General features: G+C 45.2%; 1 protein-coding gene across 1 annotated transcript; it reads left to right on the forward strand.

Annotated features, from left to right (window-relative positions):
- The first annotated feature begins 14,000 nt into the window (after positions 1 to 14,000).
- On the forward strand, positions 14,001 to 99,700 carry SKP2 (S-phase kinase associated protein 2). The gene is made up of 10 exons (XM_085631043.1): positions 14,001 to 14,134; positions 49,852 to 50,114; positions 56,562 to 56,673; positions 61,501 to 61,644; positions 77,413 to 77,547; positions 79,809 to 79,907; positions 82,856 to 82,983; positions 84,126 to 84,177; positions 93,990 to 94,097; positions 96,985 to 99,700. Exons 1-10 carry the CDS (start codon positions 14,127 to 14,129, stop codon positions 97,196 to 97,198), a joined length of 1,263 nt encoding a protein of 420 aa, XP_085487169.1. The 5' UTR covers positions 14,001 to 14,126; the 3' UTR covers positions 97,199 to 99,700.
- Positions 99,701 to 144,179: the final 44,479 nt, after the last annotated feature.

Below are 144,179 nucleotides of genomic sequence, written 5' to 3' on the forward strand. Positions count from 1 at the left end.
GTTTGGAGAAGTTGGGGGTTATCAAGACCGGATGAGTGGTAATAGCCGTTTTTAGGCTTCTAAATGCATTCAGGGCCTCCATACTTGGATGCTGTATCTCCCGGGGTTTTGCTCCTTTACGCAGGAGATCCGTGAGGGGGGCTGCTAGGTCGGCAAATCTGGGGATGAAGCGGCGGTAATATCCTATCAGACCCAGGAATGCCCTTACTTCCCTCTTGGTACTAGGAAAAGGGGTCCCCTCAATTGCTCGAACCTTGTTGTATTGGGGCGTGATGGTGCCTTCTCCTAATACGAAGCCTAAGTAGTCCACGCGGTGAAAAGCCGCTCGGGACTTTTTGGCATTGATATGCAGACCCGCCTGTTGTAGTGCGGTGAGAATGGTCTGCAGATGTTGTAAGTGTTCGGCCCAGGTTTTGCTGTAAATGACAATATCATCCAGATAGGCGGAACAGAAGGTGTGATGAGGTCGTAGTATGGTGTTCATGAGGCGCTGAAACGTGGCAGGTGCCCCATGAAGTCCAAAGGGCAGAACCGTGAATTCGAATAGGCCTTCGTCCGTTATAAAGGCCGTTTTCTTCCTGTCTGATTCTCTGAGGGGCACCTGCCAGTAGCCCTTTGTGAGGTCCAACGTTGTGATATAAGCTGCTTCTCCCAATTTTTCGATCAGCTCGTCCACCCTTGGAATAGGGTAGGCATCAAAGGAGGATATGGCGTTCAGTGCCCTGAAGTCCATGCAGAACCGTCTCGAGCCATCCGGTTTAGGGACCATCACAATGGGTGAGGCCCAGTCACTCTTCGAGGGGCGGATAACCCCCAGTCGTAGCATATCATCCACTTCCGCTTTAATGGCTTTTCTTCGGGCCGCGGGAATGCGATACGGTCTTAGCTTTACCCGTTTGCCCGGTTGAGTATCAATGCTATGTTCCACTAGAGTCGTTTTTCCGGGAAGGTCAGAGAATATATCCCGGTAGGGTAGTAGCGCCTCTTCCAGTTCTTTCTTTTGTTGCTGTGACACCTCTTCATTGACGACCAACTCATTCAGGGTGCTCTTCTTGTCGGTAGTGGGAAGGAGCAGGTTCAAGTTTTTTGGTGGGGGCCCAATCCACTTCTTTAATAAGTTGATGTGGTACGACTGTACCTTGTTTGCTGTCACTTTCAGTCGGTAGGTTGTGTCTCCTATGGTATCTACTACTTCGTACGGGCCCTTCCACTCGTGTTTTCCTTTGCATGCGAGGGGAGGGAGTAGGAGTAAGGCCCAATCCCCTATTTTTAATCGGTGCAGCTTGGTCCCACGATCATAGTGTTTTCTTTGCCTTTCCCTTTTCTGCTCTAGGTTAGAATATGCCAGGTTTCTCAATTTTCCTAGCTTGGACCTGAGCTGCTGCGTATAGTCTAACAGAGACCTCTGTTCTTGTTCCTCTTCCTTCTCCCAGGCGTCTTTTGTAATTTCCAATAAAGACCTCGGTTGTCGCCCGTATAACAGCTCGAAGGCAGATCAACCTAAACTGCTCTGCTTCTGGGCTCGCAGGACATAGAGGGCCAGCGGCAATAGTCGGTCCCAGTCAGATCCTTCGGTAGCGAGCATCTTTTTCAGGGTGGTTTTCAACGTTTGATTGTACCTCTCGACCAAACCGTCCGTTTGGGGGTGGTACACTGAGGTACGCAGGTGGTGTATGTCTAATGTTTTGCAGACTTCCTTCATTAACTTCGATGTGAAGGGAGTGCCCTGGTCGGTGAGGACCTCTTTTGGGAAGCCAACTCGGGAACAGAGTTCAACAAATTTTTCGGCAATAAGTGCCGTTGTTGGTGTTCGCAACGGAAATGCCTCGATGAACCGGGTGGCGTAGTCCACGATTACCAGCACATAAACGTGGCCTCTTGTCGACTTGGGCAAAGGGCCTATCAGATCCATACCGATCCTTTCAAATGGTCGTCCTATGGTGGGTAAAGGTCGAAGTGGCGCGGCTGGTGGTCTGTGTACGTTCTGTCTCTGACATATTTCACATCGAGCGCAGTACTCTTGAACGTCCTTGTAGATTCCGGGCCAATAGAAATGTCTCAGGATGTTATCTGTGGTTTTCTCTTTCCCACTGTGTCCGGCAGTGAGGTGAGTGTGGGCAAAGAACAACACTTGTTCCCTGAAGGACCCTGGTACTAACAACTGGGAATCCTCTCCCTCCCCACCTTCCCTATACAGGAGGTCTTTAGCTATCTTAAACCTGGGATAATTTATTGGCTCCTGGTCCTGTGTGACATGTGCGCTCTCCCACGCATTACACAGAGTGGGATCGCTAGCCTGCGCAAACCGAAAGCTACGGTCTAATACCCAAGGGTCCGGGGACAGTAGAGCTGCCACGGACTCGGAATGGGAGGAAGGGGGAAGAGACAGTGATCGTTGGAACAGAGACAAAAAACCCGGGTTATCCACCCCCAGTATCACATCTTCGGGAAGGGAATCCACCACCCCCACCTTCACGGTATACGGCTCTTTCTCTAGGTGAGTCAGGGTCACTTGGGCGAGGGGGTAGGGCCTGACATCCCCGTGTACACATCTTATGTGGACTTGTGCTCCCGGGACGAACTGCGTGGGGAGAACCAGCCTCTTGCGAACCACGGATTGTCTGCAACCCGAATCTAACAGGGCCTGAACTGTCAAACCGTTCATTCTTAAACTCACGTAATATGATGTTCCCAGTTCGGCTGAGTACAGGACGGTCCGGGGGAGGTATCCGACCTCCATTGGTTCATCGGGGGGTTTTCTTCGTGGACAAAGTCTCGCAATATGGCCCCATTCACCACATTCAAAACATTGGGGGCCCGTGTCGGCGGTCCCTCTATTCTCATAGGCCGGGGTCGGGGAGGTTCAGGTGTTGGTTTCTGTTTTCGCTCTGGTTTTATAGTTGGTTGCCCTTTCAGATTCTTCTCACGTGGCATCTTTCATCTTTTGCCACTCACTTATTACGTTTCTGGTCCTGAAGAAAGCCCCGTTAATCACACAGCGGGGGCTGAAACATGTAGACCGCCACACATAAGCCAACTTAAAGGTAATTACTCCTTAAATAGTTGCACCACACATATTTTAACTATATCCTGAGCCACCAACATTAAAAATAAAGGCAAGGATTCTGAGAGGTATTTTTAACTGTAGAATATCACATCACATCACACTTTCGCCCCAACACCAGCTCCGCTGTAGTCAGGCATCGTAGCACACCCGGGGGGCATTTGGCTGCCCGGTTGGGACCCCAATTATGAAGCATGACACCAACTAGGTTGGTGTGTGAGGGGTCTTTTAACAACACCTAATGGGTCCAAGCTCATGCTACAAACAGTGACTAAAGTAATTACACACACATAGTGGGCCCGTCCATGTTGTTTAAGTATAGGATATCACCACACCATAAAAAGGGCCACAAACAGCCCAAACTGTAACACACCCTGGCCTAACCTATCACACTGGCTCTTCTGGCAACTGCGAGGATGCCTTACAGGCCAGTCCGACCCTGCATACAAGATGACATACACTGCTGACTTGTATGCATTGCTGTGCACAGCACCTCTCAGGATTACATGTGCATACCGTTGGAAAACAAACAGGGTACCTCTCAGTAGTAAACACGTAGGCAGAAAGGCGAATACTGCTCATGAAAACAGACTGCACCTGACATTTCTCAAATACATGTATGTATTGGGTAAAAGGTAGTACAGCTCTCCAAAATGCCTGGCTGTAAGTACACAGAAGGGTTATTCGTGACTTAGGGTGTAATATACAGCAGATCGGAACTGCTGAGAACAAAAAGGGAGACATGTGTAAGAGAGGTAATAAATACATCAATGAGAAGAATGATGACCAGATAATGGGGACAGAGAAGGGGGAAATCAAAAATGTACAAGGACCCATAAGTGTGAGCCTCTAGACTCTAGACATCACTAGCACATACGACTGTTAGAATTGCCATAGGTTGAGCGGGTTTACTTTTCTCCCCAACTGGATGGCCAAGAAAAGATGTAAAAGATATGCAGAGGAGTGCGTTAACACACTAATTTACAGTGTTGAGATGCTAAACCCTCCAGGAACTCCCCTTCACTAATTCCCTGTGTACCGGGGCACCTGCAGCAGCCAAGGTTTGTTTTGGGTCCAGCCCAGACACCACCACCTTGGAAGCTGTCCTGTTCATCGAGAGACATCAGGACAGATGACACACATGACCCGAGTTGCCCTGCTTTCTTGTTTTTGTCCCCGCTGCAGATATTAGGACAACCGTGAGAGCTCAAATTCAAGTGGCCAGCCAGCCATGCACCTCTGCAACCGAGCTTCCCAGCCCAGGTCCAACACTTCTGACTGCGTCCTCTTGACCCAAGGGTCCCCATGACTGGAGCCCCCCTTTGGTTTCACCTAGACTTGCCCACAAGTCCCACCTTGCAGCCTTTGTTTCAAGTCCCATTGACTTTATCGGTGTAGCATTCGAGGCTACCATCCCAACCAGCTCCTCTGCATCCGGACACACCAGGGCAAGTAAAATGAAACTGCAGGTGGTACTGTGGACCTTGGCCCCCGAGCACCTTAAATCCCAGAGGGCACCTCTGAACTCCGCTTACAAGTACCTGTTTGCCATATATGTTTTGCTTACAAAGGATTGTAGTGTTCGAGGCACATGCCTCAAAAACCGTTATTTGAGCTATTTTTTTAAATTCCTTCTACAATCAATATATCTGCTTGCACTAATGTTATTCTAAAGATTTGGTGTCTAAATTCTTATAAAAATCTGCTTTCTTTTTATAAATTGGTCTTGGATTTCTTATTGAGTATGTGAACCATTTATTGACTTGTGTGTGCAACAAATGCTTAACACTCCCCTCTAATAAGCCTAAACTGCTTGACCACACTACCACAAATAAAGCACATGGGATTATTAAAGTAAGTCCTGTAAACCCTATGAGTGTCGCCCGGAATTTTTGCATGGTGTGCCTAAATTTGATTCACTACATAAATATCCAGCTTCCTACATCCTGCATGTCCGAGGTTACTTGGGGTGAAAATCTGCTCCTGTGTTCCTTTTGCCAAGATGCCGCCCACGCCAGCCAAAGACCCCCACTTCCATGACTCACAATTTAGCTGCCTGCACGTGTTGGATGAGGTAGCAGCTACATGTGTGTGTCAGAGAGGACATCGGCGGGGCCGCAGAGGGCGCACAGTTTGCTTTTGTAGGGATTTAACCAATGTATCCTACTGTGCCGGTCCACTTCACCATAACAACGAGTCGGAACACCTTGCAGGGTAAATTGCTTTGCAGGCAGACAGCAGTGCATAAATTAAGAGCTGCGCTTCAGTCTTGTTTTTCTGACCACCACATGATCCCCAAAGCTTGTCAGGGTGCTTTCTATGCATGACTAATGCATTTTAATGTGATGATGCGGACACTGTCATGTTCAGGCCTGGATGACACGCGGTGCGCTGAGCCTAGGCCTCTGGCTTTTCTCGCAGCAAGGAAAGACACACACACACGTCTAACAATGTATGAGCAAAGACCCCGAGTGGTCTTGCGCTCCTTTATTTATGCCTTCGGGTGAGCCTGCCCCAGGGTGAGTGCAGGCAGGTAACAGTGTATAGTGCGGACCGGGTGGCACCCTCACTACATCCCTCCAATCTTTTAGATGCTATGTTATTGTAATGTTCATGATTTAGTCTGTAGACATGCGGCACAAAAAGTCTCTTAGTCTTTTGCTGGGGATGGGATTCGGCCAAAGACCATACCTCTGGCTCCGGGAGTTGATTTCAACCCTTGTCCCTGCAGAGTCATCTCCCAATGACAGTGTGCTCGCACGGGGGTTTATCTGTTCGACACAGCCGGTGTTTCTCTTTCTGGACGCGTTGGCGCCGCTGCACAATTGCTCTGCGCGGCACTCCGTGGTACCATTTCTTCTCCCAATTCTTCCATTTCAATTTCTTCATCTGCCTCTGGGAGTCTAGCCTCCACCTTATTGAACCATGAGACGTTCCTCTTGACCACCCTGGTCCCGTACTTGGCCGACACCATGGTTCCCTGCATGTTGGTGACCTCCCATAACTCTGGTTCATATGGGGTGTGATACTTCCATCCAGGGTACCGGTCTTTCACGATGACCCGGTCTCCTACTTGAATGTCAATCATTTGCGCCCGGCGTGCTTGGCTTGCCTTGTCGTTGGTAGTCTGTCTCCTGGCTTGTGCGGCGGCTTGGTCCAGCTCAGGTGGGCTCCAGAGTGGATCAGCGGGAAAGCTGTCTCAAGGCATTTTCCGGAATAACAGATTGACGAGGCAAACTGTGTCATACAGTGAGGTGTCTGGCGGTGCGCACCCAAGAATTGCTGTAAGCAATGTTCGACTTCATCACCCTTTGCAACGCCAATCCCGAGAGCCCTGTTCAGAGTCCGTATGAAAAGTTCTACCTCCCCATTCGGCCGGTGGCCACTGTGGTGTGATCTTGCGTCTTCGAATGGCAAGGGATGTCAGATACTCCTGGAATTCTCTCCCTTGGAAGGGTGGTCCATTATCTGACTTGATTTCTTCCGGAAGTCCCATCATCGCGAAGACCCGGTCGAGCGTGGCTTTGACCTGTGGAAAAGCCGTTGACGACACCACCTCTACCACAGGGAACTTGGAGTGGGAGTCAATGAGGACCAGGGTGCTTCGTCCATCGGGGAATGACCCGAAATCAATGCTGACTTGAGTCCACGATTCGGGACGTGCCACTTCTGTGAAGACCGGAGGTGGCGCCGGGTCAGTGCCAGTGATGTTACACGAGTGGCACGTGCGGATGGCTTCCTCGACCATAGTGTCCATGCCAGGGAACCATACTTTGTTTCTGAGACGGGCTTTGGTTTTAGCTATCCCCTGATGCCCTTGATGCAGACAGCAGCAGTCTGTGGAGGGAGTTCCGTGGGGCGGAAACGCGGGGCGGGGGAGGGGCAGGGTGGGGGGTACTAAACACCGGAATATGGATAGTTGGAGGTAAGTAAACAATTAAATAAATAAAACAAATTTCTTAGTGCGCGCTGCACCGCATTTTGTGATGCAGGGCGCGCTACGAAATTCGTTTTATTTATTTAATTGTTTACTTACCTCCAATTATCCATGTTTCGGTGTTTAGTACCCCCCACCCTGCCCCTCCCCCGCCCCTCCTTTCCGCCCCACGGAACTCCCTCCACGGACCGCTGCTGCAGGCAGACCACTCTCTCTTGAAGGCTCCTGGGAATTACCAGGGTTGTGCCATGCAGGACAATCCCATGGAGACCTTCGCTAAGTTCACTGCGGGCCCTTCATAGCTGTTGACGGAACATTCTTTCCTCTTCTGTCAGGGCACACGCTCCATCGAGAAAATGTTGCCAGCTCAGGTCCGCCAGAGTTGCTTTGACCTTGGACAGACCTTCGTCGGCCTCAGTGGCCCTTCCGATGTCTTCCAGTGTTAGCGCATTTGGGCAGGTTTCCTGAGATATCATCCTGACTAACTCCTCCATGTTGTCCTCATCACAAACCGTTCTGTTGAGGCAGACTTGGCAGGGTGACGTGACAGAAAGTCAGCCGGGTTGTTGGCCCCGGGCCAAAAGATGACCTCAAAGCAATAGGCTTGCAGCTGTTCAGCCCATCTCTCGATTCTTGGGGGAGCCAATCTGGAAGTGCCTGCAAAGAGGGGAATGAGAAGCTTATGATCCGTGACCACGCAAAATTCCTGCCCATAGAGATAGAGGTGGAAGTGTTTGCACGCCCACTTGATGGCCAGGGCTTCACGCTCTAGCTGGGCATACCGCATCTCCGTTCCGGTCAGGGCTCGGCTAGCATAAGCAACTGGGATCCATTCCTTTGCCGTTGTTTCTTGCATGAGAACGGCTCCTAGCCCTACGGGACTAGCATCCACCACCACCTTGGTGCGTCTGTTGGGTCGGAAGTACGCCATGAATCTGTTGTCTAGCAGTAGCAGGTCTGTGCATGAACAACTCATTCAGATCAGAGTTTTTCTTTGCATTCTGCGAATAGAGTCCCCAGTCTACAATTGGGTAAAGAAAACAACAAGTTAAAAAAAAAGCAGAAAAAACTTGTGTGTGGTGGATAAAATACTCAATATGGCCCTGTGAAACTCTAGCTCTACAAACGAGGGCGCTTGAAGAGATATGCGTTTGGAGTAAAACGGTCTCAAAGAAAACAATCATTGGCATAGCCAATAGGTCTCGCCTTTGGGACCTTATAAAAGTGTGAGGAAATACTGTAAGCAAAGATACAGAAACCCAGTTAACGTTCTTCTTTATTGTCCTGCATGTGTAAATATTTTAGTAATCGACTGATACATGTTTTTATTGTTGTATGTTCATCATTGTAATGATTTTTATTAATCAAACAATAAAGTAATATATTTTACATAAAGTCTCAGCCAGTGGCAATCATTTTTGTCCACTGTGCTACTTCAGACTGGGAGTAATCAAGTGCAAACATCTCTTTGGTCGGGGTTTGTTTGTGTTCCCGTCCAGAAGGGACATTGGCCTGGCAGTTTGTGACAGACTTATGCTACCACAGCAAAATCAACAACTTTGGGATGGAGTGTAAGAGGAGGGCGAAGCCTGATTTGCGTATGGCTTGCTCCCAGTCTGTAGTGGAACAGGTAGCAAAAATACCATGAACTGGAATGCGGCATAGAGTAATCACTGGTGGCTAAGATTAATTCAGGAATTCTATCAATCACTTTTTTGTTCTTGTAGTTACATCTTAGTACTATTACACATAACGTATATTTCCTGAACAGCTAACATCATATAATGGAATTAGATCAAGCATGTTAAATGGGCAGGTGTATGGGAGGTGGGGGCAGGTGTACGGGGGAGGGGTCAGGTGTACGGAAGGAGGGGGCATCTTTGCAGTCTTGTGCTGGGTTTGGAGTTCAGGGATCTCTGCCTTCCGAGAAGGGGGAGACAGATCGATTTACAACTCAAAAGTGAAAGGCGGCAGAACTCTCCAGCTGGAAATCCCCTATCTGAGAGACACTGGGACCGAGGGGAATAGAGACACTCGGACACAGGACGGAAAGAGACGGGGTGTTGTGAATGGCCCACGGGGCGGAAGAGAGACACCTGTTGTTGTGCTAGACGGAGAAACAGACACCCGACGCAACGGAAATGAAGTTCAAGTGGGCATGAGCCCTCAGAACGAGGAAGAGACAGCCGTGCTGAGGATGAGACAGCCACCAAGGGACTGAGAGATTCATTGTCATGTAGAGACACCGGGGTAGGCAGACAGAAACCCCTTGAGGCAAGGAGACACGCAGCCCGGGTAGAGACAGCAAAGCAGCTTTGAAAACGACCATGAGGGAGAGATACTCACGCCCAGAAATTAAGTGCCCCCAGTGCAAAGATTCACCCGCAGCAGCACTCAGCAGCAGAGACAGTTTGTAGGTTGTGGATGGCTGCGCCATCTCGAGAGTGCTGAAGAGAGGACGAGAGACCGCCGCAGGGTGCAGGAGACGTGTGAGCCTCTGCTTCCAAGTCAGGCTGCCTCCGCCGCTCGGCGTGTCAACACTGGCGATGCGTCCTGCGCTGGTGTCTGTCTCTTCCTTGTGCCCCGACTGTGCTGTTGTCGTTCTCTGATAAGTCTGCTGCAAACTAAGACAAGCATTTGCAATGCAATAGGTCTCGCATTTTCAAGAGTTTGAGCAATTGGCATTGTAAATGACAATGCCTTTTATTTATCTGTTATGATAATTAACACATAAATAAAAAGCATTGTCATTTACAATGCCAATAGCTAAAACATGTGTTGATGCGAGACCTATTTTATTTAAAAGAAGCAGCCGCCATTGTCCCAGAGAAGCGCGCATGGCACTGCTATAAATGACCAGAGCCTCTGACACAATGAGCAGCAATGCTGACATCATTGCCATTATTCAGCAACACAAGTGGTGTAACTGAACTGCACCACTAGCACAATTGGCCTGCACTCTGGGACCTGGCAATTATCCTTAACTACTCTCTCTCTTTCTCGCCAGTAATCTCCAGCATTGTGCTGTTGGGTGCCCCTGGCATACCTGAGCAGCAGTTTACAGCTGGAAAGCCCCATTGTGCTACCCAGTTACCACAGGTGACATCCCACTCCAGAAAGATGCACGATTGTGTCAATTTCGTAAGTGGCGCTGTACAGTTACACCATGGATGGTCCACATTCATCTTTGCCCCTTTCCGCATTAACTATGTGCATCATATGAAGCAGTGATAATGTTGTGCTGTAGAAAGAGTGTGATGAGACAGAAGTTTGTATAAGTGCGGAACTGCTCCCATCTCAGCGGGCACTGGTTGGCATGTAGAAGGTAGGGAGGTTATATAAAATGAAGCTGCAAAGTGAACTAATTTGTAAGTGCTTGCTTGTGTGTTTGGAAAACAGGATGGATGAGGTGGAAATCAGAATGAGTGTGGTGGAAATCAGGATGAGTGTGGTGGAAAACAGGATGGATGAGGTGGAAATCAGGATGAATGTGGTAGAAAACAGGATGAGTGTGGTGGAAAACAGGATGAGTGTGGTGGAAAACAGGATGAGTGTGGTGGAAAACAGGATGAGTGTGGTGGAAAACAGGATGGATGAGGTAGAAATCAGGATGAGTGTGGTGGAAAACAGGATGAGTATGGTGGAAAACAGGATGAGTGTGGTGGAAAACAGGATGGATGAGGTGGAAATCAGGATGAGTGTGGTGGAAATCAGGATGAGTGTGGTGGAAAACAGGATGAGTGTGGTGGACAACAGGATGGATGAGGTGGAAATCAGAATGATTGTGGTCGAAAACAGGATGAGTGTGGTAGAAATCCTTAAGAGTGAGGTGTGCTGGAAGGCAGGGGTGTTTGGTTGATTCCAAATGTCTCAGATAGAAAATGGGCAGGTGGGCAGTAATGAGCGTAGGAGGATAAGGCCCCAGAGAGGGAAGATAAGAGGGCAGGATGAATACTTTAATCTCATCTGATGACTGAAGCGACTTCACCTACGCAGCTGATAAATCAGAGACTTGTATTAGAGTGAAGAAGAGTGGATGTGATTGTAGAAGCAGATGAAAGGAAGTAAGAAATGCTGTTGGCAGATTTATGAATGATTTCAAACGAAGGGGAAGATTCTCACAATTAACGTTTATAACTATTTAGCCAGGAGGATAACCCTCCCCCCTGAAAACCGTCAGACTTATCTTCCTAGATAGGATAAACGTCACTTTCCTTTGCTAGTTAACAGACATAAAACACTGAAGAAAAGAAAAACAAGTTTTATATATAGCAGAAGTTTGTGGTTTAGGTAGACCGGCACTTTTTACAAAACCATAGCTTTGAAACAAAGTACAGGTAAGGATCAGGCTGCTGCCGAACAGGAAAGTACATGCCTAGTCACTGGTGTGCTGATATGAAAAATGTCCTTTCTTGATGTTTTGCAGCTAGGCCTCGGTTCATTTTTTGTTCGGAAACGCAAAAGCAATATAGTGGACAATGTCATGAAATATGGAAAACATAATGTCAAAAATGCCAGGAAACTCGAAATTATTAGAAATGGTTTATTATTGCTCCTACTTTGTGAACTTCTAAAAATGATGTGGTGCAAAAGCCCTCAAAATGGCAAAATTATGATATTTCATGAAACAGGCAGTTTTTCAAAACTATCAACGAATAGGCTCAACGCAACATGCATCATTTTTCCACAGGTAGATTTTGCCTGTTTTGATTTTCCTCTGGAAGTTTTGCAAACTACTGGTCCAATCTGACGAGAAATGACCCCAATTGGTAATTCCTGAAAAGGATCCATAATTCCTTGTGCGTGGCTGCCGTATTCTGGAGCGCTGCAGAATTCTGAAGGGAACTGTTCTGCAAATGCTGTTCAAGCATGGCATCTTGTGAGCTGAAAGAATGCCTCTCACTACTGTGGTAGGGCCGATAGGGGGCGGTGGCCATTAACTCTTAGCACAGCAGTACCTCTTCTCACAGCCGTACCACCCTCGTCCAGCTCACTCACATGCTAATCACATCTCAAGTTTTTAGAGGCAAGTTTTGCATCACACAATTTTAGCAACAAATCAGAGGGCCGCGCTCCCACTGAATGGTCAAGTGTAAGCGTTGAGCCATTCACTTGACCCACATGAGTGCCCAGTTTACTATATAGTAAAACCGAAATTAAACAGTTACTTTCCGCAAATCGTATGTAATGATGTACATTTACTCGGTCTTCATGCTGCATGTTTCAACCAATAACATTTTTGAATTTGCAATATATTTTTAAATCCAAGGGGAATGTGTATCTCTTTGTGAAAAAAGAGGTTTTGCAGTGCAGCTGCACTCGTACGAGATATTTCAACCTGCACAATTGCACACTGCATAAATTACATGTGGTAGAATGCTATCAAGTTAACATAACAAGAACTAATAAATGCCCTACAGATCAAAGGACCAATTAAATCCTGCTCCGGCGGTGAATGCTTGCAAGAGCTAATAAAGTAAGCGCTCGGTGGGAGCGTGTGAAAGCTCCTATCACTACAAAGGAGACGCCATGCGCGTGCCCATCGCCTGTCCGGGCGCGCACATGGTTTGTCTCACTTCGCGAATGAAAGCGACAACAATAGAGTCTCGCCAAGCGAAGCCACTGCGCTGCATTCGCTAGGCGAGACCTAAAAAGACACGCCCACGAGTGGTGCGCGCACACCCCTGCGAGCCATATGTTTTCAATTATCACGCCCGTGTCTGGGCACGATAATTGAAAACATATGGGCTTTGGTGCGCATAACAGACACCAATAGGTCATGGGCGGAGCAATGCGCCTGCCTTTGGCCTATTGCGTGCTCTGTTTAAAAAAAACACGCACACAAAGCCCAATAGCGGAACCCAAAAGGAAAAGCACACGCACGAGCGTGTGCGATTCCAGGGTCCGTTTTGGAACTTTCCACAAAAGGGCTCTCGCCTGCACGAGCAGTGCTGCGCTCTGCATCGCTAGGGGCGAGCCCTAAAAAACAAGCGCAGCTGCGCTTGCCAGGTCGGCAGCGAAAGTGAAAGCGCTGCGTTTGGAGCAAAAGTGCACCAGGGCCAGTGCTGCGCTTGCCAGGTCAGCAGTGAAAGTGAAAGCGCTGCGTTTGGAGCAAAAGTGCACCAGGGCCAGTGCGACCGCCATCTGTTTCCAATTAACGCGACTGCGAGACGCGGGCGCGCTAATTGAAAACAGATGGCACCGCTGCTCGCTCCCGAGACACATAGGCTATGGGAGGGAACATTTAAGGATAAGGCGGGACATACCCGAGCCTTCGGCCATTTGCGTGCTTTCTTTTGCGGAAGCCTTACGCAAATGGTCAATCAAATGCGTGGCTGGAAAAAAAAACAACATGAGGAAAAGATGTGTGAGATGGAAGTCCTTACAATAAGCCTCGCAGAGCAGCGCGTGTGCGCTGGCTCAGGCTAGACCTAAAAAGGAATAAGGAATGAACGAGTTACATAAATAGATACGCCATTTTGAACAGTGTCAAATATTAATGATTATATTGATGATGAGGATTATTATTATGATTTTTGAAACATTAAAAACATGCACGTTTTTAACAATGTACACAAGATAATTTTTCTGTTTTATAATTCTTATCTCGTGCCCTGGCGTAGCATGTTGTAACATGTCCACCATTGCAAGATGGCCGCCGAGAAAGCCTATAAAGGTAGGCAACACCAAACACTTTTAATATAATAAGAAAGGCTCTTCTTTGACTCGGGCAGTGATTAAGTTCCCAAACGTCGAGGACTTATAGAAATAGTAAACATTAATACGAAAAATCACACATGCAATGCTGACATTCTGTGAAGGTTATAGTTTAATTTCAACTGATACAATGTGCTCAAGAAGCCTATGTGCACGCAGGCTAGGAATTTTGCAAGCCTGTGTATGATGTGTTTTAACCGGAGTCTTTCATTTCCATTAGAGAGAATACTGTCTGCAGTATTGTAAGATGGCGGCCATGTTCTGCCTTTTGGGAAACGCAGTCTAGACTTGGGGTAGGAGGACGTCACGCGTGCTTCGACGGGCGGGTTGGATCTTTGCTAGTTTGTTTCAATCTGGAGCGGGAAGGGAAAAGCAGGCTGTGAAAACGCGCGACCAGACGGAGGAAAGATGCAGAGGTAAAGGCGGGAGCGGTGTGTGCGCGGTTTCCGATCCCGCCATGGATTTACGGCGGAGATCCTTTATATTCTTAAAGAATTGCGATGGGGATTGCTGGGTTTCTTAATATTTCGTGCGTGACCTCTGTGGGACGGGGCTATTGCATTTTATAAATACAGTGTATTTTGCCACTTAGTGTTACGTGGCATTATCTGCTGGAGTAAAGGTCTTTAATTTACATGGGGTGATAAAATATAATTTATTGGTATTGCCTAGAAACATGTTCTTTACGTTGGGCGATCAGCTGGGATACTTTGTATTAGGCGTGAAGCTGTTCCTTATTACTCAGGGGCTCCCAATTGCAAATTGTGGTTTTAGAATGTTATAGTTTTATACAAAAAGCTCTTCATCTATTGGGGGTTCACAATCTTGATTTTACGCATTTGTCGGGAATTGGACATAATTAATATTTCACACTTTGCACTAATGTGTGCAGGGCAGTTTATTGTTACCACGAGCGGGAGAGGTAACTCTTTTGGTGATTGGGGCTGTAATAAGTACCGATGTACCCTCTCGGGACAGACCGCACTAAAACTAGGGTGACTAGAGCCCAAACAGAAGTAGCACTAAAGGGTGACAATGAAAATGGAATATATGTATAAGAAGTGTGTGTATGTTTATTATAATTGCACAGTAGTAATTGCCTATGTGTAGTTATTTATGCGTAAGTCAGAGTTTCCATAGGGAGAGTGTTATTTGTTTTGCTAATAACTTTGGTGCATTTGATACATTTTCACATAACATTCATCTAAAAAAATTCACACATCTCAGCTTCTTCCTGGAAGGTTTCGGGGTGATCTGTTAATTGGTGGCTGAGAATGTGGGAAAGAGGGGGTCCTTAACACTTTTTGCCCATGCAATTTCCATCTGGAACTTTAAACAACGATCCAGAAATAAAACCTGTACAGAATTGCACTAAACTTGGAAGAAAGCTAGATCTTTGTCTAGAAACCTTGTTTTGTGATTGGTGTAAATCTGGTCAGCTGTTTTTGAGAAATTAAGGTTAAAAATTGGAGCTATTTGGACAGTTGGTCCAAGTGGGAATACAAATTTAAACTAGCATTGGCAAAGCCGATATGTTTCGCCTATGTAAAACCTATTGACATTGGCAGTGTCTTTTTATTGTAGGAAAAAACTGATTAAATGAGAAGCCAGGATTAAGGGTGGAGGGGTGAGGTTCGGTTGCTGAAAGAGTTACTCAAACTGTCCAAATAAACATGTGCATTCAAAAAGAGCAGTATCAGAAGATGGGTATGTGTATCAAACAACAACTCAATGGAATCATTGTTGCTTAACAAATCTTTGTGATAAACACAAAAAGAACAGCGCCTCCGTTTGCAGAATCGCCGTGACCTAGAGTCAGGGAGACCACCAAGAGTTTTAAAACTGCCCTCACACACAGTATACTGTCATGCTTCATCATAGGTCTGCTAACACACCTCTGTGCAAGCCAACGCTGGAGGTGGAGCAAAAGGAAGGGGAAGACAATACAACACAAAAACATATACCCAACAAGATATCGCAAGTGAACAAAGGTGCAGAAATAGTAGTTCAATCTAGGCACGGGATATCCTCAATCCCAATTTAATTATGGATTCCTTGCCCAGGTTAAAAAAAGGTCAAATAGGTGACCGACGGATGGTGGTATGGAAGGCTATTATGAGTCTTCTACCCCTCCATTCTGCTATAATGTTGACATGTTTCAGCCAGTGAAGATAAAAAATACCCTGGCTTTTGTCAAGACTCACAAAAAAGATCCCTTGGGTTCGAGTCCTACTTCCTTGGTCCAGGGGTAGAATGTAGGTACCCTTCTCAGTAAATTCTCCACCGGCACGGTGCCGGGAGGGACAACAGGTCCAGTGATACCTACCCTTGACGAAAGTTTGACAATAGGGAGCTGTCCTCGTTCCCCTGCCATTTCAAGTTTCTCATTATATGTAACTCTGTTCCCCACGGAAATCAGTGACACAATTAGTTCGGAGAATTTACTGAGAAGGGTACCTACCCTCTACCCCTGGACCAAGGAGGGAGGGCTAGAACCCAAGAGATCTTTTTTGTGAGTCCTGACGAAAGCTGGGGTATTTTTTATCTTCACTGGCTGAAACATCTCGACATTATAGCAGAATGGAGGGGTAGAAGACTCATAATTGCCTTCCATACCACCATCCATTAGTCACCTATTTGACCTTTTTTTTTTTTAACTTGGGCAAGGAATCCATAATTAAATTGGGATTGAGGATATCCCGTACCTAGTTTTAACTACTATTTCTGCACCTTTTATTCACTTGTGATCTCTTGTTGGGTATATGTTTTTGTGTAGTCTTCCCCTCCCTATTGCTCCACCTCCAATGTTGGCTTGCACGGAGGTGTGTTAGTAGCCCTGTGATGAAGCATTACAGAGTATACTGTGCGTGAGGGCAGTTTTAAAACTCTTGGTGGTCTCCCTGACTGTATGTCATGGCAATTCTGCAAACGGAGATCCTCTTCTTTTTGTGTTTATCACGTTGTTGTTTGGAAGTTGGAGAGGGCCCACTTAATTCCTCCTACCCCTTATTATTTGTGTGTGTTTAACAAATCTTTGTGTCTGATAAGGCAGCAGAGGTGGATTTGATTACCAAAGCCATAAACGGGGACGACAGTAGATGGCTCTCAATAAAATTAGGTTAGCATTTTAGCACTGTTTGCATCAAGGTTTTAAAAAACGAGCTGGAGGTCGGATAACATGGCATGGTGACTTCTCTCACCCCAAAGCTCCCAGTGAAAGAATGGGAAGTCTGTTCAACCGTTTCTCCGCTCTCTTTCTAAGTTAGACTCTAAGATATTTGTGGTTGGATGCGTCCCCCACTACAGTAAGGGTTCATATTTTTTTTCCTCTCGTACAGCATCACTGTGTGCTTTGTGTTCACTAAGGTTTGAAAAATGAGTGTCTGGTGCGTGGTTGTAATGGCTCGTGTGCCTGGGCTGGGTTTAACTAGTGGTCGGCTTTTCACACACTATCGTTTCTCGTTGAATCTGCTTCATAGATTTGATTACGAACCACATTGTGTAAGTCATGGCTATTTTTTTTTTGTTGCGTGCGTTGTAACGTGAAATGTGCGCTGTCACGGAGAGGGGATATAACGGCTAGAGCATGAGGCTTTAGGCCCGGGGAAGAAGGTTGGAATCTGATTCAGGCCTCAGTTCAACAACCTGTGATTTTGGGCAAATCATTTCATGTAAAACATCTATCTAATTCTCACATAATGTGCCCTCATGCCACTTTGCCACGTTCATGCTATATAAATCTACAAAAAGAGAAGCTGGAATGGGCCTGCAGTGCATCTAGTTGGTTGGCAATTTGAAAGTCTGTAGCAATTCTCTAATTCCCAAGAGATTTGTTTGAACACGTATCCGTGGAGCGTAGAACAGGGAGGCAGTATTGGGTTGCGGGGCAGAGCAATAGTGGACTAAAAAGTGACTTTGTAGGCTGCAGCACAGGGCCCTGGTGTATTGAAACCAAGGAACACAGCTGCTGTTTAGTTACAAAAAAGAAAAAAGCGTTATGACGCGGCCACCATTGACCGTGTCTTGTTTTTTTACATTTACGCCATGTTTCACAGCAGCCTGCGCTTCAATGTAACATGTAAAACAAGTAACACAGGAGTGGAGAGTGATGTGGCGCAGCGCGAGAGTTGCTGACTCCAAAGCTGGGGATCCCAGTTCGAGTCTCGGAGGCGCAACATCCTGTGATTCTGGGCAAATCACTTTCTCTGGGTGATAAGTTGCTATATAAATCTGCTCCAAGACAAAAAAAATAGGCAAAACGGTGTGGAAAAAATGTTCCCCCAAAGTGGATGTTAACAGTATTTAGGCTATGGGAAACTGATAAGAGAACCAGACAAGAAACCAGTATTGGTAAATGCAGGAAAATATGCTACAGCCAATAGAAATGGAGGAAAAGTAAGTGATATGCACAGGAACCAATGAAAAGCCAGGGAAGAGAGGGGGCAGGATGTAAGTCCCTTATAAGTATATATATTAACATCAGTTGCTTTCACAAGCACAGCGCAAGATATGTGCAGGCAAAACCTCACAAATAGAGCATATTGATTGGGTTTTGAGCTTTTTACTCCTCGGCATACTAGGTACTGCAGGGCCCAGCGGTTCCAGGGTACCAAGGGGTCTGATTGGCTGGTTGCACCATGAAGAAAAAAATTGCAGATGCCATTACAGGACACGATGACCCGGTCTCCGTTTCCTGTAATAATGTTTTAAAGCGCATGTAAGGGGCAAGGTAGGGGGGTAACCTGAACCTGCTTGCCTTTATGTATTTGGTGGCGTGGGGGTAAGAGGCCTAGCAGCCAGCTGTGTGTGATGGGGTGAGGGGTTGCCCGCAGATGTACGTATATAAAATCTTAGTTTTACTTTTAAAAAAGCCATAGAAAATCACTGAAAATAAGACGATGAGGAAAAGTAGAGCTGTACATAAATAGGTACGGTTGTAAGATTTTAACTTTTATTTAGAAAAAGAAAAACTCTTGGAATAAAAAAAAAAGAATTGGCGCGCAGGGTTTGCATGCATACCATGTTGTACAACGAGAACTGGAGGGTATAGAGGGTCACGCGACACGGTTGGTATGTGCACGCAGCGGTTCGGTGAAACAGCCATTGGACGAGAGGACCAGAATGGGCATTGAGTGTGAGGGGGAGCCTCCGGGAGCAACTGACCGGTCCTTTCAAGAGTTGCGGGAGGGGGGGGAGGTGGGTGTTGATGTTAAGTTTGGCGAATTTTAAAGAAGAAAACGTGCTCCCACTTAGGGACCGGACTATAAGAATATGCATGGTGGGCGGCATTCATGTATGGAGATATTGTATTCTGGTATGTATAAGACAGCGATACCCGGCCTCCGGGATGTGGGAAACGCTGAGACATGCAATGATTATTGGATACAAAGCAGCCGGCCCTAAGGGTTGTAGGCGAGTAGATGTGTACGCCACCTTGATTATTCACTCCAAAATAAATAAATAAATAATTTTCATCACAAAAAAAAAAAAGAATGAACCTTAAAGATTAACATGAAGTTATACTTAGGGCTTCAAATAAACCACTACCATTTAACTCCCCACCCCCCCAAAATGCAGAAATTCACCAAGTTATAAGTAACTGACCCGAGTATAACTTGCACCGCCATGATGCAGTGCTTATGACCTCCCATATTACATCACTGATATCTAACGTCTATGGCAGTGCAAGTTCTACTTAGGTCAGTTCTATATAACTGGTAAATTTCACTCTTTTAAAAAAATTAGTTATTTTTATTATTAGCAGAGCTGTTTATAACTCCACTTTAACCTTTGTTTTTTCGAGTGAATAGACACACAAGTTGTGGCAGTGGCCATAAAACACTGAAAACTGTTCTGAACGTAGCAGTTAAAAATAATTTTTACAGACTAAAGCTTTGCTGCTTTTACAGAGGCAAGAACATTTCAGCTGCTAAGTCGAGCGTTGTGAACCTGGTGTATCCAGCATAACTGCCCAGTGCAGACTCGTTCTGAAGTTTTAACTTGTGATCCTTTGAAGTCTTACACGAAGATTTCATTTTAAAGTATTTGCTATGACCGCATGCTATTAACTCCGTGCACACCAGTCCCATTCTCTGCTGAGAGCATGAACTGAGGCTCCAGCTGCTCTCCCTTTTGCGTTGCCTGGAACAAAAATTGATTGCCTAAGATTTTCAGACTTTAACGGTGTCTGTGGAAATGAGGGCAAATTCACAGTGGCAATGCTCTTACTCAGAATCACTCAGCCGTCTTCCAAAAACCAGGAATTGTATTTAAAATTGAGAAAAGCATCTGGATGGCAGGGTAGAAATCTGAAAACCAGGACCGACCGTGGAAATCCAGGACGTCTGGTCATCCTACCTAAAATATTACTAGGATGCGTTACCAAGTCTAGGGACCCAATAGGTTGCCTAGACTGTAAGCTTCGAACAGGGGTTCTTAAACAAGGTGATCTGTTGTGTATGATGCCTCACAATAATATACTGAGTGATCTGCTGGCGAAGGAGCAATCTATTACATTGTCTTTTGCACTTGTCCTTTACATGAGATCTTAGCTAGGAGTGGGGCTTTTCAATTTGTTGCCTGGAGCCCCTTAGCATGATATATCTGCTGACCATATCCTGCTATATGTGCACCGGCCACAGGATTCTGTCCGAGATTAATGCATATTCTTGATATTTACGGTGCGACCTCGGGCCTGAGGGTGAATTGGGACAAATCAAGAATTATCACCCTCTCAGATATAGCTCATTTTCCAGTGTAGGCCTCTTCTATTTTACAGTTAATAACCTGGGGCATTTAAAGGTTTAGAATACATATTTCTCTCTATCCAGAATAAATCTGGAATTTGAACATCTCATCTCTTTTGCACAAACCAAAAACACAAATAGAAGGCTGTGACACACTGCCACTTTTCATAATGGGCGGGAGTGTTTTATATAAAATGATCTTCCTCCCTCAAATCATGTATGTAATACCGCATTACCTGTATTGGCTTCCCTTGCAAAAGGCACACACATTCACCCTTGTCTCTTATCTGTGGAATGGGGACCCTCAGAGTGGCTTATAATAAAATGTGTGCAGTCTCTATACGGTGGGAGGTTGTACATTGCAGCCCACCAACTCTACTGTTGGGCTGCACAGATCCTTCCAATTAACGATTGGCTATTTGGAGTCCGAGATGACCCGACTTTCTGGCTCAAGCTGAGGAGCCTAGAGACCCAGGGCATCAACAAGTACACAACAGGAAGTAAGCAGACTTCTCACAAAAATTACTCTTGATTGCTAGTCCCGTGCTCTGCTGTCGAAATTGTGGTACCAAACACTGATTAAGGAGACCCCTCTATGGGCAGGTGCTTGGATCCTGAAGTTGAGCGGACTGACAGAATGGGACGCCATTGGACTGTCAAATTCAACAACTTCTGGGCCACGAACCATATGAAATACCAAACGGGCTTACTTGCAGAATATGACCTACACAAGTCCCCATTCTTCAGATTCCTGCAACTATGGCATGCTCTGGATAGCTACAAACATAGGTTGACTCCTTTCCCAGACTTTAGCCCTCTTCAAGCGAAATGGACTGTGACCAAGATTGACAATAAAGGCATCTCTGGTCTGTATCATGCACTGGTGGATAAGGCTCCATACCCACGATGGCGCTTCGAGCCAAAGGGATAAAGGACATAGAGGAGATAGACAATGATTGACAAGAGGCAAATTTTTACTTCTCCCCTACCAGATTACATCATATGAGGAGATCCTTATCCCCTTTCTATCTATGATGTGGCTGGGAACTTGGCTCTTTTATTCACATGATCTGGGACTTTTTCGCCATCCAGACATGCTGGACACAAATGAATAAACATTTGGGTGAAGTTGTGGGCATTTCTGTAGTGGAATCCCCTAGGAGTGTCCTGAGGATTCAGGCTGAGTGGGACGGTAGCAATGTGGACAAGACACTGATGACTTTGGGCTACTTGGTGGGTAAATGACATATGGCCTGTCATTGGAGGTTCCAGCAGCCCCAGCTTTGTTGGAATGGATTAGAGGTATGGACCACCTTGCTATGACTGAGGAATAAGTCCATAAGACCAGAGGAAGCGTGAAGAAACATACCAAGTGTCATGCACTCACCTTGTTCCAACCGTGGATACAACACGGGAGCTGAAGCTGGACCTTCTATCCCTCTCAGGGATGAGCCCGTTAAAGGACCAGAAACTCCTTAAACCAAGCGCATCCTGGGGCAGGGCATAAAATAAAATGAGTCTACTGGTTCTGCTCAGCGACTGTGTGAATCTGAGTTACAGGATTTACTGCTTCAGAGACCTTCTGTGCCTGCGAAATGGACCTGCACTGGACCACACTCACTGGTTTTGCGATAGAGCAATACACTTGAAATAACAAGAAGAGGCAGTTACCATCCGTACCCTAACAGGCCTCTACATACAATGACCATGCATTTTCCTCAGTGACATACACTTACAGGTTTCGTCAGCATCAAGGCATGAGAGCAGAATAATCAAAATTACAGATTGGAGTGTGGCACTCCCAAAGATTAAACGCTGAACACATTGTTACAAGGTCCATACATATATCAGAACGCTCTGAAGTGCCTTCTCTTGGTACTACTCAGAAAAACATGAAGCTAAGTCTTTAGGTCTTGCACAATCACAGTTCAAGCACCAAGGTACACAAGGCGTCCAGAGCATCAACACAAGAAGCACTTGAGGAAATCGCTGAGAGGGCATGGAGGAAAAGTCTATAGTATTTGAAGACGCTGATACTTGGTCCTGCACTAACCTGATATCAAGTACTTGGCCTTGTTCTTCACTTGTCTGTAGTTTGAAGAAGGTCTCAAGGCTTTGACTCCGGCAGTCGCAGGGTAGCAGGAGTAGCTGTGCAGGAGGAAGAGATGAAGGAGGCGTCCAGGGAGCTAGAGCCACCAGGAACACTGGTTCAACTTGGGCTAGTGGAGACTCCAGCTCTTATCAGTTTTGGCTGGATTCTTCAGGTAAGTCAGAAGGGTGAAGCTTGTTCCGCAGGGAGCGAGGCCACGCCACAGGGTTGGGTAGGGTTTATATACACTCTTGAAGGCTCAACAGATGTAGCTAGATCATGTAGGGCACATGGCTGTCTGGAAGGTTCTTGAACCCATGACGAAAACACGTTAGTGTACTCTCTTTGAGCTTTCAGGAAGGGCGGGTGCCACTTGACGATTGGAACCAACTAAAAAGCAAAAAATTAATTGTTTTCGCTCAACTGTGCACAAACACCAAGACTCCAGCATCAGCGACTGCAAGGTACTCTCTTGGTTAAAGGGATTCTAGGGGAAGCTTGCAGAGACTACATGGGAAACCACACCAAGGCCTTTGTAACATCAGGTGCAAGGTACTTTATCAGTTCACGGGTTCCGGGGGCGCTTACAGGATCTTCAAGCGCAATGGAATCACAGTATCTCGGGAACATCAATCATGGTATCCTAGCATGCGATTAATCTCTGCTGGGTTAATACAACATGAGCCTTGCGAACTAGGCCTTCTACACAGAGTCCGCATGCGGTAGTCGTGACACCAAGATATGGGGGAAAAGGTAGGATTAAATTCAGATGACTTAAACATTCTTAGGTTACTTTGAAAAACATTTCATTTGGCTGGGGACCTGGCCTTGTGACTTTCTTGCCCCTTTGGGGCTGGGACTCATGTACTTCTTTATACTGTGTCTGTTTTTATTAAGAAATAAAACCGAAGATTAAAAAAATCTAGATTTATATAAGCAATTTGTCCTATCCCAGTGTGTTTTTTGGGGGGCAAATAGACCTTAGCTTTAAAGGCTAATATCCATGTATATTTTTACTTTGGCAGCAAGGAGCTCCTCGCTGTTAGGGGGGAAAGCATAGTTTTTATTGTGTATCTGAGAAAATCACTTTGAACCTAACTGCGCCAAAGCTGGGCCTGTAGGTATATTTAATATTCGATTGGGAACCAAGGAGAGTTCAGATGTTTCTGCGAGTCCTTGGAGAAGAAAGTAGACCTTTTAAACGCCAGAACTGAGACCGTAGAATCTACGGTGGGGTCTTAGCAGATCAGCTTGATGTCGTGGTAGCGGACATGGTCACTCTTAAAAGGGAGGAGGGGGCCCTTCGAGACAGGTTAGAAACATTAGAGAATAATTCGCGAAGGTGTAATTTGCGTCTTTTGAATGTCCCTGAAGGGAGCGAAGGGGACGATCTCAAGTCATTCGTGATTGCACTCCTGAAGGAGTCCCTTGCACTGGAACAATCGTAGGATGAGCTAAGGAGTGACATTCAGAGAATTCAGAGATCTCTTCAGAAGGAACCCGAATAGATCTAAGCCAAGGAAGATACTCGTAAACTTCCACACCTATTCATTGAAGGAGAAAATCCTTAACCTATCTCTTAAGTATGTCACTGAAGGCTAAAGACCTTTCATTTCAAATATGATCTGACCTGGCGCAAGTAACTCTAGATAGGCAATGGGAGTTGGGTACGAAGTTGGAGGATTTTAAGAGGCTTGGGGCCGTGGCTCAACTTAAATTTCCTGCCTCCCTGAAAGTCATGCATAAAAACAAAATGCATAACGTGAGATCAATACAGGAGGCAGTTGAACTGCTCACTATTATGGAGAAGGGCGAGGTTTAGACAGGGACAGAGATCCCCATCTTTTAGCTTCTCTAGCTTCTCCTAGCTTTCCCCTTGCAGAACACTGGATCACCAGCATGAAAGATTGATGAGCCGCCTAGTAGCACCATATGGGGGGCCTACAAGAGTGGTTTTGGCCAGGATCATGGTCGGTATTATAGTTTGACAGGTTTGGTTGCATATAACCATATAACATAATTTTAGGAATTTAAGGGAAGAGGGAGTCACACACAAAAAAAAAAGTTTTTCAATAAAAAGAATAATAAAATGAGGAAAAAAAATTAGGAGTTTAGCTTAGCGTAAGTTAGTATCTCTTTCCTGCTTTTTTCTTTTCTTTTTTTTTTCCCCCGGTCCTTGACCATTTCAGGGTTGGATATGTCCTCTTTCCTTTTTCTTTTTCTGTATTTTTGCACTCTGTTCATTTTAAGGAAGGAGGGGGGCGGGTGGGCGGGCATCTCCGGGAGGCAACTATCTGGACTCCATCTGTCCAGATGATTGGGGTCAGGGTACTCCAAGGGTGGGGGGAGGGATGGGAGGGGCACAAGGTTTGGGCTTGGTTGCAGCAGGGGATTTAAAAAAAAAAAATCCTCATTCTCCCTTTATTTTTTTTCCGCTCTTACCAATCTTAACTTCAGTAGTAAGGACATTGGAATGGAGCTGGTACTGGTGTCTCCAACTTCTTAACTTGAGGACAGGCGTAGGCTTGACCCACCATGAGCACCATACAGTTTCTTTCCTGGAATGTCAATGGCCTGTGCACAAGACCGAGAAGAGATAAGGTCATACAATATCTTTGGGATTCCCCTGCGCAGGTCATTGTCCTTCAGGGAACACATCTACTTGAGGAGGAGACGATCGCTCTCTTTAAATTCCAAAGATGGGTTGGTTCGTATGTGTGTACTAGACAGTCTGCAAACATTAGAGGGGTCCTAATTTTATTTAAGAAATCAGTCCGGGCCCAGCTTCTATAACAGCTAGTCGACCCAGGTGGCAGATGGGTCATTGTTAAAGTTGTTATAATAGGGACCATGCTTATCTTGGTTGGTTCCTATGGACCCAACCAAGATGATCCCTCCAGACTTAAGACTATTTTCTCTCATTTGATTGACTTTCCAGAACCAATGGTTCTTGCTGGTTGTAGGAGAGTGGCATCGACTGCATAGTTGCCCCCAACTTTTTGCTGATGTTTTGACTGTTTTATGACTCTAGCCAGGCTGTGGCCCTGCTATCCAGGACCCCAGCCTATCTGCTTCCTCTCTAAACCAATGTGAGTACCCTAGGTACATTCCAATTGGACACTGAGGACACCCTATCAGCCCCTTGTAGATGGTACCCTAGGTGCCCAGGGCATGGGTCCCTCAGAGGCCTACCAGGGGCTGCAGCACTTATTGTGCCACCCCTGGGACAGCCATACAAACTGACACCACCAGACCACTACTGTAGTCTGGGTAAGGTGGTGCTTGCACCCCTTACAGGGATATAGGTATCCTGTATCCCACCTAATACAACACATATATCCTCATAGGTCACCCCTAAGGCAGGCCTTGCTAATCCTACAAGGCAGGGTGCTGAGATATGTGCGGGGGGGAACCCCTACCTGAGTAGGGCCCCTCTGCAACCCCGTAAAACTATTGCTGGGTTGTTTGTAGTGCAGCCATACCATATACTCTTAACCGCATTATAAGTAATTGTGATAACTTGAGAGTGGCTGCACAGAACCATGTCGTGTTTGGTGTCAAACATGTAGGAATCATACCCCCAATCCAGCCATGGGAGTAAGGGCATGATTCCCCCCTGCTAGAGGGGCGATATGGGAAAAGCAGCAGAATTTAGACACCAATTTAAAAGTGCACACGTAGTACAAAATGGATGCTACCCGCCACCCACACGACTCTGGCTGCCTGTTGCTGGGCAGAACTCCAGCCACGGCAGCTGGACAATAGGGATCTTGTTGCAGGGAGGTGCTCCCACCTCCCCAGACAGACTATGTGGATTGGAACTGGGTGGGTGCACCATAGGATGTCTTTCAGACTTGCACGTAGGCTTCTCCAGTGCCTACATTCTGCATACACCGCATGGAACCGGTTCAGGGGCATCCTGTCCCCTGCCCTGGCGGGAAACACACAAAGGGGAGAGGGTGTAGCCACCCTTTCCCGCCTGAACTCTCATTGGTGGGCTCTGATTTAGCCACCCCCGATACCTCTGGATAAAGGTGGGTGTAGGGTCCCCAGAGCCTCAGATTATTCTTGGACTTCACAGACTTGAACTTCAACTTGCTGCCGCACAGCTGAATGAAGAAATCTCCCTTGGGGTAAAGGAGTTACCCCCCTGCTTGGCAGGCACCTGAAACACTGCAAGTGACCCGGTTGGAACTTCGCTGCTCCTACGGACATCGATGACTCCTATCTACCTTGAGGTGGGTTTCCAAGCATCCCAGAGCACCGTGGACCCCGAGGGTGCCGAGATCCCCAATACCCCAGGACACCGGCCACCTCTTGCACAGCACACGAACCCGACGAGTGGGGAAGTTGTGCTTTGGCCCATTATTGACCCAACCTCTCAGCATCATCTGTGCCAATGATCGACGCCCTAGCCCGCTCCGGCGACCCGTGGGCACATCTTTACGCACGCCAAATTGCTGCCTCCCGCGGTCCCTTGTCTCTCGACTGGTGGGCCCTAGCGGAAATCAATCTTTACTTTCAAGAGTTCCCCTGGTTGCTCCAGGCCTGCTCTACAGTCTCCTCGCTGGAGACGTCGCTCAGACCTCATGGGTCTGCACCAGTAGCTGTTTTGTGATTCTTGCGTGGGTTGCGGTTGCCAAGGCTTAGTGGATCCAATCCGGAGACTAACACCGCAGCGACCCATATCCTTCGTGGGACAGTCGCCCTCCAGAAGCTGGCCTTCCTTGAAGCCTCCCGGAGCCTGTGGCTGCTGATCCAAGCTACACCTCTTCCACCTGGAAGCACCCGACATTGAAGGGCTCTTTCTCCTGAGCTCCCTGGTCACTGTGCCGTGACCCAGACTCTGTCCCCTCTGCTTTCAGGTCCTTCTCCTCAAGATCTATATCTTCAATCTTCACGACGTCGACGACGCTTCTTGCAGCAGCAGTTCTTCACGTTTTCCCATTGAAAACCAGCCCGCGACCCGACATCGAAAACGACCTATGCACCCGGCTTCCCTGGGGCAGGTAACAGTGGTACTCTCGTGGGTGTGGGCTCTCCAAAAGCTTAACTCTAAGCTGCTGAACTTGAACTCCTGCTAGAAGTGTTTTAATCTTTGCAAAATTCAACCGCGACATTCTCCATAGGGTTTAATAGAGATCCCGACTGTAGCTTATACCACTGCACGCGTCTCCCGTGGGTCCCCTTCCTCACTACCTTGGGTGGTTTCTTAAGGGGCAAGCGACCCTAAATGCCCTAGGCATTGTCTGTAGAATTGTCGTGGTTCTTGTACCACTTTTTTAATATATGGTTTGGTCCTCCCCTGGGGCCTCTATGATTCCAGTGCTTTTTATTGTAACTATCAATGCTTGTTTGAATTGTATCTTTACCTCCAGCCTCATAAAGAGACTGGTGGGACTATTCTTAGAATAAATACATATATTTTATATATATACACCTGTGTGGACTACTTTCATTTGGTTATTCAAGAGGTTATCTATGGTAAAACAATAAGCTTAACACTCCTTCAAGACTTAGCCTGAAGGCTGCTCTCCACAGCTACCACTAGGATAGCTTTCTTTAAAGGTTGTCTTTTAACCTATCACCTTAAGAGTCGAATTGGACTGGTGCAAGGTGTCCCCTATAACTAGAGGACAGCATATGCCAGGCCAACTTCTCACACTGGTGATTTTAATATTGTCTTGAATCCTTTATTAGATAAGACTCCAAATAACAGAGCTCTGGTTCCTTCAAAATCTCGGGACTTTTTACTCGGAGCAATGAAACAGTTTACTCTCTCGGATATCTGGAGAGATAAATCAGGCCAGCAGCCAGGTGTTTCGTACCGTAACCATAAATATCGGCACCAAACTAGAATTGATTTCGTGCTGATCAGCTATGCGTTAAGAGGCAAGGTAAAAAATATCTCCAATTTGGCACCTCATCTTTCAGACCCGTCTGGAGTTCTTCTGGGTTTGGAATGCCCAGCACCCAGCTCCATCAGGACTTGGTCTTTTGACCGTACCTTACTTTTGGAGGAAGAGATCTCCTTCCTTTCACAAGAAATCGAATGTTTTTTTAAGGTTAATTCTTTTTCAGCCCCAACAACGATAGTATGAGATGCGTTAAAAGCTTTTTTGCGGGGACACGTTACCAGCAGGTCTAGCTACAGAAATAAAAAATACAAAGAAGAGATCTCAGTTATCGAAGCCAGGTTGAAGGATGCGGAATCCGACTTAATCGGTCAAGCTCCCCAGAAATCCAGCAAGTACGTCAGGCTAAGTTTGACAGCTTAAAGGGTCAGTTAGAAAATATCTTGAACACCAGGCTAACTCTAAGATGGGAGGCAAGTAAAATCTCTCACTTCGAATATGGGGAAGGGGCAGGCAAGCTCCTCGCATGGAAGAGTAAATCAGATTGTGCGAGGAGCTATAGCAAGGAAATGATTAATGGGAATGATATTTATTCCTCATGAGGAAATTCGGGAAGCATTTCAGACCTTTATTGTGAAGACATTAGAGTGGACAGTCTTAGCGCACAAAGTTGGCTTGGTGGTATCCCTCTTCCCTCCCTGAACCTAGACCAGTAGCAGTACCTAGATCAGGCCTTCTCTCCCGCTGAGGTTTATGAAGCCATCTCTCGGTGCATGAATGGGAAGGCTGCGGGCCCGGATGGGCTCCCAGCCGAGATATACAGACTGATGCGCGATAAGATCGTCCCTACCCTGACGTCACTTTTCAATCAGATACTACAAGAGGGCTCAAATCTCCCAGCTTCGTGGAAGGACGCCACTATAGTCCTGATCTTGAAACCAGGGAAAGCCCCATCAAGCTGTGGGTCTTACTGGCCCAGATCACTCCTGAATGCCGACTATAAAATCTTTACTTTAATATTGGCAGCAAGATTGCGTCTTGTGGCAGGAGACATTCTCCACCTAGATCAGAAGGGTTTCGTCAGGGGTCGACAGCTCTCAGACCTCACATATGATTTTATTGGCGCGATCGATCTGGCTTCTGCTTATTCTGTCCCACTGGCAGCTATGACTCTGGATGCCACCAAGGCCTTCGACAGGGTGAATTGGAGCTACCTGTCGGAGGTCTTGAAGAAATTTTATCTGGGAGAAAAATTCTGTCGTACAGTACAGTCGATCTACCAGAACCCAATGGCTAGACTTCTCGTCAACATTACTGATCCCTTTAAGATTTCTAGGGGGACCAGACGAGGCTGCCAACTCTCCCCTCTCCTATTTGACTTTTACATTGAGACTTTTGCTCAACGGCTCAGAGATGATCCTAACATTCGGTCTTTTAAGTTTAGGGAGTGGGAGAGGAAGGTAGCCTTGTATGCCGATGATATCTTAGTTCTCGCAGCTGATTTACAAGTGGCATTTCCAGCTATCATTAGACTAGCTCAGGGGTTTGGTCTGGTTTCAGGCTGCGAAATTAATGCCTCAAAGACTGAAATTATGGTTTGGAATCTAGGAGCGACCTAGCATCAGCACCAGATCAGTTCCAAAATGAGGTATTTGGGGATAAATATCCTTCAGGACATCACTAAGATCGCTGAGACTAGCTTACCCATGGTGGCAAGGGAGTGTCAGAGGCTAATTAAATCTTGGGCCCTACTCCCTTTATTAACGGCAGAGTTTTAATTGCATTCCCCTCTACTTTGAAAAATCCTCAATCGATAAATTGCATACAAATCATCCAGAATTGCTTGGAAAAAACTGAGGCACTGGAGAGAGGAGGGAGGCCTCGCTCTACCAGATATCCAGCTTTAAGCTTTGGCCTTCCAACTCTCACACTCGCGTATGCTCCTGAAAATGCCTGTTAATACTGGTGCGGAAGCGAAGTTTTTAGCTATGCTTAGGGGCAATAACTTATCGGTGGAGGGTTTTTTGTTCAAGTTTGGCGATCCAAAGTTTAAAAAATAAATTAAGCTGAAGGTTCTCCAGGACTTAGCCATAACTTGGGTAAAACTAAGGAGCTCAGTGGCACTTGGTTATTTCTCCAGCCTGGCTCCCCTCTTGGACTCCCCCGGGGCTCCAGAGTGTCTGAGGGATAGGCTGGCAATTCCCATGAGGGATGTCGGATTAGTGGTCTGGGGGGGTTTGATCCCGGATGGTACCCTTCCTTCATGGGAGCAACTTAGGGATCGGGTTGGCGCAGGCCTTTCTAGATATAAATATCTTCAGTTGGAAAGCTGGGCCCATTCATACTTACAAACGACTCGTGGAAGCTCTCTTAGATGTGGCAATTCACTGGAACATCAGCTTGTGACCAAGTCTCCTGGAAGGAAAGAAGTTTCCTTCTGGTACCAAGCCATATCTCAAGCAGTTGACGGCGAATTCAAACATGTTGAGGAATTGTGGGGAGGCTCCTTATCAGCACAAGACTGTGATACATTATGGTAGAACTCATTCAAGATCTTATGAGGCAGTAAAACCAGCATGGCTAAAAAGGAACCACCTGTTTACCATCCACAGGGCCTATTTCTCTCCACAGACACTCTCAAAAATCACTAAAGGCTCACCTGTCTGCTGCAAGAAATGTGGGCTGTCTTCAGCTTCTGACATTCACATGTTTAAAGAGTGTCCTGCCCTCGCTCCCTTTTGGGATAGTATCTGGAAATTTCTGGCAAGCACCCTGGGGTGTCCTATCAACATCGATTTACCCTTGATAATTTTTGGCTGGGAAGATAGTGTTAGGGACCCTGCTAGATCGTTGCTTTTTTATGCTATCCTCCTAGCTAGGAGGCAAATATGTATAAGATGGACAGATTCCACTCCCCCCTCCTTTCTAGATTGGCAGACTTCAGCCTTGGCAGTCTCTAAGTTAGATCTTATGAGATCAGGCAGCAAGAAGAAGAAAGCATTTTGGAACCAACTGCAACTCTGATGGGGCTCAGAGTTGATTGATAGAGGTTTTTTTTTTCTTCCTTTCCTTCCCTCTGAGTCCCATGATTATGCTGCCTTAATACTCTTCGGCAAAGTCGAGCACTCCTAGTTTTTTACTTGCTGGCAGTTTTACGACGAGCGCCATCTAGCTCTTAGAGCTCGGTAGAAGAGTTATCTCAGCAGGTTCTTCATTAGCACCCAGGCAAGTTCTGGTACCGGTAGGCGAGGTCTCCACCTCCAGTCGCCTACTCCTCTCAGCTAGCTGAGTGTGGGTATAGACAACAGGAGTGCGAACTGAAGTGAGATTGGTGGCGAATAAGGATAACAAAAAAGTTTTGTTTTTTAAATATTCGATTGGGTATGTTAGTTATGGCGCTACATTCTCTTGCATTGATGGCTATGTAGGGCGTGAAGATTATTACCTAGTGGTGCTCAGCTACTGGATCAGCTAATTATTGATTTAGTGGGTGCACTTCAAGGTACTAAGGGTTTTAAAAAAGAAAAAAAACTTTTTTTCTTTTTAAATCTTATTAATTCTCAATCAGTTATGTTGAGATAACATTAAAACCGGCAGAGGATGTTGGACTCCAAAAACTGGCATTGGACTTGAAATTGAAAGGAATGGTAATATGTGATGCATACATGTCCCCAGTGGGGGGGATGTTCATTCTACTCCGACAGGTTCTAAAGTATGGCTAAAAGAAGATCATATCTAAGTAATCCTAGTCCCACATTTTTGTATCCAGATTAGGACGTTAAACTACGATGTGGCAAATTCTAGACACATTGATATATCTCCATGGTCGGAGAAGTGAAAGGAAAGTGGGAGGGATAGATGGGAACGGTCAAAACGGAAGGAATTAGTAAGGGAAATCAATCACCTGTAAATTTAAAAAAGTGAAAGGATTTTATAGGGAATTAGGCAGTTGTGCTGCATCTGTCGTCACTGTGTAGTTGCCATAACCTGTACCTGTGAGAGCCTTGACAGTGTATGTGATTGCTGTTGTTGGGGTGTGTCACAGTTTGTAGCAGAAATCCAGAAGGTGGGCTAGTATCCAGTCAGACTTGACTGACTCGGAATGTTTCCCTACACCACCAAAAGAGATTTAATCAGTTGTTTTCCTGGTTTTAAATCTGTTCAGTCTTCCAGAAGTTGTATGGTGTTGCCAGTCCTGTATTTTTCTTGAAGTAGTAACCACTTATGCCCCTCATCCTGTCCACACCTCAAAATAGTGGCACAGCCACCGTACATGGACAATGTCACAGGGTGTTTGTTATAATAAAACACAAATGTTCCAAGTGGTATTATTTAGGAAAATTATTTCAGTCGGACAGAATTACCATCACAAAATAGTAAATCAAACGAGGAAGAAAGAAAAGTGCATATTTCGTATAGAATGGTTCCTTCACAAACTTTAAATATGAGCCATTTCAAAATACAAAAAAATGTATCCTAAGGTCTTGGTGCTGAGTGCTCTGGTGATCAGAGGGAATTACCAAAGTGAAAAATTGTGTGTAGAAATCAGGGGAAGGATGGCATATATAAAGAGCAATCCTGTTGAGTGATCAAATACAGGTAGCCTTAGTGTATTTAATTTGCCATATGCCCCTATTGTCAGTGGTGTTTCGATTCCAGAGTGAGTAGGGGAATCATAATGAGGACGGAATCATCCTAGCAGAGGGCAAAAAGTTCAAGAGTTTCATTCGAGTATGCTGAGGCAAGGAACAGAGAGGGATGCTCCAATCATTTGAAACAGCAGCTCTTTACTCAGCTAGAAGAGCCCAGACAATGTGTACCCAACGAGCAGAGAGTTGAAATGTGAATACAACAATAATATGTAGGAAAGTTCCATTGGTAACATCGTGCTGTTTTGAGTGTGGGGCAACAATAGTTTGATAGATTGAGGTGTGAGACCATTGCTGGGTGAAGATTTAGCCAACCTGTCTGTTAATCAGTTGTCGAATCAGTGTGCAGATGAATCCATGAGTGCTACTGAGCGTGTAACCTCCAGAATGCTGTAACAAACTGTAAGTATTTGTGTAGCTACATGGTGAGCAAAGAGCTAAAAGTGTGATCACATTGTTCCTTGAGAAGGTGCTGTGGACAAAACCTACTTGAAAGCCACAAATCTGTCAATCTTAGTGCTTTTGGAATGTTCGTAAACTTGCCACGGTCAGTAACATGTTCTAGGGTGTGGCCTGCTTGGAATTTGTCTGGTTGCAATAAGGTACTATGCACTGCTTTTTACCTAGGAATCTAATCGCTCACATACCACTGGTGATATCTTAACAACTAACAAGATCATCCTCGTACATAGTTGTCAAACTTGAAACTTATGAGGTGAAAATTTCACATTGCGATGTCAAACTTGTAACACAAGAGTTGAATATTTCTCCCCAAAAATTGGTTTACTGCTTCTCGCTTAGGGTGAACTCGACTGTATTGGACCTTTGCCTTCCTCACCCCTTACTCTGCTTGCTAGCCTCACCATGACGTAACCTACTACTTGCTCCTCTAACTTCCTGGCATGGGTAGGCATTAATGCATTCAAGATTTTCTACCCTCCCAACCTCTCAAAGAAAGCAGCAAAGACCTTTAAACACCATTTACTCAAACGCTTTCCTGAAACTCTGATCTGTGGTACCTATTTTTGTGCGTCAAAGGGCGTAGTGGTTACAGACCTTCTCTTCTACACAACCAGAAGAGCCCATTGGAGAAGCTCTGTGCAAAACCCTCCATGGGTTCCGTATGATCATAATGCCTTCTCCTGGCCTTAATGCTGAACTGACCATATCTCTCTGCAATAATGGCAACATCCTCATTCAAGCCTCTGACCTTCATCTGAATCACTTTGACAGTATTTGTATTAGGATTACAAAATACTTAGTAACCCTAATCCTGCTAGTATAGATCATTTTAGTCTCCCTACAACTGCTGTACCTTCTGCGCCCTCCCACCTTGTCTCCACCCCCCTACAACCTTATCATCAACTCTAAACCTGCCAGTCTACATCATTTTAGTCTTCCCACTGTTGCTGAACCTCCCACTTTGTTTCCACCCCCTCCACCTTACTCACTTTGATCTGCTCTGATACACCCCCGACACGGGGACTAAGTGTAATACCTAGCTCTAGGACACCCCCGCGCCGCACGGCCACCAGCTGCTGCGTGTGCTCTCCCTCCCTGCCTGACTGCCTCGCTACCGGCGCGTGACCACGCCCCCGGCCCCCGAGCGGCGTGGTCCCTGCTCTCCTAACCTGCCCCTGCTGTTTTTGCCTTGTCAATCCGCTTTTGTTAAATTGTATTGCCTGTTTCCTTTTTCTCTGTATTGTGTATTTCCTTCCTGTTTGCCGCTGTTTTCGCCGCCGTTCACCCTCCCTCCCCGCATCCCGCCACCGCCGCGAAACCCCGCCCCTTTTGCCTTCTGTACCCTGCTGCTCCGCCCCCCGTGCACTTCGCCATATATGGCGACCGTGCGAACGCGCAGCGGTCACGCGCAGCGGGCGCGCCGATTGAGCGCCGAAGGTGCGCCAAAGGTAAGCCCGTCTGCGCCCGTCCGTGCCTGGCCCGCGCCCAGCGCCCGAACCCCTGGCTCCCGAAGACCCCAGCCCACCCGCCAGACGTACGACGCCGCCACCCTCAACGCACTCCACACCGGCCGAACCCCGGGATGCCACCAAGCCACCCCGAGACACACCCACGGACCCTTCAGCTGTCACGCCTGCAAGTTCACCTGCATCCGGACCTGCCTCACACCAGCACCCGCCAAGTCGAACACCAGCAGCACCCTCCTCAAGTGCATCCTGCTCAACACCCGCTCCGTCCACAGACACGCCATCGAACTCTGGAACCTCCTCGACACCACAGCTCCAGACGTTGCCTTCCTCACGGAGACCTGGATGAACGCCTCTTCTGCTCCCGACATCGCCATCGCATCCCAGAGGGCTACAAGATCACCCGGAGGGATCGCACCGCCAACCAGATGGGAGGAGGCATCGCCATCATCCACAGGAACACCATCCGTCTCACGACCAGCGCCGACAACACCCTGACCACCGCCGAACACCTGCATTTCCAGATCCACACCGACCCGAAGACCACCCTCAGAGGCACCCTGATCTACCGACCTCCGGGACCACGCACCCAATTCAGCGAGGACATCGCCGACATCGTCAGCCCGCATGCCCTCCCCTCCGCTGACTACATCCTCCTGGGGGACCTCAACCTCCACCTGGAGAACAACAACGACCGCAACACCAGCACCCTGCTCGACAACCTCGCCAATCTTGGACTCAAGCAGCTGGTGTCCACCCCCACCCACCTCGCCGGACACACACTCGACGCAGTCTTCTCATCCAGCACAGACATCGACTTCAGCCACGCCACAGAGCTTCAATAGACGGACCACAGCTGCGTCCACTTCACCTTCAAAAGAACGACGACCCACCACCACCAGCAACAGGCTGCCCGCAGAAGCTGGAACAAGATCACAGCCGACCAGCTAGCCACCTCCCTGAGCCAGCACCCTCCTGCCAGCTCAGCGAACCCCAGCCAGGCCGCCGACAACCTCACGAAGTGGATCAGCAGCTGCGCGGACGAGCTCGCCCCGCTGAGGACCCCGCCCAGCAGACCCGGCAGCAAGAAAGCCCCATGGTTCACCGACGAACTCAAGAGCTCCAAGAAGAACTGCCGAGCCCTCGAGAAAGTCTGGAGAAGGGAACCAACACCGGACAACAGGACCACCTTCAAGCTTGCCACCCGGAAGCACCATCAGCTGATCCGCGCCGCCAAGAAAACTGCATTCAAGGACCGGCTGGACAACAACGCACACAACTGCAAGGAACTCTTCAACATCGTGAAAGAGCTTTCCAACCCCAGCGCAGGAAGCAACGACATCACCCCATCGCAAGACCTCTGCAACTCCCTCGCCTCATACTTCCACAACAAGATCGCGGACATACACAACAGCTTCAACAACCAACCAACGCACACCACGACCGAACAACCACCACCCTCCACGCCTGGACTCCGATCAGCACCGAAGACACCATCCGCACGATGAACTCCATCCACTCCGGATCGCCGACCGACCCCTGCCATCACCACGTCTTCAACAAGGCCGACGCTGTCATCGCACCCCACCTGCGAGACATCATCAACACATCCTTCGACACCGCCACCTTCCCTGAGAGCTGGAAGCACGCCGAACTCAGCGCTCTACTCAAGAAACCCACAGCGGACCCCACCGAACTCAAGAATTACCGCCCCATCTCGCTCCTCCCGTTTCCAGCCAAAGTCATCGAGAAGACCGTCAACAAGCAGCTGGCCGCCTTCCTTGAGACGAATGGATCCCTCGACCCCTCACAGTCTGGCTTCCGAGCCAACCACAGCACCGAGACCGCCCTCATCGCCGCCACCGATGACATCCGAGCCCTGATGGACAACGGAGAAACAGCGGCCCTCATCCTCCTAGACCTCTCCGCGGCATTCGACACTGTCTGCCACCGCACCCTAGTACAGCGCCTCAGCAACGTCGGAATCCAGGAGAAGGCTCTGGAATGGATCATCTCCTTCCTCGACGGAAGAACACAGAGAGTCCGCCTACCACTGTACAAGTCAGAGGCCACCGAAGTCATCTGCGGCGTCCCTCAAGGATCCTCGCTGAGCCCCACCCTCTTCAACGTCTACATGAGCCCCCTCGCGTCCATCGCACGCCAACACAACCTCAGCATAATCTCCTACGCCGACGACACCCAGCTGATCCTCTCCCTGACCAACGACCCCGCCGCCGCCAGAGCCAACCTGCACGAAGGGATGAAAGAGGTAGCCGAGTGGATGACGACCAGCCGCCTAAAACTGAACTCAGACAAGACGGAGGTCCTCATCCTGGGCTCTTCACCCTCCGCCTGGGACGACTCCTGGTGGCCTCCCGCCCTGGGCACCGCACCCAAACCGTCAGACCACGCACGCAACCTGGGCTTCATCCTGGACTCCTCCCTCTCCATGACCAGGCAAGTCAACAACGTCTCCTCGGCGTGCTTCAACATCCTACGCATGCTACGGAAGATCTTCTGGTGGATCCCCACCGAGACCAGGAAGACCGTCACCCAGGCCCTCGTCACTAGTCGACTGGACTATGGCAACGCCCTCTACGCCGGTACCACCGCCAAGCTCCAGAAGAGACTCCAGCGGATCCCGAACGCCTCAGCCAGACTCATCCTCGACATCCCACGAACCAGCCACATCTCCGGACATCTGAGAGACCTACATTGGCTCCCCGTCAACAAAAGAATCACCTTCCGCCTCCTCACCCACGCACACAAAGCCCTACACGACCAAGGCCCAAGCTACCTCAACAACCGAACCAACTTCTACGCTCCCAAACGCCACCTCCGATCAGCCAACCACGCCCTCGCCGCCGTCCCCCGCATACGAAGAGCGACTACAGGAGGAAGGTCCTTCTCCTACCTGGCCGCCAAGACCTGGAACTCCCTCCCGACCGACCTGCGCCTGACCCAAGACCACCTCTCCTTCAGGAAGAAGCTGAAGATCTGGCTGTTCGAGCAGTAGCGGCACCCCCCTCCCCCCCAGCGCCTTGAGACCCTACGGGTAAGTAGTGCGCTCCATAAATGTCTTTGATTGATTGATACTCCCAATCCCATCCCTGATACACTGTACTTTCCATCTCCAAGTGCCAGTGATTCTAATTCCGGTGCCACTCCTACTCTACATCCAGTGTTGTACCCCAGTACCTTATCCTTTAACAAGCACAGCCGATCCATTTGGGCGGAGGGGCCATGCCCTCCACCTTTTGCCCCGTAGGAACGGTGTCTGTCAGGCTGAACAAAGGTCAGCCTGACACACTGTTGACTTTCTGTTCAAGGAGTCAGGCATGTGCATTTAGCGCTGGCTCCTGGCAGCCTCAACTGAACTTTGCTGGGCAGAGAAAGTCACAGCTCCTGTGGGTGTGATGTTCTCAGCTGAGCAAAGGTTCCTGAGGCCCTTCCCTCAGTGACGAGGGGTAGCGTCACTGATACCTCGCACCTGGGCGCCTCAGTTTTAAGCCCTGAAGTGCCCAGGGTCGAGTGTCTATCAGTGACACTTCATCAAAGTGTGGGGTGGGGGTCGGTAGTCTCACTGACCCCATCCCACTCTGTCCCAAGCTTTCTAGAACCGCTGAGGTAGCGCAGAGCTGGCTGCAGGTAAGTTTGTTTTTTGTTTTCTTTTTAAATTGTTTGGTGTGTGCGTGCATGTATGAATATTTGGAAAAGAATGTTGTGAATTTGTGTAGAGGGTTAAAAGGCAGGCCGCCCCTGCCTTTTAACCCTCTACTATCTTCCTCCTCTCCTATCTCTCCACCCATTTCACAGGACAAAGTCACCGTGCCCTCCACCGTTCAGCCTCAAAGGTTTTCTCTTCAACCTCCTACACGGAACATGGACGCCTTTTATGCTAATCCTCCCCCCTCAATAGATAATCTAACTGAACTCAAGTGGGTGTCTGTCTCCCCATGCAAACTTTGAGAGTGTAAGGGGCCCCACCCATTATCTTATTCTGGGCCAGTACTTGGTTTTGATAGCCTCCATTTGTTTGAGGAGAAATTGGTGGACCTCAAGCAGGATCTCCTCACTGTAAAGGATAACCTGCAGACCCCCCTACATTGAAGATTGAGAAGTTTTGCAAACTCTATCCCTCCTTTGAGCCTGATCTACCTACTCTTCCAGCAAGTATTAAACGTTGCGGAGAGGAAAGGTCTTCTCTCACTAACCCTCTCAGTCCACGCTGACCCTCTCGGCCTCTTCCTAACCACCAGTCCAGGCCTCTTTGTTTCGTGCCTCAGATGTTGGTTGATGATACACTCGCACTGTTGCTGTTGTACGATGGCTCTTCAGACTTCCAAGCTGCATACCAGCTATCTCCTCTGACCCTGATAGAGAACCTGTTCACATTAGATCCATGAATAAGGATAACTTACTTCAGATCACCACGTCTCACCTAGTAGAGGCACCTACTAACTCTCATATCAAATCGATGCTTCTCAACTGCAGAGCCGCAGTGAAACACGCAGCGGATATCTCTGAACTTATCATTTCGCAAAACTTGGATCTCTTAATCCTTACTGAAACTTGGCTCAATGGCTCCTCCTTCCTAGTGCTCGACATCTTTAATTCCTCCTGATTATTACATAATCAGATGTGATAGACCTGTTAAATTGGGGGGAGGGGGAGGAGGCATTGTCTGCATCCATTCAGGGCCGGCTTTAGTGCTGGTGGCGCCCTGTGCGACAATGTTTGTTGGCGCCCTCCCCAATGACCACCTCCACCACAGATTCTTTCACTATCACCCTTTAACGGTGACCAGTCTCCATAACCATTCTCTCTCTCTCAGATGCATTGAATTAGTTATATAGCGCCATTCCTACCAGTGGAGGGTGTCAGAGCAGTTTGCATCACACACACATTACACAGAGACAATCAATCATACGCGTGTAAATCAGTGTATAGGAAATGTTACATAAGCCAAAGGACTAAAAGTGTAGGAGTCACATGTCATCCATACTGATAGGCAGTATAGTTTAAGAGTGCTTGGTGTGGAGAGGCACAAACTCAGAGTTGGAAAAGAAACCGCATCTTTGGGAGTTTTCTTTAATAATAAGAATTGATTTCGAGCCAAATTAACAGTTTTTGCAAAATTAATTAATCTTCTAATGTATATTTTGCAGTGTGTATGCAGTTCTATGATGAAAGTTAATAGCTCACTGTTCTATATTAGGACTTTAAGTTATAAATTGCAAGTAACAAAAGGATGTCTTTTGAAAGCAGTAACCTGCTGATCTGTTTACATCATACGCGATCTGTAATCAACTTGGTACAGTTTTTGCAGCGGCATATCAACCCTCTGCACGAACTTCACATAACCTCAACTATACAAAACTCTGATCGCTCTCCAGAAAGGACATTGATCACAGGACTTATCTTGATATTTTTGTGAGGCTGCTAATTGCCGAGGAAAGGCAGGTGCTTCAGAAACATAATAAACTGGCAAACACGGCGCCCCCAGGAAGCCAGCACCCGGTGCGGTGGCACCAATCGCACCGCCCTAGAGCCGGCCCTGCATCCATAACTCCAGTCTCATGTTGTAACGGGCTCAAAATGCTCGGATGTCCTCTTGTGAACACCTAGTCACCGAGATCTGGAACAATGGCAAGATTGTATGTGTGCTTCACACGATATATCATCCTTCTAAGGATAACCTGCGCTTCATAGAGCAAATTATGGAGTCTATTTCCGCTTGCTCGGTCCTTCACCCTAACCATATCTTCCTCGGTGACTTCAACCTTCACTGGAATGACACATATGATACCTTAGTTTGCTCCTTTTAAGGCTTTCCTCTCCGACTTCAACTAGGCCTGCAATGGCCCCACCCACAACAAGGGCGCTACACTTATTTATTTATTTGAAGGTTTTATATAGCGCGGACAAGACCCTTGCGGGTATCAGAGTGCTTTACATGTCACATGACGGAAAACCGGTACAGGCATTAAAAAACATCTAAATATAGGTGATTCCAATACAAGGTGCTCAATAATACAGGCTGGTAATTGTATTACAGTAATAAGTAAATAAATCAAGTTAATTTGGCCATGAGAATCGCTTTCACTTATTTTTTAAATGAGGCCGTGGAAGGGTTCAGTCTTGTTTCAGAGGGCAGAGCATTCGAGATCCTGGGAGCCATTCCAGAGAAGGACCGGTTGTATGTTTTCTTTTTGGCAAATCGTTGTGGTCTCAGTAGAAGATTCCTGGAGCTTCTGGGGGCTCTATTACCATAGGAGAGAACCTGTTTTTGAGCTAGGTAGTATGGAGTTTTATGATGTAGGGCCTTGTGCGTCGTACAAGCGATTTTTAGATGAATTCTAGCCTCGAACGGTAGCCAGTTGAGGGCTCTAAGGTCTGGAGAGATGTGAAAGTTTCTTTTTGAACCAGTGATGAGTCTCGCAGCTGAGTTGATAGAGGCTCTAAGTGGGGCTGTCGTCGATCTGGGGATCACTAGGGCTTGAACAGTTTGTTTGAAGTAGTTTGCTGGTAAGAAGGGTTTCAGTCTTCTCAGGGTGTTTATGTGGAAATGTGCTCCTTTTGTGGCGGCACTGATATGTTTCTGCATCTTTAGGTCTCTGACCAGTGTCACACCCAGCGATTTTGCTGATTTGACAACGAGTGGTTGCCCATTGAGTGCTGTTAGGTGTTTGATCCAATCGAGGATGATGTGCGATTTGACCTTAACATAGCTAGAGACCACACCATTCTACCTGATGACATTACCAAACAGCTGGTTCGCAATCTGAGAGACATCAACATCCATAATCTAACTAACATCAGCAAGAATCTTCTTGAACCTCCGGGTAACTTGACCAACTTGGATGAGCTGACGGATCATTACATCAATTCTGTCAAGGATTCTTGACTCTGTTGCTCCGAAGCAACTCAAAAGAATTCCGATCAAACAATCCAAACCCTGGTTCAGTGGCTCCCTTAATGAGGAACATCGCAAACTTAGGCTTTCTAAGAGACAATGGAGAAATTCTCTCTCCACTACTAGTCTCAATCAGTTAAGGAGGTTGATATGCGCTGACAACAGACATTCACAGGTTAAAACAGATCATTTCAGGGCTCAGCTTGACCGCTAAAAAACGACCCAAGAAATTGTTTGAAAACAACAAGCTAACCACTCTACTAACCTTACCACTGCACACAGGACTCCCAGCCCCAGTAAGGGGGACTTCTCAGCGCACTTCTCAGAAAAGTCTAGGATTATTCAACTGGACCTACTACGTGCCGCTCCTAACTTGCGGTCTTTGAGCTCCTTTGCATCTGCGGTACCTATGGCAGTGGGTGCACCTTTCTACCCCAGTTTGTACTCCCAAAAACAACACCTCTTGGAATTCTTTTCTGCTCCAGGATGTTGCGTAGCTGTTACATTCTTTGGCGTCTTAAAAACCCTCCAATCATTTCATTGATCCCCCCCTACCCGCTATGCTTCTCAAAGATCTCAACTCTGCCATTATCCCACTCTAGGCCCAGATCATTCAAGAATCTCTCTTGCAAGGGAGGATTCCTGACTGCCTTAGATGGGACAAGTCACGCCCATCCCCAAAAAGCCTAATGCCGACTTAGCGGAAACCAACAATTTTCATCCGATCACCAGCATCATGACTTTAGCTAAATTGCTCTGGAAATGCGTTCACATACAGCTTTGCAACCACATTGAGAAATTTGAGCTCCTTGACCTCTACCAGTCAGGTTTCAGAGCAGGGCACAGTATTGAAACGGTGGATGATGCCTTGAGATCTCTTGACCAAAATGTTCCTTGTCTTCTGATCTTTCTTGACTTGATCTCTGCATTTGACATCATCAAACATGATAACTTGATTGCTCTTCTTCTACATAGGATGGGGTTATCTGGTCCTGTCTTAAATTGGTTTGCCTTTTTCCTACATAACCATACCCAAAAATAAAAGTTAACCAATCACTTGCTGCTAGTACCCCGGTCACAATTGGAGTATCTCAAGGTTCCACACTCTCGCACACTCTCTTCAACCTCTTCATGGAACCTCTCTGATATTCTGAACTGCTCTAACATTCAATAGCTTATGTACGCTGATGACACTCAACTGTATTTGAAGATCTCATCTCCAGATGACATAAAAACTCTTAATGGTGCGCTTTGTAAAAACGTTTAATCATCTGCTATTCAATGCCCTCAAAACAGAATCCCTCCTGATTGCCCCCCTGTAACCACTCGGGTCCTACGCAAGACTGGATCAAACAACTTTCGGCACTCAACTGCACCCCTCCTATTGTTGACTGCTAGATCTTTAGGCGTTACCCTGGACAAACACCTAAATGTGCAAGCGCACATCAGTTCCACTATTAGGAGTGCCAATCAGCTCAACACTCTTAGGAAAATCAAGGGTTTCTTACCTGCTGAGGACATCCAGTCCATACCCAAATCCTCTCACGGTTGGGATATGGTTTGGTGACCCTAGCTGGGCTTCCAAAACTAGTTTTGCTCTGCTAACAGCCACTCTGAATGCCTCTGCCAGACTCATCATGGGCTCCAGAAAATATGACAATATCACACCTGACTTAATTCAACTTAACTGGCTTTCCATTGAACCACGGATCCATTTCAAGATAGCCTGATTGACATACAAAGCTATTAACTACAACACCCCCCCCCCCCTCCCCCCCCGTTTACCTGGCAAAAAAACTTGAGCTGTCCGGCTCTAGTCGTAACTTAAAAAGCTCCAATACTGTACTACTGAAACCTCCTAAATTCAACAAGAAAAGAACTTACAACCGTGCCTTCTCCGGGCTAGCTTCAAGAATTTGAAATGCCCTTCCTCCTCAGATCAGATCCAACCCATCGACTGTCTCGTTAAAAAAACATGTCAAAGGGCTACTCCTGAATTATCTTCATCAGGAATAGCCCCAATGCCATTTTCAAATTACTTCCTTCTCCTGTTTGACAGTCTTTTGGCCTTGTGTTCAAAATGTGTTTGGTTGTCCTTTTGACGTACTGCTCTGCTAGAACTGTACGTGATGAGGTTTTGGGAGACAAGGGTACCCCGATATTTGAACCTGGGGTGGCAAGGAATATTTAAAGAACAATGGTTCAAGTGTGGCCTAAAAGGTCCAAAAGCAAGAGGGGTGAATCTACAGCCAGCCCTAGCAGCAGCAGGACGTCTCCGACTGCTCGGCTTCAGGCACCCATTCAATGCCCTGTCACCTTTCCAAAGAAATTGATTTTGCCCAGGTGAATCTATGTACTGCCCAGCTGCTCAGCCTAACACCTGATTGATTTTTTTCCAACTAATTCATCAGGCTCCTAATTAATACTGCCTGCGTGGAGCTCCTGACTCCCGCCTTGGAGCACTGTCCCTAGGAACTACCCAGCTTTTTTCTGGTTGTTTACCGTTAATACAAATTACTTCAGACTTACTTTTTCTTCACTTATCTCTGACTTACCGCCAGCGCCCAAGCAATCCAACTTGCTCACCGTTGTCCTGAAGATGAACCCGAATAATTGGGTTCGAAACGCCGTTGACCACCCCACAACATGAACTCTTAACATGTATAAATCATGTATGGAGTTCTACTATATTGTTGTCAATGCGATGCCTTTTTTTAAAAAAAATCCACTATTTCACACCACGCTTTCTTTTACTTATTATGTGAGCACTTTAAAATTTAATTTGTTCAAATAAATATCTGTCATCTTTTGACCTATATGACCCTTTACAGACTCTGTCTCTTGCTCCCTATTGAATTGATTTAATTTGTAAACAAGCATTGGCTTAGCCAATAGGTCTCGCTTTTGGGACCTTATAAGTATTTAGTTATGCAGCACAATATCCCTGGTGGAACAATATCAACTGTTGCATGGGTAAACACTTATAAGGTCCCAAAACGAGACCTATTGGCTATGCCAATGTTTGTTTTTATTTTGTTTATAAGAAATGTAATGTTGACGAGGTAATGTTATGCCCAGGCAGTCCTTGAATTGCATTATGTCTATGATATCTCAAAATGCCAATAAAGTGAAAATTAAAAACAAGGACGCTGGTAAGCCACTGGGATTGGGAGCCCCGTCCTTTCTCATGTGCGAATGATGCTTTCAGCCTTCCTGCAATTTGTATGTTTGGCTACTGAATGACGGGTCTCATGTGGTTGTAAGGATAGATCATGCTCTGAGCTGTCGCTATTCCTAGGCTGGGTGGCTGGCTCCCCAGTAGGAACATCAGCGGAGTAGATTTGCTTAACAACCATGACCCCGAACTGACTGATGAATGACCGGGTGGCCAGGTATAACTCTGTTATGTGTCGGATCCAAGCAGCTTCTGGGATGCCATACTTCCTTGATTCCTTGCAGCTTTTTAATTTGTTCACGTGCTCCCAGAAGCGCATATGGTCTGGGTCTTTCTGCAGCTGGTATATGGTTTTTCATTCCTGTTGGTTCTTGCCACCTTATTCTCCCAGACTGATTCCTTAAGGGATAATCTCCTACGTTTGACCTCCACGACTAAATTTAGTGGGTTTTTGTTTGTGGGTCCACAGAGCTCTGCAGAGGCCCTTGTTGCGACAACAATGGCTTGATCGTGTTGCGACTCGCCGTCCCCCACCGAGTTGTGATGCATTGAACTTGATTTCTTCTCCCTTCAAGAGAGTTCTCAGGCCTGGATCACCCACTAATAATCATGACATAAATGTAACTTTTGAACAAAGAAAAGTGACTGAGAACATATGTGCGAAGTACCGTTGGGGATATACGACAAACATAAGAGTTGGAAGTGCTTCACTCCACCGTAAATTGGGCCAAGGTTCATTTCGAACTCCCTAGGCGTGGAGGGAAGAGCACACCAATGATTGACAGGAAATGACACTGTCCTCAGCAAGCAGAGGAAACTGCCGCATGTCACACTTCCTGCTCCATGTACCCAACTGGGAAACATTAAAGAATGTTCTAGATGAAAACTGGTGATGTAAGAAATTGAAAAAATATATAAAATGCAGGAAGTCCTAGATAGCAAGCTAGCCGGAACTCGCGTTGTAACACATACTGTAACATAAGGTAGAATTGAGTTGTTGAGCCCTTGGTTACTTCCGTTAAGATTGTCTAGCCTGGCTTCCTACGTCATTGAAATTAGCCTGAGGTGTGGGTATCACTGAATGTGCAGTTTTATATCACGCAAACTTGTCTCGAAGCAATAAAAGTGCTTAAGTGATTTGCCCAGAATCACAGGATGCTGTGCTGGCGCCAGGACTCGAGCGTATTCCCCCAGTTCGAACGTCAGCAGCTTTGGCCATTAATTCATGTGGATTCCCTCACCTTGTTAGTTGGTGGACACATTGTAAGCTCTCCATGACCTATCCGATACGTTAAGGGGCTGGGGGTTGTTTGCAAAAGAGCTGATCTCGCGAGCAGCATTCACTTAATCTTCATGTTGCTATTGCTTTAAGTGTCAGGTACGGAAGTTTCCCTAAATTACGCTTTTCTTCCAAGCATTGGCCGCGAGCAAAAAAAAACGTGCGACCGGGAGCACCAGGAGAAGAAGAAACCAGCATTGGCTGCGAGCAAAAAGAAAACGTGTGCCCGCGACTGTGAGTTGTGTGCGCGCGCGCGAGCAAAACATTTTTTTAAAAACACAGGAGTGGTGTGCGCGTGCACAGGGAGAGCGAGAGGAAAGCCCGATGGCGCCTCTGCGCTGCACAAGTCCGTGAAAGTGATCGCGATGCACTTAATGACCCGTGAAAGACAGATGGCGGCTGGGCGCGTGAACGCAAGCGCTAGGCCAGCAAAAAGCGTGGGGTAGCACTTTGAAAACCCACCTACTAAATGTCTTGCAACGCATGCGCTTGCTCAGGCGAAACCTAAAAACAGTGCCCGTCTCTGGGGCACCCCCTCTTGCTTTTGAACCTTTTAGGCCACACTTGAACCATTGTTCTTTTTTAATATTTTATTTATATATATATATATCTGCTAGAACTGTACAGCGCCTACTGGTTGGGCCCATACCTGTCTCACTTTTTAATTTCCTTTTAATGTCGTCTTCATTTTTTTCCCCATGACCTTTTTATGTTTCAGGTACTTATTATGGTCCATATTAGACTATACTAATGCTGTTACCTCATGCCATCGTTCGCCTGTTGTACAGCGCTCTGATACCCGTTTGGGTCTTGTGGGAGCTCTATAAAATGTTTCAATTAAATAAAAAATTCAGCTGCTGTTGCCTCATTGAAGTGTGGCAGAAGTGGTGCAATACCAGTCGCTTCAGATGAGTTGCTTGGAAATGGGCTTGTGCTAGTATCAATTCAGTCAGATGATGGACAAGTGCTAGCCCATAATGTTGCAGCTTCTGCACCTGCAAAGATATATGGAGAGGGTTGGAAGTTCAACAATTGAGAGAAATAGTCCTGAAACTGCAATGCTTATTCAGGCCACCTCTCAGGGTATGAAAAAGTTGCATGGACAATACATTAATGAATGTACTTTTCCATTTCTATTTTGTTGCTTAGGGTGTGCTAGAATATTTAGCTTTTGGAAGCTGTCTTTCAGTCCTGAAAAAAAATATTCCTTCACCAGGCTGTCCTTCGGTTTCTGAAGGTGGCAGGGATGGTTCATTTGTTCATGTAACTCTTGGTTTATGTTCCCAACATAATCGGAACCATTGGGGCAATCCTCACAAGAGATTAAGCCATATTTTTGGATTTACATTTGAAACTAGTCTGTATTTTGTAACCCTCTCCTGCTTGTGATCTGTTTATTGCGTTCGAAGTCTGGACGTGCTGGCAGGTTAAAACATTGTTTCAGCTTGCTATTTTCCCATTCTATTTGAATGGGTTAGGTAATTTGCATTCTACTGTGATTCCTTTTAGAGAGTGCAGCTGCCAGAAGCAGAGAAAGGGGCTTGTTTGGGAAGAGTTCTTTCACTTTATTCGGCTGTAGAATGAGCAGCAATCTTGCGTAGGGCTTCTAACTCTGTATGTGACAATGTATGGGACCTGATCTTGTGCCTTTTTGTCTAGTATTCCAAGTGATTGCATTGTTGTGCTTCTGGTTGTCCATGGTTCTTTGTGTTTACTCATGGTTTGTAAAAGTCAGATCTCAAGGCCTTATGACATCATCTTGATCCGTTGTATCTGAGCATATCCACTTTTAGCTTTGCTGAATGTTCTCACAGCAGTGGAAGCTGTCCCTCTTTAGGTAGCTAGCTTGCAAAAATCCACTTGACCGCTCGCATTTGTGAGGTAAATTTAATGAGGGCGAGCTATTTTTAGGTCCTACTTGCCCTTTCTGGCGAGTAGGAAGACAAACTAACTTTTGTCCTCTGTCTCTGAAAATGGAGCAAATGTGACAAGATAAGATTTAAAAACATTTTTATTGCTCACAAAGTGATTGAGCCATAAAGATGACTTTAAATCTTGTTATCTTGTCACATTTGCTCTGCTTTCAGAGACGGAGGTCAAGTAGGTTGCAGTTAGGTCGAGGAGATTTTTCAAGGTACTAGACCTGCAGGACTAGTACCATTTTTAGGATTTTTTGACCCCTGGCTTGGTTTCTTGGTTTGCAGTAGACCAGTTAGTAGCTTTTTAATTTTTGTTGCATCAGGGAAATGTTCTCTTAAGGTTGATGTTTGGGTGAAATGCATTAAGTCTCTTACGGTCTTAAGCAGTCATTCAGGAGGATCTCCTCAATGTTGTAGAGGTAGCTTAATGGTACGTGGTTACAGGTGGTAAGAAAATCACTTTAAAGCCAGGCCGAGAGTACCTGTGTCACAGTGGTAGTACCAGTCACTTTGAGATTTATCATTTTCAAAAGTGTGATAGATGTGGTTGAATGTGAACTCTCTGCACTTTGCTACGGTGTCAACCAATAGTTTCGTAGCTCATCTGGCTTTACTGGCCAGTCAAATCTGTGTCTGGATATGTATGTACAGAAACTCTGCCTGAGGTTTCCAATATTGTTCCCTTTGGCACATTAGTGGTGTCTTGGATCTTACTGGGAGTACATCTTAAAATGGTTTTTCTACCCAGCTAGAAATGTTTCCAATGTGCCTGAAACATAGATAATTGGATGCTCAAGCTGTCCTCCTTTGAATATTTTGGAAAGCATGGGCAACCTGCCTGGTGCTGTGTTCCGTTATGGGGTTCCTAGTGTGTTCTCGGATGTTGACTTCTCTTTTGTATTTCTTAGTTTGATGTTCCTTCAGTTTCCCATAATTCCTTACTTTAGGGCATTGACTGCTTGCTTCCTACTGGTGTTCATTATGACAACTGCTCCCCTCGCCCCTCCTCCCATCTGCTAGTTTAATTATTTATATGCACTGTTTTAGTGTGGCTGACACTCACGATCCCATTATCTACAGTGCAACGCCCATAGTTGTAAAGTATTTATCATGGGCACATATTGCATATGTTTTGTTGAAGTTCTGCAGGGTCTGAAGCTATAGCACGGTTTTCTTTGAACTCAAGGGAAATAGTGCACCTGCCAATTAAAGACCACAGGCAAGCCGTTGATTTGGGACCACAGCGTTTTCCGGGTTGTAATATAAATATAATTTTGCATTATTCCCATTGCTTGTAGGAGGCTAGAACTTGAAATATGCCACCTTATAAAAACAAGAAATGGTGCATTTGTTCAAAGGTCTGCTTCTTAAAAGATAATGGAAGGGCAGCTATATTTAGTTGCGTGTTTGGGATGTCCTCGTGTTTATAGGAAGCGAGACCAACTTTTCAAATTGTTTATTTATAACTATGACATAGTGTTTTCTCATTTCCTCCCACGCTAGTGCCTCCATTTGGTGTGTGTGACAGCATCTGCATTGAAAATTGACTAATCTCTGATGTGTATTTTTCCTGCTAGGCGACATCTTCAGGATATCTCTGCTTCCAGCAACAACATTACCAACTTTACATGGGCATGGGATTCAAGCAGGACGACAGAGCTGCTCTCTGGGATGGGGGTGTCACTTATAGACAAGGAGCTGCTCGACACCGAGAACACACCCCAGGACCAGATCCTGAGTTTATCACCACCTCATAAAAGGAAGCGCCTTGCTGATAAGGATAGTGATCAGTGCTTTGTGATTGCACGAAGGCCCAGGCAGAGCCGGGAGATAAGTCGTGGTATGTGCCAAAACCATTTTTGGGCTTAACAAGACTAAAAGTGGGGCTGAGAATATTGAAGGGAATCCATGGTGTGACTGGTATGCCTATATCCTGGAGGAGTGCTTAATCTAAGATAAGAATAAGCTAAGAGACGTCCCAATAGAATATTCTGGGATAAATCTACTCCTTTTTTACGTCTTGCCTACAGAGACCGCCTTTAGCTGTCTGTTTTCAAAAAGACCTATTGTGGACCAATACCAAAACTTAGTGAGCATTGTTAAAGCCATTGGTTGGCTTTTTTGTCAGTCTTGTATGCCGTTTTCTTATTTGATAATTTTCTTCCTATTCTTGTTTGTCCCTCTTGCTATAATTTTGTTAACTTTTATGCCTTCGCTGCTCATGTACAGGAAACTACTATTTATCTATTTCCGTGAGCACTCAATGGGAGTGCATATGTTTTCTGGCCGACTTCCCTGTGTTCTACTCCTCACTCACATCCACGCTCCTCTTCCCTCCCCTGCCCCCAGACAAATGGCAATTTCCTCACCCCTACCCCTCTGCCCCCCACCCCAGGACTGCGTGGGAAAACAATTCATAGGGGTGAAAGATTAATCGGTTTTGCAAAGGAAGTCTCAAATGTTGCTTGTCGTAATGTATTGTTATAGATTCATTGATCACATTTCATTTACATTTTTATTATTTTATTGTGTATGCATGGTAATTTTAGTTTCTATATGCTTTGTCTGACCAGCACTTTCTTTCTGCGGTCAGTGTGAAAGCACCTTTCCAGACAACTTCTTGGCTGCCTGTTTTTTACGTTGAAGCCTACCAGACAGCACGGCTGTCTGGTTTGTTAAAGACATCATGCAGACATTCAGAAACTTTCCAAGGGAATATTCTGCCCATTGCTTACCATTGACTTTGTGGTTTGTAACTCACATTTTCTGGCTTTCTATTTGCTGGCTTTGTTTTAGGCTGTCTGTGTTCAGTTCATACCTCTCAAGGAGCACGCCTTTTCACAACACCTGTCCTTATGTTCTTTCATGAGTGCTCTTTTCTGGAGACAGGCCTGTAAATCTTGTTCTTCTCTTGTCACATTTGCAGCTCAAAGATAGAGGTCAAATGATAGGCTCTGTCTTTCGAGGGAGCTTGGTGTTTACTTTTCTTTCTCCGACTTGTGAACGGATTTATGTGACAATCTTGCTGGATACTGGGGGTAGCAGAAAGGGGTTTTTTTGTATCACAAAACAAAGTGAACTGTGGAATTATTTCAGAATTAGCAAAGCACAAATGAAGCACATTTTTTGTTAATTCTGAAGTGTGTTGGAAACAGATACTTTAATATGATCAAAATAAATCAATAAACTAGGTGATGGCATTTCCACACACTGTACAGTTTTTTAAGTAAAACTGAATGTGCAAATGTAACGGTAATTTAATTCGGAAAAGTGTTGTCTGTAATGGCAGTGTGCTACCACACCATGCATACTCCACTGTTCGCCACTACATCACTTCACGCCACTGCACTCTATTCTGTGCCACTGCACTCTATTCTGTGCCACTGCACTCTATTCTGTGCCACTGCACTCTATTCTGTGCCACTGCACTCTATTCTGTGCCACTGCACTCTATTCTGTGCCACTGCACTCTATTCTGTGCCACTGCACTCTATTCTGTGCCACTGCACTCTATTCTGTGCCACTGCACTCTATTCTGTGCCACTGCACTCTATTCTGTGCCACTGCACTCTATTCTGTGCCACTGCACTCTATTCTGTGCCACTGCACTCTATTCTGTGCCACTGCACTCTATTCTGTGCCACTGCACTCTATTCTGTGCCACTGCACTCTATTCTGTGCCACTGCACTCTATTCTGTGCCACTGCACTCTATTCTGTGCCACTGCACTCTATTCTGGGCCACTGCACTCTATTCTGGGCCACTGCACTCTATTCTGTGCCACTGCACTCTATTCTGTGCCACTGCACTCTATTCTGTGCCACTGCACTCTATTCTGTGCCACTGCACTCTATTCTGTGCCACTGCACTCTATTCTGTGCCACTGCACTCTATTCTGTGCCACTGCACTCCACCCCACTCTGTAATCTATTCCACTCTGCATCACTCTAAGCCTCTCTACTCTGCACCATTCAACGCAACGCCAGTCTAGGACATTCCATTTTACTATGCACAACTGCACTCTACGCCATTGTGCAACACTGTACTCTACTCCACTGCACTCTGTGCCAATACATTCTACACCAATGCACTCTACTCTGTACCACTCCGCCACTCTACACCACGACACTCTACTCTGCACCACTGCACTCTACGCCATGTCACTCTACTCCGTACCACTACACTTGACTATGCACCACTCTAATCTACATCACTGCATTCTACTACGCTGCATTGTACGGCGCTGAATTATATGCCGCCACACTTTATGCCACTATACTCTGCAACACTAAACCATTCATCTACAATACACCACTCCACTGTACGCCACTGCACTCTGCACCAATGCACTCTACACCATTCCACTCTACGCCGCTGCACTCTACTCTGTGCAACTGCACTCAACGCAAGTGCACTCTACGAAACTCTACTTTGCATCACTCCACTCTACGCTACTGCACTGTCACTATACTCTACACATGAGAGAGGTGTGGTGCGGATGCCTCTAGAGCACAGGCTCATGGTTTGATCCCCGGCGGCAGCTCAGCACCCTGTGACTTTGATCAATAGCTCACTCAATCTCCCTGACTGCCCCCAGCACCTTGAGACCCCTAGGGTTGTTTTGTTGGCGCTTTATAAATACAAGATACAGATATACATATACACTGCACCACTCTACTCTGCACCACTTCACTCTGTTGCACTATACTCTGCATCACTGCTCTCTACGCCACTCTGCTCTGCACCACTGCAATCCACAACATCCAAATCTACGCCGCTGCACTCTATGCCACTATACTCCGCAACACTATGCCAATGCAATCTATGCCAGTCCACTGTATGCCACTCTATACTGCTCCACGACACTACTCCACCGTTTGCCATTCCACTCTACAACACTCTGCTCCACTCTTCGCCATTCCACTCAACAACACTTGACTCTCCTCTCACTACTAACTTTTAGTCATGCTGTACAGCAGCCACTCTGGTATACAACATGGCTAAAACATAGGTGAGATGTATTGATTTTGTCAATGCTTTTTTCTTTCTTTCTGAGAATACAGTTTCTGCCCTTAAAAGCAAATATTCAGTGACCCATTTACCAAGAGCCAGTATGCATAGCACTCGTTACTTAGCATGCATTTAGTACGCATGCCATTACAACGCGGTCGTTAGAACGACCGCGTTGTTAGTTCGCATACCTTTACTACGCAAATCGGAACGCTGGATGTTGGAATAGTATAATTTACTATTCCAACTCCAGTCTGTGCGGACACTAGGGAAGGTGTTGGATTTAAAATCCAACACCTTCTCCCCCCTAACGCAAGTCGATATTCTGACTTGCGTTGTAAAGGTATGCGAACTAACAACGCGGTCGTTCTAACGACCGCGTTGTAATGGCATGCGAAGTATCGCATGCTAAGTAAATGCTGTTTACTGTCAGTATCTCTCAGCAGCCCGTTCAATTTCGTTCCCAAGCAATGTTCCTTCCCAAGTGCAGACACAAAGGGTGCAGATTATATTTGCATAAGCGAATCTTATTAGCTGTGTCTGGAAGTTAAAAGCTTTTGGAAACAAAGCCAGTAGTGGTGTTTGCTCCAGAATGCCTTTATCTTTCAGTAATGCTTGTTGTTCTACCTATGGAACTGTTCATTCTTGCCATCCAACTTGAATCTTGAGGTGATCTGGTCTTCTGCTGCCTCAAGCAGTATGTTCATAGTCAAAATAACACTGTGCTGCAGAGAGCCTTAATACCAAATGCCTCTGCTCCAATGTGAAGTTAAATTGAAAAAAAAGGTATACTGTCGTCAACAACTGAGTGTTATAGCAAGAGTCTGAACCAAACTGCACAAATAAACAGTATGGGTGCTGTGTTAGCAGAAGTGGGTTAGTGTCACCTGGTGTGTTAATTACTGCATCCTTGTTGGTGGGCAGATTAATTCTTTGAACAGGCCTTGTGAAGCAGATTCATGCTCGTGCAAGAACTGTTTCTAGGTTCTTTTCAGCTGTTTAAAATATGTATTAAGTTCTGGCAACCCGTCTCTTGATAAAATACGCCCTGTATGTGCCATTCATTTACGTGAATGTACTCTGCCAACTGGCCTTTTTGGCCCCTAGAGCCTCTCGCCACACCCTACGTGCACACAGCCCCCTTTTTCACATGCACAAGTCTAGTGCTGTGTGCTTGTAACTGCCAACTGTCTCCCCCAGATCCATAAACAAAACTCTGTTTTCTAATTCCGCGCCTGCTTGCACTTGATCTGCATCACCCATTCAATGCATGCATGGTGTTCTGGAGACGCATGGTAGAACAGTTGATTGAGCACCTCCTGCTGCAGGGATCTGTTGGCTACTTGCAGGTCTCTAGTTTGATTCCTGATGAAGCACACACAGCCTTCCATCCTTCTTCAGTTGATAACATTTTGCAACTCTAGTCTGTGCCTGGTTTGGGTGATAACACCACCTGGTACTCAATCACTTGGGTATAGTTTTGTTTGTGTTGTGTGAAATACACTTTCTTATTATCTGAGTGAGTTGAATGATTGCTTCTAACCTCTGTGCAAACTGCATGTGTAATCCTTAAAATTGATAGTGACATTGGATAATAGTAATTAGCATTCTTTCTGGTAGTGCTGCAAAGGGTTGCTATGTGTCTCGCAGGTGTCTCCAAGCCTTGAACTCTTCATTTTTTCTTAACAATTCTTTATTCAAAAATGTAAAAGGTTAACAGCCATCGTCTGCCAACACCCCATGACTTGTACATACAGTAAAAAGAATACTACAGCATCTTGTCTGGAAAAAGCAGCAATACAAACAGGCAAGATATAAAACCAGAGACACAAGTAAAAGTGCATATACAGCTGCAGAAAGAGAGGGACAATCCCTCATCCAAACAGGGCGCCTCACCAGACAGCACACCCTCCATAGTTCGTCTAATAATGAACTCCATCCATCAAGTACTGCCACACCCACACGCCAACCGACCAGTCCCATTCTTGTGTAACTGCTTCCCCACAAAACCGGCCATGCGCTCGTCCCATGAGCCATCCGTGACGCCCCCTATCCCCATCCGTGACGCAAGCTAAGCACAGGAGCTCCCCCTCCCCCCCCCCCCCCCCCAGGACCAAGTACCACCCCACTTCAGAGGACCCCTTTCTGAGACTCCGTTGAAGGAGAGGTATGGTGCCTGACACCCTTAGGAAAGGGTAAGATGCAAACCCCCCCCCCCCCCCCCAAGCCTAGCCGTCAGGAATTAAGAGTCCACCCAATCGAAGTAAGGGGCGCCACACCTCCTCAAACACATGCAAAGGATCCTGAAGTGTATACACTTGCCGCTAATATGTAGCCAACCAGTACAAGTCCGTGGGCCATTCCTGGTGCACTTGGCTCCTGAGGAGAGCGCCAATGCCGAAGGATGCAGATCTTGACCACCATGAGGGCCATCAACCGCCACCATCGCCAGTGTGAGGAAACGTCTGTATAGTCGTGTAGCATGGCCATCTTGGCTGAGTCCTGAAAGGGGAGGGAGCTTGTAGAGTGGAGGGTCAGCCACACAGAATGCCAGTAGGGGACCATGGCTGAACAGGACCAAAGAACATGGAGCAAATCAAACATATCAGAAGACAAGTGCCAACAAATATCCGTTGGCAGGAACTGAGCATGGCAATGTTTATAAGGCATCCAGTGCCAATTATGGAGAATCTTGAGGTAGAAATACTTCAGATGCGCCTTCCTGAGGGAATGATTGTGGCAATCCAATATCTCCAGTCCACATCCGAATACTCCGTAACCAGACATTCCTGCCAGTAGACTCAAAATGTGGCATGCATGTCGCGAGAGTAAATATTGTCAATAGGGATGTGATACATATTCGAGATTGCCCCCTGCGTTAGACCCCCAATCCTAATGTAATCCAGCACTGGTAAGAGATAAAGATGCATAGGGTTGTGGCCCCGAAGACCCCTTAGGCACTGACGTATCTGCCAGTAACACCATAACTGCGACTGGGGAAGCTGGATTGTCGGTCTAAGGGCTTCAAGCGAACTAAAGGAGTCGCCCTCCCTTGAGGTAATTGTAGGTTTGGGACATGACCACTTCCTTTACATTACGAGGAATTGGTGTTCCTGCCTGCATTTTATTTCTGAAGGCTTGCAACAGGAGATTTACCCACACACATCTCTGCAGAGTATCCTTATTTGTATGTTCATGGTGGGCTGGACGTTCTTTTGTAGAATTTACTTTTGATTGATGGACAAAACTAATGCACTAAAACATTTGTCTTCTGCAGGGGTCTCTTGGGAAGCGCTCCCTGATGAGCTTTTTCTCAGCATCTTTTCCTACTTACCGTTGACCACCCTTCTGAAAGTTTCACGGGTCTGCAAGAGGTGGCATCGTCTCTCGTGAGTATTTACATCACTCAAAACAAAAGTTCACAGAAGGAACAGATTAAAAAAAACAGACAAAAAAAGTAGAAAGGTAGGAGATCTACAAAAGTAGAGCGTATAAAAACATAGAAAACGATTCATGAAAGAAATCCATGAGTTAAGGTTTCGGTAAGTGATGAAATCAGGGATGCTTAAGGGTTTTGTTTAGGTTATGTTTTAAGGCCAGGATTAGAGTAAGGTCATCACATTCTTCCACTAAAACCTAAACTAGACCCTGATCACCTTGCTAAATATCAGCCCATCTCTCACCTACCCTTCGTTAGCAAGATCTTTGAAAAAGCATCTTCGCTCAACTTCAACATCACATCAGTGCTAACCATCTCCAGCACGACTACCAATCTGTCTTCATGTCGTGCTGCAGAATGAAGACTGCTTCTTTACACGTCGTAGACAAAGCCACCTCCAGATCACAGATAAAGTTGACCCCTGTCTCCTGATGTTTCTGGACCTCTCAACTGCCTTTGACACAGTCGATGATTTCACACTCATCCATACCCTCCAGTCTTGAATTGGATTCACTGGCAATGTCCTTCACTATTTTCCATACACCTTTCCAACCAACACCAGTTCACAAAGATGGACCCCTTCAGACCCCCAAAGATCCTTATCAGCTGCAGAGTCCCCCAGGGTTCTGTACTCTTCCCTGTTTTCTTCAGCCTCTGCATGGGGCTTTCCTTGGCGATAAACACATCGAAATGCACAAACATGACATCAATACTCCACTCCACTCTACTCCAAACTCTTCTGCTTCAGTCATCCAGCGCCTCACTTTGCCTGCACGTTATCCAGACCTGCATACACAGCGCGTACCTGAAGCTCTACCCCACCAAGACAGAATTCCTGTTATTTACCAAGATCAACAAGCAAGAAATAAAACCTGGCTGAATGACATGGACCTCGACTACTTTGATCCCCAAGATTTACTGAATGCCAAATCAATTAGATTTCGCCTAGACACAAGCTTCACCTTCAAGGAACACATTGCCAGAAAAAGAAAGACTGCCTGGTTCTAGCCATCTCTTCTGAATAAAGTGAAGCTGTTCTCGAAAGACTTCAGAACTTCTGCTCACAACCATGCACTCTTATCTGAATGGTGCTAATTCCCTGCTCCACATCTTGCTAGACCCCAGATTCGCAGCTCTCCTTAAAGGCATTTTACATCTCATCCATGGCCTCACGAAATAGATCACCACCACCAGAGTGATGGAACTCCCATCGGCCCCCTCTGCCGGCTCGCACCATCTTCAAATCCAGTTGCATTCTTTTCAGAGGCGATTACAGCCGGAACCCACGCTTATGTTGCAGGCATGCTCAAAATCTCTGGTGTCTCAGCAGACCTACAGCCAGGACACCATAAAACTGTTAACTAAGAATAAAAAATAAAAAAACGGCAGAGGGCCTTTTTCATCTATTGCACCTAGAATCTGGAACAGCATCCCTGTGAAGATCAGAACCGTTCCAACACTGCTCCAATTTTAGAAAATAGTTGAAGATGCACCTTTACACTACATCACAGTGCAGTGACAGTACACTTCTGCTCCCAGAATTCAGCTACCTCTACTATCACTCGTTGACTATATGCCTTCCTGAGACCCTGTACAGCGCTGTCCTGTCTTTTGGCTAGGTTTGTGCTTAAGGAAATAATACATGCATACAAAGTATGGTGTGAGGTCTGATTTAATATGGGTATGGTTCAGGGTTAGAACAAGGGACGATTTGAGGAAAGGTGTAGTGGTTTGGGTCCGTGTTAGTGTTAAAATAGACACTAGGTTTTGAGGAAAGGATGGGGTTAAAGCTATGTGAGGTTTAGGGGATGGGGCAGGGTTAACCTATTGAAGGTGTGGGTGATAGTGTAAGAAGGAAATGCAGGAGAAGGGTGGCACAACTAGTGATATCGGTAGACCCATATCTTCATATAAAAATGTTAGACAATATGGTGTAAGGGGGAGTAAGGGTTCAAGAGTATTCCCTCAAACATGCACATTGGTCACAACCTTAGCATCTAAGGTTCTGAAATCAACATTTTTGTGTTTGTTTTGATATATACATACAATTAGAGTGTGCCCCCATTACATCAGATCCACTATGTCTTCAGATACTACATTGGGAATAAGTTAAGTGTATGTTATGTTACATCCATTTATAGCGCGCTCAGATACTCAGGAGTGTCCCGGCGCGATGCCAAAGGGGTAATGAAAAAGACTATCAAGCAAAGAAGTAAGTCTTTAATTTCCTTTTAAACACCACTGGGTCCTGGATGGAACGCAAGGCAAGGGGGAGGGCATTCCAGGCCACACTGGCCTTCACAGCAAAAGAGCTGCCCCCTAGCCTCTGATACTTGAAACGAGGGACCCGGGCAAAGCGAAGGGACATAAAAGGAGAAGCGTTTCTGACGATTGAGAGGGCCACACCCATGGAGGGCACGATGGGCCAGAACCAAAGACTTAAATTTAACTCTGTCCACCACGGGGGCCCAGTGCTGGGAACGCAATTGATGGTGCATGCTGTTCCTCGCCGAAATGCCCAATAGCAGTCTGGTTGCCGTATTCTGAACCACCTGTAATCTCTTCAGCAGGTAGCCAGGACTGCCAGCATAAAGGGCATTGGCGTAATCCAGACGTGAAAAGATCAGAGCGCACGTAACTGTTTCTCTCGCCGCCTGAGGAAGAAGCGGAAAAAAGTTCCTGAGAGTCTTAAGAAGGCCGAAACAGCAGCCGGACAGTTTCTTAATATGTGTCGAGAAAGAGAGACTCTCATCAAACCATACGCCCAAGTTTTTTTTACAGGCTCTCCCGTAGATGAGGGCAGAGGAGAGTCAGGCGGCCACAGCTGCTCTCGGAAATTCGAAGGGAATTTGCCAAATAGCAAGATCTTGGCCTTCTGTTCATTGCACTTTAGCTGTGTCCGCCAACCATTTAAAAATGGAGGCTAAGCACTGTTGTGCCACTGAAACAGATTCTGTCACTTTATCCCAGGTAAAGAGCAGCTGGGTATCGTCCGCATAGGCCATCACCTTATGGTTACTTAATTAAATATGGTAATGGTAACTTGATAAAACAAGGATTGGCAAAACCACTAGGACTGGCTAGTGTTTTAAGTCCTGACTACATTTTATTTGACAAACCCATATTGAAAAAAAAAACAAACCGCTTCAGTGAAAAACATAAAACAGTCCTTTCTATATATAGTGCATCTGTGAGACCGAATTGTGTGCATTTGGTGTAATTTTGAGATGTTGAATCCCTCATTCATTACAGTGCAAGCACTCCATAGCAAGCAGAATGATACACCAGACAGCCAATCGCATGCGTTGTGAGAAATACTCCTCGGGTTGATCCAGAGCCCAGTATATTTGAATGTATTGGTAACAAAAGGTCTTGTGAACAGTGGTGGCATCAAGTCAGGTCTAATAAAAATGGAAGTGGGGTGTGAGGGTCTTTCTCATCCCAACGTCTGGGGTCCCAGGATTTAATGACTTTGCTTTAGTGAAATGTAACCCATTTTGTGTTTCTTGTATTCATGCCACTTCAGTTATTTGACACTTTAACCAAAACCAGTAGCTCTTTGCATTGGTACAATCTCATACTGTGGATTTTAAGTTCCTCCTCATCCTGGTTATTTAGCTCTGTCTGGTTATTCTGTTCTGTCCTGCATTTACTTATGTTTGCAATCTGCCGGTGCTTGGAAACAAAACACTTCAATGTTATAAGAGTAAAAAATTAATCCATGTTTATGTGGCAGGAACACTTTTGAGAGAGAGTGATACTTATAGAAGAACAGGCGGTCCCTTTCAACAAAACTTTAGACAAAAATAAACATAGAAAGAAAATAATTTTTTGGACAGCACTGAGGAAGTAATAATGCAAATTAATTAATATTTAAGAAAGTGGAAACAATTTAAAGTGGGAAACATACAGGACACCATATGATTTGGTTAGCACAACTCGGACATAGGACACATTCTTACCTATTCTGCACTGTGGGCTCTCCTCCCCAGGCATTTCTTGTCTCAGGCATACATTATTCAGTCCTGATGATGATCCCTAGACCCTCAAATGGGATTGAAATGTCATCGACCTTTAGTACCATGACTATTGCAATGTTTGTTATTTTAATAACAATAGCATTGGTACCTTAACCCCTTCGCTGCGGCGGGAATTCCGCCGCAGCGCTGGGGGGGGCAGCGCGGTGGCGCTGTGCTCATGACGGAGCCACTCCGTCATGAGCCACGGTTGAGCTGTGCTCATGACGGAGCGGTTCCGTCATGACTCCGCCCAGTTGCGTTGTCCCCCCGCACAGGCGGGGAAACAGCGCCGCGTGGGCGGAGCGGCTGCCAAAGGTCGTGGCATGACGGAACCGCTCCGTCATGAGCACACGGCAACCGTGGCTCATGACGGAGCGGTTCCGTCATGAGCGGGGGAAGGGGTTAATAGAAGTGACCTCATTTGTTTATTTTTACTTGTCTTATGTCTGAGTTGTGCTAACCAAATCACATGGTGTCTTGTATGTTTCCTACTTTAATTGTTTCTGTTTTCTTTTTTCAATATTAATTAAATTGAGTTATTACTTAATCAGTGATGTCATAGAAATTATTTGACTTGTAAGTTTATTTTTGTATAAAGTTTTGTTGAAAGAGACCGCCTGTTACTCTATAAGTAACTATACCCATGGTCCTTGACATATTCTTGGGTTCCCTTATCTATGAAATTATGAGAGAGCGATGGCACGAATATGTAAATTTTTATCTTTATATAATGATCCCTCATATTCTTTCCTGGCTAGGTTTGATGAGTCACTTTGGCATAGTCTCGATCTGACGGGTAAAAGTCTGCTCCCAGGAGTCATTGGTCAGGTGCTTTCTGCTGGCATTGTTGCTTTTCGTTGCCCACGAGCCTGTGTTGCTGAGCCATTGTTTAAAAACTCCAGGTAAGGACACCAGGGTTGTGCAACCATAAAGCACAGTATATATTTTGTCTATTGTGCTGTTTTTTGTTTTAATAATTTACTAAGCAAATAATCACTTTCTGGTGCACTCCTATGGTTGTGATCATTATTAATTGCCATTTCTGTGTGGTTGCTTGCAGAAGGAAGGCCTATTGTAATGCACATATTGAACATAGATTTAGGAGCATGTCTCATCCGTTTAATATCTACCTTATTGGTTGGATCACAGATGATCACAAAGCTGTGACTCCCACCTTGGTAATGAATTTTCCAGAGTAGCATCCTTGCTTGTGATGGAAATAACCTGATATGGCAGTAAACACGGAAATCTGAAGTTTGATGAAAATTTTAAATAAGACTGTGACATTTTTCAGTCACATTTTTTTGGGGGGTTTTTTCAAAATATTTGTATTTCCATTTTAAAATCAGTAACAGTACGGTTGTATTTATTAATACAGGAGGTCATTTACTCTGTACACTGTCTCAAAACATCTGTCTAATGAACATTATTGCAATGACACAGTGGCCATTAAAATGGTCAACAATTGGTCATTGAGTGCCATAGATTAGTTGGTGTTATCTCTTGTATATTGGCCCGTTTGGTTACACTTCAGCCTGTATTGATATATATGTGTCATAGTGCGACCAGGTGCTGTCCGGCTTATTTCATGTCTTTACTACTACACATGTTCAATCATTTAACATTACCTGATGCTCTGGGGCTCCTGGTCGTAGGGACCATCTTAGAAATATTGCCATTGTATTGCACATTAGGAGAAGGCGATGCAGTTTCAATGTTTATTGAATACAAGTACATAAAAACAAACAAAAATAATAAGGAAACCATAATGTCACTCGGTGGGTAAGTATAGGTCTGTTGTCCGGAAGATGTCCTACAGGTCAGTTGGCCAGTGGTATGAGGCTGTCGGTCTTCTGGGAAGGAGGTGTTGGGGGGTTTATGTGTGCAAAGCCTAGCCGAACAATTGGGGCCATTATGGCTTTAACTCTCAGTAATTGGACACAAAGTGCACACCTCCAGTTCTCAGCTAAGCTTGTGATCATGTAAGTGTTGTCCTGGAAAGGAGGTATGAGTTCCATGCCCTGAGCACTTCCGTCCATTGTTCCGCTATTGGGTGGCGTCTAAGACCACTCTCTTTTTAATGCCCTCTCTTCTGCCCTAGCCTCTACATCTTTTTCCCATGTCGTGGTCTTGGGACTCAGTTTGGCCATTCAGTGTAAGGAAATACGGTGTTTTGCTAGTATCAGGGCCAGGTCTATGAATATGTTGCCTACTTTGCGTGCTTTGGGCCTAGGGAAGAGTCAGAGTAGGCAGGACTCTACTGTGCATGTAAGGGAGCGCTCTAGGGCCTCAATAATTATGTCAATTATCTTCTCCCAGTATTTCCCGAGCCATGGGCAGTCCCATGCCATATGTCCGAATCCCACATCCGACGTCCCGCATCTATTGCAGGACCTGGGTTCTCCTCCATGCATAATCCTGAGGCGGTGTGGGGTCAGGTACACCATATGTAGGTAGTTAAATTGTATATATTTGAAAATAGTGTTCCTAGAGACACTCTTAGGGCTTTCAACAATTCTATTCCACTCTGCGTCTGTCAGGTCTCTGTTTATCAGTGATTCCCATTTATCCCTTAGCCTTGGAAGTAGTCCCGCGATCATTTCTAGTTGCGCCCTATAGAGCCATTTTACCAGGTGTTGTGGCAACCCCAATGTCACCAATGCCTGTAAGACTGCGTGAGTTTCTGGTTCACTCTGCTGGCCAGGCAAACGTTGCTTATAAGTTCTAACTGATACACTAGGAACTGACCGGATGGCAATCCCTCCTGCTCCACCAGTTCGTCAAAGGTTAAAAGTTATCCTAGTTGGAAGCAGTCTCCCACTGTCACTAAACTTGAGAATGTCCAGTCTGCTAATTTGGAGCTTGTGAAAGGAGAGGGTGGATCTCCATGCAGCACGGCTACTTGTGGTAAATTTGGGGTGTAAAGATGTGCTTCACAAACGCGCCCCACACATCTTCTCCAGCATTGTAGGGCTGTTCGCAGTAATACCCCTGGTGTTGAGATCTTCACTTTTGGGTTAAGTAACATTGTCAATAATAAACCCTGATTGGCGAACCTTCCAATTGGGCCTAGTAGGTCAAGGTCACTGCTGTCTAGCCAGTGGGCCAGCCACTGAAGTTGCACTGCTAGATAGTACAATTGGAAATCTGGGACCCCCAGCTCTCCCTTCTCTGGTGTTCTCTGCAGGGCCGCCAATGAGACCCTGTGTCTCCCTCTGTCCCAGATCAGTTCTCGAAGCAGCAACTCTAAAACCTTAAACCAGTAATGTGGCAACGTAATCGGGAGATTAACAAAGTAATATAGAAGTCTCAGGAGCATAATCATCTTAGAGAGCGAGATACGTGCCTTCACTGATAGCTTTAAGCGATCGCCAAAACAGTATATTAGTTTTAAGAGATCGAATTACTGGGCCCAAGTTGACATCTCTAAGGTTGTCAAGGGCAATGGAATACCTGAATGTCTGGGTATCTAAACGATCTAGGGGCCCACTCTATATCTGTCGGTACATTCAGTGGGCGGATCATATCTGTTCTCATGGGAAATAAGTGTGTATTGGTCTTATTGACCCAATGGCCGACTGGATTGTTCTTGGGTTAAGGCAAGGGGATCACCAGGGCCTCTTTAGATGACTGGTAAATATCCTAGTCACAAAGATTCATAAAATACAGTTTCAAGTTTAGAAATTAGTGTTAGAGCGTACTCTGAGTAGAATTCTAGGGGTAGGCCGTCGGGCCGGGTGTCTTCCATTTGGCTATTTCTTTAATGGCTTGTTGGATCTCTGATGTCATTACCAGCCTACCAAGGCCTCTCTGATTCTCTGGATCTAGACTACGCATTGGCAGAGGTGTAAGGAAGTCTTCCGCCATTGCCGGTGGCACATGTTCTGGGTGGTCATAGACTGTTTTATAATGGCTGTAAAACACGTTGTTTATAGCCTTCGGTGTATACAGAGGCACCCCTTCCCTGCTGACTATCTGCATAATGGGTGAGCCCCGCGACTCCAAATGTAACGACCACGCTAAGAGTCTACCTGATCTGCCCCCTCGACGTGCGTCTGGTCCTGGTATTCTCATGCGGCAAAGTCGCTCTGAGACCTCGTATTAGTCGCTCACCCCGAGTAGTTCTGTCCGTGTGGTCTCATCCATGTCCAGTCTGTTACCTAGATCATGTAAATGCTGCTCCAGAGATGTAAGTTCCCTGTGCAGTTCTCTTTTTACTCCCACTGTTTGTCCCATGCAGTGGCCACAAATCACGAACTTAAATGCATCCCATTCAACGAGGGAGTCTCTAGCCGTGTCTTGATTAATCCCAAAATAATCGGAGACAGTTGTATGAAGTGTGTCTGTAAAAAAGGGCATCCTCCAACAATTGCGGGCGAAGGTACCATAGCGGGATCGCTGGGGCTTCGGTGGCCAAGGATAAGGTAACCAGGAGTGGATTGTGGTCTGACAGTGTACGACCCAAACATTCAGTGTGCATTAGCTCTGGGCAAACTCAGGGGGAGCACAGAAACATATCTAGGAATGAATGTAAGTCATGAAGTTGCAAATGGTAAGAGTAGTCCCGGTCTCCAGTGTGCTGTAATCTCCAGATGTTGGTGATGCCCCAGTGCACAGCCTTCTGTTGTTAACCATTGTAAGTAAGTTTCCAAAGAGATTAACTATTTTCATTTATTTTCTCCTGCAACTTGGTTGTCAAGAGTTGCTGAATTTGTGATTGCCTTCTCATAATGAAATGAGACAGACGTTTTTGATGCCCAAGGATCTCTTTGACTTCTTTTCAGTCCCTCTCCAAATTGATTGTTTAATGAATCTCTGGTATGGACCACTTATGTATGTTTTGTTTGCTTCTTATGGTTACCCCCACTTTTTGCTGAATGTAATACTGTTTTTGACCAGTCTGACTGGGTTCCTGCTAATCAGGACCCCAGTCTATCTGCTTTCTCCCTAAACTGTTATGTTATGAACTTAGGTACACTCCAGATTTGATATTGGGGTACCCTTGTCAGTCCCTAGTATATGGTACACATGTACCCATGGCATAGGTACCCCAGAGGCCTCCCATGGGCTGAAGCATGTATTATGCCACCCATGAGAGGCCATGGAAAATGGAACTACAGGTCTGCCATTGCAGCCTGTGTAAGTTGTTTCATGCAACACTTACTTAAGATATAGGTTTACTATATCTAAGGGTCACTGCACTTACCTATAAGTTACCCCTACAGCAGGCCTTAACAATCCTGATGGCCGGGTGCTTGGTTCTAAGTGAGAGGGTGCCACTACATGTGCAGGACACTCCTGCAGCCTACATAGTCCATTCCCCCGGGTTGTCAGTGAAGCAGCCATTTATGACATATAGAGTGGCATAATTCAACCGGCTGATGACCAACTCTAAAACGGCTGACACAAACCCTATTGTGTTTAGTGTCAAACATGTTGGAATCATACCCCCACACCAGTAACTAGTGTGGGAGGCATGATTCCACCCATCAGAAGCGAGCTTTGTGAGTTCCCTGGTTTTCCCGGTACCAGCCTTCTAGTCCCAGGCAGCACAGAATTGTTGCTGCCGACCAGAGACACATTTCTGCCCTCCTGCTGCTGACCCAAGCTGAGCAGGGGAAGGCAGAACAATAGTCTGAATCCTTTGTGGGGCTGCAATACCTGAACCCCTGTGCTTCGCGTACATGTGCAAGTGCATATGCTTGTTGGCATTTCCCAAACAAGTGCATTGGACTCTTAGTAGCCCCAACCTCTGGCACCATTTCCTACCAAGAACTTCGACCTCCTCACACTGAGTGCTCCATGGGCTGTTTGGTGAAATCGCTAGAGGTCCTCTCGTGACTCCTGTGCCTCTGGCCCGTGAGTCCACTTGAGGGTCAACTTTGCTTTTCTTGAGCTCCCCTGGTTGCTCCAGGCTCTCCCTGACTCCCCTGTGTTTGGGGAGTCTCCTGGACCTTGCTGGTCCGAACCGTACACATCCATGACCTTCTACATGGGTTGCTGTTGCCAAGGCTAGTTGGTGCTCCCGTCAGACACCGACCCCTCAGCACTCGACTTTCTTCGTGGGACAGCTTGTATTGAGCTCCTGGTCGTCCCCGTAGCTGCAGAGTCAAGGACTCCATCAACCAACCTGAAGCACCTCACATCGGTGGGCATTTGTCTACCGAGCCCCTGGCCACTCCCAAGTGACCCAGACTCTGTCCCCTCTTCTTTCAGGTACTTCTCGACAAGAATCCACCTTTGGATTCGAGCGGACACTTTTTTTCCTTCCAGCAGTGGCTCTTCTTCGAAATCCTCCATTGGGTTCAAAGGCTGTTTCCAACGCCACTTCAGACCTGTGCACCCGGCTTCTCTCGGATAGGTAACTTGGGTACCTCGGTATTCACGGGTTGGGTGGCTCTTCACCCTCATATCTTCCCCGGGGTTTCTTCGAAGTCCAGTGGGAAGGGTCCTTCAACTCTAAAACTTCACCCGCAACTTTCCTATAGAAATATAGGGCGCACGCATTCGTCCTCCGTGGGGTCCCTATCTACTCACCGTGGGTGGTTCCTTGGGGTCCCAGCGATTCTACGTCCTCTCGACACTGTCTTGATTCGAGTCGTGGTTCTTATACCACTTACTTAGTATATGGTTTGGTCCCCCGCAACACCCCTGCCTGGAGCACACTGTGTATTATTGCTATTTACTGTCATTTGTGTGCTTAAGTATTGTGTGTTTTATGATTATCTCTGTGTAGGAGATACTGTGTCGTACTAGATAGTAATACAAATATGTATTTATTGATATAACACTATCGTGTGGTTCTTCTTTTATTTAACCATACTATAAGGTTACATTCTGGTAAAACAAGCTGCTTAACATTCCTTCAAGACTAAGCCTGCTCTCCGCAGCTACCACTTGGATAGCTTTCTATGGTTATCTTTGACCTCTTAAATCACCATATGGGTTGTTTGGACTAGTGCAAGGTGTCCACTTTAATTAGTGGATAGCATATACCAGGCCAACGTCTTACATTTGTGGTCAAGCAACTTGCAGGTTCAAGCAAAGTAACTATTTTATTTAAATGAGACTGGTAATTGAATAAGGAGCCATGTGAATACTTATGGGGTGGAGGATTGGCATCTCTGCTGGCAAGTCTGGGGCTGTGTCACAGTTAAATCCGGTTCTGCCACTGCAGTATTTTGCCTGGTAAATGATTGCTTGTCACAGCAACTCTTAAGACATGTGCTTTTTTTGTCTGGAAATGTACCAGTAAACGGTGTAACACAATAAAATACACAAAGCACCCTATCAACACTGGTTAACCTCTTCAGTGCCCATGACGAGATAGTCTCGTCATGGAGCACGGTTGCGCTGTGCCCATGACGAGACTATCTCGTCATGAACCCCACCCACTAGTGCAACGCCCGGCACAGGAGGGGGAAAGGGAGTGGCACTGAAGGGGTTAAAACATAACCAGACTACAACAAAACATAAGAGTCAAAACAGAGTCCAACACAACAACCACATTACAATACAACAACATTGTATTACAAATATGCAAAACAAAAACACGAACGCACAAAAACATATACCTCACCGTTGCAGCTAAATGCATCACAGTAAATATTTAGTCCTTAAACCTTTATTCCACCTGTCTGCTTGAGATTGCTAACTATTGTCTCTAAATAATTTAAGCTGCCACACTCCATGTTTGTCAGGTTGAATTTGTATACTTTGAGGAGAAGGTCTTCATTCTTCTGATGCCTTTAATGCAGTGCTAATGAGCTGAAAAAACAAGGAGTCCCTATGTAGTAATAGATAGAAGAGAATATGCCTCTATATAGACCAAAGAATTAGATGCAAAAAGATCATGCAGTAATCCTTATTCCCTATGTGCCTCTATCAACAAAACCTTATAGAACTTAGTAAAAAACCTATTGATCACAGTAACACAGTACAGCATACGTTTGCACAAAGAAGCTCATTCGATTTGATCATGAGTATATTTCAAAAGACCATTTTATTCCAAACAAAAGTGTTGAATAGTCAGTCATAAATAAAGATAATCTTCCTCCCAATATAGGTTACAATCTGAGCATATCGGAAGCCTAAAATCATATAAAAATCAAAGTTCTTAAAAACATTAAAGGCGACGCAGCGCTTCGGTGTTTGTTCAATCTTTTCACCTTCTTCAGGACAATAAAACTTTCAATCTAGACAAAAAATAAAATTTAAGCAAACTGGCAGGTACTGTGTACTATCAAAAGGCATAATCCACAACAATTTTAATTTAATTTGTAATCATCAGGTTATTAATATACGGCACAGGTATTCAAAACTTCAATTCCATCGAACTTAATTGTTACTGTGTTGTCTATATACTATCTGATGACACTACAATTTTTCAATCGTGATAGAGACAATGCTTTGAGGACCTAAAAAACAGAGAACAATCCTGCCACACATTATTCATTATTCAAAAAATGCGTTACCCACAGTTATGATGCTACAATATCATTTGGAAATTTAATCACCAAAAAATGTTTGTACAATTTATTGTACCTGAAAGTAGCGCGGGATTATGTCTGGTCATTTACCTAATCTGTGGAAGTGGAAATATATCTCGCCTCCGCTCTAGTCATACTGAGGAAGTCTCTAAATTAAAAGAAAAACATTCAGATTGTTTTCTTACTGCTTGTACCCTATTTCAATTGCTAATTGCAAAAAAGCCAAACACTAGTGAAAAATAGTATACCTATAGATGTAGGGATCCTTTTCTTGTATCCGTGAGAGCCACCGTATTGTATAAAGTAGGATGTATTAATAATTAGGTTTCTTTATATGGGAAAATCTATAAGAAAATAATTTTTTAACAGTCTGTAGCTCAATCATATTCTTAACCACAACCATACATTTTGACTATATAATGTATGTACAAATGAAGCTTACCTATATTGTAACAAGACCATTAACGTAGGAATTTGTCATCTTTACCACGTTATTTGATATAACTGGTCCTGACTCCTATATGTATGGATGAAGCCGCCAGATTTGCGGTCTGAAACGATGATAAACATGGTATTTTATATTCATCCCTCACTTGCTGGGAGAGCAGTATAGAACAACACTACATTTGTGTTTGTAATCTGATATAACTCCAGCAGGGTGTGTTTATATTTTGTAGAAATTAATAAATAAATATTTATCTATTTTTGTTGCAATTCCGCGTTTATTTAGAATTGCCGTAACATAACGGTCAATTTTTTGTTGCTAAAGAAATCTATAATAATTAACCTCAAGCAGCTAATCGGGGATATCTTAATGGGAGGTTACGACCGTTTGTTATAATAAAGATAAAACACGGTCAAAGGTTTAAATCGATACGCGTATCGACTATAATCAGACGAGGTCCTACATAAAGCAACCAGTTTGTGTATATTAACTAGTCTCGTCTTTGTAGCAATTCGTAGTTAACGAATACTACAGTTAAGTGAAAATAACGACTCGCTGGATCAAAGCATACCTGTTTGTTGGATATCGGCCTCCCTGCTCTGACGGATACTCCGGATACAGTTGTGTGGAAGGCTTCCGGGTCACGGTCTTTTTATACATGTTCAGATGCTTATAACCGGATATCTCATCGATTTAACTAATGTTACTCCTGAAGGCTAATTCATATTTATATCGACGTTTTTTTATTATTAAAAAGAAGAGGAACATTGTAACCATGTTAGTATGATTTGAACATCTGGTAAACAAAAATCAAAATAACGTGTTCACATGCAAGTGTGGCGGCCATCTTAAAAGATACGGAAATGCATACCCGTATCCTCCAAACTGCATGCCCGTATGTACAAAAGACATTGTGTGTTCGTAAAAACAACATAAACACATCATTTGTTGAAAAAATATTGAAATGTGCGCAAACCTGAAACGCCAGGTACCACAAACGGGTTACTAGATGTATTTAAGAGATAAAAGGAAAAAAGAAAAATAATCCTATTTGTCAGTTGTATATGTGGCAGCCATCTTGCAATATCTAAGCCTTGTTTTCGTTTATTCCACATAGCGCTGTATATCGTTTAAATAAATCAGCAGACTAGATTTACCTACATAGAAACGACAGGGGAGTATATTAACTATTATTTGAAAGGCTATGGGATATCGTATAACTGTTGACAATGTAAATTCATTATAAGATATTAGTAAGTTGCTTATATCAACTTCTTATATCAATCTCTCCCATTCCTCTTTATTGTTGAGACCATTTTTATATGTGTTAAACCGTGACATATAAAATTGTTCGCGGTTTTTTTCCTCTTGTTGTCAAGGTTGCCTCCTCGGGTACTGGGGTGAATAATCTCCACACCACACCACTTCAGATCCTCTATTTTATGTTTGTGGGCGATCCAATGTTCCACTAGAGGGGCTGGTCTTTTTCCTATCCTAATCGCTGATTTCTGTTCAGTTATTCTAGTTATTATTTCTCTAGATGTTTCTCCGATATACGCTTTATTACAGGGGCAAGTGATCAAATAAATCAAATTCTTAGTTCTACAGTTTATAAAACTCTTTATATTATGTGTCAATCCGTTATGATGGATTACATTACCTTTAATGATGTTAGCGCAGTTTTTACAAGTGCTGCATGCAAAATTGCCGACTGGAAGAGGTGCAATATTAATGCTGCGTTGTGTGCATCCCTCCTCTTCTCTGCAAGTGTGCACTAATCGGTTACGAATTGTGCGATTTCGTCTAAAACTAAACATGGGTTTAGGTAAACTTACATTGTTTTTATCACTAAGTAATTGCCAATTTCTGTTTATGATATTTTTGACCTTGTTACTGACACTGCTAAAATTGGTGACAAAAATAAGTGGAAGATTCCCTTCTCCTATTTCTTGTGGTTTAGGTGAAAAGAGGGATTCTCTGTTATAATATTTCGCTCTTTTGTAAGCTTGCCTAATAAGCTTCTTAGGATATCCTCTATCTTGAAGCTTCCTGGTCAGAGCATCGGCATGTCGATTATAATCTTTCATGTCCGTGCAGTTTCGTCTGATCCTAAGGTATTGGCCAAAAGGTATGTTATTTTTTTGGCAAGTAGGATGATTACTATGATAGTGAAGCATGGTATTCCGGTCCGTGGGTTTCGTATAGAGCTCCACGGATAGTGTACCAGCGGTATGTTTAATCTTAATATCTAAGAAGTCACAACTATCCTTATTGATATTTGAGGTAAATTTCAAATTCGTATCTCCAAGATTTAGCCAATCTATAAATTCTGTGAGGAGTTTTATTGTTCCTTACCACATGAAGAAAACCTCATCGATGTAACGGGACCAGCATGTAATGTTCTCATAAAATGGAGCTGCGGTGTTAAAAATATGTTTGTCTTCAAAGGCTGCCACGTAAAGGCAGGCCAGACTAGGAGCACACGTAGCTCCCATACTGGTACCTTGAATCTGTCTATAATGGTCATTTCTAAATAGAAAAATGTTATTCTTCAAAATGATTTCAACACATTCCACCAGAAATGAAGAATGTGCGCATAAGTCACCGGTACCATTGGACAAGATGCCCTCCAACATACTGATAGTATCATCCTGGGGTATGTTGGTGTAGAGGGCCTCTATATCAAGGGTTACCAGCCATTGATTTTCTACATTATATGTCAAATTTTCATTTTTTTAATCATAGCAGTAGTATCTTTGATATATGCTGTCTGGCATATCACCAGAGGTTGAAGGAATTTATCCACATATATACTTAATGGTTCCCTAAGCGAATCAGTACTTGAAACAATAGGTCTCATTGGGGGATTTAAAAGATCTTTTTGGACCTTTGGTAGGCCATATATTGCTGGTATTTTTGGATGAGCGTTCTTAAGGAAATTATACTCCTTCACAAAGAACACTGTCTTCTTTGGCATAGTCAAGAAGTCTCATAACTTTATCGGTGAGCATATTTCACTCTTCCTTGCTAGATTTTTTATAGTGGAAGGTATTGTTTAAGAGGGAGAGCATCCTTGTGTTGTAATCTTCTGTATCCATCACAATGATGCTACCTCCCTTATCGGCAGGTTTGATGGTTAAATCTATACGTGTTTCCAAATTGCCCAGCGCTGTTTTTTCAGCAGAGCTTAGATTATTATGCCAATAAAGTTTTTGTTCAAGGGATCATCTGTTTTTCTCGACTAATTTCTCAAATGGATCGATGTTTTTATTGACAAGATTCAGAGACGGAGTCCATTTTGACTTTGGTTTTAAACCGGATTTATTAATTGATGGGGTACTGGGACATTCTCTATTTTAAATAAAGTCTTTTAGCCGGATTTTTCAAAAAAAAAACTTTGCAAGTCTCTTTCAAGATTAAATTTATCAGGAGGAGTACAGATTGCATATCCTAATCCTTTCTCTAATACAGATATCTCATCTTTGGTCAAAGTCACACTCGAGAGGTTAATAATAGGAGCCTTCTCTTCTAGTCCCATAAGGTCTGGCTCCTGGTTTTCATTTAGGGTCGTTTTTGAGGTGGATTCTGAGAGTAGAAATTCCCTCTCCCTCTCCCTCTGCCCCTGATTTGACCAGGGTTGGATTGGCGGCGTTCTAAAAAAAGAGAGTCTCTGCTAGTCCCTGGGACTATTTCCGCTCCTTTCCTGGTATCTTGTAGATTTTCAGATTCTGAACTTGTATAAGAAGTGTCTAGGAAAGTTACTCTTTTTTTCTGAAAGTTTCTTCTTGGTTGTTGCCAGTTAGAACGATTATACATATCTTCCCTTGGTCTATCGAAAAAGTCTCGAAGAAACCTATATTAATACATCCTACTTTATACAATACGGTGGCTCTCACGGATACAAGAAAAGGATCCATATATCTATAGGTATACTATTTTTCACTAGTGTTTGGCTTTTTTGCAATTTGCAATTGAAATAGGGTACAAGCAGTAAGAAAACAATCTGAATGTTTTTCTTTTAATTTAGAGACTTCCTTAGTGTGACTAGAGCGGAGGCGAGATATATTTCCACTTCCACAGATTATGTAAATGACCAGACATAATCCCGCGCTACTTTCAGGTACAATAAATTGTACAAAAAAATTTGGGTCATTAAATTTCCAAATGATATTGTAGCATCATAACTGTGGGTAACGCATTTTTTGAATAATGAATAATGTGTGGCAGGATTGTTATCTCTGTTTTTTAGGTCCTCAAAGCATTGTCTCTATCACGATTGGAAAAATTGTAGTGTCATTAGATAGTATATAGACAACACAGTAACAATTAAGTTCACGATGGAATTGAAGTTTTGAATATCTGTGCCGTATAGTAATAACCTGATTACAAACTAAATTAAAATTGTTGTGGATTATGCCTTTTGATAGTACACAGTACCTGCCAGTTTGCTTAAATTTTATTTTTTGTCTAGATTGAAAGTATTATTGTCCTGAAGAAGGTGAAAAGATTGAACAAACACCGAAACGCTGCGTCGACTTTTAATGTTTTTAAGAACTTAGATTTTTATGTTTTTAGGCTTCCGATATGCTCAGATTGGGAGGAAGATTATCATTGATTTATGACTGACTATTCAACACTTTTGTTTGGAATAAAATTGTCTTTTGAAATATACTCATGATCAAATCGAATGAGCTTCTTTGTGCAAACGTATGCTGTACTGTTACTGTGATCAATAGGTTTTTTGTTAAGTTCTATAAGGTTTTGTTGATAGAGGCACATAGGGAATAAGGATTACTGCATGATCTTTTAGCATCTAATTCTTTGGTTTATATAGAGGCATATTCTCTTCTATCTATTACTACAAAGGGACTCCTTGTTTTTTCAGCTCCTTAGTACACCTCGTCCCTAATATATAGGGACACCTCCCGTTCTTGTTTACTTTTTAATGCAGTGCTTCCTGAACATTGTAGAACTGCAACCCACTCTTTCAGGACCCAGCTCGCTTTAATAGACATGAGGCGATTGATTTCGTAATATAACTAAAGCATTGTGTGGTAGCCCACTGTCCGTCACAGACAGTGCATTTTTCATTGAAATGGTCTCAAAATACGCACAGTCAGGGTTGTACTGATAAAACTATATTGCACTAAAATGTGCGGAAATCTTGTTTCATTGAATAATTGCAATTTGTGCATCACCAAGTAAAGTGTCTTGATTTTTGTGCTTTCCTAACTTCTGAATGTGTGCAGTTCAAACAGGTATTTACATTTGTTTGTGTGTTACGAATAAAATTACATCCTACAATCTATTCCTTTCGCACTTCAAGTACCCCAGCAAGAATTTCACATAATTCACTTTACTTTTCTTTCTCTGACTACAAAGTGAGAGGAGCTTGTAAACACCAGTCCTACATTAAAAACAAAATAAGCAGTAGAAGGCATAGTCTGACATTTGACCTCTTAGAAGCAAAGCAAGTTTGACAACATAAATATGGAATTTAAAGGCACCATAAATTATGGCCTGGACTTTCATGACCCACCCAAAATCGGCTTACGACTCATTATTATGGAAACACTGCTTTAATGTACTCTTTCCAAGTGGAAGTAAGTTCTGATGTTAAGGCCCTCTAGATGCTTCTAGTAAACTTGCATGCTTGTGCAGTATCTTGATTGACAGAGGAGTGGCTCCTGATTTTCTTGTACTTTTCCCTTTTATGGTGGACCCTGAGAGATGGAGCCTCTGGGCCAGACGTTTGCTCAGGGTTTCGCCACGCCTGTAATGCTTGTAAGTTCAACCCTGGGCCAATCTCACTGTTCTTTTGGCTTGTATTCATCCTGGGGGCTAGCCCTAGCCACCAGTAGTGTTTTCCTCAGGCCTCCTGGCATCTAAAGGGTGCTTTCCGTGGTAAGCTTGATTTTCTAGCTCCCTATTCCAGACCTGTCCCCTGCCTGGCTTCTGGTGTTGTCTCCTTTTTATAGGAGAGTGTTGCCCTGCCCTTATGCAGACAGCCAGCTAAACACCTTATCTGCCGCGCTCCCCAGGGCCTCCTGGCTTCCTGAAGGGTGCATGTCTCAGTGGATTCAAGGGCTAGTCCACCGAAGTCCCAGGCAAACCCAGAAACCCAATCAGGTCAATTTCCCCCAACTGTTCCTCAGAGGCATAAAGGAGCGAGTGCCACTGGCCCTGAACACACCCATTGTAGTCCAGGGGGTCAGCTGCAGTCTGACTCCCAGAGTCCATCCTTGCAGGGCATCTGGTAGCTTCTCCTTCCAGCTAGGCATTCATTAGCTGTTGTTGGTGGCAGGTCTGGTTTCTTCCCACTTGTGTCTCCCTTTTGCTTGGATTTTTAAGTGGGGGTGGAAAAGTTTAGAACCCAGGCACCAATCCTAGGGTGCTCCATGTCATCACTCTACCACTTTCTTAACCCTACTGCCCAGCATTTTAGGACAACCCAATATGGTCACATCTGCCTGATCCCTTTCCCCAAAACTCTTGTGTTTACGTCTGAGGTCTAGCACTCCTCCTCTGCTTCTGTGGACATGGTCTAATTAAGACCTTCCCCCTTTCTTTTCCCAGAAACTGTGTCAAGCACTGGTAATGACTACTGTGTGCGAAGGCCTTTGATCCTCCTGCTGGGGGCAAAGTAATATAACTTGGTGCTGGGGGAAGGGTTGTGGGGGGTAGGCGAGCCAGGGAAATATGGCTGTTCTTAAAGTGTCATAAGGAGTGTATGTGTGATGTTGATGACTATAGATCTACACTCCCTATATTGATTCCTCGCTGGACCTTGTAGGGCTAAGTGGGGTGAAACTGTATCTTAGTGCAAATGTTGGCTGTATTGTACAATGCAGTGTAAGCACCACAGATCTTCAGTAAGCACCAGAGACATAAACCATGAATGCCACCAGGTGCACTCTCGAAGACAAAGCAAGGATAACGGATGTAGCTGAACAGCAGATGTGCTGCTAGACAGCATGGCTAAAAGACCTCTATATTGACAAGGCCAGTAGCTAGGCCAGTAGCTTGGCCATTGCTGAGACCTTTTGCTTATTAATGATGGACACATTTCACCCTATTCATGTTTTGTCTTTGGGATGTGATTGATATTTGTTGAGAGTAGCTCGAGGAGAAGGAAGTAAATAATAAAACCTCTCCATGCCACGGTGAGTAAAAACAAGCAGTAGCAAAGCTAATAGGCTTCAACCAAGTGAGAACTATTGGCTTTGTCAATGTTGTTTACATGTTGCACACACGTTGCTATGCAATATGGCTTAAAGTAAAAAGGAAAAAAGTGCTATGACGTGGTTAGTGCTGGCTCACGCTGCTGTGTAATATGCAACAACAAAAAAATAATTTGACAAAGCAAATAGCTCTCACGTAGGCAAAACCTATTGGCTTTTTTGCCAATGCTTGTTATTATGACTGGATTCAGGATTTTGGAAGAGACAAAAATATATCAATCTATTTTTTTTAATTTTGGTCTTATGTACAGAGTCCTTTCATAGTATGATGGTGCAGTTACAGGTCGACTTACCTTTTCTTGATCTTGTTGCCTGGGGATGTTATTTTCATAATTGTACATCTATTCATATACATTCTAGGCAGCTGTCTACAGCAAGTAGGGTAACTCCTATTTTAGCTGCTTGCTTTTATCTTCTGTTAGTGTAATCATTTTTTGAAAGTTAACTGTCCTGTCCCTTAACCATTGTTAAAGTTTACTTTCTTCTCCTCCTTAGCCCTCTGCGCATTCAACATATGGATCTTTCGAACTGCACAATAAGCACTGCTGCTCTACACAGCATCCTTTGCCGTTGCCATAAAATGCAAAACCTGAGCTTGGAGGGTCTGGTGCTGTCTGATGAAATTCTACGGTGAGAGGCATCTTAACATAAAAACATAAAACTACTTTCTCCTAAGTAACAAGCATTGTCAACATTGAAACCAAACAAATGAAAAAAACGAAGTACAAACTATATTGAAAGATCCATTGTCTTCATTACTGTCCTGTTTTCGCTTACATATGAAACTAAGGTCGGATGGCTATGTAGCCTTCATTATATAGTCCTTAGTTTCTTTCTGTGTCATGGAAACAATGAGTACCAAGCTCCCTTATCACCCAACATTCATTTCACTTTGAAAGTATTGAAATAAAGGGAAGGGAGACATATTTATTGTCTGGCTTTTATTTTTTGTGACACTGATGAGAAGCTGCTGTAAGGAATTGGGAGCAACACTCGGGGAAGAAAGAGAGGGGTCAAAAGTAGGAGAGAGGTGTGCGTATGAGACACAAGCGACACCCTGATAACGGGGCGCGACACACTGGGAAAAGACCAGTGTGGGGTGATGAAACTGGAGACCAGTGTGGGGTGATGATACTGGAGGGGGGGTGGGGGGTTCTAAGAAGTGAGACAGCAACCAAGCTAATACAAGATAGGGAAGTGGAAGGAGCAGCTGCCAGAGGACTGTAATTCGAAAATAGTCTTTCATGGACCCAAAGCAACCACTCCATTGGAGGTTTAATTAAACACTCTAGCAGTCAAGAGGGTCAGTGATCCTTTGGGTTGATGTGATTGATAAAGTCCAAAGCTATTGGCTGAAAGACTGGTCCAGAAAAATAACAATTTGTTGCAGGGTGGATCCAAGTACCGCTCTAAGTTTATTAGACAGTAGGTTTGTTTAACGGCTGTGTTGTCAAAACCCAGACCTAAAAATGTTGTAGCGAGCAAGAATGTTTTGGTATACACAAGCAAAGCTTGCAGAACATTATGCTTCTGAATACTTTGGATTGACTATTCTTAGGGCCTGGGTACAACTAACCCATTAAATTCCAACCCTGGCACACACCCTGCCCTTAGTTTGGATAAAGTCTACATCTCCTGATCAATCTCGACAGGTCAAACCTGTGCGAGATTTTAGGAGAAAATACCATTATGTCCTGAGACATCAAAATATTCTGCCAAAAAATCTATCATTTTTCTCCTGTACTTAGTACACGGAGTAGGCAGGATTTATCATGCTCAATAAATTCCAGAATCTGAGTTGGGGGAGGGTGGTGTTAGTTTTATTGATTGCAAAAAAATCCATACATCATTCCAGGGCCCTGATCGATTTATGATACTGTTTCGAAACCTAGTCAAAGAATGTGTGACTGATATGTATTTGAACAGTTAACATCTGCTGTTTAGATGAACTCCACCAGGCAAGGCCAGTAAGATAAAAAAAAAAAATGTTAGTCTGTTCTGTAACATATTTTATTCTGCAAACCGAAATGTGAATTTGAGGGGTTTTATGTGGGATTTCAAATCTAATGCAAGAGTGCAGTGTGCATGGCATTTGTTGCAGGCACTCCGTTAGGATAACCAGACATGAGGAAGCTGCTGAATGATGTCGGCCTTTGTGTAGAATATTGAATAAAAATCTTTCTGGTTCCAGATGTGCTTTTGATAGGCCAACTGCAAAATGCTCTGCATACATATCACTTTTTACTAAACTGATTTAGCGCCTTTGCCTAAACCATTCACCAGTGAGCGTTCTATAGTCTTACAAACCAGAAGATCATCCCAGGTACGGGACAGAATTGTATTCTAACCTTTTTCTGTAGAATGATTTCAAGATTTTTTTGGTACCAATTTGATTTAAACAAATTTTTATATCGAGCTATCAAGGCTCTTTCTCCTACTACGGGTTTATACAAAGGAGACTTTTGTACATACATGCAATAAATTGACCTTTTTGTTTTCTCAAATAAGAAATGCTTGAGCAGCTAAATGAACTGCCGCCATTTGTCACTCCTGCTGACTACTCTGTCCAGTTTGCGGGGCAAATCAACACCTGCACCAATCCTATGGCAAAGGACAGAGGGGGCAGTTATATTTTGAAAGGTCAAACAAATATGGACTGGACTGGACTGTAGCAAAAAGATGCTGGCTGTTGAAGCTGGCCACTGAAAGTCCATCAAGCTGGGAGGGTCGGACCCTTTTGTTCTTAATAGTTTAAGTGGTTAGGACAATAAAAAAAATGAAGACAAAGTGAGATGCTGAAGGATCTGTGTATTTCGTCATTTGTGTTATCTGAGATGTATTATAAGAAACCTTAAGGAAGAAAAAAGTTAATAAATTGGTTCATCTTTCAGATCCATCGCACAGAATACAGAACTGGTTCGTTTAAACCTCTCTGGTTGTTCTGGCTTCTCTGCTGAAACGCTAGAGGAGGTGCTGATCAACTGCTCTCGGTAAGGCTTTATCCACGTGGCAGCTCACGTGCTGGTCTTCTATTGGATATATGCTGTTGGATATCCCCACTATCACGACATTGGAAGCGCACACTTTATAGTAGTACACTTTTCCTGTCCATAAATGAGGATGTGTCTCTCTAGAACTAATGCACCTCACCACTGTCCTACCCATTTGAGCAAAGCCAAGTTGATGGTCTTGAATTGTGTGGAGTTGCATAACGTTTTTTATTGTAGCCTCTTCTGACACAACTTAAGAAGGTGGTTCTCTTTGGCAGGGCACTTTTCTGCAAACACTCATACCCTCTTGCTCTACGTGGTGGTTGGTTCATGATGTTGATGACTTTTTATCATGTACTTTGTATTTGTGCTCTCCTCTCTGGGCGTGCACATTCCTTAATTTGGTATTTTAGATGTTTGGACAAGAAGAGGCAATTTACTTGAGGAGGTGACTAATGCTTTTGGTCCGACAGGCAACCTACACCAGCTAAGGCTCTTGAATGTTGTATCTGGTCTTTCTAAGATGAACCTGGAAACACCATTGAGATTCAATCATTGTCAAGGCCATTCTTATGGCTATTAAAAAGAGTTTACTCTCTGAGTGCTGTTGGTTTCGCTGTTGACTTCTGCCAACAGAAAATCTAAAAAGCAGCTCCCCATTTTATAAAATATTCACTTTAATTTGCAATCAAATTTAGGTGGAAACCTAAAAATAAAAACACCTGTTGAACTACACCTGTGGAACCTTACTTGTCTGAGTGAACCAACCTCAGGGCTTACCTTCACATTATTCTACTCTTCAACCACTCTTGACCGTCCTTAATTAGATGGGAAAGTTACGGTTGTTAAATAAGCCTTTAAATAAAGCACAGGATGTGGTCACCAACCCTGTCCTCAGGGTTGCTATTTGGTGGATGCAACTTAACAAATGCTAAAGCACTAACATCCACACTGCAGTTTTTGTCTGTGTTAAACAGTCTTGGTGGTCTTGCCACAGCAGCCAGAGAAAGTTCATAGGCATGGAAAGCACATATTTTAGAATTGATCTGGATAATGGGGTGTTAAAATGCAATGTAGCACGCTTCCCAGGCCTTCCCTTCAGGCTCAACTAGCTATACACTGTTTGAATGCCACGATTTAAAGTTCCATCACATTATGTACATAGGGAAAAGCAGCCTGGTCCATCTTGGTGATGCAAACGCAAGAACAAGGGGGTGTTTTTTGAAACTCTGCTCTATTTGGGCAAAATGTGTAGAATGTCTTTGTAGCAGATTCCAAGAAACTGAGTATTGATCCTGTATAAGAGGTCAGGAAAGTTTTCTTTCTTTGAGAGTTTTAGTGCAGATCAATTTTGCTCAGTATTGTGGTAGGTAATGTCACCTATACAGAATGAGAAAAAATGGCAAGTCTGTCCTCTTCAATGTCAGCCAACACAAATCTTGCTCTTATGGTAACTATGGAAATCTTGAGCCGTCAAGCCCTAAGCTATGAATATCATCAAAAGTAACATAATAGATACGCACCCGTCTGTTTTTCTGCTAGTCCTATTTGACCTTCATGCAGTCCATACCATTGTTTTCAAGACTAGATAAGTTTTGTTTATGGTGCCATCACTTACGTAGAAGAACACTGAACGTGCTCGGGTTGGCAGCCCATAAGCCTAACACAATCAACATCCTTCAAAGAAGCTGCTGGGACACAGTTCCAGAGCCCTTCTTGAGGAGTAAGGGTCATTTCTAGCTTGCCTCTTCTTGAATACTGATCAGACTGCCAGCAAATGGAAAGGGACCATTTGCTGCTTCCTCTGTGTAATTAGAGCTATTATGTATAAGAACAGCAATTTACAAGTATAGCTGTGTTCTGAACTTAACAAGATGCAGGTAAAAAAAATCATGCTTTGCCCATCTGCATGCAGACACGAATGTATTAGGTCTTTATAGTGGCTGCAGCCACATTTGTTTTTCTTAATTTATAAGAGGTTTTTATCATTACAGATCTCAGTGGTAGTCAGTTTAACAACCTCAGAAGTATTCAGAGATAAGTTGGCCTGCCAAGATTCAAACATGTGGCCTGCAGGATGCACACCAATCTCCGTGGTGAACACTTAACATGCTGTCCTATTTACTATCCAACCCTGCATTAAGAGTGTATTTTGCTTTGGTAAAAATATAGTCAAGAAGCAGCTCACTGTTTAATAATCTGTGATGGGAGTCACGCTGATTTCAGCCTCCCCTTCCACCCCCTATTCAATATTTACGTCACACTACACACAGCTCTGGATCCAGGTTCCAGATCACTTTAGGAAGAATTAGAAATATGTCTTGTTGCCTGATGTTAATCAACATGTACACTGTTGGCCTGATTCCACATGCCTGGACTGTGCTCAGGCACCTGAAGGGTTTATTTAGACTCTACACAGATACATATTCTCTGTGTAAATATCATTTTGGACTGTGTTTCCTGGTGTTGTATTACTTTAATTTCTCCTTAAACCTAGTACTCATCCATTACTCTGGAGTTGGTAGACTTTGCATTGTGCGCATACTTCCATATTGCACCATGCTGTATACTCTCAATGTGAATATTGTGTAGTTTTACAGAATGAAACCTTAGCTAAAGTTAACCAAGATGTAATTATTTTAGATGCATCATTGGTGCATGAGTGACCTGCATTGTCCCTAGCTTGGGTAGCTGACCAATATCCAGCAGACCCCTTTGGGATTTCATGCATCGTTGGGTATTTCAGATGCAGTCCATGAAAGTGTAAATATTCCTGGGCAAACTAAAGTAGAAATTCAGCAGCACAGTCTACCATTTGTAATGTATGTGTTGCCTTGTATCTTAAAGTATTTGATCCAGTTGTTGCCTCTTTGTAGAATTACTCTACTATACCCTTTCCTACTGAATTTACTGTGATTTGATGGCTGCGCATTGTGTTCTCTAAACAGGTTGGAGGAGCTGAACATATCTTGGTGCGACTTCACTGCAGATCACATTAAAGCCTTGATGAACCACATTCCTCCAAGCATGACACAGTTAAATGCCAGCGGTTATAGGCAAAATCTGCAGATAGCTGGTAACGTTTCCTACAGAGCACTCCCATATAATGAACAGTAGTATTTTGCATTGTACCTTTAGATAAATGTGTATTATTAGATCTGGAAATGTTCTCAACATCCTACTTGATCAGCCATTTATCATACTTGACTAGTGTTATTTGTTTTGTTTTATTATTTAATTTTAAATGTATATTTGGAGTTATATAATCTACCAATATGAAAAAGAGTGCGTTCCAGCAAGTACTCTGATAAACATTACAGTCTTTCCCCCCAAATAACCATAAAGAGTGCTGCATGTATTCGTGGTGTCTCAGAATTGCATTAGTCATCCGTTCGATAACCAACACTACTTTTCTATGTATTTGTTCTTTGGAAACATCCAAGTAAACAGGTGCAATGAGGCCTTTACAAAATGCTTGTATTAAAAAAAAGACATGTACATCAATATCATGTGGCATTTGCCACATTGTGATCAATACTACCAAAAGTTAATCAGGAGAAGGCCAAACCGAAAAAGACCCATGCCAGATTCAGTGTCTTATTAATAAGGGAAAAAAGCCCAACAATGGTCCTCACACTGGAGGGATGAACGTTCCAAGCAGACAGCAGCTCCAAAGAAGCAGTGATGCTTGATTTTTAACATCCCTTTTGCACTAATAAAGATCTTCAACTAGGTGGCAAAATTTAGTGGTGGAGTAGCATGAGAGCCCCTCAAGAGAGATAGACTGTCTCGAAAGAGACTGCTAGTGCATGGTTTGGTATCAGGGACACAACTATTTGACCTCATTTTTAGTCTGATAGTTTAATGAATCCCTTCTTGGTGCAATTGTGTGTTTAGGTAACCTCATAAAGAATAAACTTAAGAGTTGATGTGAATTGAGAAACAACCAAAGCTTGAACCAAAAATGCATGAGAAGGGAATCTCATTGTGACCGAATAAATAAATAAAGCATTTCAACTGTTGACACCTTGTTAAAGAAAATGCGCATAAATAAATGAAAGCCAAGCCAAAATTGGTGTACTTTCAGATTTCAACACTTGCAGTGTACAGAAAGTCTGATATTTGACTATTGTTCACCCATCTTAGTTTTAACTGAATTTTCAGCTTGTTAGCGATTTATCAGTTAAATAAACCCTGTGTTTTTTCTTATTTCTGCAGATGTCAAGTTGTTAGTTGAGCGATGTCCTAATATCACCAACTTGGATCTAAGGTAGGTAACTGACCTGGCTGAATTAGCTAGTCTATAGCATACTAATGTTGTGTATATTTGACCTTCATTCCTCCCTGAATCCACCCCAGCCCCCCCCACCAACACATTGAGTAAATATATTGATATATATAAATAAATATATATAAAGGCTATACAGCATTGACCTCAAATCTATAATGACAGTATTGGGACAAAATAAACAAAACGTACATAAAGCAGTCAATACAGATCATAGTGTTTGACTGGTTTCTTGAAAAAGACCACACAAGCAGGAGGAGCATGTGGTTGCAGAAAACTGATGAAACAAGGGGTCTTGAAAGGCATATGAATGGACATAGGACACCAAAGATGATCAAGCACTAGAGTGTAAAAATATATATATATTTTTTTCTCCAAATAATTTTTGAGTTTTAAAAGAAAGAAAAAATCACAACCTGGCATGAGATGAAATGCAATTTCAAGTGAGATTATAAATGATAATTACAAAAGAAGAAGGAATTACAAAAGAGAATTACAAATGAAGTGACAAATGGAATTGCGGTTAGATTAAAGCCACAGTTGGTCCTCGTGCCATTTTATGTAGACTGACCATAAGGTTGTGTGATAGACATACATTTGCTGATATAAATGTTTGTATAAAAAGCAACGTCAAGGATATGATATCAGAACATCCAGTACAGTATTATAGTATTCATAAACACATATCCTGTTTACAATCTTTGTCAGTCTAGAATATCAAGACCTATCAATATCAAAACATCAAGTAACCATCGTATCTCCCCATATTGCATCTTTTGTATTATATTAAAGACGTTATGAGGGTAACGTGAAGCCTGTCCAATGTATTGCGGTCCATGAGTGAAGAGACAGATGAGAGGGTGCATGTCTGCGGAAAAGACCTATAGGGAGAATGTCCTATCTTGTAGTCGTGCATTGGTTGTCATCTACGGGATCAATAACATTTATGCACGAGTCTCCTATGAGATCGTTTGGTTCAAGGAGGATCATACTTAAAGGAAACAAGGGGTTTCCATAGCTTCCTATGTGAGGGACGCCAGGACGAAGGGTGTAGAGATATTATATGCCCTTCTGAGAAAGGATATCCATTCCTGACATTCCCTGGAAGACTTCTTTTGAATTCTTCCAGTTGAGTATTATTTTACAGGCAAGTGTGAGCATTAGGTCCAACAGGAAGCGGTTATTCTAATCTGTCAGTATTGGGTCTAGGAATCCCAGAAGGATGTAGGAGAATTCCCTGGAGAATTGTATATTTTATCCCAGTATGTTTGCAAGATAGGGCAATGGAAGAGCATGTGGGCTAAATCAGTCTTGTGTTTTGCTGTTCCAGCATGTAGGACTATGACTGAGGTTAAGCTTAAAGATTCTTCTGGGCGTCCAATATGTTCTATTTATTAGCATGAGTTTTGTTTGGGATAGTACGGGAGAGATTTTATTTGCGAAAGGAGTTTTATGTATCTTATGCCAGTCGAAGGGAATATTCCTAGTGTTAGGCTCAGATTCCCATTTGACCTCATTACGCAAGTTGGATTTGTGTGGCTTTGGGAGCAGTAGTTTGTAGATTTTAGACACCGTGTGTCCTGATAGTAGTAGTTGGGATACCAGTGGGAGGATCGACGGGTTGGTTGGTAGTATTGAGTGTGACGTGAGTTGTGCTTTTAGTTTCAAGAATTTATAAAAATCTAAGGGCTCTACGCCACATCGTGTTTGAAGTTCGGAGAGTGGAGTTTCACTGTATAGAGGTCTTTGATTAGGTTTATGCCATTTTTTTTAACCATTTTTCCCAGAATAACATTTCCCGGTCCATCTTTAGGTATGGGTTCTACCGTAGGGAAAGCTAAGTTGGATTTTCTGATTTTCACAGCCGACGATTGTTCCAGGCGCAGTAGGGCTCTTCTTGGATTTTGAATGATATATTTAGAATGACCGATGATAGAGATGTTCATAGTTAGGAGAACAGGCAGAGGGATTTCAATGATGAGTAACCTTTCTATGTCCACCCACACTGGTATATATTCAGGGTCGGTTACTAGCCAGTTAGACCCTTGTTTCCAAAGGTAAGCAGTTTGGTAGTTCCTGAAGTTTGGAAGGCCCAAGCCCCCTTTTTCTTTTAATAGTTGGAGTTTGTTTGTAGGGAAATTCTGGGTCTCTTCCCTTGCCATAGGAAAGAGTTGAAGGGTTTGTGTACCTTGGTCAAGAACTTGTTAGAGAGTGTCATAGGTAGCATACTGCCCATGTAATTGACTAGTGGGGTGATCATCATTTTTAATGTCTAGGCTCTTCCCCACCAGTAAAAAAATCTCGGTCACCAACCGTCTAGCAGCGTGGCAATTTCTTTTGAGAAGGGCATTTGCATTGGTCTGGAGGGTGTTGACTAGGTCCTTGGTCAAGTCCAGGCCTAGGTATTTGATACAATTTGGTTGCCAGGTGAGGCCCGACCTGCCAATTATTTCTTTATGGGCGAGATTGTTGAGCAGCTTGACCTCGGTCTTGTCTTTGAGCTTATATCCAGAGAAATCCTCTATTGAGGCCATTGGGGCAGTTAGAGCAGACTCCACCTTTTCCGAGATGACTAATAATGTTGTCTGCGTAAAAGGTAATTTTAACTGTGTAGTTGGTGAACCGAATGCCTGAGATCTTTGTTGTCCCGTAGTTGATAAAGGAATGGTTCTATTGCTAAAAGAAACAAGGAGGGCGAGAGTCGGCTGCCCTGTCTGGTCCTTTGCTCTAGTTTAAAAGAGACTGCGACCAGCTCTGACTTTGGTGGACAGGTTAAAATACAATGCCATTACCATGCGAATAAAATAGTATCCCAAATTGAATTTCTCAAGTGTCGCTCTAAGATGGGACCAGTCTATTTTGTCGAAAGCCTTTTCGGCATCCAACGGCCTTCTCCAGGGCATAACATAACATTTGTGTGTCATCACTGAAAAAAGTATTTTTTAGAAATCCCACGTATGGGGTAGATGAGTTTGAATATATATTTTTGAAGACGCTTAGCAAGGATCATGGCGTAAATTTTGCAATGTGTTTATCAGGGATATAGGCCTATAGTTTTCAGGCTTTGATGGATCCTTCCTATCTTTGGGAATCACAACGATAGCTTCTGCAGGGGTGCCACTTATTTGGCCCGAGAAACCGAATTGATTGCACACGCTTAGTAGAGAAGGAATGAGAACAGTTGCAAATGTCTTGTAGAATTTTGCATTGTACTTGTCAGGGCCAGGGGCTTTTCCTGTTTTAAGGATTTTAATCATATCCTCAATTTAGTTTGCCCCAATTGGGCCATTGATTTTTTATCTTGTCCTGTTCTGAAAGACAAATTCTTAGTGAAACTTAAGAACTGAAGATACCACTTTGTATAGTGTGGCATCCTAAATAATAGATGCTCCTGTGTGCCATGGTTTGGGGAGCACCAACATTCAGAGATCAACAGTAATTCAAGGGAGTACTAGAAAACTAAAGGTTTTTCTGTTAGAAATGTCTTTAATAAACTTTGACATTGCAAGAAAGTAGTTTGAGGGTAATTCATGGGTGAACCATGAAAGCACAGATTGCAAGAAACTGTGAAAGAAAACCAGGGAATGTGTGTAAAAAGTAGGGAGTCGCACAAGTCTAAATATTATCTGGGACAGGGAACAAAATCTGTGTTCTTTATCGGGAGAGACAAGAAAGGAAACCTTAGTGTAATCAGAACTTGGAGATGGAAAAGATTTGAGTCATTTGTCTAAAAGTGAACATGAACGCCAAATGATGGGGAAAAAGAGTAGTAATAGAAATGGCATGAAAAAGGTATACTAAGCACACAGCCTTGCGGGTACTTTTATGGAAAGAGTTTACAACCGAATGTTACTCGTAGGTAGGAGCACATTTATTTCCAAACAAGAACTGAAAAATCCACGGAAGAAGGCACAGCAAAAAGACTACAGTTCTCCTTGTTAGAAAATTCGGCCTTGAGATAGAGTGGTCAGGCAAATTAAAAGATCTCTTCCCCCACCCACCATCTTTTTTTCCCCCTTAGGGAGAAAGGCAACTGCTATATAAGACCAGTATTGGCAAATCCAGTGTGTATCACCTCTTGGAACTTTTGACTTTGCCAATGTTTTTTTTGCAATCCTGCGCTGCATTGCTAAAGTTGAAACCCCAAAAAAGGTGCTATGCCACATCAGCCGTGTCATTTTGTTAGCGCCTGCACCACACATCCTCAAACCCACAAAATGAATGGGCAGGGTATTTTTATTTACTAATCCAAGTTAAATTGGTAAATTGAAGAAAAAAAAAGATAGCGCCAAAGCACTTTTTGTTTAAGTGGTTGAAAGGGAGCAACAAGTAGAGCTGGGGTGGAAGCAACATGGAGGGTGGTCGTGGGACAGCGGTAGAAGTCCACAGCACAGGCAAGAGAGCAGTGCGGAGCAATGGGTAACCGAATCAGACGGGCAAGAGCGCAGTATGGAAAAGGGAAAAGCACGGGTGAAAAAGCAATGGCGGGGATAAGCACAGAAGGTCAAGCACAACACAGAGGTGTGTGGGGGAGAAGCACATGGGCGAGATCAACATAGAGCATGGTGGTGGGACGAAGAGCAGTCCACAGCATAGACTGTTGGAAAACGCATGCATTCATGGAATGCTTAATTAAAAAAAGGAGTGTCTCAAAAATAAGCAGCGATAAGACACAATTAATGAGGCCATGCTCCAGGCGAGGTACAAAAGAGCAAGAAAAGCCCACACAACTGGTCTTCGAAGTAGGATGGACTCTGTTTGCGAGTGGCTTTCTTAAAAGCATACCACATAATGCGATGAACACTGCTTTTTCTTATTACCACTGCACAGCAGTTAAAATTTACAAAGCAATCAAATAATGTGAAACTGCTCAGCGAGCAGTCGACCTAGGGATTACAGCAACAACCTACCATAAAGTTCCTTCAGTGTTCACGTACTGGTTTCCATAGATAAGGCAAGCAGGTTGATACATAGCTATGGATGACATGCAAACGTTTCTTAATCTTTGATATGGCTTAGCTTTACTGTATACTTGGATGCATAGTTTCAGTCGAGGACAAGTTACTCTAAATGTAAACGTTGGCCACAACTGTCCATGAAAACAACGATCAAGTAATGAATTGAAAATGGTTGTTAAAAAAATGAAGATCTACTGGAACAAAGAGTCATAAAAGTAGTAGTTGTGCTAATAGTAGTAGTAGTAGTAGTAGTAGTAGTAGTAATGGTGGTAGTAGTAATTGTGGTAAGGCTGGGGAGATTGCAGTAGGTTGGTGGTGAAGTTGGTGGTGGTTAGGGTAGGTTAATCGTAGGGTGGTGGTATGGGTAGGGTTCTGGTGGTAGACTGGTTGAGTGGGTGTTAGGTGGGCGTTAGCGTAGTAGTCAGTGTAGTTGGGGATGAGGTTGGTCGTTACGGTGGTTGTTGGGTGCTAGACAACATGGCTAAAAGACGTTCATATTGACTAGGCCAATAGCTCGAGCATTGCCGCGTTCTATTGACTTTGCCAATGCTTGTTATGTGTTGACAGGGTCTTGCTGAACAAACATGGAAGTGATGGTGAGAAAGTTGAGCTTTAAAGCAAGGGTGTGGCTTAACAGCCGGAGCTGCTGATAGGGGAACTAGGTTCAAATCTCTGGGTCGGCTGAACAATTTGTGATTCTGAGCGACTCCCTTACGCTTCCCCCTGCCTACGACAATGAATGAGTCATTGTGCAATGTAGCTGGTGAGCACTGAAAGCACTCCAATACCATTGGCTGCTGTTTGCGTTATGGCAAGATAGAGGCTGAACAAGTGCTCCAATACCATCTGATCCTGCAAAAATAAAAAGAGCGGTGAGGAGGGAGGTAGTGGGGGATGGGACAAGCAGGGAAGCAGGAGGGTATGGGGCGATGGGCAAGCAACGGCTGTGGAAAAAACGTACTTGAAGCACGATCAGCGACAAAAGTGAATGTGTCATTGTGTAATGCACTTAAAGCGCTCCAATACCATCGGCTTGTGTTCGCGCTATGGCATCGGATCGTGCAAAATAAATAAACAAGTGCTGTTTCTATTTCAACAACTTTTTAAGAAATGCATTTGTTTATGTGCATTGATTTTAGTAGTATGTGTACAAGGAGACAGCCTGAAAACACAAGTACTCCTAGGGAGTGCCTACAAACAATGCAAAACATAGCTCCGCAAATGGGGCGGGAGGGTAGTGTAAGGAGATATGTTCTTGGTCCATGCACTATTGGAGGGCCAAACACAAGAAGATGGATGGCGCCCTGATAAATGGCATCATAAAAAATTAGTGAAGCTAAAGTTTACGATTGGTAGGAGATGGGTGACTTGTAATCCCACTGATAGAACACAACACGTCTCTTCGAGACAGTGCATATGCTGTCTACCCAAGACATATAGGTGCGTTTTCACTGAATAAATGTGATGTCTATATTTTGTTTTTGGCATTTTCCAATCGTGCCACCCACAAAAAATGTATTCATTTTTTATGTGGACACATGGGAAATCTGGGTGGTTGTCAATTTGTGATTTTTTTTAATTAAAATTTGTATTCAATAACCTAACAGTGCAGTTCCGCATGTGTTACAGCAACCTCATATAGTTTTCTTTACAGTCACTCATTCAAATCAATTTTATCGCAATACAGCTATATTCTCATACCCTTACACGTCTTCGTCCGACCCACTATCCTGTTCTGGGGGTGAACAAATTTCTCTGTGTGTTCCACTTTCCCCACACCCTAGCCCATTTGCGAGGCAATCTACGATTTACAAAGGTGGCCTTCTCCGCCACCATGACCATATCCATATCTCTATACCACTGTGCTATTGTTGGTAGTGTTCCCACACCCCATTTCTGCGCTATGCTCCTTTTTGCTATCATCATGCCAGTTGTGGCCCACAGGCGTTCATCATGGTTAAGGTCTGTCGGAACCCAGACGTTAAGCAGACAGCACTGGGGCTCGACTGGAACCTGCTTCCCGGTGACCTCTGTAATCGTGCCTATCACCTCCTCCCAGTAGGTCTTCAGTTTCGGACATTCCCATAGCGTGTGATAATATGTACCAATATCCCCGCATATGCGCAGACAGTTAGGTTCAGGAGCCCTCCCCATCTTGTGTAGTACCGTCCGAGTGAAGTAGGTCCTATGTAATATTTTAAACTGCACCAGACGTAATCTGGAGGAAATTGCCACTTCTTTAGGCGAAGCTAGTGCCTCTCGCCAATCGTGATCATCCATATCTCCAACTTCAGACTGCCAAAGTTCCCTGCCGGATAAGGGGGTCCGGTCGATTATTGATAATTTTTTTACATGTCATGGATGTCGCTTTTTTTGTAAGGTGATTGGTGAGCAGTCTGTCCTCTAAGGGGGAAGCCACCGGAAGTGACGCCTCCGCCGGGACAATTTGTGAATTTTAACAGAAACTCCCAACACAGAATGCAAACAAATATGTAATGTTAGCCATGTACTCACTTTCAAGTTTTGTATAGACCGAATAAATGCAAGTTACACCGCTCTGGACACCTCTGTCCACAGATTGAGGTGCAGGAGAGATCCTTGACCCCAGAGGAGTGTTTGAAGGCAGGCAGGGTTATGGAAAGAAGCTCCAAAATGAAAGGTTTCACAGTGGTAAAATCACGATGAAATGATAATCTCACAGCTGCCATTTTGTGAATAGCAAAAAAAAAAGGCACAATTATGTGCTGGCTGTCTCACTTTTCATTAAAATCACACATTTGCACTGAAATAAAAACGAGAATATATGGGAAAAATACGAGTTTGAAAATAATCAACTTTTGGGGATAATGGAAAGCTGCCAAAGGGTGTGCATAGCAGGGTATGGCTGCCCGTGCTGGCTACCAGTGGGGATTGGCTGTCCACTATGGCAAGTCGGGCGCAGGTCCCACCACTGTGCACCACCAAAGGCCACATGTAGCTGACCACCAGTAGCTAATTGGGAGCAGGCTGTGTACAGCGAGAGTTGGCTGCCAGCAGAGTATTTGGGTCAGGCTCTGTGCTTAACCCCCATTGAGGTGGATGTAGATCTGACAGAAGGCCTTGTGCTGCATGGATGGTTATCCGTGGCAGGTTGGCACAGAACCTGCGGTTAACTCCTACTGTGCATCGCTGCAGGCCATGCACAGTTGAGCTTGTGCACTGGGTCTCCCTACATGCTTGTCCTGCGGCTTTCGGGACTGCCCATCAAGGGATGGCGGCCCACTGTGGCGGGCGGGATGCCCTAGGGTCAAAACCCATTACACGTGGCTAAGCGTTGGCCACCTGTGGTGGTTTGGGCCAGAAAACCTGTGGCCAACCTCTGCTAGGTAAGTTTGGACATGTATGGTTCGCAAATTAAACCTTCTTTAATGTTCCCTCCCACGGTGTTTTGCTCTCTAGAGCGAGCAGCGGCGCGCAGGGTGGCAGCTGCATTCCTTGTGGGTCAGGTTACCGTGCTTTCTCTTTGGCTTGTTAGATTTTAGCAGAGCTGTTCTGGCAGGTGGGACAAACTGCACCAGTCGGCTATCCCACGGTGTGCTTTTCAGATGTTGGTCATTTTTGTGAAGTGCACAGTGGCCCTTTCTTTCACCGTCTGTTTCCCTCGCTCGCACCTACCAGTTCACACCTTCCTTTGTGCACTGTGCAACAGACACCACGTTCGTGGACCTGGGCAGTCCGGGGTCTGAAGCGTCAGCCATGTAACACTGCTGGGTGGCCCTCCATGCTGCGCCACTGGAGACGGATGGGTCGAATGGTTTATTTGGAGCCCCCATATTCTGAAAGGGTTAACCGCTTGCCGCTGTGATGTCCACGCCGATTTCAACGCGCACACCTAAAGTTATGTACAATACGAACGAGAGGCATTAGAATGCATCGAACCAGCACATTGAGATTATATGAATGTATCTTGCTTATAAAACGCCGTTAGGTGTTAGGTACTGAGCAGACACTGTGATTTATGCAGTTGAAATGCCGCTGACTCAAATTAACTCGGAAATGCTCAAAGGCAGTCGACGGGTAACAGAAAACGTTCACTGGTTATTTAGTACCTGATTGAATATCAAGTAGGTTATCGAGGTGTTGCAATGTCATTGTTTTATAATGTATAGCAGTAATGCTACGTACGAGGCTCGTAACATGTGTGAGCCCTGCTTTTGTCCATTCCTTCCCCAAATCATGGCAAGCATCCAGGCCATTGCAGCATCCTTCAGCATCCAATATTCTTTAAGGCCTTCTTTGCCCTGGTTCTCCTGCAGTGCACACTGACCATGGTATGTCAAAAGCCCAGGTGTCCTGTATTCAGCCCTCTTAGGATCCTGCAATCCCAGCATGGGTGCACGGAGAAGTTGGTTAAAACCGTACTGTGGTCCCCAGTGGAAGCCATTTAATCTGTCGTGAAGAATGGCCCTTGACTGTGAACGATGGCTGCATTTTATGGGAGTGTGGCGATGGAAAAAAGTCCATATACCAAGATTAGTGGGCTTGGAAGAAAATTGAATTTTAATCCAATAAGTTACTTTGGTTATAGCATTGACTTCAAAATGGGGGGGGGGGGGGGGGGTTTGTTGCACTTTTAGGTAGCATTTAGATGGCATTGAAACGTTTCTGTTGACAGTGCTCCTCTGTCTGATAAAGTTTAAAATATTGTAAACACCTTGCTCTGACAGAATGTTTTTCCCCTCTGTTGTATTCCTAAATACAAGGGACAGGTTGTTTTAATATGAAATCTTGCCTTAAAAACGATACTATCCTGTGGGCAACTAAGTTTGTTAACATTGCATATGTTTATGTTTCTAGCGACAGCGTAATGCTGACATCGGAGTGTTTTCCAGACTTTCATCAGCTCATTTACCTAAATAACCTGTCGCTCAGTCGATGTTATCAAATTTCACCTGCCACGTTACTGTAAGTATACTGACCCTTTACTACTCGTTGCACAAGTTGCTGCTGAATTTAGGCCCTGGCTGGCCGTTTTTTACGCACCTTTTGCTGCAAATGCCTGAAGTTTTCTCACTGGCTAGGTGTGCGCTATAGGAATACCATATGCGTACGTTGTATGCAGAAGGAAATGGTTTACTGATCTTTTTACATACATGTAGATGCATGCATTGGTTGGTTCAAGAGTATTTGTATGCCTTCAGGGAATGGGTAGGCAGGTATGCATTAGAATACATCCTACCGTCTTAGGTTGGAAAATATCTTCTATGTCCTGGGTTTGAATGACAATGGAAGGAATTTCTTATTTGCTTCATGCATGTCGTGAAAGCTGTGGTATGGCTCTCTATACATGGTTGGTGTCTTAGGTTGACCTGGTACTTACCCTGGACCATTTGGGGGAGGGCGGTTGTGGAAAGTGCAATGTTTCCTCTAAAGGTGTCTAACTCCTTGCCCTCCCCACACCCAGCAATTCTTCTCTGATAACCTGGAATTTTTCTGCCATTCACGCAACCTTCTGCTCAACAGACATTCCATTCAAGACTGTTTAACCAGAGAAACTTTCTCGTCCTGTGGATTAAACATTTAAATAGATCTTTAAAATGAAATTAAAAGCCAAATGTGATAAGCCAAATAAGCCTTTGCTCTCATGAAGAGCAAGTGGAGGTGGGTTTTGGTGACTGCTGGAAAGTCTACAAACATCCCTTAAAGGGAAGACTGTCTAAACAAATGCCACACTTGTTCTCAAATGGCGAGTCTCTCAGGAGTTGGAACATTCACAATTTGTAGACTGTCCACCTGAATATGCACAGAAGTGGATGTTTTGTAGTGGTGCTTTAAAAGTGTTTATCCACCCTATCTCTTTTCTTTTTCACTCTTCTCTGATACACAAGAGTGAAATGGAGCATCTCAGCTGTTTTCCTTTTTCTCATTGGGCCCCATTACTAGTTCAGGGCATCTTGTTCCCGATGTGTCCCCACCCAGAAGGATGAGCTCCACAAACTCCATGTTCAACAATTTGAGGCTCAGGGACATTGAGCCTCGACTTCCCAACAGATCTGTGGGCAGGTGTTGCACATGGTCCCCGGCTGCCTGCATCCTTCAGAAGCTCTGCTCATCTGATGGAAAAAGGAACCACCCCTCCTGCAGCTTCCTGTTACCTTCCCACCTTCCCATGGGCAAAAGAATAAGGCGCTGCACACTTACTCCCCATTACAAGTAGGCCGTAAATGTATGCGGATTGGGCCCTTATTTGTGCCAGAAAAGGCAAAACAAGCGGATTTGGAACCAGTATTACAGGGTCTGCATATTATTCCATATTTTGGGAGCAATAACTTGGAATCCGCGTTATGTCACGGGGCAATGCCTCCCAATATAATGAATTCCAGCCCCGGAATCTGCCAGCAGAGATAAGCGGGGACTTGTAATGGGGCCCATTGTGGTCTGGTGTGTGTGTGTAGTTTTTGGATTCAACACATTTTAACGAGGAAAAAATGTCTGCCAAGAACAAACTTTTCAAGCTTTTTGACTGTTTGGTACCTTTGTAATGAATGCAATAATCACAGCTCTGTGCAGCCTATACATTGTTTGAACCCTCGTGTGGAAGAAGCGTGCACTGGAGCTCAAGGAACTCTTTAAAAATAACAAAGCCAATAGGTCTGGTCTTGACATGCTGGTTCAGTGGCTATTTATATTGCAAGCTTATGACACAAAAGGAAAAAATGCTTCCGTCTAAGCACAGTGGCCTAAGACTTGCAATAAACATGTAAAATTCAAAGGAATTCAATATCGCATATAGTTTCAGTAGAACAGAGCAAGTGCTTCTTAGTGCGCGAGGTGTACTTAAACAGGTATAGAAACCTCTTTTAGTTTTTATGTGAATCACAGAAAATGTTGTGGTACAAAGCTAAACTACTATTTGCTTTTAGTTGTTTTAAAGTGAACACATAATTTAAACACACAAGAATTACATCAAAACGGATAAAGAAAATTGTAGAAAAAACTGTTGGCAAAATGAAGTTTTGTCCCAAAAGTCTTGGAAGTGACGTGCACTTTGTCTGCAAAGGTGCCCATTTGATCAGGACCAATGCCGCCACTTGCAGTGCAAGAGAGCTAATGGCTGAAGTGGGCTTAGCCATAATCCGATAATGTATGTTGTGCTGGATGAAAGCAAAATAATGAAGAGGCCTCATCCAGAGCCCCACTATGGATCTATGAATATTTCTATATTTAAACAAACTCTCTCTAACTCACACACCTGTAAACTGCAAGCAAATACTGTCTTTTTTCTTTTTTGTATTGTGAATCTTTCCTCGATTCACTTGCTGTGCATTGTTCTGCCATTTAGTGCTTGGGTCGAGAATTCACCACTATTTTGTAGTCCTGCTATTTAGTTTTGTTGTTGTTCCTACCTACCTTTGGTCGCCATCTTCAAAGCACGGTGAACATGAGGAAACCGTAACGGCATGATAAACCCTAATGGGAGAGGAAAATACTGATCATAAAGCTACACAACATCCTATGCTAGAACATTTCTTATTAATATGAATAGCAGTTTCAAAGATACTCAAACATTAAATGAAATGAGATGCCAGCCATATAATAGAAAATGATTGGACTCAAGCAAATATTGAGAGAGGCTGAAGATTTGGTAGAATTTGTTAGCTTTTGCTATATTTAGTTCTGGTTTAGTGGTTATGCATGTTTTTATCATCCAGGATGAGGGAGAATATACAGGGTGACCAAATATTAAGAATGGAAAGTTCCCAGAGAAGTATTGTTGTTCTATACTCATATTTTGCGGTCTTAGAAAGTCTTTCAAAACTGATGCACTGTTTCTTTATTTACTTTTATTTAGTGAACTTGGAAATCTTCCCACATTAAAGACACTCAGTGTCTTTGGAATTGTGACTGACAGTTCGCTCCAGCTCCTCAAAGAAACACTGCCTCACCTAAGCATAAATTGCTCCCATTTTACTACCATTGCAAGACCAACTGTGGGCAACAAACGGAACCGGGACATCTGGGGTGTGACATGCAGGCTGACATTTCGACAGAATGATGGCTTGTGATTTGGAAACCTTTTTAGTGTAAGGTGGAGTTGATGTGGTCAGAATGGAACTTCTACTTGAAATTAGGGCCTCATCCGCAGCGTGCTCTTTCTCGAACATGATCCACCCATTTCCATTTGTGTGGCCTCCGCTCTCCGTAAATGTTGCACAAGTGCCAGCTCTCAGTAATGGCTTATGCGAAGGTGCTTGTTACTTGACTCTACCCATCAAGTAAGGCTTGCGGCCTCACTAAACAGCTGGCATATGTGCGGACTGTTTTTACTTTTAGGCTTTTTAAAGTTGCAACCAGTACTTCTTCGCGTTCTTAATTTCAGCCTGGGTAATTGAAGTGTATAGATTATGGAGTTGGATTTACTGTTCTATGAGCAAACATCTGGTGTCATCAATAAATCCATGACTTTTGATCTCTGAGAGAAAATGCAAAGTTAAAGTACACAACCCCTACTCCATATCAAACACCAAGCACATTTTATAAACACTGTCACTCCAACATACTTGCACGCTCTCACTCACAAATTCAGTTCTGTCACTTCACGTTTCTCTCTAAACTGTCACATTCACACTTTAATTTGCATGGCCAATCACTTTTGGTTCATCACAAACTGCTGTGTAGATAAGGGAAATAGCCTCATTGTGGCACATGTTTAAAGTTTCAGCAGCTAAAGAACAAGGACATCAGGGAGTGCGAATTGGAAACTGAAGTTGGCATCTGGGCATTACTGAGGGGTTATTTCACTCGTATATACCCTCCGTCGTATAACTGTGTCCACAAAGTTTTGATTTTAAGATCTGTGGGAGAAATTTACCTCTGTTAATTCATTATCAAGAGAGTGGGAGACCGGTAATGCATCAAGGCTTAAGATTGACGGTCATACCAAATGTTACTTTGGTCAACAGTCCGGTAAATCATTCTTGTATGCATCAAATCTGTCACACAGCTAAAAACCTGGACTCCATGTAAAGCCTCAAGGATCCTGTATAAGGATGTCCGTAACAACAGTCTACTTATCAAGGAAACCTGATTTTTGTTTTTCACATCCAAACAAACTATGCTGTGAAAGGAAGTGATTGTGAAATTTTGTGGTGACCATTCTTGTATGCTCTCCTTTGCTCTGACTCGATGTCCTGTACCAGTCGTCCAAGCGGAAAGTTATATCCTCTACTGGTGAAGTAATTCTGCATTCGTAACAAAGGAAAAAATACTTTAAAATGGTGTGGGAAATTAGGTGTTAACTGTTTTAATATCTATCAACAATTTTCATCCATTTCAGATCAATGTTTTATTTTTACATTTTTATCTAAAGTGTGAACGAATTTTAAAATGGAAGCGAATGAAGTCTACGCAAATTTGAGAGGTCTATTTTACCAACTTTCTGAAATGTCTAAAAGAACAATGTTAAAAATAGTTTTTTGTTAAAAAAAAAAAAAAAAAAATGTAATTGCAGGGGCACACTTTCAAAGATAAAACGTTCGCACCTCTGGCACCGTCTGATATAATGTCATGTATTTTTTTTAAATACCTTTGATAAGCTAACTGGCATATGCAATGTTTATGAACACATTAATTTCATATCTGCAAATCAATTTTTATTCTTCAGGTTTAAAATGATACCCACAGTCCACATGATGTGGTTGAGTGGAATTTGTTTGCCCTGAAGGCTTCTGATTTCCAAATGGGAGTTTCTTGCAGTGCTCACTGTGATTTGAATCACTTAAGGTTGCATCAAAATTCCTACAGGAAGAAACAAGCATGCCTTGTACAAAATCGACTGAAACCTGTTCAAAGGTTTCTTTATTCCAGGGCATAGGAGCGGATATGACATAAATAATAGTAAACCGGCTCATGATAGAATCATGAAATAGTCTACCTGCTAGGATGGAGACTTAAATGTGTCTTATATTTGGCAAAACTAAGCCCAACATTAATTTTAGAGAAATTACTAGATGGTTTCCTCTTTTAGCATAAATATATTTGAATGCTTTGTAAGCTTTTATGGTCCATCCCTTGGCAAAAAGTATGCTTGTGAATTGGATTGAAAGTAAAGCTGGAGGGATAGAAACACAGCTTGCTTATGTCACTTTTTGAGAGATCATTAAAAAAGTCAATTTAAATTTCTGAATTGTTCCAATTAGTTACAGTTAAAATATCAAAAGGCAATGTTTAATGTTACATGTAGAATGATAACCTGCATGGCGGAGCTCCACATACAAATATTGTCTTGTATGTCTGCAATGCCCTTGGTAATGGGTTTGCAATTGTTTAGGCCAATTCTGCTTTGTATTCCTTGGACTAGAGACTAGTGCTTTAAACTATCAAACACTACCAATTTTAAGTCTGTATAAGTTGGCCTGGCAGTGACAATGTTGGGTGCATTTTATAGGCTGTGCCCTTTCCAGTCCCAGGGCTATGTGTTAACACGGATTTTCAAGATTATCTGCTGTGATATAGAATACAAAATTTAAATATCTGTCCCATTAAATGCCAAAGTAATTTAATGTAAATCCTACTTGTCCTGTTTTCTGATTTGTGAAGCTTTTTTTCTCACTTTATTATACATTTTCGAGACAGATAGCAACAGGAGCTTGCAGAAATCAAAGCTGATGGAACAATAACAGCATCGCAAATACAGAACAGATCAGTGAGGGGGGGCCCCCAACAGTCCCAGAGAGAGCTCCCCTGTTTAACGAGAGTACCCAAACATCAGATCCAGGTTCCGGACAATACAGCTCCATTTCCATGCGGAGTCCAAAGTCCCCATACCCAGGAGTAGCTCCTGCTTGAGCTTCTAGCTTTATAAACAGCCTCTTCAGCAATGGAACTTTGGTCTGTACTTCTGAGCCACTCGCGAAGTGTTTGTGAATCACACACTTGCCATCTTTGGGTGATGTAACACTCCACTTCAGTTTTGCATACCTCTAGCTACAAACCCAATTATGAAATGGTTATAGATATTTATGTTTCACTTGTACTGTACGTTGTTACTCCTGCTTGTTAGTGGAAATACATTACATAGGGTATTGCTAAAAATATTTTGGTTTCAAGTTGGACCACAGCCACCTGGGACTGTAGCTCTTCCTACTACTTTTCTTGTCTCAAAACTAAGAATTTGTTGATGACGGCATCAAAAATGAGGGCCTTTTAGGAAAGCTTTTAATGTTCAGGATGGTGGGCTTTTTTAAACAATCGACAGGCTAGGTATGGAGTGATGTCTGCTTCAACTAGGTGTGGTAAATGTGCTGGGTGCGAGCTCTAAGGAAATGGTCACATGGGTCATCAGCACTTGCTGTGTTACTATCCATATGCATTCCAATGCAAGCATCCTCACTCTGGTGACAACACTACCTTCCCTGGCAATTAATGTGAAAAAAGATCAGACATAACCTTTGCACAGTAAACAAGCGGGTATTTTATGATCTTAATTTGACTATGTTCAAATACAATTCTGTCCCATTAAAAACCTTATTAAAATATAATGAATAATCTGTCGCAGTGTGCTCCTTATTAGCTTGTAACCTCTGCCTGTTTTTTTGCGTTTGTTGGATTAAAAAACAACCAACAGGAAAGCTGTGATTCTCAAAGCGGTCTCATTTCTTTTATGTGCCTCTATGCAGAGCAGTGGTTCCTAACCTTTGGACTTAGGTGGACCCCCTGCTTAATCATTACTGAAATGTGGGAACCCCCACTAAATCATTATTTGACCCCACTGAGTCATTATTTGAAGCCGGGGACTCGGTCCCAGAAATTTCAATGATTTTAATTGAAAAACAACACCCATGAGTTCAAAAATAAGCATTCTTCTAACAAATATAAAAATGATGAAATATTTTATTCAGTGCACAAACGCACTAAAATATGTATTTAAAATTGTAATGGAAAGGTTGGAGCTTTTCTAAATTCAATTGCGTTTATTCGTCTCGATTATAATCATTCATATTTGCAGAACATTTTTCTTCTTTAGTTATATACACTTTATTAATTTGTTAATACTGGTTAATTTTTTAAGCAGTCGTGGACTCCATGAGAGGGCGACGTGGACCTCCAGGGGTCCTTGGACCACAGTTTAAGAAACAATGACTTGGAGAGCAAGTTATGGAAACCTAGTATTAGGCAGCATAAAATTAGATTTTCTAAACATTGTATCTTGAAGGATCAGTTGTACATACAATATCATTAGATTGAAGCCTACCAGACAGCCCAGCTGTCTGGTTTGCTACAGACATCTTGGGGACATTTATAAAGCTTCCCTAGGAATGCATTTCGCCCGTTGCTTACCATTGGCTTTGTGGGTTGTAACTCACTGTTCTAGCTTTTATTTGCTGGTTTTATTTGTTTTATGCTGTCATGGTTCAGTTTGTCCCTCCCAGGGAGCAACGCCTTTTCACACTACCTCTCCTTGTATTTTCTATGATTGCTCCTTTCTGTAAACAGGCCTGTAAATTTTGTTCTTGTCACATATGTTGTGCATTCAAAGACCGAGGTCAAATGTCAGGCTCTGTCTTCCAAGGGAGCTTGGTGTGTACATTTCTATCTGAGACTTCATAGTAAGAGGATTTATTCAGCAATCTTTCTGGATACTGGGGGTAGGAAAGGGTTTTGTTCTAGCACAACAACATTCAAATGAACTGTACACGTATTTCACATACATGAAGCACATTTTTGGGTAATTCTGAAGTAACTCGCAAACAAATACTTTAATATGGTCAAAACAAATCAATCCATGAGGTGATACCATTTGCAGACATTATCGTTTGTGCATTGTATATTTTTATTAGAACTGTATGTCTGTACAAATGTAATGGTCATTTCAATTGAAAATCTGTTGTCTGTAATGGTAGTATGCTACTCTGCACCATGCCACTGCACTCTGCTCTGCACCAATTCGAATTGCATGCATCTGTAATCACTCTTTTAAATTGCATTCCATATTTCGTTTTAAATTATTTTCCAGACGTCGGTGTCTTTCCAAAAGATATTTTTATTAAGTATCCAATTCCATAACACTTAAAACAGACTTGACCAAAGCTTTCATCCCTGCTACACTGCACTCTACCCTGCAGAACTGCACTCTGCGACACTATACCCTGCAGCACTTCACTCTACTCCACACTCAGCCACTATACTCTGCAACGCTGTCACTGCACTGTATGCCACGCTGTACCACTGCAACAATGCACTCTGTGCTGCTGCACTGTACTCCAATCCACTGCACTCACACCACTCTATTCTATGTCAGTGCACTCTACTCTGCACCACTCTATTCTACGGCACTCTGCTAATGTGCTCTACGCCACTGCACTCTGCAACACTGCACTACACCACAACACTCTACGCTACTCTACACCACTTCACTCTGCCACTTTACTTTGCACCACTCCATGACACTGCATTCTGCGACACTACTATGCAACACTGCACTCTATGCCACTGCACTCTACACCAGTGTACTCTGCAACACAGTGCCACTCTCCACCACATTACTCCTCACCACTGCACTGTATACTACGCCACTCCACTCTGCATCACTCCATGCCACTGCACAACTCTAATCTATGGCAATGCATTTTACAATTCTTCAGCTGAATTCTATACCGCTGTAATCTACACCAGTATACTCTCTAACATTATGGCAATGCATGCAACACCAGTTCCCTCTATCTTCACTACTGCCTTCTATGCCACTGCACTCTACGCCATTCTACTCTATATCGCTCCACTCTATGCCACTGTAATCTGCAGCTCTCCACCCTGCGCCACTACACTCTGCAATAGCACTCTACTTTGGACCACTGAACTCTACGTCACTATGTTCTACAACACTGCACTCTCCACCACTGAATCCAACCCACCACTAATGTGCTTTATGCCTCTGCCCTCAGCAGCATTACTCTCTATGCCAATGCACTCTGCTGCTCTGCTCTATGCCACTTTAAAACATGACACACTATGCCTCTCCACAACACTAGTTCACTCTACCATACCACTGTACGACACTTCAAGCCACTCTCCTCTATGCAACTAACTTTCAGCCATGCTGAACAGTAGCCACGCTGGTGTACAACATGGCTAAAAACATTAGCAAAGCCAATATCTCTTGCATAAGCAATACCTGTTGGCTTTGCCAAAGCTTATTACTTGATAATTGTATAGAATGTTGCATTGTACCAGTGAACCTTATCTGTGTTAGAATAGTTAGTCAGGTGTATTTGAATGAAATTCAGCAAGGCCTATCTGGGAAGTATTATTTGATGTCATCCGCGAGCTTCTCTGTGGAATCCATGTGAAATCATACTGAAAAAAATATAGACTACACAAATCTAGACTCAAACTTTAGCCAAAAATTCACTAACAAACTTCATACAGAAATGATCTATTTTAAATTGCGAGGTCCTTGTATGTTTCTAAACAAATACTTCCTAGCGGACTTAGTTGCAGGTGGAAATTTCTATAGGAAGGTACGTATGGTAGAGGTTTTTGATTCTTATGTCTGTGTAGTCTCCTTTTTTAGTCTATTTTTACATATTACCCTGTGCAGTTTTATGAACTGTGTGTTAATGCTGCATTTAGTTGTGCGTGTGTTTAGAAAAGGGTTGTAAAAAATTCTACATACTATCATCCGGTGAGTAATTCTGACCCATCTGAATTTTTGCTCAAAAGTTTAGTTGCATTACAAAAAGTTCAAATTATGATGTCTGGGTCAACTCTTCTTAATGGGTGTTTTGATTTTACAAGTGTTCTGTCAAATTGACTTTACTTATTGCAGCATTACCCAAGCTTCTTGGTGCTGTGGGACTAAAGCAAAATATCATTGGGCAGAATATAAAAGAGATTTAGAGTGCTAAAAGGCTGATTTGTAATAGTTTTGTGAACTTTATCAAAGTGCTCACTGTTCTCAAATTGACTAGAAGGGAGTTCTATGCTTTCACTCTGGCTACGGCAAAAATGGTATCACCAAGCCGTAGATATTTTATTAGGTTTTTGGTGCAGCAAGAAGTAGTAAAGTGGTGGACTGCAGAGTATTGCAGAAACCAGTCAGAGGTGAATTAACTGTTGGTCTCCAGGTGCTGTGCGTTGTCGGACTATTCATAACCCCAAACGTGACAGAAGCTATGCCTCGGGGTACTGTTCCTCGATATTAGTGTAGGCTTTAACAGAGCTGCTCACCTATTAGCACAGATCATGAACTTTTCTCAGAATGGATTCATGCTAAAACTGAAAAGTAAAACTCCACCTGTGTCAAAAACCTCTACAAAATAGTTTTGCCCTTTAGTGGCTGATATCTCGTTCTGGGGATTATATATTTACTTATTTATTTAGGTACTTCATATAACTCGACAGGACCCTAGAATAGGGTGGCACGTCGCTTTACAGAGGCAAGGCACAGAAGCACAGTGAGACAAGCAAAGAGCATGTCTGAAAACTCGAAATCTAGCTCTCCAAAAAGAATGGGTTGTCTTTGTGTGGTGCAGGATTTGAAAAGACAAATTATAATAGGTGGAAGAGTTTACGAAAGGTTTTTTAATTGTTTTTTTATAAAATGCTGTTTCGAAAGCGGAGATTGATGTGACCTATGTGTGGGTGTGTCCTCATAGCATCCCGAATCCTTGGAGCATTTTCTACAGTATGACTCTCTGGGTGCACAACATTTGGAATAAGGGGGTATCCCACTTGATCAGGTCTTTGCTTCTTAAAGTTCTTTTCTAACAGACAGCTGAAGTTGTTTTAGACTAAGTATTTAAGTATGTTCTATTTCATCACCTTGTATGGGATTCATACTGGCAGGGCAGACGGTTTGTAAGAAGCCATCTTAATGAGGAAAAGACTGGTGTGATGCACTGGGATCTTTTTATGGTTGAGACCGTATGGCCTGCTGAGTGGATAGCTGCTTAGGAGGGAGCTAGGAGACATTTAGGCAGCAGCCCATTCAATATGTGAGGTTACAAGAATCTTTAGATAAAAAACTGGCTTCCTCATCTGTCCATCAGTTTGATATGTAGCTCAAGGTGAATTAGTCCAGCCTGATGCCAAGTAATGTAGCTGTGAAGATAGTCTTTGCCGTGAGGCTGATATCCTTGGATTTTCTTGACGATTGTGCTGTAAATTCCTTTTCTTTTTAAAGGGAGAGAAGTTGAAATTCAATATTTAAGGTTTCCACTTTAATTTCATGTTTAACATGCAGTTCTGTATATCCAGAAGGGAGGAGGTAAGGGTTGTAAGGCTGCAGCACTGATTATCACAAAACAATATTAGTGTTTTGCTGGCATATTGTCTAGTGATTCCACATAAAGATCAAAGTGCAAGAAAGTGAGACTGAAGCTAGAGAGTTCCCTACTTGGATGCTTTTTCATTTTTGAAACTTTATTTTCCATTTCCAGGGTACAATTATAACTCAGTTCACAGTTGTTATTCACTGCCACACTGTAGAACATTAGGACAAAGTAATGTAAAGAACAATACATTACACTTTTGATTCAAATTTTGCTCCACCCTCCAACCTGCATTTCTCCAACCTCGTGTTACCTGCCATATCGTTCTCCCCGGCAGACTTAACTAATATAGGCATACCCTTTGCCCTCCATCACAATTCCTACTTAGATGCTTTGTCAGAGATAGGAGCTGAAAAACTTTAGCACCATTCCTTCTTTACCCATTCTGTTTCTGCAAATTGTAAGAGGGCATTTTCATCAACGGGATCAAAGGATGCTGACAGGGTAATGATATCTAGAGGCACAATTTTCTTAATCAGAGAAACGTAGAGCATTATCCACAATTATAAGGATCGGCATTTCAATGCACAGAACCCAGATTTGATGATTCCTAATAGATAATTGGTGTACTATAGCTGACTGGTTACACATCTGTCAATGATATTTGAGACCGAAGATATCCCTGTGATAGATTTGTAGTTTTTAAGCACATTGTTGTCTGTGCTTGACTTCCTAAGCAGGGGAATGGCTATGTCCTATTTTAAAAGAGTCAATGTTTAGGGAGGATCTTATAATTTGGAGCAAAAGCATCAGTGATCTTTGGGGTAGGGATGGTGGTATGAGAATCTATCACAAAGGTTGACACATTTGTGATGGCGGTTTTCATTTTACCTATAGGGGCGGAAGCACTCCAGGTAGTCACAGTATTTTTCTTAATGAAACTTGAGTTATCGGTGGGAGAGGAAGGTGATTGTTTGGCTATATCATCCCTAATCTTCATGATTTTGTTTGCAAGGGGTGAGGCTAGATTGTTGGATTTGAGTTCTACTGTGGAAGGTGGAGTGTCCTATGTGGATTTTGCAGAATGATCTAGCAAAGTTCTCTATAGAGTTGTTTTGAAGCATGTGTATCTTTCAATCTCATGAGTGTGTCAGTGAGGGCAAGAATCATATTGTCCTATTGCTGTACTAGTTTGGCAATGTCACCCTCAATCTGCTGGTAGCCTGGTGGACCATGCAGTCTAGTGCCTTCTTGTTGATGTGATTGAGGTCTCTGAGTTTACAATAGATACAATATTGGAAATTGTTAGTCTGGAGGAAAAGATCTATTATAGATGAGTTGCGTTTATTATCATTTCTCCATTAAAGGTTGAAATTACTAATGAGAATGTGATGATCTCAAGAGATGAGTTAGTCCGTGTATTAAAAAAGAAAAAGTCTTCCATAAGCCCTTTTTGTAACTGGTAAAGTAGTAAAGGTTACTTATTCTCTTAAGTTTGGCTGTTCTGTTTGCAACATCACACATGGAACATTGGAAGAGAGAGGAATTGCCAGCTTGCATTTGAGTAATTCCTTGTGCATGCGACGCCCCAGGTGTGTTTTCACAATTGCCTTCACAAGAAAAATATAGTCTAAGCTAAAGATATTTCGGTACGTCTGCACCAGTGTTTATTGAGCTGCACGTGTAATCCTTTGAGTTAATAATTGAATATCAACATATTTTTTCAGCAAGAATGATGTTTCTTGATCTTCAGTTGAATATATTGGTAAAAGAGAATAAATGAGTCTTCTCGGCTGCTCAAAACTGACCGAATCAAGTCCAATACATATTGGTGGTGCATCACCTTGAGACAATTGCTGCCAGTTCTTCCTTGATCGAATTGAGGCAGTGCTGTTCATCATTTTAAACATCTCCTATCTAGTGATCTGGAGCCAGCAGGCATTAGATTTGTCTGCAGGGTAAAGAAGGGTCTAGACCAGTGCTTAATTTGAGCCAGTGGTTTCCAGGCACTTAATTGTCAGCACCAGCGCTTGTAACAGTCTCCCATAAGGTGGTGCAGTGTGGGTTATTTAGAGATGGCCACAACAACAGTTAATTATTAATTGAATATACACTAAAAATGACTATTACCTGCCGACCAGGCCATATTCATAGCTTTGGGGGACTGGAATAGTCCAAATTGTCACACTTGTAAGAGTTTGATGGTTAGCAGCTGTGTTGTTACTATCATAGGCAGCATGGCAGGCGAAATGTGTGGTGCAAGCTTCCGTGGCCCCCTGACAAGAGCACTGGCACAATTTTATTTTTATTTTATGTTTATTTCCCCCCAAGTTAAGCACTGGTATATACCCTCCTGCCGATACATGCATTTCTGTGAGGTCTGAATTCTTCCGCAATGCATTTGAACTGAGCCAAGCCAAAATAGTCCAGATCTTTTGAGATGTGTTTGGTGCAGCAAGGTTGTCTTTTTAACGGGCGTTAGTACAAGTTAGATAGTTCTTCTCCAGGAATGACCAGGGTCCGGCTGTGCATGATTACTAGGGAACAGAATCTGCGCTATGCGGGGATTAGCTGAGTATAGGCAAACTCGCTGCATTGCAAATAGTAATCCATCGTCGTGGGGTGCCCTACTGCATATCTGGAATGTGCAATATCATGCCGCAGTTAGCATTCGTGCCCATAAGAAGTGTTCCTTTATCTCTGAAACATAAGAAATACAGTGTTAGCTTCTGAACAATCGGGGGTTGGCCTTTCCCGTCTAACAAAGTGTAAACCCCTCCCCCCCAACTCTGGTGTCCTATATTTCCTGGCGTGGGGTGGATATACTCTCATTTAACCTTCCCCCATGTGACTTATTGGTTGGGAGACCAATTGTTAAGAAAAATACGCTAAGCGTTACCCTTGGTCCACAGATGGATGCAGGAGCCGACATGTTTGTGCACTGATATGGGGGCTTTGCTACCTCTTAGAATCTCCTCTGGAAAGTCTTGTGGCAAGACAGTGTCTTACCCTACGGTTCCCTTTCAATGCAGCCCAGCCCAGCTCGGTTTGGCTATATTTAGGTTCAGTGAAGAGGTATTACGCTGTTGGGTTCATGTCATATCAGGACAGGGTTACAACTACCCTGTGAAGATCTATTCTATTGGGATGAGTCTTGGCCCTTATCCTATATAAGTAAAGGTTAATAAGACATTTTGCCCTTTCAGGGGCCTACCACATGTGGGAATCAGCAAACAGACATAACATGACCTGGCTATTGCTAGGGAGCCGAATGAAGTGCCAAATGTTGCGTAGAAGGGTGCAATGTACTGCTTGTGGGATACTAATGTTCAGTGTAATTGTAGGTGACATGCGAGAGATCCCTACCAGGCGCTGTAGTTCCCCATTTGTGAGTCCCTTTTGACCTGGCAGTTCCTCAAGTGTAAACAAGTGTGGGATAACCCATAGTAGACAGAGTACATATGTACAGAAATATACATAACTTTTGTCATGATCTGGTCGTTCAAGGTGGGATTCCATTCAGAGCCATCTGTGCTTTTCTGGTGGCTGTGTTTCTTTTGCCCAATTGGAAAATGTTCGCAAAGTTTAGTTCATAGAAGGGCTTGACTACATGAAGGTACGGTGCATCCACAAGGGTGTTAAGCAGGCTGTGGGTTTTTCCTCCTTCCATTAGCGTGAGTGCAGAAAGTGTCTTTTTTTACTTTCTTGCTTAGGGAAGGTTGATGATACGTCATGTTGGTGCACTCTTGTCTTTTCTGTTACCTGGTTTTGAAAAACTCTGTTGATGGTTAACTCAGAATCATTACATATGCTCCGTAATTAATAGCTTTTGGAGTAGCTGTATTTTTACCCTAGGGGTGTGACCACCACACTCCAGTAGTCTCGATTTAGTGATTCACCGAAAGGTGACCCCTGTTCGGCATGTTTTAGTGATTTCTGGGCATAAGAGTGGTTATTAGTTACCTGGACGGATCAACCCTTTTTTTTTTTATAAGCGATCTTTAGTGATTTCAGAGAGTGAGGGTTGTTATTAGCTACCTGGACGGAACAACTTTTTTTTATAAGCCATGGAGCCCCCCACTCTCCAAACTGGTTGGTTAGATTGATGCAAAATATTTTCGTGGGGTGGTCTAATGGGCATAGGGATGAATAGCATCATGTTTTAGCAGGGGTTCCATGGACGTCACTAGTTCTCAACAAACATGTCTTGCTTGGTGCATGCATGAGTGTGCCATTGCTGTGTGTTGTGTTTTTCAGTCTACATGTGCACAGGAATATGTGATGAGGGGGTGTTGCTGTTTAGTGCTGCTGAAGTTTGCAGCGTGCCCTGGGATCATGGGTTTATGCATCTCTCTGTACCGGGCTTGTGGTGTGGCCCTCCCTCGTCTCTTCCAGGTACCAGGCTTTGGCTGATCTTGCCCTCTCCTTGGTATCTGGAACCTTCTTTTTGGTATAGCTTTGGGCGGCTTTCTTTAGTTTCGCTATTGCTGCAGCGGCATTTCTCTGCCAGGTGACTCGGCCTATGGCAATAGTAACACTCCCTATGGTCTGGTTGCTGACAACTTCCTTGGCTTTTACCGCCATAGCCGGTTTGGAATCCTCTGGGGTTTTGCGGTGGAGCCCCCATTCAGACTGCTGCCATTTGAACAGATGTTGCCATTGCTGCTCCTCGAGAGCAGTCTTTTTCGTTGCACCAGTTTCACGTTATTACTTTGGGCCTGCTTCTGTTTTTCTCTACCCTTTTCTTGCTTCTTTTTGTGGAAGTGTAGTATAAAGGCTTGTATCTCCCGCCAGGGTTTGGTATATAAACCAACTTCGCTTTCCAGCCCGCTCCGTATCTTTGTAAAGATAGTGTAGAAAAATGCGACTTGTGGGCCCGTATTAGTTCACTGTCTCTTGACCCCATCATTCTCCTCAGAAAATCTGTTATGCTTTCCCCTGGTTCCATGGTCTCTGCCATTGACCCTCGTACATTTGGGTGATCATGGAATATCTGTCAGGGCTGGTTATATCCAGGGCCTGTACGATTGAAACGTGGCCTATCACACTCGGTATTGGTTCGCGTAATTGCTGGAATGTGAGCTTGGGCAAACACCGTGTTAGTCTGCTCCTCAATAAGGCTACTTAGCATGCTCTTAATGACACCTATCGCTTGGTTGATACCTGCAGTGTTCTTCTCGAAGCATGGAATTAATGTCTCTGTCCCATCCAATAATCACAGTAACTTTGTTCTAAACCCCTCTTTATCCATCTGGGCCCATGGCACATATGCAATCCTCATCCTGCCCCTTTGTAGTAATGGCTTCGTTCTTATTTCAGGTGGCTCTACTGGTTTCTCCCCCAGCATAGCATTCCCCTCTTTTTAGGCATTCCTGCATGTAGGGGAAGTTCTACTTGGTGTCTCCTCCTCCATGCCAGATGCAGTCTTGCACTATAGCTATGTCCTCTGACTCAAATGATTCTTCCCTGGGCCAATGCCTATCCTATTGGTACCTCTCCTCAGTCCTGTTCTAGGTGTTTTGTGAATGTGATCCTCGTCACCGTACCCGAAAACCCTTGCATGACCATAGTATATCTCCTCCCTTATGAATGACTTTGTTGCCCCTTTATTTATCAGGAAGTTATGTGAGGGCATATCAGCAAGGGCCGGCGATAATTATCGCTCAGCGCGAGGATAATTATCGCCGGCAAATGCTGGATTTTATCGCTGAGATAGCGTGCTATTAGCAACGCTTATCTCAACAGCGATAAAATTGCTGGCGCAAGCTGCCAAATGTGTGATTATCACTGGAAATCCAGTGATAATCGCACAACATTTGGTGATAGCTTGTTGATAGGGCAGGGCAGACTCAGCCATGATATCCACCTTCCATTGGATATCATGGCTAAGTCAGATGAAAAGCAGGCGTAAGGAAAGTAGCGATAACCGCGGTTCGCGCTACTTTTCTTATCGCTCTGCAGGTTAGCGTGAGGCTAGATAATAGGAGAAATGTCTGTTAGCGACATTTCTCACGTTCTTTTGGAAAGGAACGCCCACTTTGCATCTCATTGGAGATGCAAAGTTGGGCGTTAAGGGGAAGCACGCTAAGGCAAGGATTCACGTGATAGCGTGGCCTTGCCGAAAACGGACACGAAAGCGGCGATAATTTTATAGCGCCACCTTGATGATATGCCCCAAGCTATTTTGTTTAAGAGTACTCTTACCATGAGTTCCTCTTCAGATTGGCACTTTGTTGACAGTACGAGGCATTTGTGGTTGTGTGCCCTTTCTTTCACACCCTTTCTGGCCTGTCTCTTTTTCTCTGGACTATGCTCTTCTCCAGATGACCTGGGTTTGCTCTCGAGTTCACTTTCTGCTGTCTCCTTTGCTACCTGGGATGATCCTGTAGCTTCTCCCTCGTCATCAGTTACTAGGGGGCTGGAGCTCTGTTCCTCTCCCTCACTCACTATATCACTATCAAGAACTGCTGCAAACCTCCCGGACACTCGAGTATGTTCGCCTGCATCTGTGGGAGTGTGTGTTTTTCTTGCTGTTGAGGTGCTATGTGTTTGACATGGTAGACGGTGGGGGTTTGAGATTTTGGGGACCTTTACAAGGAACCTTTGTTGCGCCGGAAGCATATGGGCTCCCTTGCTTTTTAGGTCTTGCCTGAGCCAGCGCTTTAGCGCTGCTCTGGCGAGAGCTATAGAAAGCGGGATTTGGAAGTGCAAACTAGTGCTTTTCAGGCCGCCATCTACAGTGCATGTGCGCCGGGCGTGCGCACCATTTGTCAGCCTGCTGATCACTTTCGCGTCCGCTTTGATGTTCTCAGTGAGTCACGCGGCCACTGAGAAGATCAAAGTGGCTGCGAAAGTGCTCACCATATGCCAGCCTTCTCTGCGTTGCTTTAGCACTCACCTACCCCCTTCCATGTTAGCTGTGTGGCTCACTTTCTCTTTCATGGCCTTGCAGCGTTATTTCACGGCCGCGCGGCCAATGCTTGTTTTTTAGCCCTTCCCATTAGTTTCACATTCGTTACATTTGCCACTGCAACTCTTTTCACTTCATCTCAACAGTATATTACTTTTTTAACCTTTCAGTTCCATATGAAAAGCACACTAACGCCATTGGGTAAAGCTACAGCGCTATACAAAATGGAAATACATAGGTAAAACTTGCTGAACCCTTTTACCAACACACATTTTGCCAAGAAAGTGCCGAAAGTCGCCTTTCTGCCACTTACCATTCAATGGTATCTACAAATCGAAACAGATGTTAATCATCATGTATCTCTACGAGCACGACTCCCCCCTCCCTCTTCCTACCTCCCACCCACCCAACCCACCGTCCCCCCCCCCCCCCCCCCCAAGTTAATCTTCATTAAGCCAAGCGGCGTCAGTCTACCAGCCGTCAACAAAGCACTGCTCCGGTAACGCGAACACTGCAGCATTTCAGGGGCGCTCCGTGTACCAATAAAAATGTCAGCGACTACATCGCCAGCAGCTCTTTGTCAAAACACATCATCATTTGTTTCAAGTGCAATTGCGACTTGGAAGTTGTTACCGACCTTGCTGTGGTCCTCCCTGCTTTGGTTCCCATAAATGCTACAAGCAGGAACAGGGACCCCCCCTCCTCCTCCCCTGCTCTGGATAACGATGGACGCTTCCTAATTAACGGCACAACTTCTAAATGTTTTCTGTGCTGCGCTGAACAAGCTCAAGTTCCTGGTTATTCATACTTAACACCTGATCCAAAGTCGTGTGGGACACCCTCAGGTTGTTGCCTGGAAATGTATTCATTTTTCCGAAACGTTTATAATACAACCCCCAGAATACAAAGTGTTAATGGTTAAAACACCAGGACTGGCGAATACACGTCACAGGGCCACTAAGTATCTATTAGTATTCAGGGGGCAATTGCCACGTGTCAAGTGCAGCAGACTGAGTACTGTTCTTGTGTCTTCGCACTTTGGTATTTGTAGCCTTGCTTTCCCCTTATGAAACGCACCAACCTTTTTGCACGTGTTTTACTTTTTCCACTAGAAATGTAGGACTACTGTTCTCAGAATGCAACTTAATAAACAGGACTGAATGAGCTAGTCAAGCATGACGTATGGAACTTGAGGTTTTTGAAAGAGACCGTCCAATCAGTGGTGTGGGGTGCAGAAAGTTTTCTAATTCATATCATTTTTATCCTTATCCACATCTGTCTTGTAGCATGCAGGCCCCATGTGCTGGCCATGTCATACTTCCATAGACAGGAACTGAACCAGGCATTAATGCAGATACCTCCCCACAGCCCTCGCTACATGCCTACATCGGAGATCTTCGATCAACCAACCGCAGTTTTCTTAAGTACCCACACAGCCCATGTGAAGTTGGGTGTGCGACCCTCCAGCTACCCTGATGCCAACTCGGGGAGAGGAGTTGGCCTAAGGGCTAGGGTGATAGACGGTGAATTTCGTTTGAGTCTCGGAAATGACACTGAACATCCTGTGATTCTGGGCAAATCATTCAATCTCCCCGTGCCTAACAAAGAAAAGAAAATGAATGTGTCGTCATGTAATGCAACATTTGCTATGTAAAGCGCTCTGATACCCGATTCGGGTCGAGTTCGCGCTATATAAAACTCAGTAAAATAAAAACTTTACATTAAAGTCTCTACCTTTTCCAGAGTACTTCCAGCTTCTAACTCGTCGGGAGGAAATAACAATCGAGCCGGTTTCAGAGTACACACTAGCGCAGCGAAGTGGCCCCCAATGACAACCAGGCGCTATAAAAACAATTCAATAATTTAATGGAACTAGATCGACACTGCATGCAGTTTGTGAGCGCACTCCCTGATGGAATGTATGTGGCCCGATCAGGAACTTCTCACTGGAGGAGTGATCAAATGTGTCTGCGATCTTGTACATCTATACACTTAAAGGCTCTTTTTTTGTTTCCCTAACATCCTGAAGCTCGTGCCATGGCGCTCTCGTATTCTGCCTTTCACAAGTCTATAGCGTCCCTTTCCCACAGAACTCGTTCCTTCTCTTTCTCTGATTCTCCTCTGCTCATCTCTCCACCGCTCATCTCCCCATCCACCCTTTCTCATTTTCATATCTCAGTTTAGCGCTTAGCTGACAGAATTGAGGCCAAATGCATTTGTAAGGGGTTGACCACATCCAGCTGTGGTCATTCACCCCCATTTGTAGCCAGGGCAGTTACATATTCCACATAAAACTAACCTAATGATGTTGTATTATTGTCATTAGCTCAACAATTACTGCCGGGGTTCGTGCCACCTCTATCATGCCACCCCGTAGTGAAACTTTGAACTTAATACTTATGTCAAGAGACTGAGAGAGTTTACCTGCAGGTGGCAGTAGTTCTGAGTGCATCTGTGAATCACACATGGATAGAGAACATGTTCATTATGCACACATATAGAAACAAGCCTTGGCATAGCCAATAGGTCTCCCCTTTGGGAACTTATAAGTGTTTAGCCATGCAACAGTTGATGTTGTTGCAACAAGAATATTGTGCTGCATAAGTAAATACTTATAAGATCCCAAAGGCGAGACCTATTGGCTATGCCAATGCTTGTTGTTCTCTTGAACTTGGGCCTAACTTTGCTTCCAGTGGGGGGGGGGGGGGGGGAGATGTATCAGCTTCTATTTTGTTGGATTTTAATATTCTAATGCGGGGGGAGCTGGCGTGAGCACCTCAGTTCCTGCTTATGGTGGGGGAGGCGCTGACGGCTTGCTTGCTACCAGCGTTGTAGGGCTATTGCTATTCGCGTCTACCAAGATGGCCCATAATTCTAGTAAGGTCTCTTTCTTTTGACCTGTATATTTAGTTGTTATATGTGATTAGTATGCTCAATTATGTTAATCATAAATGTTCCCTTCTTAGGCCAGGGAAATGTGTGAGCCTTTGTGTGCGTGCAATTCTTGGCAAAACTTATTACGTTTCTTTACCTGTGTGTCAAACCTTGTTTCCATGTGCTTTAATGGGGGAATCCATGACACTTTTAGTAGTTTTGTGGACAAATACAACTCAAATCTTTTGGGAATTTATAGTTTGTTCTAAACGTGGGGGCAAATGTATGTGGGGCACTATAATTTTATGTACTTTGAGATCAGTGCTGGCAATTTCTTACATAAAACAGTTCAAACAAGCATTTACATGAAGACAAGATAAGACTGCATACGTAGTATTGTAACAGAAGGCGGGTATGCAATGGGTTAGCACAAATTCTGCATGAATTCTGACGCAATACAGTTTTCAGTGTTGATAAATTGCAATGACATCGTACACTAATACATTTATTCAATAATCGATAGAAAAAATTACTTTATCCAAAACAAAATGGATGTGTTTCAACATATTTTATCCTCTAGCAAGAGAAGACTAGATTGGAACACGTTCCTAAGTGAACTGGATAGTTTGCTACTCTCCGCTCCTAGAAAAAGATGGTAGTCACAAACACCAAAGAGTAGCAACTTTGGAATCTCTGGCCCTCCTTGGTCACACACAAGTTATGCCCAGTTTCCTGGGTCCAAGCTTTTCCTAAAATCTGAATCACACCCAGGGGTCAAGCGCACGCTCTGTGTCATGCCCAGAGGTCCAAGCGACCAACACCTCTCACTCCTTTCAGGTACTGTGTTAAGTACCTGTTAGCACTGAGAAATCCTAGGAGTAAAAAAAAAAAAACAAAGTATCTGGCTCAGATGTGGTCTTTTACACTCTGATGGCTGCTTCAGGATGGCTCTCCGCCCTGCGGATTCAGCAGAACTTCCAATCAATTGTGGCTTCTGCCCACCTTTGTCAATGCACAATGTGAATCAGTCCGGGCAGGGTCACCTTCCTTTGGCTGCAGTCAGGTACGGCGTCCCAATCCCTCCTGGCTGGCTCGCCAAAATGTTAGTTGCGTACAAAATACCTTAAAAAACAAGAGGCCTGAGGTATTTGGCAAAACAGGAACAGTTTGTTTAATTGAACGTAGCAGCCATGAGAACAGTTAAAGGCACATGGTCTGAGGACTGTCTCAACCTACATTGTTTGTCAATTTTTCCAGTGAACCATATATGGTGAGGAATGTTGGTTGTGGCCTTAGAGTCATAAATTAATGGTCAAATGGTTACTACAGGTGGGCCTTGACCTTACATGTACACAGTGTGGCCAGTGGATAAAGTGTTATGGATAGCGTGTGATCACTACATGTGTTGTGTTCTGATTGTCTATATGTTCCGAACTCATGTGGCATCTGGCTTTATGGTGTTTTAGGAGGGTGCATACCCCTTATGGGCATGAGTGCCATGTTGTGGTCAGTCTCCCTTGACCATTGAAATATCTAACTGTGGGATTGATCTAGGGTTTCCTGTTTGTGTGGTAGTTCATGACGGGCGATTTAGTTACTAAGGACGTGATTTCGTTTTTATAAATAAAAGTATTGTTTTCTATATTAACACTATCGTTTTCCATATTAACAGAACTATGATTCGTTTAGCAGGTGTCCAGGAAAAGTTCAGGAGAGTTGTGAATACAGGCCTTGCTACCACTATTTAAAATAAACTCTTGGAAGTCATATTAACCTGTGTTTTTGTTTTAAACTAATATTAAGCATATAAACCATACATATTGGGTATAGATAAAGTAAACACTCTTCTGCCTTATGACACGAACACCAGATGAGGAGGACATTTTTTTTTTGCTACACATAGTGAAGGCGACTGGAACACTCCCTCCCAAACACAATGAATAGTCTTGTGAAAAGTATGCAATTTTAGCTGGAATGGGAAACCTGGCTTGCATTGATTCATACATCATTAATTCCATGCAATTACTAGTATAATACATGATGGCTGTGGCTCCTCATGTTGTTTATCTAGTTCTTGAAGTAGTAAAGAATGAGTTTCCAAGAAAAGCAGACAAACACACCACGGAAGCCAGGGCTAAAAGGGACAAGTTCTCGCCTATTGTGTTGACATGCTCAAATTGGTGTGAGAGCTTGCTGGGATGAATAAGAAGTGGAATCTTTATTGATTTTATTTTTCTTGACCACCCCTTCCACACGTCGTGAAATAAAACCCTGTATCACTCTAGCATTCATCTGATATGGGGGGGGGGGGGGGGGGGATGGAGACTGTTGTATTTTGTCACATGAGAAAGCATTGGTTGGAGTTAGAGACTGGGGATTGCCTTTAGGGAGTGTTTGGGGAAGCTGGGACAGGGACTAGACAAGAAAGACACCATGAAGAGCAGCTGGTGGAGGTGCTGTATTGCTGATTTTCCTAGGCCCGCCCACAAATCGAGGCGAGTGATGTGCCTGGTAGCTCTAAAAGGCAGGGATACCAAACTTCAATGTAACATAGGACCGGTGTAAAAAACGAGGTGCAAAATAGGGGTAATAACAGTTTAATTTGTTCCTTTAGAAAACCAAACCTTAATTTCTGATGGATAGTTCTAACTGTGGATTCCTTACCTTTAGACTATCCCCTAGCAAAATACTGGCTCCATCAGATTTAAATAGTACTGCTCCAGCATACCAGTGGCTGGCATCATGTGGCTCCACATTGCCTCCGTTTTGCCTTAGAAGTGATGATGGAGCTGCATATAAGATCCACCCCTATGTCTCAACGTCAGTTCCTTTCTTCCCATGCCTTCCTACATGGATACGAAGCTTGCTACCAAATTTTCCTCATTAGTTGAGTTTCTTCTGAAAATTCTGCTGATTTCCAGTGTGCAAGGGAACAATGTTCCTCCTACAAGGTTTATGCAACAGAAATATGTCCCCAAGTCCCACGAATAGTGTGCCCTCATGAATCGGAAGGTGATCTGCGAACGAGAAGCGAAACTGTATATCGCTGAAAACCAAAAGAAGATTTGAAAGTCCTACTCCTGGTCAAAGTCACAGACATGTTCCCGTTCTCTAGGTAGTTCCCACGATAGACCCATGTCATGATACAAATCTTCCAGTAATTAGAAGTACAAGAAGGCCAACCTGTATTCGTTCCAGTCCTGCCATTATCAGCCAGAGAAGTCACAAGGATGTTGGAGTACTCCTCAGTCTTGCTCCTACAGAGGAGCTGATTCCGCACCGGATACCGATGCACCCTGACTCCTCAGTGACATTGCAACAATTTCAGACCTTAAGTGAGGTCATGTTGCAAATATTTTGCGCTCTTTGGGGCATAGGTGTCATATGTGGCCCTTGCAAGGAAACATGAAGTCTCAGTAAACCCAGCACGAGTGTAACCTGTCTGATTCAATCCTGGATTTAGGGGAGATTGCACAAACCTGCATTGGTAGCTGCGTAATGAAATTGGATTGACTGCAGACCCCTCTGCCTTAATAAATGAATTTTGAAGAAGGTCACCTGGCTGCCAGGATTATGTCCACTACTTTAGGAGGTAAATAGACTGCAGTCAACTGCTGCTGCTCAATCTCCACGCATGGAGGTGTACATTACATAGACCTGGGTGCAAGATATGCCTCTGAGACAGAAAAAGCCTCCTGAAGCAGCCTGATTGAGATAAGATTCTCATGCCCAGAATTTCTGGGCACACCCTTCTGGCCCAATCTGGGGTCAGTATGGTGACAGGGGCCCTATCGTTCCCGATCTGCTTCAGAACCAGAGGCATGACAGGTAGAAGCAGGAGCACAAATAGAAGTCCCAAGCTCCACTCTAAGCCAAATGTGTATCCAAGAGAGATTGGGGATTCCAATATTCACTAATCACAACGTAAGATGGGGGACAAGGAGCAGTTTGGAAAAAGGTCATGTACCGATGCTCCAAAAGACTATGCAGAGACACTTTGAGTGGTATCAGTTCCTAAAGGGAGAGAGAGTGTGTGCTGCAGCAGTCCAGATATGTACTGCGCCTTGGGATGGGTGTCTCCAAAGACAGGCTATGAGTGTGTAGTGTGGGGGAGTGGTACTCCTGTGCGGGTAGAAGTTGTGCCCTCACACACCCTTGCGGGTGCAAAGCATCATCATTGGGCACTACTCCTTGTGGGGGTGGCGCTGCAGTCCCTCACGGGCCCTACTAGAGGGCACTCTGTAGGAGATCTTTTTAGGAGTTGCCGCAGTTGTTCATGTGGGTGTCAAGTGGGGGTAGTGAGTGACAATAAAATTACCTGTTGGTACCCTTATATGTTTATTCGTGGGTCCTCTGGGTCAGGTTAAAATAAAGCGGGGATGGAGGCGCAAATTACGCAAAGATGAGAGAGGAGAGGAAAAGATGTTCTCCCGCTGCTCTCAAACCATATGTGAGTCTAAAATAAGGTTTGTTATAAGTGGTCGACATGTTTCGCGCTTTCCGTAGTCCCTAAAGGATCCCTTAGCGCTTCATCAGGACCGTGAGAAGGAAAAGAAATGAAGGGGATCAGGGAGGAGGAGGGCACCCTATATTCCCTCTCTACCATTTGTCAGGCAAGTGTAACAGGTTATTTACCGGCGGCCCTGGAGGAAGACTAGGTTTCAGAAGAGGGGCAAGACTTCCCCCTCCCCCCTTCTCACTGGACGACTCCCGCCGAAGCAGCCCTTCTCCAAAACAGGGAGGGTCCAGAGTAAAGGACACGGATAAGACGTGCCCACTAACCGTACCTGTTACACTTACCAGACAAATGGTAAAGAGGGAATATAGGGTGCCTGCTTCCCCTTCATTTCTTTTCCTCATCACGGTCCTTATGAAGCGCTAAGGGATCCTTTAGGGATCACGGAAAGCGCGAAACATGTCGACCACTCACCACTTATAAAAAACCTTATTTTAGACTCACATACGGGTTGAGAGCAGCGGGAGAACATCTTTTCCTCTCCCCTCTCATCTTTGCGTAATTTGCGCCTACATCCCCGCTTTATTTTAACCTGACCCAGAGGACTCACGAATAAACATACAAGGGTACCAACAGGTCATTTTATTGTCACTCACTTCCCCCACTTGACTCACACACCCACATGCACAACTGCGGCAATTCCTAAAAAGATCTCCAACAGAGTGCCCTCTAGTAGGGCCCGTGATGGACTGCAGCACCACCCCCACGAGGAGCAGTGCCCAATGATGATGCTTTGCACCCGCAAGGGTGTGTGAGGGCACAACTACTACCTGCACCGGAGTATCACTCCCCCCCCCTACACACTCATAGCCTGTCTTTGGAGACACTCATCCCAAGTCGCAGTACCTATCTAGACTGCTGCAGCACACACGCTCTCTCCCTTTAGGAACTGATACCACTCAAAGTGTCGATTCCAATATACAAACATTCTGTCACTGCACATTCTTAGTGGTGGCCAAGAGATCGAGCCAGGGTGCCTCCCATGGGGTGGTCTTGTGTCGCAAGGGGAAACTAAAGAGGCTGTAGTTGGAGGGGCTCAGGACGGCGAGGCTCGATGCCCCTGCTGGCCTGGGTGTTGCCTGCTAGATCCTCTTCTGCAACCTTGAAAAGACCGAAGTATATGGTGGGCTTTGACGATTCAAGAGGGCAAAGATTTAGCCTTGCCTTGAAAGAGGTGACATTTGTGTGGATACTGCAGGTGTAGAAAGGCCAAGGTTGTGCACAGTGGGGGTGCACAATTGTCCTGCTTTATTTAAAGCACTTGAGAGTGGATTCAGGCTTCTCGCCAAAAAGGTAAGCCACATCCATGACTGATACCTGGACGTCACATGAAACACCCAAGGATCTCATCCTTGCGGGTGCAGAAGCACCATGCTTGTATGGACAACTCTGTCCAAGCAGTCTATTGTGTCCAGTCCTGACCTGATGACATACTTGGCCACATCCTGGCCATCCTGAATGGTCTGTGCTAATTTGCCTCTGAACTGCTGGCATAATTTCAGCCACGAAGTCCCATAATGCATGCAATGCATGTACCAGCAAACCCCCAGCATTGAAGGCCAAAGCTGGAAGAGGAAAACCTCCTTGTACCAACCACTTCTATTCTCTTCAACTCCCTATCTTTTCGAGTTGTAAGAAAGGAATTAGGGCTGACTCGGTTGGTGGAAGCCTGTACCAACAGACTCTCGGGGGTAGGATACTATGTATACATTTTTTTTTTTTTTAAAAGGCAGGTTCAATAGGAGCTGGCGTTTGGTGATATGCCACTTGTATATTAATGGGTGGGCATGAGCAAGGTTTTGCCCAAGTGTCTATGATGATATTCAGTTCAGAGGAAGATTGGGTTGCAGGACCTTTCTGAGGACATTAGTCTTTACTTTAAAGGATGGTAATTGCAAATTTAGGACTTTGGCTGCCCTTGTATTTACCCTGCCGAGGACACAGATTCGTCTGCAGAAGGACCAGGGGTACACCAGCCCCATGTCATGAAAAGCATCCATCCTACTGGCCTCGTCTAGAACCATATAGAAATTGTTATTATCATAGTGTGAGGAGAATCACCGTAATCACGTTGACTCTGATCAGAGCCCGACCCAAGGAGTTGTTGAAGTATTGGAGGCCGGTCTCTGGGCAAAGGTATTATCTTGCCTGAATGAAGCGTAATGTGAGGAGGGTGAGTCGGAACTGAATTTGCATGGCTTAGTTTGAGGTTGGGATTGATTTGTTTCAGAGTCGGATAGAACTATTGGAGTCAATGAGGCAGGAACTGACATGGACCGGCACTAGATGTTGAAGATGCAACTGAAGGAGGTTCAGGAGGCACAGCTGGCACTGAGGGCTGACCCACCAGTGGTAATTCAGTTGGAAGCCTCTGTAGAGCAGTGGGGACCGAAGGCACGCCAAAGGGAGCAGGTAAGGTGGCAAGCATAGCTTCCTTAACTGCTTCAATTTGTTGCAGTATCGCTGATGGACCCAGAAACTCAGGGTGCATCAGTACCAGTTGCACAATCTGCTCCTCATTACGGGACCAGGAGCAAGACCGAGGTACACCTTGACATCCTTGTGACTTCTCACAAAGAGTGGTGGAGAGACTGTGATAAGTCGTACTTGGACTTCATGTGTTTCTTCTTTGATTTTAGCTTAACCGATGACTTGGAGTGTGACAATGAACTATCGCGGCACTGGGCCCAAGAATGGGAATGGGTCAGTGTCCTTGACTTCAAACGGGAGCAGCATTTATGCACTTTCTGGCGATGCTTAACAATGTACAGCTTGGTTTCATGGTCCCATATTGCCTTTGAAATCATCAGGGCACACTCCCCACATGATTTGGAGTCCTGCCCGGACACCTTGTGGGTATACATCACAGACATTTGTTCGCAAGGTTTAAAGCCTATAGTCTTAGGAGGTGATATTTCCCTTGCACAATGAAAAAAGTTTTATCTAGAGAAGAACTAAGCCTGTCAAATGAAAAGAGGACCTAGCCCTGTGACCATCTACAGAGGTGTGGAAAGAAAGGAACTAATATAAGCACGCCTGGTTGGTCCCTATATACGGCTCCAGTCGTCACATCCAGAATGGAGTGGAGCCACGCGATACTGGGGCTATGCTGAAAAAGCTTCCATTATAAATGACTAGCCAGAGATCACTTTGCCTGTTGATCTTCCTCTACCTATCCACTTCTTTTGATAAAGTGGCCCACTACATTAACTAAACATACATAAGTCACAAAATCACTTGAATTGTTTAAAGCCTTCTTCAAAGAAAGGTCACAGGAGTCCAAGTATTTACTACTCTCGAAAATCCAGTGACCTGCAGGGTACCTCAGGATTACTGACTGTATGCAGAGTACTATCCATCATGAGATGGCCTGTTTCTGTACTGCCTTTCCTTTCTTCACTACAACATACCCTACTAAGAGTTGACTGCCACCCGGAACTCTTTTGTGTGATCAAGGTAGAACGACAATGCTCATTTTGGGTCCAGAGGGTGGAGTCTCACCTCTTCTTTAGAAGGATGAGACGGAGCAAAAAAGGTAGGCAAGGTGATATTTTGGCAAACATGAAATGCTGTCACAACCTTCTGAGGGAAGGTGGCACGGATTCTTAGAACGAGTTTGTCTGGATAAAATGTATAAGTATGGTACACAGGTAGTGTTTGCAATTTGCTGACCCTCCTTCGTAAGCAAACAAAGTGGGCAGTTGTATAGCAGCTCGAAAGAGTAGCACATAAGAAAAGTCAGGGCCAGATTAAGATCCCATTGGGCCATAATGAATTGACCTTGTAGGGAACATTTGCAGAAGACCTTTGAGGAACCTAGTCACAACCGGTGATTTAAAAAAATGAAGGTTGGTACGGCAACTGCAAGAACACCAGAATTGCGGACAAGTAACCTTTAACCATGCTCAGAGCAAATCCCTGCTGGCTCAGAGAAAGAACAAATAATAGAACTTCGGATATGGATGCAGAAAGAGGGTCAATAGTCTGGGATTCACACCATGCGTGAGACCTTGACCTCCGGGCCAAGGCCAGCACTCTCTCCAGCAGCGCTGCCTCACCGTTGCCAGGACTGAGATGACCCCCGAGCAGGGTTTGAGCCAGCTACCCGGCACTGCGCATCAGGGTCCGCCTGGTTGCCTTCCGGTAACCCCCAGTGCTCCACTTTGCTTTTCCCAACTGTTGCTGATTGTTTTACCGTTGTATTTGTTTTATTTTTCTCCTGCGTTGCGTATTCCCCTTCATTGTATTGGCCTTTTGTCTTCCCGTTCCCGCTGCTGCTGCCCCTGCAGCCAAACCCCCGAACCAACCGCTCCCGCCTCTTGCCTCTGCTCCCGCACCCTCCTCTTCATATGATGACTGCTGTGCAGTCAAGCAGCGGGCGAGACGCTTGCACGCCGAAGACTCGCCTAAGGTAAGCCCGTCTGCACCTGGACCGCGCCCAGCGCCAGACCCCTTGCCCCCCGCGAGAGACACGACATGCGACGCCGCTACGACACCAACTTCCTCCACAAACTCAACGCCGGACGATCATCCAACTGCTTCCAGGCCACCCCAAAGCTCACCCACAGACCCTTCACCTGCCAAAGCTGCAGCTTCACCTGCCGCCGAACACCTACACGCCCTACCCCACCCACCAGAGCAGATTGCAACCAACTCATGCATACTAAGCACCCGCTCCGTCCACAAGCACTCCATCGAACTCTGGGACCTACTCAACACTGCCTCCCCAGACGTCGCCTTCCTAACAGACCCAGATGGCTACAAGATCACCAGAAGGGACCGCACCAACAGACCAGGAGGAGAAATCGCCATCGTCTACAGAAACACCCTCCGAGTCTCGACCTACACAGCAGACACCTCCAGCACCGCCAAACACCTGCACTTTCAGATCCACACGGACCCCAACACCACCCTCAAAGGAACACTCGTTTACAGACCCCCCCCCCCCCCCCCCCCGACCCTGGCCACAGTTAATCGACGCCATCGCCGACATCGTCAACACGCTCGCTCTTGCTTCCACAGACTACATCCTCCTTGGAAACCTGAATTTCCACCTCAAGAACGCCGACGACAGCAACTCAGTCGCTTTGCTCGATAAACTCGCCAACCTCGGACTCAAACAGCTCATCACAACCCCCACCGCCAGACACACGCTCGCCCCCATCCTCTCCACCAGCAACCACGTCTCCTTCAGCCACACCACCAAACTCCACCACCCGCAACAGATCCTCTACCGCAGCTGGAATAAGGTCACCGAAGACCAGCTCTTCACCACCCTCACCTGAGACCCACCTACAGACACCACCGACACAGCTGCCCGCAACCTTAGTCAATGGATCGATGACTGCGACAACACCCTCGCCCCGATCAAAAAACCCTCAAACAGACGCACCAACAGAAAGGCCAGCTGGTTCACCATCGACTTCCAGGAATCCAAGCGGACATGCCGAAGACTCGAGAAGAAGTGGCGCCACGAACGGACTCCGGACAACCACGTTGCCCTAAGGAACGGCAACCACAAGCACCACCAACTCATTCGAGCCATCAAAAGGACCTCCTTCAAGGAACGCATCGACAACAATGCACACTACAGCAAAGTGCTCTTCAACATCGTGAAGGAACTCTCCAACCCCAGCTCCGACATCCCGCCATCGCAAGACCTATGCGACTCCTTAGCCACCTTATTTCACAGCAAGATTGCCGACATCCACGGCACCTTGAACACCCAGACCCTCCCTACAGTTACCGACACCACAAACTCACCACCCCCCAGCCTCATCAACCGCCTGCTCTCCTGGACTCACGTCGACGACGACGACACCATCAAGACCATGAACACCATCCACCCCGGCTCACCATCCGACCCCTGCCCTCACCACATCTTCAATAAAGCAAACCGCATCATATCACCCCAACTCCGGAAGATCATCAACAGCTCCTTCGAGACCGCCACCTTCCTGGAAAGCTGGAAGCACGCCGAGATCAACGCCCTACTCAAAAAACCCACAGCGGACCCAACGAACCTCAAGAACTTCCAGCCCATCTCCCTGCTTCCGTTCCTGGTAAAAGTCATCGAAAAGATCGTCAACAAGCAACTGACTCACTTCCTCGAGGAGAACAACATCCTGGACCTGTTCCAATCTGTGTACCGCAGCAATCACAGCAATGAAACTGCCCTCATCGTTGCCACAGACGACATCAGGATCCTACTGGACAATGACAAAACCGCAGCCCTCATCCTCCTGGACCTCTCATCCGCCTTAGACACCGTCTCCCACCACACCCTACGCACACGCCTACAAGACGCAGGAATACGTGAAAAAGCCCTGGACTGAACCACCTCCTTCCTCACTGACAGAACCCAGAGGGTTCTCCCCCCCCCCCATTCTGTTCTGAAGCCACTGAGATCATCTGCGGCGTGCCCCAAGGATCATCCCTCAGCCCTAACTTTTTCAACGTCTACATGGCACTGCTCGCCAACATAGTCTGCTGGCACAACCTCAACATCGTCGCCGACGACACTCAGCTGATCCTCTCTCTCACCAAGAACCCTGCCACCACCAAAACCAACCTCCACGAAGGAATGAAGACAGTCTCCTACTGGGTCCTCATCTTGGGCTCCAACCCCTCCACCTGGGACGACTCCTGGTGGCCAGCCGCCCTGGGAGCTGCACCCACACCCACCAACGACGCACGCAAACTGGGGTTCATCCTGGACTCATCGCTCTCAAGGACCCAGCAAGTCAACGCCGTCTCCTCCTCTTGCTTCAACACCCTCCGCATGCTCCGCAAGATCTACAGGTGGATCCCTACCGGAACCAGAAGGACGGTCACCCAAGCCCTCGTAAGCAGCAGACTGGATTACGACAATGCCCTCTACGCAGGAACCACGGTCAAACGCCAGAAAAGACTCCAGCGCATACAGAACACCTCGGCACGGCTCATCCTCGACATACCCCGCCACATCCACATCACCACCCACCTGAAAGACCTGCACTAGCTCCCAGTCAATAAATGGATCCCCTTCAAGCTCCTCACTCACGTTCACAAAGCACTTCACAATGCCGGACCAGCATACCTCAACAAACGTCTCACCTTCTACACCCCGAACTGCCAGTTTCGTTCCGCCGACCTCGTCCTCGCCTCCATCCCACGCATGCACAGGACCTCCACCGGCGGCAGATCCTTCTACCTTGCCGCCAAGACATGGAGCACCCTACCCACACAGCTGCGTCAGACCCAGGACCTGCTGACCTTCAGGAGACTCCTCAAAACTTGGCTGTTCGAGCAGTAGCTGCACCCCCCAACCTCCCAGTGCCTTGAGACCCTCACTTGTGATTAGTGCGCTCTACAAATGATTGATTGATTGATGCCACAAACTTGTCCCAATAGCAAGAGTATACTGGCATACTTGGTGGAAAGACACCTAGTTGCCAGAAAATCAGCAGACTTCGAGAGGGAATTTGAAGGCTGTCAACTGTCACTGCTCAATCTCCAAGAATGAAGGAGGAGTGTGTGCAGGTTAGGGTGCAGTACCCTGCCCTGTTGCTGAGAAAGAAGATCCTCCCAAAGAGGCAGCCTGATTAGAGGGCCAATGCTCAGGAGTTCAGGATACTAGACTCTGTGCCCAATTTGGGGCCACAAGAATGACTTGGGCCTGGTCGTTCTTGATCTTTTTGAGAGCTTTGTGCAGGAGTGGTATCAGCGGAAAGGCATACAAGAGGTGTGAGCACCACTCGAGATGGCAAGTGCCTCAGAGCGAAAGCCGCTTTGGAAACTGCTGGGGCAGAACTGTTGATATTGATATTGCACCTTTTCGGCAGTGACAAACAGATCTAACCAAGGCTCCCCCACTCTTGAAAGAGACCTTGCACCACCTCTAGAGGGAGAAGCCATTCATGATCCTTTAGTTATTGAGGGCTGAGTTTATCCAGAGTCCTCTGATCTCCACCTCTCTCAAATGGCCGCCCCATCCCAAGAGTAACACATCAGTCAACTCTGGTTGGGGAAGGGAGAGTGGTATGCCACTGATCCAATCACAGCTCGTTAACTACCACTGCATATCTTTTGCAGTTCCCTCCGAGATCTGGGCTAGTTCAGAGATATTTCCCCGATGCTGTGCTCACTGGAACTTCTGGTCCCAATACAGAGCCTGCAATGGGCATGTGTCACTAGCAAGATGCAGGAAGCCATGAGGTCCAACAGCTTCAGTCAGTTTCACCGAAATCCAGGATAGAGGCTGAAACATTTGTATCATAGCCTGAATAGCTTGGAATCACTGCTCAGGAGTATAGGCTCGTAACTGCACTGTGTCCAGACCATCTCAGATGAAAGGGTGCGTCTGAGAGGTAGTCGAGTGTGACTTTGGCACGTTGATAGTGAACCCCAACAAATGCAGGAGGTCTGCTGTAGTATGGAGGTGGGAGACAACTGCCTGGGGCAAGCCTGCCTTCAACAGCCAATGGTACAGTCAGAAGAAGACTGGAAAACCGCTGATGTGCTGCAACCACTGCTATCACCTCTGTTAACACCTGAGGAGTGATGGTAACCCCAAAAGGGGGCACAGCGAATTGAAAGTGCTCTTGGCCCACCGTGAACCACAGTTAACATCTGTGGGCAGCCAAGACGGAGGATGTGGAAATGGGCATCCTGCAAGTCCAACGTTACCTCTGGTTGGTGTTCCCACATAGCTGTGAAACCCGTTGGCCTTGGTGGCTGGGTGGGAAAGGATGCGGTTGGTAGCTACTATTGTAGCAACGGAAGGGGTGAAAGACAGACTGGGGTTGACAGGGGGCTATGGAGCCAGCCATAGCTCTGCGGTCTTTAAAGCATTCCAGTGCGGAAGCCATCAAAGGGCATGTCCATGAAGGAAGATTGGACATCCCCTGAAAAGCCAGTGGTTCTCAACCAGGCATGGCATTGAAGGGCCACCGACTAAGCAATCGCTCTGCTTAGTGAGTCGGTCGTGTCTAGTCCACATCTGATGGTGAACTTTGCTGCATCTGGCCCATCTGATATGAATTGGGTGAGTATGGCTCAGGTGAGTATGACTTTGGCCTCTTTCGAGACCATAAGCAACATGTGTGTGCGTCTCTCTCTTCCTCTCCACCCCACCCCCAAAGACACGTGGTGCTCATCGACCACAATCTGAGAGTGGCGGAAGAGAAAATAATCTGGCCAAAGGTACACAGTCTTTTGAATTCCATATCCAGTGGAGTGGTAGGGAACGCACCAGGGTTGATCCTAAAGGTGGAGGCTTGGACCACCCAGCGCTCCGGAGTGGGGTGCTAGATGAGGACACTAGGTCCCCAGAAGCAGGTGAATGGTGGCGGGCAATTGTCCCTATGCAAAGGAGCCCAAGAAGCACCTCCATCAAGACGTTCATCTCGTCTGCCACGGAGGAGAACTGAAGGTCTAGAATCTAAGCTGCCCTGCACACCACCATTGCAAAGGAGGTCCCTTTGTCTATAGCCATGGTAGGAGAGATCAAGCCACTATCCCGTGAGGTGTCTAACCCATTGGCATCCACCAGTTCCTCATACCAGTTGTCCTCCGGTTCATTTAGGGAATAATGGAAGGAAAGAGAGTCTTCAAACTGCTCCTATTTGTCCCCTTCTCCAGGCCTATCGAAAGTATAAGGGACTGGCTCAGACTTGGAGGGCATAGTACTGACCAGCGGCGGAGTTTACATCGGGCGACGTCAGTCAGGCTCTGTATTGGCGTCTGGAATGACAATGGGGTTGGCATTGCTGCTACACCAGGAACAACAGTACTGGAGTAGGCTCCAAGGAAAGGACGAACCCACTGATGGAAAACAAGTAGGTGTTGCCCGCCCAAATTCGTGGGGCCTGAAGGTGCTCCAGAAGAGTCAGGCTGCCCATATGTAGGAAGCTGGCTCTGTATATACTATACCAAAGTGAGGTATAGTGTGCACAGAGTCAAGTGGATCCCCAAAGGTAAAGTTAGATAGCACCTCACTCTCTATTTGTGGTAGTGTGGTCGAGCAGTAAGGCAGTATCAGAGGACAGTGTTAAGTATCTATTGTACACACTGTCAGCAAATGAATTCACACACTCAAAGACTGAACTTCAGACCAATTGTTTTTGTATGAAAATATTCTTTTAGTTATTTTATTTTCTAGAACCAAGCAAGCCAGGGACAGGTAAGCAATAAATACTTTACAGTAGTAATACAGTTTGTAAATAGTTTGAATTGAAATTGTATATGCACTTTGTTTTGACTTGCAGTATGGTTGCAGACAAATGCAATACTTTGTAAATACAGTACATAGACTTGAATGGGCTTTTCAGTAAAATTACAGGTATGTTACTTTTGATATTACTTTTCTTACTCAGAGTAATATACCTGGCTACTACTCTGGGACATTTCCTGCAAACAGGTAAGTAAAATCGTTTTTGTTAGTGCAATTTTAAAGAATTTCTTAAGGTTTTCAAACTCCTCACTTAGAAACTTTTCCAAGAAAAACAGTCAATGTTATCCTATGGAGGAAAATAGTGTTATCTGTTTTGAGGTAAGTATCTGGTAGTGGGAGTTGAGGTTCTGAGGGTAGACTCAGTGGTCTCCCAGGGTCAAGGATGCACTCTAGTTACACCCTCAGTGACACTAGGGTGGCCGGGTGCAGAGTGCTGAGGCCCAATGTTGTCCAATGAGGGATAGGGGGTCTCCGGTTGGTGACTGCTGGCAAGCAGGCCACTTGGTTGTGGGAGCAAAGCTCCTAGACTTTAGCTCAGGGCAAATGGGGAAACAAAGTAGCACCAAAGGTGCTCCCTCAGCGGCACTAGGGCAGCCGGGTACAGGGTGCTGTTTCGACGTCAGGGCTCTGCTGTTTTTAATGGGGAACCTCCGGTTTGCAAAGGCACTGCCAACTCGCATACGAAGGTCTTCTGGGTGCGACCACCTCTTCGAGAGGTAAGTTGGGAAGTTACGAGTTGGTTAGGCACCGTCTGTTTGGGCACCCAAGGCTGTGGGGGGGGGGTCGGGCGCAGGAGTGCCTTTTGGGGTCAGATCTTCTTACCAGCTCCTGGTCGCAGTTGGGGGGACCTTCCGGATTTAGGCTGCAGGTGTCGGCTGGAGGCAGGGATCAGGGGTCATCAGATCTCGGGTCTGGATCGCTGGGGTGACCTCCTCATGGTGTTTGCCCACTCAAGCTCGGGCCATGGACGGCGGGTTCAGAGTGGGGCGGATTTGCGGTGTCCAGCCGGAGCCAGAGGTTGCAGATGAACACATCCGGTGTTCATGGGAGACAAAGCCTTTGTTCTTGAAGGCAGGCAGGTCCTCGGGGGTTTTCGAGGTTGCTGGCAGCAGGACACACCGGGATTTCGCAGGAGCAGGTTCGTGGGGGGAGATAGGCCGTTAGGGCTGGGGTGAAGTCAGTGGCCGTCTTCCCCTGGTTAGCTGCTGCATGGCTGTTTGGTCCTTCTTGTAGTTTCTTCTGGTCTGAGGAACCACGGTTCAGGGGTGCCTCTAAATACTAGATTAAGGGGCGTTACAGGTAGGTAAAAGGCAGGGACCAATGGGTCCCTTCCCTGGGGTGGGTACACCCTCTATTATGCCACCCTTCAGTGGTTGTGGGGGCATGAGCCTGTCCCTGGTTGGCTGAGTGCCCCCATCTGCAAGATGGCGGGGACTGAGAGTTGTGCTTCACCTCACCTCCCCCACCTGAGGGGTGGCGTTGGCAGAGTTGGGCACACCTCACTTGTTTTTCCCACCGGTTCTCCTGCCTAAAGTGGGGATCAGAACCATTGGGGACCGGTTGCTGAAAGCAGCAGGTGGCCTGGGGAAGCTCACAAAGGCGGCAAGCCTTTGAAGCTGCCCCTTTGTGAACCCTGCCCATCCTGGTGGGAGGTGGCTTGGCACTTCCTCCCAGGATGTACACTGTTTCAGGCCCCAGAGAGCAGCAGCCTCTCGACCCAGGGGTCCAAAAACATGTCTGGTGGTGGTAGCTGAAAGCAGCCACTCAGCCTGGACACTAGTGGTAGGTTAGTTTTCAGAATCTCTAATATGCCCTCTGTGTGCATTATTCATTAAATCCCATGCTGGCATCAGTGTGGGTTTAATGTGCTGAGAAGTTTGATACCAACCGTCTCAGTTTTCAGTGTAGCCATTATGGTGCTGTGGAGTTCGTAATGACAAACTCCCAGCACGATATAGTCTTAATGGCAGCACTGCACTTACAATGTCTAAGAATGGACTTGGACACTGTAGGGGTACAGGGCTCATGCACCTGTACACTCGCCACTGGTATAGTGCACCCAGCTAGAGGGGTGAATGATCTATGCCAAGGCAGTGGGTTGTAGGCATGGCACACAGAGGTGTGTGTCATGTCGACTCTTCACTTTGTTCTGCACCAAAACACGCAGCCTGCAAAGGCAGTGTGCGTGTGTAGAGGTACAGGACCTCTAAGGGTGGCACAATAAGTGCTGCAGCCCTTAGAGGTCTTCCCTGTCACAGTGTCCTGGGTACCTGTGGTAACATTTACCAGGGGTTGACCAGTGGCCAGAGAAGCCAATTTGGTTAGTTTTGAGGAAAGAACACAGGCCGTGGTAACCGGTATGGCAGGGACCCAGGGCACATCAAGTGAAAATGCATCAGTAGTCTGGCAAAAAGTGGGGGGGGGGGGGGTTACTGCAACAGAAACCCACTTTCCTACAATAGCCCTCAACCAGCCCAAAGGACAGGAGACTCAGTAAAAAGTGGGAGAGTCTTCCTAGACTTTCAGGCGACGTAGAGTAAGTGGTTTGAAAGTTGCAGGGCCTACTCTGCCTCACATCCTTCTGTCCAGGTCAGTCCCTTTGGGGGAGCTGGCCTACCTCAAAAGTTTCAGGACCTGATTCCCAATGCTCATTTCCTAGCTCTTTAGTGTCTTCACCCCATCTTTTTAGTTTGGGTTCAGAGGTGCCTACGTCTGCAAATTCTAACTTAGCTAGGGCAAAGCCCAGCTTACCCACAGAGGTCACCCACAGCTTGAGTACCCCCACCATGACCCATAGGGTCAGGGGGCTTAACTTGCTATTTGGCAGGGGGCTAGGCCAACATGCCAAGGACGGTGCTGCCATGAAGGCTAACACCCAGCAGAGGCTACTGACAGCTGTCAGTAACCAGAACCACACCTTTAGCTCTTCACTGGTAGGTGAAGTAGCTAACTTACAGGCTTCTTTGGATCTGGGGGGGGCTGTCTGCTGTTTTAGGGTGGGGGGGGTCACTACACTTGATAGTGAACACCCTTCTACCACCCTCTGTTCTGCTAGCTGAGGAGCCACCAATTCAGGCTGCACAGTTGCCTGAGTAGTCAGGTCTTTTTGTTGGCTAGGAGGGACTTCACCAGTGCCAATATTGGAGTTCTCCCTTACTGGGATAGAAACTCCCTGGCCCACTGGAACTGTGGCTAACAGTTGCCCACCTTTCCTACACTGTTTCTTATTTTTCTTTTGAGGCGTAGCTGCACCAACTGCAGGTTGAGCCCTCCAGGCTTCTTGGGTGAGATCTGGCATTGGACCAGTACATCTCATTGGCTCAGACCAACCTCTGGGAGGTCACTCCCAAGGAGAAAATCAGGGGGGAGGGGGGGAGGAGTCTTTGCTGACTACCACCTTCCTCCATCTAAGGGACCCAGCTATTTCTAGGAGCACTACAGCCACAGACCTAATAGTGACACCCCCTGGGACAGCCCCTACTCTTTTTGTTTCCCCTGGGACATACTGGTTTGAGAGAACCAACCTGTCATGCACCATAGTGTGACTGGCACAGGTATCTCTCAGGGCAAGGGCTGGGATTCCATTCACCAGTAGGTGGTGGAAGTGTCTACTCCCCTCTGGAATCTCCAACTCACCGTTTGGGTCCATTTTCCAGTTGAAGGCTACGAGGGCTTCCTTATCTGAGGAATCACCCTCTAAAGCTACACTGGCAACCCCCGGAGCTACCTTAGGGGCTGTAATTTGTTTTTTAGGATAACTAGGGTCCTTGGTGTAGTGTCCTGCCTTTTGGCAGTTGTGACACCATACCCTGTTGGGATCCCAGTTCTTACCTTGGTACCCACTTTTAGTTAGTGAGGTGTCTTTGTACCCTCCCTCCTGGTCATGTTTTTGGGGGGCTACCTGGAACTCCTTACTTTTATCTTTTAGTGGGTCACTGTCTTTCCTCAGGGAAGGTGTAGTTTCTTCTTGTCTGAGGAAACAAGGTTCAGGGGTGCCCCTAAATACTAGATTTAGGGGCATTTCGGGTAGGTAAAAGGCAGGGACCAATGGGTTCCTTCCCTTGGGTGGTTACACCCCCTATTATGCCACCCTCCAGTGGGAAGGGGGCATTAGCCTGTCCCGGTTTGGTTGAGTCCCCCCATCTGCAAGATGGTGGGGACTGAGAGTTGTGCTTCACCTCGCCTCCCCCACCTGAGGGGTGGAGCTGGCAGAGGTGGGCACACCTCTCTTTCTCACTTGTTTTTCCTGCCAGTTCCCCCGCCCAAAGTTGGGGTCAGAACCAGTGGGGCCCAGTTGCTGAAAGCTGCCCGTGGCCTGGGGAAGCTCACAAAGGCAGCAAGCCTTTGAAACTTCCTCTTCGTGAACCCTGCCCATCCTGGGGGAGGAGGCTTGGCACCTTGCAGGATGTGCATTGTTTCAGGCACCAGAGAGCAGCAGGCTCTCGACCCAGGGGCCCAGAAACATGTCTGGTGGTGGCAGCTGAAAGCCTGGACACTGGTGGTAGGTTAGTTTTCAGGGGGCATCTCTAAGATGCCCTCTGTGTGCGTTTATCATTACATCCCGCACTGGCATCAGTGCCATGTTGACTCTTCACTTTGTTCTGCACCAAAACACGCAACCTGCAAAAGGGTGTGTGTGTGTGTGTGTGTGTGTGTGTGTGTGTGTATGTATGTGTATATATATATATATATATATATATATATATATATATATATATATATATATATATATACATACATACATACATACATATACACACACACACACACACACACACAGGGCCTCTAAGGGTGGCACAATAAGTGCTGCAGCCGTCGGAGATCTTCCCTGGTCACAGTGCCCTGGTTACCTGAGGTACCATTTACCAGGGGCTGACCTGTGGCCAGAGATTCCAATTGGGTTAGTTTTGGGGAAAGAACACAGGCCCTGGGAACCTGATTGGTAGGGACCAAGGGCACATCAAGTGAAAGTGCATCAATAGTCTGGCTAAAGGGGGGGTGGGGGGGGGTGACTGCAACAAACACCCACTTTCCTACACCATATATGAGGTGTATGGCCTCATAGAACTCCTTGAATTAGAAGGGGTTTGCTCCAGCACCAGGAAACTCTGGGACGCTCAGAGCAAACCCAGGCACAGGTTAGGCAGAGGAGCAAGGCCTCAAACAATGTCGTTCCCACACCAAATCTGGGGACTTTGACTGGCACGGAGAAGTCAAACAGCGCCTTGACTTCTTGCAGTTGTGCGACTTACCTAATGATTTTAACTGTGGTGATGATTATTGTTAGGAGCGGGTGATCCCAGGACCTTTTGTGCAATCAGAATGGAGGGCGTTGTGGGTGGCGTCCGACATCTGGTGGCGAGGGGCTTAAGGGAATATTCCCTCAGTGCCTTTAGATTTATGGCGAGGCAGTACTCGCAGGTCTTGAAGATATGGTCCCGCTCCACAAAGTGTGGGTCTTTCTCCAACATCTGCTTGTGATAGGCATCACAGGTTTTTAAAACTGGTTGGTTTCTTTGGGGGAAATCCCTAAGCAGACCTGGAGAAAGAATCTCAAAACTTGCTTTGACAAAACATCGAAAAGACTCATTCGAATTTGTGCTGAATGGCGAAGAAAGAAAAGAACTGACGTTTGTGCACTGGGGTGGTGCCTATATAAGAACCATGCACGTCACCTCTGGCGCAGACGCGAAGCCAAACAACGCCACCTACCGGCAAGCAAGGGTACTACTTGAAAAATTCAGGATCAAGTCTGATGCCTGGGGAATATTCTAAGGCAAGGAATCTGCAACTACTCACTGAACAACCACAACTAGAAACAAAGTTATGGTTGTTGCTCAAATGCCGCATGAGTTTTAGCATGCGATATGTATGTTGCTAACAACTGGCACATTTCAGTGGGTTTTCACTCTGAGCCAGAACCAAAAGTTAGTTTCTAATCATGCTTTTTCTAGTGAATGTCATGGGATTATTTTATGACGCACTTAATTTTCAACCACTTCCAGACCCTGCACCCAACCCACCTCTGTTGTGCCCAGTCTTTGGCTGTACACATCAGGGGTTACCCCATCCCCTTTGCCTAAGGGTTGGTCTACAAAGCCTTGCTTTTTTAAATTTTGGATTCATGAATCACAGCTGGGTTTGTTGCCCCAGCACAGCTTGTGAGTTCCTTCATACCCCGGTATCACAGGCTCATAACAAGCTTCTCTGACGCATGCCTTAACTTCCACTGCTCTGCATTTCCAAATCCATGCTTGCAAACCTCCGAATGGTGAGGCATGGGTTGGTGAAGCTTTCCCTAGGGTTACTGTATTCTGTTATAACGCGTGCCCTCTCTGCAGATCCTTTGTAGGATTGGCAGTACCTTAATACCCAAGATAGTCCCTGGGTCTGCAATCCTGAGTCAGGTTTCAGGAATCCTCTGGAATTAATACAAGTGTTAAATATTAAAGCCCACTAGGCAACATTTTAAGATGTTTATTTCTCTAAAATTACTGTACAGCTTTACACCAAACCAATGAAAGCATACTTTCTCAGTAAACTACTACTACTTTTATGCCAAGTCTGGTGGAAATTCGTTCAGCAGTCTTGGCTATAGGCGCCAGCAAAATTTCCTTAGGGATCTAAAATGAAGGAGGAAACACTTTAACTCTGCTAGTTCGCCCTGTGCAGATCTGCATAGGAATTGGCATGCTCGCCCTTAGCCTACTATGCTGGGCAGCTGCTAAATTTGGTGCAGATCTGTCCTTGGAGTCAAATGGTATAGGCAAATAAAATAAAATAATAAGACTTTGATATGGAAAGCACAAATGTACCAGAGTAGTTGCAACAACCATTAATTAAAAAAACAAAGGTAATGTGACATTATAGTTTGGTGGTGTAACGAGACAAGAAATAACACCCATATTTATGACTTCTTTGCAATGTCCTTGTGTCACACAAGTACAACACAAAGGCTTCAGTAATATTTACAAAGCCTAATTTGCGTGGCCTTGCATGGCTTTGTAAAGAAATGTAACACAAGGCAGCTGCTTACGCTGTGATACATTGGATTTCAAATTGGGAGGCGTTCCATGTGTGGAGCATGGGTGTTCCCATGCATCCACCCATGCATTTTGGCACATTCCTAGATTTATAAAGACTTGGAAACCTAAAAATACATCAAAATTCTGCACCTTTCCATGTGAGCCACAGCGAGGAGAAATATTTGTATTTCTCCTTGTTATTTACTCTTTCCACATGGGCTGCACTCTGCGGCACACATAGAAGAAAATGTCTCAAAGGATTATTTTTGTACAGGAAGGAGATACTACCAGCACAAAAACAATCCTGCCTGTAATGTAGGTACCCTTGCACCATGATGCAAGGGTGCCTGTGCTGATGCTAGGCGGCACACAGTGCACCAGCGCAAGGAGACAGCAGAACTGCTCCATATCTTTGTAAATATACACCATTTCTGCTCTCTCCCTTTCAGGCAACGGAGCAACTTTGATTGCTGCCCTGCATTGCGTAGTAAATGTGCCCCTAATGTTAGAAAGGTTCCCAAACCACTGACATACGCTAGTTATACTCTAGTCAATTAGATATAACCCGCGCTCCCATCCTGCACTGCTTATGACCATACATATTATAGAGATATTAAGAAGTATGTGTTACGCCCTTCATTTATCAATTGTAAATTGTATATTTATAAAGAGGCTTTTAATTATATTTGCAGTTTGGAAAATGAAATTGTCTTTGTACAAATGGCGATAAAAAGAATAGATAATTCCCATTTGGAGACCTTAACATACAAAAAATCTGCACTCTGAGACAAAGCATGATTTATTCTATTATTACTTGTTTCCAACCTTTTTCTTCCTAAATCTTGTACAATATTTTAACTTACTCAGAAATTCTTGCCCAATATGTTAAATCATTCATTCACCTTCTCTAATTGCCATGCACTTTATGTACTATAATGTATTGGACTGATTGAGTAAATGTTACTTTTTAATGGAATAATGTGAATTTTTTTAATGCTTTTATGGTTTTGTAAATCGAATAAAGCTTGATTGAATTGACTTGACCATACATATTACTTTGGGGACTGCAGGACTCATTGGTAATTTGACAAATATTGTTCTTTAAATCAAATGAGTGATGTAATTTCCAACCCTTCTGGAAAGAAATACTCTTCCAAATTAAAACCATTCTAGGATACCCAATTCCGAACACCTTGGAGCACACGCTCCTGGGGGTGAGGGACCCAATTCTAAAGTATCAAACCCAAGGGGACCGATCTATCATGTGGCTATGCTTGGTGGAAGCCAAGTTGGCAATAGCCACAGCCTGGAAAAAAACAGAGACCCCTTCCATTACCCAGTGCCATGCTTGACTGTGGCGGACATTAGCCCTTGAGCGAGTGACAGATATTATTGAAGACTCATGGAGGTGCTTTGATTAGGTTTGGAGCCCCCTGGTGAGTTACCTATCGGAGGGTCTACCCGTAGTTGCATGTGAACAAGTTTGTGAGCCCTCCATCTTTCAGATTTAGCACTTGGGCTTCCCCCTTGCCCCACTCGGTGGTTGAACTTGGCGGTGCCTGGGTAGGCCCTCTGTTTTTCTTTCTGCAAGAACTAGCCGGTGGTTGGGAAAATTCCGCGCAGAAAGGTGGAAGTCACAATAACAAAGTCTCCTTGAAATGCCACTGCTTCTGGTATACCCTACAACAACCACCTCACGTTGTAAATGTGGCAAACCCACGACAACATCAGTCAATAATAGGTAATCCGAGCACAGGCATATAGATCAAAGCAATAATTAAAGTCCAAATATCAACCTTGATTATGTTCTTCAATTTATTTCAGGCTTGTTGGTCCAGTGTTGTTTTTGCATTTCAGACAAGTCTTCAAACCACACAAATTGCCAACACGTGTTTTGTCCAACAGACAGTAAGTCATGGACTTCCTCAGGGCTAAAGACAAGATGAAATTACATCATAAATTTAGACAATTCTAATCTCAAGCCTTGCCAATAAGTAAGTAATGATTACTTTACCATATGAGCTAAAAAGGAAGAAAGCATCCAAAGGAAAAGATGTGTGGGTAGGGCAACCTAATATAAAATGTGCGTTTTACTACAAGGAAACACACATTGTGAACCTACTCCACCGAACACAGTGAGAATACAAGCTAGGTAGATTAAGAATCAAACGTGGAGATTAGTATGAATTGAAAGCCAATTGTACTAATTGGAAAGTTTTAGCTAGAGGGGCACTCCAGTGTTATTTGAAAAGAGCAAAGCAAAGACATTTCACTTGTCCCAGTTATGATCACCAAGTGAAAGTTGATAAATACACAAACGTACCCATGCGCGCCTTTCTAAAGTGAAATCATAGATGGCCAACACTTACCAGTGTATCAAAATCTTACTCCAAATAGAATTTAAAGTAAAAATATTGCTTCAAAATCCTACAAAGTAAAAATATGCCAGGCTTAGTCTCCAAATCTAAAGTGTCCTACTTATACACCCTAGGAAGTCAAGTAGTGAAATAATCTTAAATCCGAAGCTATATCGACATATTAAGGGGAATCAATCAATGTAATGTTAAAATTATATACAACAAGACTTAACCTGATACATATTAAGAGGAAATTTCATCACAATATTTACGATAGCTAGTAACAAGAGCACGGTTACTTTTGCAACTCAAGAACCATAGTGCCTACCTGGCATAGTAGTTCAAACTCCTCATAGAGTCAATGAGAATAGATATCCATAATATAGGATTGCTAGTAAATATTCATCAGTGTCAGCCATATGTGCTGAACTCAAAAGAGAAAAAACAAGAACTACATATATCGATATTATAAATCGATACTAGCGAACACAGAGGTCCTAATATAATCAATTCTCTCCATATAGAAGCTGAAGACACTGAGAGCTCCGCAATACAATAAGCGGACGGGCAAGAGTGGTGAATATCTAAGTAACTTAACCAGCTATGCGATTTCAAAGTAAACTTGTGATGTCCGCGTTAGGCCTAAGCGACTAAAGTAACAGTACAGTCCTTACTATCTTGCTAGCAATCTGAGCTTGTAACTCATGAAGGGTCAATAAGTCAATCAATGTTGAGTAAACATATGTATGGACCCAATTCTCACAGTGGTAAATAATTGATATACTGTTCGACGTATGAGTAGTCATATTAAATAAAGATTATGGAGCATAATTAAAAAATATTCAGTCTCGCGCTTACCTGAAGCTAACTGTTACGGTCCTCCATCTGGACCTCGTACGTATGCGTCGGCGTGTACAACGCGCGCCATCTTGGAATGGGTTTAAATAGCCAATGTTACTGTTATCGATGACTGACTAAAACATAGACCTAGATATTAGCCTTACTAAGTAGAAGTACTAAAGCGCCATCTTGGAATGGGTTTAAATAGCTAATGTTACTGTTATCGATGACGGACTAAAGAACAAGTTACTTACCTTCGGTAACGATGTATCTGTAAGAAACATTAGTTAGTTAGATTCCTCACCTTAGAATATCCCCAGGCGTCAGAATGGATCCGGAAGATTTTTCGTCAGCAATACCCCTTGCGCGTCGCTAGGCGTCGTCTGCGGCTCCGCGTCCGTCGTCGGCGTCGTGCGCCGGGATGACGTCGTCGGAGTACTTAGACGCCGCCCTCGCGCGCTGACGTCAGTTCTTGTACATAGCCTTCCGCGCCAGGAACGCAGAGCCATGCAAAGACCGACACTGGTGCCAAAAATAAAATCTAGGGGCCTGAAAGGACAACCTTAACCCTAGATGTCCGTTCGCAGAACGGGGAGGATGGGTGGGGAGGTGAGGAATCTAACTAACTAATGTTTCTTACAGATACATCGTTACCGAAGGTAAGTAACTTGTTCATCTGAAAGAAACACGTTAGTTAGATTCCTCACCTTAGAATAGATACCCAAGCAATACCATCCCCGGTGGTGGGTCTGCGAACCAAGATCACACCAGAAAGTCCTGGAGGACAGAACGGCCAAAGAAGCCATCCCTCCGGACTTGGCTGTCAAGGCAATAATGCCTGGCAAACGTGTGTAGCGAAGCCCACGTCGCCGCCTGACAGATGTCCTGCAAAGGGACTCCCCGTCCCAAGGCAGTAGTAGCCGCCGTGGCCCGAGTAGAACGGGCGCGCAGCCCAACAGGAGGGTCCTTTTTAGCCAAGGAATAGCAAATTTTTATACAGAAAACGACCCACCGAGAGATGGTCCGTTTGTGCACAGCTTTCCCCTTCTTAGCGCCCACGTACCCAACAAAAAGCTGGTCGTCCACCCGGAACTGTTTTGTGCGGTCCAGATAAAAGGAGAGCGCACGTTTTGGGTCCAGACGGTGGAGCCTCTCTTCCTCTTTGGAAGGATGCGGAGGCGGAAAGAAGGTGGGCAAGGTGACAGACTGCCCAAGGTGAAATGGAGTCACCACTTTAGGAAGAAAGGAGGGACGAGGCCGAAGGACAACCTTGTCCGGATGAACAGATAGAAAAGGAGGCTTTGAAGATAAAGCCTGGAGCTCACTCACCCGTCTAGCCGAGGTGATGGCTACCAGAAAAGCAGTCTTTAGAGTTAGAAGACGAAGAGGGCAATTGTGAAGAGGCTCGAAGGGAGCGCACATCAGGAATGTCAATACCAGATTCAAGTCCCACTGAGGCATTACAAAAGGGACAGGAGGGAACGTGTGTGTAATGCCTTTGAGAAAGCGTGTAACCACAGGGGACTTGAAAAGAGAAGGCTGATCAGGAAGCCGCAAGAAGGCGGAGATGGCAGCAAGATAACCTTTCAGGGTGCCCAGGGCAGAGCCCTGCCGGGCCAGAGAAAGAAGGAAGAGGAGAACCTCAGAAAGAGGGGCGGAAAGGGGATCCACAGCCTTTGCTGTGCACCATGCCACAAATTTGTTCCACCGGCAGGCGTATACCGACTTTGTGGAGGGACGCCTGGCTGCCAGAATGATATCACAGACTTCAGGAGGCAAGTCAAATGGCATCAACTGCCGCCGCTCAATCTCCACGCATGGAGGTGGAGGCTGGACAGGTTCGGGTGGAGGACCGTCCCCTGCTGCTGCGACAGAAGATCCTCCCGAAGGGGCAGACGTATCGGGGGATCGGTCAACAGACTGAGTAGCTCGGGATACCAGTATCTTCGTGCCCAATCCGGAGCCACCAAGATGACTTGGGCCCGGTCGTGCCTGATCTTCTTCAGCACTCTGGGCAGAAGTGGTATAGGCGGAAAGGCGTACAACAGACCGCAACTCCACTCGTGACGAAAAGCGTCGCCGAGCGAGTGCCGCCTTGGAAATTCCAACGCGCAGAACTGCTGACATTGCGCGTTCTCTTCGGTGGCGAATAGATCTAACCAAGGCTCTCCCCACTGCTGAAAGAGGCCTTGCGCCACTTCGGAGTTCAGACGCCATTCGTGATCCATCATGCACCGGCGGCTGAGTTCGTCTGCTCTGGCGTTCAGAGAGCCCGCCAGATGTTGAACCACCAGGGTGACGCCCTGGTGTTCCAGCCATGTCCAGAGGCGCAGAGCCTCCTGACAAAGGGTCCACGACCCCACCCCGCCCTGTTTGTTGCAATACCACATGGCGGTGGTGTTGTCCGTGAACACCTGCACGACACTTCCCCTGACAGAGGGAAGGAAGGCTTTCAGTGCAAGCCGGATCGCTCTCAACTCCAACAGGTTGATGTGGAGACGAGACTCCGCCGGAGACCAGAGGCCTCTGATCTCCGCCTCTCCCATATGGCCACCCCATCCCAGGAGGGACGCATCCGTCACTACGACATGCTCTGGTTGGGGAAGGGAGAGGCTCTTGCCCTTGACCCACTCGCGGTCCGTGAGCCACCACTGCAACTGTTGTGCAGTGCCCTCCGAGATCAAGACCTGGTCGGACAGGTTGCCCCGATGCTGGGCCCACTGAAACTTCAGGTCCCACTGCAGAGCCCGCATGCGCCGCCTGGCGTGATGCACTAGTAGGATGCAGGAGGCCATCAGCCCCAGAAGCCGCAACACTAGCCTGACCGAAACCCGGGATAGAGGCCGAAAGATGGGAATCAGGGCCCGTATATCCCGGACCCGCTGTTCCGGTGGATGGACCCGGAACTGCGCCGAATCGAGAACCGCTCCGATGAAGAGGAGCTTCTGAGAGGGACTCAGGTGTGACTTCGGCACGTTGATGGAAAACCCCAGCAAATGCAGGAGATCCGCCGTAGTCTGGAGGTGGGAGACGACTGCCTGGGGCGAGCCCGCCTTCAACAACCAGTCGTCGAGATAGGGGAAGACTGGAACCCCTGATCTGCGCAGATGAGCTGCGACCACCGCCATCACTTTCGTGAACACCCGAGGGGCACTGGTGAGGCCGAAGGGGAGCACGGTAAACTGAAAGTGCTCTTGGCCCACCGTGAACCGCAGGTAACGCCGGTGGGCCGGCAGGACGGGGATATGGAAATATGCGTCCTGCAAGTCCAACGCTACCATCCAGTCTCCAGGGTCTAGGGCAGCTAAAACCTGAGCCAACGTTAGCATCTTGAACCTTTCCTTTCGGAGGACGGCATTGACGTTCCGGAGGTCCAAGATAGGGCGTAGGCCCCCCTTGCCCTTCTTGGGAACCAGAAAGTAGTGGGAATAACAACCACGACCTACTTCTGGACTCGGAACGCGCTCGACGGCCCCCTTGGCCAAGAGAGCCGAAACTTCCTCGCGGAGAAGATTCAAATGATCCCCCGAGATACGGTGGTGCTGCGGTGGCATGGCTGGAGGGGTCGTCTCGAAGGGGAGGGAGTAGCCCCTTCGGACGATTTGCAGCACCCACCTGTCCGATGTTATGGACCGCCAGTGGAGCAGGTGATGGCGAACTCTGCCGCCCACTGGCGTGGTATGGGCCTGAAAGCTCGGACTAGGAGGGCTTTGAGGCGGATGCTGCAGGGGTGGAAGTGGGCTGACCACGTCGGCCTCCATTTCCGCCACGGCGGAAGCCACGTCCGCGACCGCGCGCAGGTTGGTTCTGCGGCTGGTGGCTTTGAGGACGTGAGGAGGCGCCCCTTCCTTGGCCACGAAAGGGGCGAAAAGCGGAGGTGTGCGCCCGCGGAGCCGAGAGGCCCAAGGACTTGGCCGTAGCCCGGGAGTCCTTAAAGCGGTTCAGCGCACTGTCCGCCTTCTCACCAAACAGGCGAGTGCCATCAAAGGGCATGTCCATGAGGGTGGTCTGGACATCCCCGGAAAATGACGTGGACCGCAT

Source organism: Triturus cristatus, chromosome 2_1, assembly GCF_964204655.1.
Source record: "Triturus cristatus chromosome 2_1, aTriCri1.1, whole genome shotgun sequence".
In the NCBI taxonomy this organism is placed as follows: Eukaryota; Metazoa; Chordata; class Amphibia; order Caudata; family Salamandridae; genus Triturus; species Triturus cristatus.

Coding starts and splice junctions, on each gene's coding strand:
- SKP2 (XM_085631043.1), top strand. Junction 79,908..82,855: donor GTGCTGATCAACTGCTCTCG/GTAAGGCTTTAT, acceptor TTCTCTAAACAG/GTTGGAGGAGCTGAACATAT. Junction 84,178..93,989: donor ATCACCAACTTGGATCTAAG/GTAGGTAACTGA, acceptor TTATGTTTCTAG/CGACAGCGTAATGCTGACAT.